The sequence below is a fragment of the Mauremys reevesii genome, linkage group 14, assembly GCF_016161935.1.
Source record: "Mauremys reevesii isolate NIE-2019 linkage group 14, ASM1616193v1, whole genome shotgun sequence".
NCBI classification, from domain to species: domain Eukaryota; kingdom Metazoa; phylum Chordata; order Testudines; family Geoemydidae; genus Mauremys; species Mauremys reevesii.
In genome coordinates, this window is record NC_052636.1 from 1 (window position 1) to 116,062 (window position 116,062).

Here is a 116,062-nt window from a genome sequence, read left to right on the forward strand (position 1 = left end):
GGTACCATGAGCATTTATTAAGTAAAGAAACAAACTTTGATATTGAGTATTGAAAAAGTGATCGATCATTAAGATTATGTGCACACCCCCGGTGGTAGGAGGCCGGGTATAGAGAGGAGGAGAAAGTGGCTTTCTCGCTCCCCCGGTCGTAGAAAATGCCAGCAGTAGAAAGAAGGAAAGAATTAAATGTCTTTGCTCCAGGCGAAGAGGAGAAGCATTGCTGTTTAGTCCCAATAAGCGGTTGGGTATACTATGAGGTATTAATAAAGAGGATAAGCATCGCTGTTGTAATCCCAATAGGAGGTTGGGTATACTAGAAAATGTTTAAAGGTAAGCAGTCTTTTAAGAAGGCTCCCAGAGAGGACTGAAAAATTGGCGTTTGTAAAAGATGTTACCCTTTTGAACAAATTTGCAAAAATTTGGACACAGCCCATGGTCTGATCAAGTGTTAGCTGATGTCCATACGATTTCGGACCTAGAGGATAGATTGGCCCAATATATCCTCATATATAAACTCCCAAATGCAGCAGACAGAGATGCTGCAGGGATCTAACTGCTGTGGGAGGCTTGTAATGACAGCTACCTCCGCCTAGCAGCCTGTAAGGAAAATATCTCTAAAAGAAAAACTATCCCAACTGGAAAAGGGGTAGAAAATTGGAAGAGTAATGGCACATTGGGAAAAAGAGGCTTGGGACCCCAGGAAACATGGGAAGAAAATATGTGAAACAACCATAAGCTGCTCTTTTAGGAATTAGGGTTATAGTGCTTAATATTTATGTTTGTTTTTTTGTTGTTGTTTTTTTGTCGTGGTTGGTTGTTCACAACTGTTGGGAAGAAAATGTCAACACAAAACAAAAAACTGCATCAAGATTTACAAGCCTCTGCCAAAAGCAGAGAAATAAAATGTATGTAGTACCCAAACCCAGTTAGAAGTGCCGTTAAAGGTTGAGTACAGAGAGTTAAAACAGCACTCTCACATCTTACCTTGCAGTAACATCAGAAAACCCAAAACATTTAAGACCCCAGAAGGCAGATTTTGAGTTCCTCTGGAGAGTGGGAAGGGGAATATTTGGGTAGATTCCTCCTCCCAGGGCCAGAATACTGCCATGGCAAAGTGGCTGGGAATTTTAAAATGAATTTTTTTGCACCACTTAATTAGCATTTGTACAGCCCAAGTACCAAACACACAGTGGCAGAGACTAAGCAGGGTCTACCGTGTGGAAGCACTGTACTAATTTATTTCTAAGCTTCTATCTTTCAGGCTCTAAAACCAGAACATCAGAAAGAGCTGGTACCAGCTGAAAAGTTATAAAATACCATAGTTATAGTGTCGCGACAAAGTCTGTGTTCAGTGTTGCATGTTCTCTCTATTGCATGTTCTGTGTCTGTCTCTAGTGGTGTCTACTGCTGCTAGCATTGGGTCAGGAAAAAAAATATATATATATATACTATACTAGACACAGCAAATGTCTTTTCCTCTCTCTACTTCCCCCATGTCCATCCAACTTATCAATCACCAGTTGTGTCAAAGACTTTGGTCCCCAGTGCACCAGGTTTATTTTTTGTTAGGTTCTCTAATAGTCATTTGTTGTTCATTTTGTTATTAATACATTTGTATTATTAGTTACATTTGCTTGTATTGTTAAGTCACATTTTCCTCTACGCACTCCTGGTTCTGCTTCCCCAAGTCCTAAAGGGTAGTTCTTGGGCCCCCATAACCTGTAAGACCTTGGCCCATAATTGCCAGGGCCCCATCACTCAGGTCCCCAAAACCTCTTAAGTCTTAAGGAAGTCCTGACCTCAGAACTTTTATTGTGTGATGGCTATTGCAGCATCAAACGTGGGCCTCGTCTTATGTTGTATTGTATTCCCAATTATAACTATAATTGTTTGGGTTTGTGTTTAGGTTCTATCTGGTGTTTAGTCAGTTGTAATGGTTTTAGTTATAGTCACCTGGTTATAATTGTTTGGTTTGTTTACAACAGATCACCTGTGCCCTACCATAACAACCAAATTAGTGAACTAACAAAATCCACTCGAGAGAAAATCCAAACCAGAAGTTTGGCTATCACTCCCATGAGGAGGAGAAATACTCAGGAGGTGGCTGAACAGGCAAAACAGTTAAGTATCCACCACTGGTACAATGTGTTTAAAGGTTGGTCACCCACCTGGCCAGCAGTCCTAAATATAATTTTCCATCCCATCATTGTTCTATTAGTAACCCTAACGGTTCTGTTAGTTCTAATGCTCTGCAGGTGCTGCTGGATAAAACAGATGTATTCCAAATTAAAACCACATTCTGAAATCATGACCCAATACAGAGCTTTGAAACAGAGATTTTACATGGTGACCACTCAGAATTGTTCTTGAGAGGTCAAAGAGAGACAATGTAGAGAAATCTGTATTAACTATCTCTGTAAATCTTTATGACGTTGCATTGTGTTATTTTGTATTAAGTATCTTTATGACATGGCATCTTGCATGATGTTATTTTGTATTTCATATGACTTGGCATTGGGCCTCTCTGTTTTCATACAACTTTGTATCCCTATATAAAAAAATGGTAGAAAACTTTGTATCAAATGTTATAGCCCCTAAGGATAGTATAGTTACAGTAAAAAGAAACACGTGCCTGTTTGCTAGAAGTAGAATAAGATCTTCCCCCACTCTGTAATCAATTGCCCTATTGACTGAATGAGGTGTGAATGAGTGAGGCTTGGAAGACACCCACCTCCAGACAGCAACAACAGTTGCAGAGATGGGAGCCAGAGCAAAGGACAATACAACTTGTCAAGTGGGCCCCACAAAGAAGCGCAGACATATTGACGGCCTCAGGGTTAGAAGCCAGCACCTTCTTTAGAAAACACCCTCTGTGAGCAGCACTGGGACAACACCCAGAGAAAAGCAGCACAAGACCAGACACAGACCAACGGACACAGACCCAGATTTTGAATCTGGTCTAGATTTGCATAAGAGGAAGCTGCTATAAATGTGAGTTGTCTTGCAGGAGGACCCCGGGTCTCGTCTTGTCACCATCAGACATCGATCCGGATCGGCAGAAGCCAGCTCCACCCCTCCCCCATCTAACTCACCTGGCCAGTGCAGTTAAGGGGAGCAACTAGTTGGTAACAACAGCAAGACGGAGTGTGTTTGTGTCTGTGTGTGTGTGTGTGTGTGTGTGTGAATGCATGACTGTGAGATATCTCATATGCATATCATAGAGTATTAATCGATACCTGTATTACTAATAAATGTGGCGTTTTGCCTTAATCCCCCTGAAAAGATCCTGTATGGTACTTTGAGTACAACATCTTCATGTCAGCGGCACTGCTATGGGTACCCGCATGGCCCCACAATATGCCAACATTTTTATGGCTGACTTAGAACAACGCTTCCTCAGCTCGTCTCCTACTCTACTTGCGCTACGCTGCTGACATCTTCATCATCTGGACCCATGGAAAGAAAACCCTTGAGAATTCCACCATGATTTCAACAATTTCCATCCCACCATCAACCTCAGCCTGGCTCAGTCCACAAGCGGTCCATTTCCTAGACACGACTGTGCTAATAGCGATGGTCACATAAACACCACCTATACGGAAACCCACTGGCCGCTATACTTACCTACATGCCTCCATGCTTCCATCCCGGACACACCACACGATCCATTGTCTACAGCCAAGCTCTAAGATACAACCGCATTTGCTCCAACCCCTCAGACAGAGACAGACACCTACAGGATCTCTATCAAGCATTCTTAAAAACTACACTACCCACCTGCTGAAGTGAAGAAGCAGATTGACAGGAGCCAGAAGAGTACCCAGAAGTCACCTACTCAGGACAGGCCCAACACAGGAAATAACAGAACGCCACTAGCCATCACCTACAGCCCCAACTAAAACCTCTCAGCACATCATCAAAGATCTACAACCTATCCTGAAAGATGATCCCTCACTCTCACAGATCTAGGGGACAGACCTGTCCTCACTTACAAACAGCCCCCAACCTGGAAACAAATACTCACCAGCAACCACACAACAAAAACTCTAACCCAGGAACCTATCCTTGCAACAAACCCCGATGCCAACTCTGTCACATATCTCTTCAAGTGACACCGTCATGGGCTCACACACCTGCACATCTACCAATGTGATATATGCCATCATGTGCCAGCAATGCCCCTCTGCCATGTACATTGGCCAAACTGGACAGTCTCTACACAAAGAATTAATGGACACAAATCTGACATCAGGAATCATAACACTCAAAACCAGTAGGAGAACACTTCAACCTCTCTGGTCACTCAATAACAGACCTGAGTGGCAATTTGCAACAGAAAAGCTTCAGAAACAGATGAGAAACTGCTGAACTTGAATTAATATGCAAACTAGATACCATTAATTTGAAGCAAATAGAGAATGGGAATGGCTGAGTCATTACACACATTGAATCTATTTCCCCATGTTAAGTATCCTCACACCTTGTCAAACTGTCTTAAATGGGCCATCTTGATTATCACTACAAGAGCTTATTTTTTCCCTCCTGCTGACAACAGTTCATCTTAATTAATTAGCCTCTTAGAGTTGGTTGGACAACTCCACCTTTTCATGTTCTCTGTATGTGTATATATCTCCTCACTGTAAGTTCCATTCTATGCAGCCGATGAAGTGGGCTCCAGCTTCTGCTCAAATACATTTGTTAGTCTCTAAGGTGCCACAAGTCCTCCTGTTCTTTTTGCGCATACAGACTAACACGGCTGCTGCATGCCAATTTAGTGACTGTTTGGAAATTTGAATTGAAATTGAAACATTAATACCCACTTTAAAAGCAGATACAGTGTGTGATAAAATACGTGTATCTGAAAGTAGAATAGATTTGAAAAGTGTGAACACAGACTAGCTTCCTTACACAGCTGTTGTGTTTTATGACAATATCAGTGCATTCATTCCGGTGATGTTGGCCAACCTAATACCGTATTGTCCCGAGTATAGGCCGCACTTTCCCCCCCTAATTTAAGTCTTTAAATTAGGGGTGCGGCCTATAATCGGGATCTTGAAAAAAATAAATAAAAAATACTTCAAATCCCAGCCACGGCTGGGAATCAAACGCTCTGGGCTGCCCGCCACAGCGGCGAGCCCAGGCGCTTCCCAGCCGCGGCGGGAATCAGAGCGCTCTGGGCTGCCCGGCGGCGGAGCCCAGAGCCCTTTAAATCTCAGCAGCGGTGGGAATCAGAGGCTCTGGTCTGCCCGCCGGCGAGGCCCAGAGCCCTTTAAATCCCAGCGCGGCGGGAATCAGAGGGCTCTGGTCTGCCCGCCGGCGGGGCCCAGAGCCGCTTTAAATCCCAGCCGCGGCCGGGACTCAGAGGGCTCTGGGCTGCCCCAGCCGTGTCCCTGCCTCCCCCCCCGCCCCGCTCCCACCCCGGCCGCTCCCCCGCCAGCCCGGCGCGTACCCGCCTCCGCCCGGCCTGGCCTCGCGCCGCCCGGCTCCAGCCCGGCCACGTCCCGCCGCCTGGCTCCGGCCCGGCCCGGCGTCCCGCCCCACCCGGCCCCATGCTCGCGTACCTGCCTCCGCCCGGCCCGTCCCGCCTCCCCTGCCGCCCGGCTCCACCGTCCGCGTCCCCGCCTCCCCGCCGCCCGGCTCCAGCCCCATGTACCTGCCTCCGCCGGCCGGCCTCAGGGCGCCGAGGGCAAAGAGGCAATTGCCCCACCCCACGAGAGTTTTTGGGGCCTCCGGGCAGTGTCCTTCACCGCTCTGGGGCCGGAAAACTCTTGCGAGCCGAGCGCAAAACTTCTTCTGCTCCTGGTCTTCGCCTGCGGGGTCCTTCGCTCGGGGTGGAAGGATCCCCACTGGCGAGTTACCTCCCAAGCAGGACCGCTGCCGAAGTGCAGCCGGTCTTGGCGGTAGTTCGGCGGCGGGGGCCCTTCCGTTCAGGACCCGCCGAAGTGCCCGAAGACCCGTGGCGGGGCCTCCGCCACCGAATTACCGCGAAGACCGGGCTGCACTTCAGCGGCGGGTCCGCAGCGGTAATTCAGCGGCGGGCGCCCGCGGCGGGTCTTGGGACGCCGGCGGCAGGTCCCGGAATGGAAGGGCCCCTGCCGGGCCGGGCCCCGAATTCTCTGGGCGGCCTGCCTGGCCTCGCGCTGCCGGCGCCCGGCCCGGCGCGTGTCCCCGCCCGGCGCTGCATCGCCCGTCCCCATCCCGCGTCCCCGCCGCCCGGCTCCGGCCCGCATCCCTTCCGGCCGCCCCTACTCTGGCGGCCAGCTACCTGGCTCTGGCCGTCTGGCTCCGCCACATCCTCCAGCTCTGGGCTCGGCCGCGTGACTCCTGCTCCGGCCCAGCATCCCGGGGCTCCTGGCTCCAGCCGCGGCCGGACTGTAGTGTCGCCAGCCACATCCAGGCAGCGCAGTAAGGGGGCAGGGTGGGGTGTTGGAGAGGGCAGGGAGTTCAGGGTGAGGGTGGATAGGGGTTGGGGGTCAGAGGGCAGGGAACAGGGGATTGAATAGGGGCAAGGGTCCTGGTGGGAGCAGTTAGAAAGGATCAGGGTTGGATGGGGCGGTGGGAGGCAGTCAGGGGCAAGGGTTCAGGGGCTGTCAGGGGACAGAGAGAAGGGGTGGTTGGATGGGGCAGGGGTCCCTGGGGTGGGGGGAGGTGTCAAGGAACGCGGGGGGTTGGATGGGGCAGGAGTTCGGGGGGGGGGCATGATTCCTAACCCTAAGAACATTTGCTAATGTTGTTGATTGTTGTGCAGGGGAGAGGGTGAGAACTGTTCCCATCAGTCTCCTTGTTGTCCATTCCTTTTCCCTTCTTTATTTACAGTATAACTACAAAATAGTTTTCAATATTTCTGAGTATATAACATATGCCGTCAAAAGCAGGACTACCAAACGTGTTAAAAGTGTTAAAAATACTGGTACATGTCTTCCTATTCATTAAATAAAATACTGTTTTACTGTTCTACTAATGTGTGTATTTTCTTTGTTAAAAAAAGTTAAAAAATTATTTTTTTTAAAATAGCACCAAACTTTAAAGTGCGGCTTATAATCAGGGCGGCCTATACTCGGAACAATACGGTAATTTCAAATGATGATTTGCAAGCAAAGTCTAAATGAGCTCTCCCTGACAGCTAGTGATGGGCTGGGGAAAGGCTTCAGGACCAGATTGTATTTACATTCACACCTAATCTACCTAGGGATCCAGCGCACAGAGCTGTGCTGTCCAAGTGATAGATTTTGGCTGAGGTTGGGTTACAAACCGCTTGAATGCGGGGTGGGGTGGGGATGCAATGTTGTTGTTATTGTATGAGTAAAGGGCAGTAGAACTGTACTTAGCCTGTGCTGACTGAGGGCATCAGGAGAGGCGGGGACCTGACCCTCTCCTCTGTTTAAAGACACAGCTGATTAGACTCCATTTTTATTCTGTTAAGTGACCACTGCAGCTGAAATCACTGATAATCAGGTCTAAGTGCTTAGTCCTGCTGTGGGGACAGCGTTTCTGTGGAAGAGACGGCCCAGACTGCACTAGCAGCGAGGTTCCCCACTGAGAGCTCAGCTGAAATCACTGAGAGCTGGTGCAACCTCAGAGACCAACTCACAGAGGTCGCAGTGGCAGGTGGCAGCAGAAGGTGACTGCGCAGAGCCATTGGCAACAGGCGATGCAGTGAGCGGTGGCACAATGAACAACAGTGAGCAGCTGAAGGAATGAGCAAGGTGCCATCTTGCCCCCACCTGGGAGGTGTCTGTACTCACGTGAAAACACCTCTGAACTCTGAGTCTCCACTGACCAAGGACAACACCGGTGAGTGGGAGTGCGGTGGAGGAAGCGAGACACGTTAAATAAACATTTCTTTGTTGGACTATATTTTAGTGACTTTGCTCCAGAATGCTGGATTTGTGCCTGGGAATGAAACTTATATAAATATGTTTCCTGGTAGGCCAAGATTTTTAAAATGCAGTATTTGCCAAGGTTGTTCGCTCACATTGTTGCTATCTTGAGAGGTCATTATGCTGGGGAGTTTCTGTACTAAGCATTTTTACTATAATTAATTTTTACATAAGAATGGTCAGACTGGGTCAGACCAATGGTCCATCTAGCCCAGTATCCTGTCTTCCGACAGTGGTCGAGGCCAGGTGCTTCAGAGGGAATGAACAGACCAGGGAATCATCAGGTGATCCATCCCCTGTCGCCCATTCCCAGCTTCTGGCAAACAGGCTAGAGACACCATCCCTGCCCATCCTGGCTAACAGCCACTGATGGACCTGTCCTCCAGGGATGTATCTAGTTCTTTTTTTAATCCTGTTATAGTTTTAGTCTTCACAGCATCCCCTGGCAAAGAGTTCCACAGGTTAACTTTATGTTGTGTAAAGAAGTACTTCCTTTTTAAAAACAAAACAAAACTCTACTGTCTATTAATTCCATTGGGTGACTGCTAGTTCTTGTGTTATGTGAAGGATTAAATAACATTTCCTTATTCACTTTCTCCACGCCAGACAAGATTTTATAGACCTCTCTCATATCCACCTTAGCCATCTCTTTTCTAAGCTGAAAATTCCCTGTCATTTAATTTCTCCTCCTGTTTCATACCCCTCATCATTTTAGTTGCCCATCTCTGTGCCTTTTCCAGATCATTTATGCGGGTCCTTAATGGGCCATCAGGCAGGCTGGGCGGAGCTAACACCAGCTTGTCTGGGGTGTCACCCAAGCAGAGCACACAGTTGAAATACAGACAGGATAGAGCCAATACTCATAACTTCAACTACAAAATGATACATACATATAGACCCCATAATTATAACCAGCAACCCAGAGCCTTGTCTTGGACACATTATCTGACCCCCTTTACCTAAGATTTGGTGCCACTACAGGACCTTGGTTGCAAATCATGTTCTATATGGTCCCAGTTTATATCAATAACGTCACAGAGGAGCATTGGCAGAGTTTGCAGGAGACCAGGGCTGGGAGTAGCAGGGGCTGCAGGTAGGGATTGAGGGGCATCGGCAGAGCTGGGGAAGCCCACTGGGGCTGCGGGTCAGGAGTGAGGGCACCGGCAGAGCTGGGGAGCCCAGGGGCTGCGGGTCGGGAGTGAGGGGCACCAGCAGAGCTGGGCTGGCGCTGGGGCTGGGCTGGCAGGGGCTGTGGGTCGGGAGTGAGGGGCACCGGCAGAGCTGGGGAAGCCCAGGGGCTGCGGGTCGGGAGTGAGGGTACCAACAGAGCTGGGAGACCACGGGGCTATGGGTTTGGAGTGAGGGCACCGGCACAGCTGGGTTGGGGCAGGGCTTGGCTGGCAGGCGGCTGTGGTTCGGGAGTGAGGGCACTGGCGGAGATGGGGAGATCCCAGGGGCCTGCGGGTCGGGAGTGAGGGGCACCGGCAGAGCTGGGGATCCCAGGGGCTGCGGTTCGAGTGAGGGCACCGGCAGAGCTAGGGTGGGGGCAGGGCTTGGCTGGGAAGGGCCTGCGGGTCGGGAGTGAGGGGCACCGGCAGAGCTGGGAAGCACATGGGGCTGCGGGTCGGGAGTGAGGGCACCGGCAGAGCTGGGGAGCCCAGGGCTGCGGGTCGGGAGTGAGGGCACCGGCAGAGCTGGGAAGCACATGGGGCTGCGGGTCGGGAGTGAGGGCACCGGCAGAGCTGGGAGCCAGGGGCTGCGGGTCGGGAGTGAGGGCACTGGCAGAGCTGGGAAGCACATGGGGCTGTGGGTCAGGAGTGAGGGGCACCGGCAGAGCTGGGGAAGCACATGGGGCTGCGGGTCGGGAGTGAGGGCACCGGCAGAGCTGGGAAGCACATGGGGCTGCGGGTCGGGAGTGAGGGCACTGGCAGAGCTGGGGAAGCACATGGGGCTGCGGGTCGGGAGTGAGGGCACCCGGCAGGCTGGGGACCCTGGGGGCTGCGGGTCGGGAGTGAGGGCACCGGCAGAGCTGGGGACCCTGGGGCTGCGGTCGGGAGTGAGGGCACCGGCAGAGCTGGGAAGCACATGGGGCTGCGGGTCGGGAGTGAGGGGCACCCGGCAGAGCAGGGGACCCGGGGCTGCGGGTCGGGAGTGAGGGGCACCGGCAGAGCTCGGGGATCCCAGGGGCTGCGGGTCAGGAGTGAGGGCACTGCGAGAGCTGGTAGATCACCTACCCTAGTCCTCCCATCTGTGTGCGGCAGGGAAGGCATGTGCCGAGGGAGGAGGGAGCTGTGGGAAGGAGAACACCCCTACTGGGCTCCCCCACCCAGACACCCCCGCTGAGCTCCCCACACCTAGACACCCCTACTGAGCTCCCCCACCCAGACACCCCCTGCGCTGGGCTCCCACACCCAGACACCCCTCTGCAGAGTCCACTGTCCCATCAGTCCCCAATGAGCCCCTGTGTGTCCAGATCCCGGCTGAGCCACGGCTCCCCGACTGCTCCACCCCGAACCCTCTTACCCCTCCTGGATCCCCACTGTGTCAGGGTCGAGTCCCTGTCCTGGGAAGGGAGGGTGGGGGCTGCAGGGGATCTCCCACCTCCATGCGGCCAGCGACCTAAGCCCCCACCACCCAGCTGGGCCTCCACGTTCATGTATTGACAAATAACAGTTGCAGAAATTCACAATCGCCCGGAGCTTGTCATGCTGGGGGCTGGGTTCCCTCAGGGAGTTGGGGGCTGGGCAGTTGGGGGCTGGGGCAGGGGTTTTGGCAGAGCTCCCAGGCAGCGCAGTGTGCGGGTGGTGGCTACGGGGTTATGACCAGTGCCCTGGTGTGGGGCTGCGGACCGGGGCTGTGCCCCATGTCCACCTGCTCTGGGGATCAACCATCCCTCATGCCCCATTCCCCACCAATACGTTTGGCGCCGGGCCCACAAAGGTTAATCCGGCCCGTCCGCGCCCCCTTGTGCTGGGCGCTGCACGGCCAGCGGGATGCGCGTGGCGATAGATGGCGTGTGAGGAGATGGGCGGGGGCAGAAGGGGTTGAGGGTGGCCAGGCGGCGGGGCGCAGGCACTGGTGTAGCGATGGGGCCAGGCGCTGCGGCGGCAGGGGCCGAGGCGGCGGGGCCAAAGATGATGGGCCCAGCGGCCAGGCGCGGATCCGTCACACTTCCCGCCTGCGGCGTCGCTGTCCGTCCCTGCAGCTCTGCACCTGTCTCGGCAGCGCCCAGCCCGTCGTTACACCGGTGCCTGCATCCCGGGTGCACCCCTGGGCGGGATCCGCTCCTGGGCACGGCCGAGCTCCCGGCGGCTGAGCCAGCGACGCCCGAGACCGCCCCAGATCTGCCCCTCCCGGGGCGGCAAGGCGGGGTCCTCGTCCCTCCTCGCCGCCAAAGCCCCTGCTCAGCCCAGCGCCCGAGGTCCCCGGCCTGCGCCCAGCCTCCGGCCCCGAATTGCTGGGTCCCAGCCTGGCTGGAGTGGGGGCGAGATCCTGGCGGGGGCCGTTCTCTCTCCCCGGGACATTGTGATTTTCTCCACCGCGGTGAGTGGTGCTTTCTCTGCTTCCCGCAGCCCCTCCCCAGAGGCAGTCGCTGCTTCGCGGCTGCTTCCCTGTGGGGCTCTGCATCGGGGGCTCTGCTGCCTGGGGCCGCTGCTCTGGCTCTGGGCAGGCGCTCGGCGAGGGGAGGGCTGCAACTTTGCGCTTTCTTCAGCAGCAAAGTCAGTACAATCAGCCTTCGCCCCCTTCCTTAACGTGCCGTGCAACCCCCCCGGCACACGCCCGCGCCCGGCGATTATGGGGGGTGGGGGTTAAGGTGCAGCGCCCCCTGCTGGCCAGGTGGGGCCGTGCGAGGAATATCGCTCCTGGGGGGCACTGCCCCCTGCTGGCCAGGTGGGGCAGAGCCCTATGTGTGTCCCCCCCCCACTGAGCTAGTGACCCCTGCTGGCCAGGTGCGGCAATGCCTGGCACGTATCCCCCCCCCCCAGCGTTGCTGCAGCGCCCCCTGCTGGCCACGGAGGGCAGCTGCCCATGGGACCCCACCCCCACCATTGCGACCGGGAGCGCTGGTGGGTGGGTGAGCAGGGCCCTGTATGTGCGTCAGCCCCTGGGGCGGTGCCCTCGCGTCTCCCACTCTCACCCGGGTGACTCGTGCTGCCCGGGGCAGTGCCCTGTGGGTATTGACTCCCAGCCCCTGCACTGGGCCAGTGGCCACTGGTAGCGGAGTCGGTGCCCGAGTGTGTTCTTCCCCTCCCCATGGCAGCTGGGTGCCTGGGGTCAGGCACCAGCTGCCCCATTGCAGCAGGGAGCCCAGTTCCCAGGTGCATCACTCCTCTGCCAGGGACGGGCACCGGTGGCCAAGTGGGGCAGGGCCCGGTGTGTGGGCCCCGCCCCCCTCTGGAGCCAGGTAGGGCAGGCACTGATCCCGAGAGCCCCGTGGGGCAATACCCTCTGTCTATCCCCCAGCGGGGGCAGCGACCCCTGCTGGCCAGGTGGGAGCAGTGACCTGCCTCTGTGTGTCCCCAGCTGGGGCAGCGACCCCTGCTGGCCAGGTGGGCATTGCCCTCCTGGGGTGGCCTGGCCTGGCAGTGCCCTATTGGTATCTTCCCCCCGCACACACACACCCCATTGTGGTAGTGGCGACATCAGGCAGTGAGTGGCCTGTTTATCATTCCTGCCACCACCACCGTTCCTGCAGTGACCCCGGTGGCCAAGTGCAGCAGGGCCCTGCATGTATCCCCAACCACTGCTGCAGTGACCCCAGGGCCCTGCATGTATCCCCAGCCCAACCACTGCTGCAGTGACCCCAGTGGTTGGGGGATACATGTCTGGGCCCTGGGGTCACTGCAGTGAACAGAGGATACATGAGAGCACTGCCTCCATCTCCCTCAGCCACGGTGGGTCCTGTGGCATCATGGGAGTGGTCGTGTCCATGTCTCCATCTCCCACCAGCCACAGCGGGCCGTGGCATCATGGGAGTGGTCGTCCGCTGCCTCCATTTCCTGACAGCCGCTGCCAGGCCGGCATTTCCCATTTCCGGTGCGAGTCCGGAAGCAGACGTTGCCGTGAGGCGGTGCCGGGAAGGGTGGGGCTGGTGACTGGAGAAAGCAGGAGGAGCAGTTGGGTCTGTGCTACAGCGGGGAGGAGCCGCCCTGGCTGCGAAAGGGCCCTGCCATTGGGGGAGATGTCGTCTCCCTGCCCTGCCACACTCTGCACCAGCCCCTGCCTGGCATGGGAGGAGCAGGCTCCAGCCTGCAGGGCTGCAGCAGGGGACCCCACAGCCCAGTGCCTGTCAGGCACCCGCGTTCTCCATGCCCCTAGTCCCTGTGACACCCCATAGAACAGGAGGTCATTTAACTTCTGCTCATTGTTCCCAGTGGGACTCTAATAGAGCGCGTACCGGAGCAGCTGAACTTCCCCTCACTGTTCCTGGGGGACACTAATAGAGAGCGTACCGTGGCAGATTAACTTCCGCTGTGTCCTGTTTAGAGACGCACAATCTAAACCCTCCGCTGTAGTGACCCCAGGGCCCAGTGCCTGCATGTATCCCCACAACCGTCCGCTCACTGTTCCCAGTGGGACTCTTAATAGAGCGTTTACCGGATTCACATAACTTCCGCTCACTGTTTCCGGTGGGACTCTTAATTGAGCGCGTACCATGGCAGCTGAACTTCCGCTCAGTGTTCCCAGTGGGACTCTAATAGAGAACGTGCCGGAGCATCCTAACTTCCGCTCAGTTTCCGGTGAGTCTATACAGATCGTACCGGAGCAGCTGAACTTCCGCTCACTGTTCCTGGTGGGACTCTAATAGCGAACGTACTGGGGCAGATTAACTTCCGCTCAGTGTCCCGTTTAGAGAGGCACAGTCTAAACTCTCCGCTGTACCGGGCTGGGCGGCCAGGGGGGTGACGCAGGTTTTCTCACCCCGCTGGATATTGCAGCCTCTAGTGCAGAGGTTTGTTCCTTAGACGTGGGTCAATCTTCTGTGGGGTTGGGGCCCCTGCACCCCCTTCCTGTGCTTCTAACCTCTGCACCCCTAAATCTGTGCCCTCCCCACACTAGCCCCTGCACCCCACGCACCTGTACCTCTGTGCCCCTCCTGCACCCCATCCCTGCACCCGCTCCTGTCGTCTAACCTCTGCACCCCTCCTGCACCCCTAAACCTGTGCCTCCCCACACCCCTAGCGCCTGCACCTAACTCTGCACCTGGAACCTCTGTGCCCCTCTTGCACTAACATGCACCCCTAACCCTGTGCCCCCTCCTCCTGTACCCCAATCCTGCCCCCTTATCTCTGCACTAACTTGTGTCCCACTCCTGCACCCCTAAACCTGTGCCTGCTCTTGTGCCCCTAACCTCTGCACCCCTAACCTGCACCACTCCTGTACCCCTCCTATAGCCCAGGGCCCTGCATGTATACTCCCCAACCGTCGCTGCAGTGACCCCAGGGCCCTGCATGTATCCCCCAACCGTCGCTGCAGTGACCCCAGTGGTTGGGGAGATACATGCTGAGACCTAAGTCACTGCAGCGACAGTGAGATATCTGAGACCTAGTCACTAGCAGTGATTGGGGTACATGCAGAGACCCTGGGGTCACAGCAGCAGTGGTTGGGGATACATGCAGGGCCCTGGGGTCACAGCAGTGACAGTTGGGGATACATGCAGGGCCCTGGGGTCACAGCAGTGGCGGTTGGGGATACATGCAGGGCCCTGGGTCACTGCAGCAGTGATTGGGGAGGATACATGCAGGGCCCTGGGGTCACTGCAGCGACGGTTGGGGATACATGCAGGGCCCTGGGGTCACTGCAGCAGTGGTTGGCGGGGATACATGCAGGGCCCTGGGGTCACTGCAGCAGTGGTTGGGGATACATGCAGGGCACTGCTGCAGCTGGCCACCGGGGTCACTGCAGGAACGGTGGTGGTGGCAGGGAATGATAAACAGGCCACTCACTGCCTGATGTCGCCACTACCACAATGGGGGTGGGGAGATACCAATAGGGCACTGCCAGGCAGGCCACCCAGGAGGGCACTGCCCACCTGGCCAGCAGGGGTCGCTGCCCCAATTGGGGACACACAGAGGGTATTGCCCACGGGGATGCCAGGAATCAGTGCCTGCCCTCCTTGGCCCCAGAGGGGCAGGGCCCACACACAGGGCACTGCCCCACCTGGCCCCGGTGCCCATCCTAGCGGGAGTGATGCACCCGGGAACCGGGCTCGCTGCTGCCATGGGGTTGGAAGATCCCCAGGCCACTGCCTGACCCCTAGGCACCCAGCCGCCGTGGGGGAGGGGAAGAACACCCCTCGGGCACCGACTCCTCTGGCTACCAGTGGCCACTGGCCCAGTGCAGGGGCTGTGGGAGTCAATACCCACAGGGCACTGCCCCCGGGCAGCACGAGTCACCGGGTGAGAGTGGGAGGCGGAGGCACCGCCCCAGGGGCTGATGCACATACAGGGCCCTGCCTCACCCACCCACCAGCGCTCACGGTCGCAATGGTGGGGTGGGGTCCCATGGGCAGCTGCCCTCCGTGGCCAGCAGGGCGCTGCAGCAGCGCTGCGGGGATACGTGCCAGGCATTGCCGCACCTGGCCAGCAGGGTCACTAGCTCAGGGGGCACACATAGGGCTCTGCCCCACCTGGCCAGCAGGGGCAGTGCCCCAGGGCGATATTCCCCACGCACTGCCCCACCTGGCCAGCAGGGGCGCTGCACCTGACACCCACCCCATAATCCCTGGCGCTGCCCCGAGGATCTCGCCCCACTCAGCCAGGCTGGGACCCAGCAGTCGGGGCCAGAGGCAGGGCGCAGGCCGGGACCTCGGCCTCTGGGCCGAGCAGGGGCTTTGGCGGCGAGAGGGCGAGACCCCCTTGCGCCCGGGAGGCAGATCTGGGGCGGTCTCGGGCGTCGCCGGCTCAACCGCCGGGGCTCGGCCGTGCCCAGGGCGGATCCGCCCAGGGTGCGCCGGGGCGCAGGCACGGTGCGGCGGGGCCGGCGCTGCGAGGCGGGGCGAGGCGGCGGGGCCCAGCGGCGAGGCGGATCCGCCCACTTCCGGCCTGCGGCGTCGCCGTCCGTCCCTGCAGCTCTGCACCTGTCCGCCGTCGGCCACCCCTCAACCCCTTCTGCCCTCCTGTGTGCCCCCACGTCCATCTCCCTCACACGCTCATCTATCGCCACGTGCCTCCCGTTCTCCGTGCAGCGCCCAGCACAAGGGGCGCGGACGGGGCCAGATTAACCCTTTGTGGGCCCCTGAAATGGGGCACGGGGGTGATCCCGGCATGGGGATGTGGGGCGCGACCTTGGTCGTCCAGCCCCTGCGAGGGCACTGGTCATAACCCGCAGCCACCAGCCGCCCACTGCGCTGCCAGCGAGCTCTGCCACATCCCCCAGTCCCCCAACTCCTGAGGAACCCAGCCCCCAGCATGACACGCTCCGGGCGCGGTTGTAATTTCTGCAACTGTTATTTGTCAATAAATGAACGTGGAGGCTCCAGCCGGGCCGTGGGGCGCAGGCCGCTGGCCGCATGGAGTGGGAGATCCCCTGCAGCCCCCACCCTCCCTTCCCAGGACAGGGACTCGACCTGACACAGTGGGGATCCAGGTGGGGGTAAGAGGGTTTGGGGTGGAGCAGTCAGGAGCCGGTGGCTCAGCCGGGATCTGGACACACAGGGGCTCATTGGGGACTGATGAGGCAGTGGGACTCTGCAGAGGGGTGTCTGGGTGTGGGGGCTCACCGGGGGTGTCGAGATGTGGGGGCTCAGCAGGGGTGTCTAGGTGCGGGAGCTCAATGGGGTGCCTATATTTGGGGAGTTCAGCGGGGGTGTCGAGATGTGGGGACTCTGCGGGGGTGTTCTTCTACCTCAGCCTGGGCTCCCCCAGCTCTGCTGGTGCCCCTCACTCCCGACTCGCAGCCCCTGGGCTCCCCCAGCTCTGCCCCGTGTCTGGCCCTGCCCCTCCCTGGGCTCCCGGGGTGTCCCGGCTGAGGCCGCAGGCCAGGCCCTGCATTCACCAGCCCTGCCCCCAACCCAACATCCCCAACCCCAGCACCAGCCGGTCCCCGGCTCTGACCCCAGATCCGCCCCCGGCTCCCGCGCCCCGCCTGGGCTCCGAGCTCCGCAGCCGAGCCGCGCTCAGGGCCCCTCCCGCGTGTCCGCCCCACGCGTGTCCCCGCCCCACGGGCCCTGTCCGCTCCGCGCTGCAAACACACACAGGGCTGCCGGGCCGGGGCAGCCTCCCGGGCCTGGCCCTGCCCCCATGGTAACCCCAGATCTGCCGCATAGTCTCCCGTGTCCCCACCCGGGGCACCTGCCCCTCTCGCTGCCCGCGCCCGGGGGCTCCGGCAGCTGCTGGGTTCCCCGCGTGTCCCCACCCCCCTGCGTGGGGCCCGGGAGCAGGGCCAGGCCCGGGGAGGAGCCGCCCTTCCTGCCCCGGCCCGGCCTTTGTGCCGGCAGCGGGGCCATGGCCGGCCCGGGACGCAGCGCGGGGCTGCTCGGCCCTGCAGCCCGCGGGGCAGCGCGGTGGGTCAGGGTGGGTGCGTGGGGCGGACACGCGGGAGGGGCCCGGAGCGCGGCTCGGCTGCGGGCTCGGAGCCCAGGCGGGGCCCGGGAGTGGGGAGCCGGGGGTCGGGGCAGAGGATCGTGGGGCGGTTTGGGAGTCAGTGGGGACAAGCGGGAGTTGGGGGCTGTCAGTGGGGAGTTCAGGGGTGTACGTGGGGATCAGAGCTGGGGTTTAGGGGTGTCTCTGGGGGAAAAGCAGGGAGTTCAGGGGTGTCAGTGGGGGCAGAGCTGGGAGTTTGAGGGTGTCCGTGGGGGCAGAGCTGGGGTTGCAGGATATTCAGTGGGGGCTCCATGTTCACATCTGGGGTCTGCGGGGGGGGCAGTGTCTGAAGCTGGTGGCTTCGGATGTGGATGGAGTCGGCCGATACCCAAGGCTGGGGGGGCTGGGAGGGGTGGGGGCTGCACCCGTCACTTCCCGGGGGTCTGTGTTTCCTCAGAAACCCGCCCCCAGCCATCACCTCCCACCTCGCCCTGGCTGGGGCTGACCTAGACCTGGGGAAAGTCTCCGTGGGTCCCGGGGGCTCTGCGGGGTGGGGGGGGGGCCTGAAATCTGGCAGCTGGGGGGGTTTGCAGCGGTTTGTAACCCCCCCTCCCCCGCGTCTCCCAGGCCCCCCCAGCAGAGCATCCGGCCCCCCCGCGGGCCCGGGGAGAAGCTGCCGACGCCGAGGAGCAGCGGCGAAGCCAGGAGCTGCTGGTGGGTGCCCAGAGCCCCCCACCCCTCAGGTTTGCCGGGGGTCCCAGAGCCGGTGAATGCAGGGCCCGGCCTGCGGCCTCAGCCAGGGACCCCCCCCCCGGGAGCCCAGGGCGGGGCAGGGCCAGACACGGGGCGTGCCCTTAGGGGCAGGCGGCTGCGGGCGGGAGAGGGTCCGACACGGGGTGATGCCCTTAGGGGGCAGGGGGCTGCCGGGCAGGAGAGGGTCCGACACGGAGGGGGCGATGCCCTTAGGGGCAGGGGCTGCCGGGCAGGAGAGGGTCCGACACGGGGTCGATGCCCTTAGGGGCAGGAGGCTGCTGGGCGGGAGGGTCCGACACGGGGCGATGCCCTTAGGGGCAGGAGGCTGCTGGGCAGGAGAGGTCCGACACGGGGTGATGCACTTAGGGGCAGGGGCTGCCGGGCGGGAGAGGGTCAGACACGGGGCGTGCCCTTAGGGGCAGGGGCTGCTGGGCAGGAGAGGGTCAGACACGGGGATGCCCTTAGGGGCTGCTGGGCGGGAGAGGGTCAGACACGGGGGTGATGCCCTTAGGGGCAGGGGGCTGCTGGGTGGGAGAGTCCGACACGGGCGTGCCCTTAGGGGCAGGGGCTGCCGGGCAGGAGAGGGTCGGACACGGGGGGCAATGCCCTTAGGGGCAGGGGCTGCTGGGCGGGAGAGGTCAGACACGGGGGCGATGCCCTTAGGGGCAGGAGGCTGCCGGGCAGGAGAGGTCAGACAAGGGGTGATGCCCTTAGGGGCAGGGGCTGCCGGGCAGGAGAGGGTCAGACACGGAGGCGTGCCCTTAGGGGGCAGGGGACTGCCGGGCAGGAGAGGGTCGGACACGGGGGGGGCGATGCCCTTAGGGGGCAGGGGGCTGCCAGGCAGGAGAGGGTCCGACACGGGGGGTGCGCTGACGGGTCTCCCCGGCCCCCCCCCTCGCCCTGTGGCTGCAGGAGCAGGTGGCAGCCGAGAGGCAGAAGATCGTCTGGGAGTGGCAGGAGCTGCGAGGGTTTCTGGAGCAGCAGGAGCAGCGGCTGCTGGCCCGGCTGGAGGAGCTGGAGGGAGCCATTGTCCAGCGAAGGGATGAGGGCGGCTGCAGCCTGTCCTGGGGGGTGTCCCTGCTCGGCGACAGGGGAGGAGCCGAGGGGCAGCGGCCGCCGAGCCCCCCCCTGCAGGTCAGGCTGTCATTGCAATGATCATACGCAGCGTTTCTATAGGCGCGTCTGAGCCCTAGACCCCAAAGCGCTTTACAGAGTGGGGTCAGGGGCATTATCCCTCTGGGACAAATGGGGAAACTGAGGCAGAATCCCCTCCCCCATGCTGAGCCCCCGCTCACACCAGGTTAATGGGTTACTGGGGCCAGGGGGCCTGTGGGGCTCTCGGGCCTGTGGGGCTCTCAGCCCTGGGGGGAATTTGACTCCCAAGGCAGAGGAACATTTTCTGCCCGTAAAGTGCCCGGGGAGAAACTTCCCCCCCGCCGTGGCCACCTCCCAGCAGGGATTTCTGGGGCTGCTGAGTGCAACTGTCCCTGCTGGTGGGGCCGGGCGGCGCTGCTCTCTGCACAGAACCCGAGTGTGTGAAATGCCCTAACTCCCAGGGGCTCCTGGCAATTCCTGCAGAGCAGGAGGCTCCCCCGGCCGGGACCCCTCCTCTGACGGCCTCGTCTTTCTCTCCTCTCCAGGGTGCCGGGAGCTGTGGGGCAGGTGAGTGCCGGGCTCCGTCTCGCTCCTCGTAGTGCGTTAGGGCTGGTCGGCGCTGGCCCCTGCCCCTGCCGGGCGACCCGCGGCGCGAGCCTGGGACTCTGCCTCGGCAAGGAGGCGAGCCTGTTGCTCTCGGACAGCTGAGGCGGGCCCCCAGGGCTGTCAGGCGTGGGCCAGGGGCCGGGCGGGCCGGGCCTGGCTGGCGTAGTCCCCTGGCCGCGGCCCGTGTTCAGGGTCTGCAGAATCTCAGCTTCCCGTTTATTTTTTTAAAGTAAGTTTCCAGCCCTCCTGGTTGCAAAGAAACCCTCCCGCCAGACACGGGACAGCGGTGCCTCCTGAGTCTGCAGCCAGCCTGAAACAGCGGCTCAGGGGCGGGAAGGCCCTCGGCCTCCGTCCATCTCATTGGCGTGTCGCGTGAGCGCTGGCGTCCTTCGTTCCCGGGAGGCGGGTGCTTGATCCCGAGTCTCCCCTTGTTGTCCCACTGAAATACGTGGGTGTCCTGTGAAGGGAGGTGGGTGCAGAGTCTTACATTGATGGCCTGGCCTCCTCAATGGACCAGAAAGTGGAGTCCGGCCCCCTCCTCCCCGTATGAGCCAGGCACCCCCGGGGCGCTGCTCCCGCGGAAGGGCTCAGGGCTTTTGGGGTTCGTCCCCCGCTGGAGCCCTGGGCTCTGTCGGAGCAGCTGGGACCTGCCCACTCTTTGGTCTGCGTCTCCTCCCTTCCCACGTAATCCCGGTGCCGCGGCCCCTTGTTGCTGGAAGATCCCGGCATTGGGGGTGGCTCCGCGCCCCACAGAACCAGAGCGTCCCACAGAAAGCTCCTGAATTTGTCTCTGTTCCTTTCCCCCGAGTTTCCCCAGTGTCCCGTCTCTCTGGGCCCATGGCGAGCACGGGGCTGAGGGCAGGTGACTCACCGTAACAGAGACAATCTCAGGCTGCTAAGCTCAGATCCAGGTTTTGTGAAGTTTGGGGGTTGCTGGGCTCAGGGTCTGGGGCTCAGGCCTATTTCTCACCCCTCCTTTCCCCAGCAGGGAGGACGGGACGTTTCAGAAGCCAGAGCCGTCGTTTGCAGAGCTGGAGAAGAGACTCAGCGATTTCTCTCTGCAAAGTGCCATGCTGCAGGAGGTGCTGCTGGGATTCAAAGGTGAGTTGGAGTCTGGGGGTGGCGTCTCCTCTGGTTAGAGCGACCCTGACCCTGGGAAGGAGTCGAGGACTCTAGTGATGTCACTGATCCTGGGCTCCATCTCACAGCCCAGCTCAGCGAGTCGCCCTTCCCCATGGAGCAGCCCTGTGGGGCTGGCTCTGCCTGCAGCGGCTGCGTTATCGGCCTCTGATCTCTGTCACCATCTAAATCGTTAACAGCAGTTCCATTAATAAGCAATGGGGGTTTCTCCATGAATGTGAGGGCCTGAATTCTCACCTCTCCCATCTTCTCCTTCCCCTAGAGACGCTGCGACAGGAGCTGGGGAGCGACACAGGTACGTGTCTGTCTCTGACGGGCTGTGGGGAGATTTCAGACCCATAACCATGTTAGCGACAGGGGATTGCAGCCTCCAGCCCCGATGTGCAGCTGGAAATGGTGGAACAATGTGAAGCCGGGTGACCCCCGTGGCTGACTCACTCCTGCCGTGACGTGTGACGGATTCAGAGCGAATCCGGATCTCAGGGGTGTGTTTCCCTTTGGGGAAAGGAACAAACACCTGAATGGTGTGAGAGAGGATGAAACACGGACAATAATCTCCAGACCCTGAGCCGTCTGAGAGCTTCCCCGAGCGAGTGGAAATGATCAGATGTGGGCAGCAGAGTCTCGGGCGTGAGGAGGGGGGTTCACGTTTTTCATACTGACTTCAAAAAGGGGTCCCCGTTTTTTCTTTTGGCAAACCCCTGACAGTTAGCAAGGAATAAGAATAAAACCCGTAACAAGGCGATCCTATAGAACGTGCATGTGTGCGTCTCAAGAGGCTGACGGAGAAGGGGTGTCCCTGAGGTGAAACGTGCAGGAAGTGAGATTTCCTTTGCTGAAGATGATAAGAAATCCGTCCCCTGCGCTGGGAATGTGCCGACAGGCTCAGATCCAGTTCCTGTCTCGGCACCAGGCGGGTTTTGCGTGGTTCCCCCTCTGCTGTCTCCCAAAACTAAGTGATTGCAATGGCAAATGAAATTGAATGTGGATAAATGTAAAGTAATGCACATTGGGAAAAATAACCCCAATTATACATACAACATGATGGGGGCTAATTTAGCTTCTAGCGAGTCAGGAAAAAGATCTTGGAGTTATCGTGGATAGTTCTCTGAAGATGCCCACGCAGTGTGCAGAAGCGGTCAAAAAAGCAAACAGGATGTTAGGAATCATTAAAAGGGGATAGAGAATAAGGCTGAGAATATATTATTGCCCTTTATATAAATTCATGAGTACGCCCACATCTCGAATACTGTGTACAGATGTGGTCTCCTCACCTCAAAAGATATTCTAGCACTAGAAAAGGTTCAGAAAGGGCAACTAAAATGATTAGGGGTTTGGAGAGGGTCCCATACGAGGAAAGATTAAAGAGGCTAGGACTCTTCAGCTTGGAAAAAGAGGAGACTAAGGGAGATATGATAGAGGTCTATAAAATCATGAGTGGTGTGGAGAAAGTGGATAAGGAAAAATTATTTACTTATTCCCATAATACAAGAACTAGGGGTCACCAAATGAAATTAATAGGCAGCAGGTTTAAAACAAATAAAAGGAAGTTCTTCTTCACGCAGCGCACAGTCAACTTTTGGAACTCCTTGCCTGAGGAGATTGTGAAGGCTAGGACTATAACAGGGTTTAAAAGAGAACTGGATAAATTCATGGTGGCTAAGTCCATAAATGGCTATTAGCCAGGCTGGGTAGGAATGGGGTCCCTAGCCTCTGTTCGTCAGAGGATGGAAATGGATGGCAGGAGAGAGATCACTTGATCATTGCCTGTTAGGTTCACTCCTTCTGAGGCACCTGGCACTGGCCAGTCAGTAGACAGATACTGGGCTAGATGGACCTTTGGTTTGACCCGGTACAGCCGTTCTTATGTTCTGTCCTGGGGAACCATCTCAGATTTAAAGGGTCTCGGTGGGTTTAGCCCTGGTGGGAGGGGATGGGTCTGCACTGCCACGATGGAGCATTTTCCCGGCGTGGGAGTCGAAAGCGTCTCTGCAGAGCGCCAGTGAGACGTGTGATGGGAAAAGACCTAAAGTCTGATCCGAACCCCCCCCGCCCAAATAACCCTTCTCCCCCCGACAGGCTGCAGAATAACATCCCCGGGTCCCTCCAGATTCTCCCAGCCTGCCCGGGGAAGGGAAATGGATGCAGCAGACCTGGCTCAGGTAGGGATGCTGAGGACGTGCTGGGCGGGGAGGTTCCCATACGAGCCAGAGGGACAGGGAAGACACAGGAAGTGGGAGTTTGATTTAAGGGTGGAGGGTGCAGGCCGTGCACGGGGTGGAGAAAGGGAGGGGGACAAGGTGTGATGGACCTACTGGGATTTGGTAAATCTGGGGCTGAGTTTTTAGGAAGGTTGGGTTGTGGGTGGGACTCCCCTGACGCTGTATCCGTTTGATGGGCTCCTCTCCCCCAGGAATAGTGGGGCTGTGAGTGGGGCAGCAGATCCTGAGTGTTGGACTCTTGCTCTTTCAGGGGCCGGTGACCTTCGAGGAGGTGGCTGTGTATTTCACCAGGGGAGAGTGGGCTCTGCTGGACCCCGCTCAGAGAGCCCTCTACAGGGATGTCATGCAGGAGAACTATGAGAATGTGACCTCGCTGGGTAAGGGTTCCTGACCCCTCTGTTCTTGGAAGGGGAAATGCAGAGTTAAGGTTCACGCTACCCCACAATGCCACCTCTACTCTTCCCTGTTTCAGCATCACCCCAATATGCCAGTGACACCCACACAGCACCACAGACCCTCCCCTGCTGCAGAACACTTTGAGAACAGCACAAAGTCGAACAACTTCTCCTGGCTGAGGCAAAACTTGGCTTTAGGTCCAGCCTAGCAAACAGAAGCGTCCGATCCCTGGCCGGGCCCGCAGAGGTGGAGCCTACACCACGAGCCATCTCAGACCTGCAAAGTATCACCGTCTTCGCCCCTGAGGGTTAAGAACGGCCAGGCTGGAGTCAGACCAAAGGTCCATCGAGCCCAATGTCCTGTCTGCCGACACTGGTCAATGCCGGGTGCCCCAGAGGGAATGAACAGAGCAGGGAGTCACCAAGGGATCCATCCCAGCTGCCACGGAGTGTGGGGGAGTCAGGGCCCTGCACCCCCACTCCCTGCAATTGACCGGGACTCTCAGCCAGCCAGTAACACAGGTGGTTTATTAGACAATAGGAACACAGTCCCGAGCAGGGCTTGTAGGTACAACCAGGACCCCTTAGCCAGGTCCCTCTGACCCCAGACTTGGGGTTCCTGCCTCTTCCCAACCAGCCCCAAACTGAAACCCAAAACCCCTCCAGCCGGCTCCCTCCCCCGTTGTCCAGCTTCCCTGCCCACCCCCCGTCCGGGCTCAGGTACCGTCCCTCACCTAAAGTCGTCCCCTGCTCTCCCATCCCCCGTGCAGACAGTCCCAGTAAAACTAAACGACGTTCCCCGGTCAATCCGCCCCGCTCCCTCCTGCGTCACACCAGCGTCCTGCGAACGATTCCTTCTGAGTCATTGCGTCTATGACCGTTCTCGAGGGCCAGCACGTGTTTCCCCCGGGGCGCCGACACCGCTCACGGCAAGAACACACCCTTGTGCGCCTTCAGTGTTGCAACCTGCAACGCTCGGGAATGAAATGAGGCATCTTTGCTCCTTCAAGGATCCCAGGCCCCTCCCTTTATATCAGTCACAGCTCTGCCAAGCTGCTCCAATGACTCCCTCCATCATCCAGTTACAGCTGGACCTGGCCTCGCCGCTGGAGGGCGTGCGGATAAATGCTGGGATTCCCATCTCTGAACACAACACAAACAGTGGCATGTTCTCTTTGTCCTTCCTCATCTCTGTTATAAATTTGTAGATTTTTATGGCCAAAGGGAGTATTCGGTTGTCTACTCTGACCTTCTGTATAACACCGACCGTAGCGTTTTCTGCTGTACCTTTTGTATTGAGTCAAACACCTTGCGTTAGACTAAATCATCACCCACAAAGGCATCCAGTCTTGACTTGAAGACTCCCAAGAGAAGGCGAATCCCCTGTTTCCTCGGTAGCGCAGTAACCATCGCACCATCCTTACTGCACCATGGTCAGGGGTTAGAGGGCAGAGTTAAGGTGATGTTGCCAGGATGGTATGAACTTTCACGCTTCATTTCCTGGTTTTCAGAGCTCTACAATTAGTCACCGTCCACGTTCTGGAAGGACACACGGCAGCCCTTAGCAGCCTAAGTGAATTCCCTGAGCCTAGACTATCTTTTTTTTTTTTTTGGTTCAGGGTGTGAGTCTTAGCACCCTGTAAGCATGTGACCGAGCGAAGTGTGCTGCCAGACTCGAAAGCGCAGACCAAGTTGTCATCTGCCGGTGGATATTAGAGCACTGTAAAATATTGCTCTTAGTCCAGAAATTGTGGTTTCGATGGGCTGCGCCCCAGAGGAGCTCCTGCAGAATGCAGGAAAAATGCATCACACGCAGTAGCTCCCTGAACCCCACCAACTCTTCCCACGTTCTGTGTGACTCTGTTTTTCGCTTGTCCTCTCTTTCTTGGAAAGAAGCAGGTAGTTTCCCTGCTGGCTGCAATCTTCACCTGCTAGGCTATGGAGCTACAGTCTCAGTGTTTTAAGGACTCCCCTGTGAGGATGATTGTATGGCAGGGTGTTTTCCCAGCAGAGATGGAGTGTGTTCAATCCCTCTTTAAGCAGAACGGCCTACACATTTGAGCCTCCGTGGCACTAGCCTCAGCATATTGCTAGGTTAAAATGGCCTTGGGTTAAAATAATAATACATTTGTGAGCAATCCCTTTGAGCTCACTTAATATCCTTTCCCCGTGCAGAGTTTCCAGTTTTCCCACCTGATGAGCTCTCTCAGACTCAACAAGACAGAGACCCGTGGGTCCCAGATCTCCATGATTCAGAGGAAAGCGAGATCCTGAGCGGTACCTGCCCAAGGGAGGAATCATTCAGCCAATTCGAAATCTGTCCGTGGCTGAAGGAAACAGCTGGGATTCCTGACAGAGACCTTGGGAGTTCTCCGAGTTCAGGATTGTCCCCAGCAGGTATGTATCCTCCGGGGAGATGTCACTCATGACTTCCTACCTATCTTGTGCGACACCTGGCAGTAGCTCCCTCTTCACCTCCCTTCCCTTGAGTGCTTCAACGGGATTTACAGGCAGAATTGATCCCCCGGCCCCGTGGGAAAGAATTTTGGGGAAATTCAGTCCCTGAGTTATGTCCATTTTTCCAGCCCTTCTTTGGTTGACCAGGATGGTGATAGTGACCATGAAATGCTCAGGGAGATTAGAGAGGCTGTAAAAATAATCTCAGTAATGGGACATTTCAACTATCCCCATGTTGAGTGGGTCTATGTCACCTCAGGCCGGGATGCAGAGAGAAAGTTTCTGGACACCATAAATGACTGTTTCTTGGAGCAGCTAGTCCTGGAACCCACCAGAGAAGAGGCAATCCTTGATTTAGTCCTAAATGGAGCCAAGGATCTGGTCCAAGAGTTGAATGTAGCTGGACTACTTGGTAATAGCGCCCATAATATAATTAAATTCAACATCCCTGTGGAAGGGGGAAAACACCAAAGAACCCCACCCTAGTAGCATTTAATTTCAGAAAGGGGACCGGCACCCACATGAGGATGTTGGTTTACCAGAAATTAAAAGTGCAGTCTCAAAGAAATGCCTGCAAACTGCATGGAAACGTAAAAACACGACAGTGGAAGGCCAAATTAAGTATGTGTCCTAAATTAAAAAAAAAAAAAACCTAGTAAGGCGACCAAGAAAGTGCCGCCGTGTCTAACCTACGAAGTAAAAGAAGCTGTTAGAGGCAAAAAGGAAGTAAAATCCTACTGAGGAAAATAGAAAGGAACAGAAACTGTGGAAAGCCACGGGAACCGAGCCTTTGTGGGTATCAACTGACAATACCCAAATTCAGGACAAACTGCTGAGAAATAGGGCAGAGATACCCCAAAACAGGAGGTTATTTTCCCCTGAGAGATACCAGACCAGCAACAGAAGTAAACTTCCGTTTCACCCCACTGGCTAACACGAAGTCAGAACAGCAGTTTCCTTGGGAATTCCAGTCCCTTGTGTCACCAACAAAAACACTAGACTAGAAATGAGTGGTTCTTTAAAACCAATTTCATCAAATAAGAGGTTCTTCTGATCCCAAAGGACTAGCCACACACCCGGGTCAAATCAGATCTTACCCAAAAATCACGCTGCTGCTAATCCTTTAGGATCTAAAATCTAAAGGTTTATTTATAGAAAGAAAGAAAGAAAGAAGAGAGTTAAGAATCATTAAAAAGGGATAGAGAATAAGACAGAGAATATCTTATTGCCCTTATATAAATCCATGGTACGCCCACATCTCGAATACTGCGTACAGATGTGGTCTCCTCATCTCAGAAAAGATATTCTAGCACTAGAAAAGGTTCAGAAAAGGGCAACTAAAATGATTAGGGGTTTGGAGAGGGTCCCATATGAGGAAAGATTAAAGAGGCTAGGACTCTTCAGCTTGGAAAAGAGAAGACTAAGGGGGGATATGATGAGGTCTATAAAATCATGAGTGATGTGGAGAAAGTGGATAAGGAAAAGTTATTTACTTATTCCCATAATACAAGAACTAGGGGTCACCAAATGAAATTAATAGGCAGCAGGTTTAAAACAAATAAAAGGAAGTTCTTCTTCACGCAGCACACAGTCAACTTGTGGAACTCCTTGCCTGAGGAGGTTGTGAAGGCTAGGACTATAACAGGGTTTAAAAGAGAACTGGATAAATTCATGGAGGTTAAGTCCATTAATGGCTATTAGCCAGGATGGGTAAGAATGGTGTCCCTAGCCTCTGTTCGTCAGAGGATGGAGATGGATGGCAGGAGAGAGATCACTTGATCATTGCCTGTTAGGTTCACTCCCTCTGGGGCACCTGGCATTGGCCACTGTCGGTAGACAGATACTGGGCTAGATGGACCTTTGGTCTGACCCAGTACGGCCGTTCTTATGTTCTTGGTTCAGACTTGTAGCAGTGATGGAATAAACTTCTGGCTTGATAAGTCTCTGGTTGCTTCTAGATAACTGGATGGTCCTCAGTCCCTGAGTCCCATCAGTATAAGTCCATAGTCCAGAGGTTTGAGTAGGAAACAGAGTGGAGCAGGATAGAGACACGGTGGAGGTGTTTCCAGGGCCTTTTATAGCTTCTGCCACGTGGAGGGAAACCCATGGCTTCAAACAAAGCCCTCGGCACAGCTAGTGGAAAATTACAGGTCCAAGATGGAGTTTGGAGTCATGTGGCAATGCCTGACTTCACTTAGTCCTGGCAGGAAAGTCCATTAAGAATAGATTGGTGTCTCCCATCGTAAGTTAAGTGTTGTAGAATATCAGGAGGTATCTAGTCTAACCCTCTGCTCAAAGTAGGACCAACCCCAATTAAATCCCCAAATGGCCCCCTCAAGGATTGAACTCACAGCCCTGGGTTTAAGCAAGCTACTGCTCAAACCACTGAGCTGTCCCTCCCCCCTTTAATGGGCCATGCAATTTGCATAGTCCCTCCAGGATGCGCTGGCTAACTACCATGTGGGCGTTACCCCAGGAGCAAATGTTTGAAATACAGGTAGAGCCAATATTCATAACTTGAAGTACAAAACTACACGCGTGCCAAGAGCATCATCACATTCAGCAAATCATAACCTTTCCATAGACATCTTCCGTGCCCCATTTTGTAGAAGATTGGTTGCAAAGATCTAACAACAGTGGTTGCAACAATGACCCATATGGTCATCAGAGACCGTCACAGCCACGTGTAAAAATATAACCCAGCAGGCCAAAAAAGAATTTGAAGACCAACTCTCAAAAAGTAACAACAACAAAATTTTGAAGCACGCCAGAAGCAGGATGCTTGCTAAACAGACAGGGGACCACTGGCGATCGAGGTATTATAACAGCACTCAAGGATGATAAGGCCATTGTGGAGAAACTAAATTAATTCTTTGTGTCAGTCTTCCTGCAGAGATTGTGAGGAGATTCCCAGACCTGAGTCATTCTTTTTAGGTGACAAATGTGAGGAACTGTCCCAGATAGAGGTGTCATTAGAAGAGGTTTTGGAAAAAAATTATAAATTAAACTACAGTAAGTCCACAGGATCAGATGGGATTCACCCAAGAGTTCTGAAGGAAGTCAAATGTGAAATTGCAGAGCTGCTGACTGTGGTATGTAAGCTATCACTGAAATCAGCTTCTGTACCAGATGACTGGAGCATAGCTAATGCAATGCCAATTTTTTTAAAAAGGCTCCAGAAGCAATCCCAGCATTTACAGGCCAGTAAGCCTAACTTCAATATTGGTTGAAACTCTAGTAAAGAACAGAATTATCAGCTTCATAGATGAACATGATTTGTTGGGGAAGAGTCAACATGGCTTTTGTAAAGGAAAATCATTCCTCGCCAATCTACTAGAATTCTTTAAGGGAGTCAGCCAGCATGTGGACAAGGGTGATCCAATGATTCTAGTGTTCTTAGAAGTCCAGAAAGCCTTTAACAAGGTCTCTCACCCAAGGCTCTTAAGCAAAGTAAACTGTCATGGATTAAGAAGGAAGGTCCTCTCAGGATCTGGTTAAAAGAGGAAACAAATGGGAATAAATGTTACATTGTCAGAATGGAGAGAGATGAACAGTGGGATCCCCCCCGGGGTCTGTGTTAGACCTGCGCTGTTCAGCATATCCGTAAGTTATCTGGAAAAGGAGGTGACAAAATGTGCTGACAATACAAAACTACTCAGGAGAGTTTAAGTCCAAAGCAGATCCAAAGGGATCTCAGAAATCTGGACGATTAGGCAAGAAAATGGCAGATGAAATTCAGCGTTGATAAATGCAAAGTAACGCACATTGGGAAACAATATCCCAACCCTATGTACTGAATGACAGAGTCTAAGTTCGCTGTTACCACTCAAGAAAGGGATCTTGGAGTCATTGTGGATAGTTCTCTGAAAAGGTAACAATATTGGGGATTATTAGGGAAGGATAGATAAGATGCAAAATATCATGTTGCCGCTGTATAAATCCATGGTGCATCCACATCTTGAATACTGTGCTCAGGTGTGGCCGCCCCATCTCAAAAAAGATACATTGGATTTGGAAAAGGTACAGAGAAGGTCACAAAAATGAATAGGGATATGGAACAGCTTCCGTATGAGAAGAGATTTAAAAAAAAACCTGGCGTTTTCAGCTTGGAAAAGAGACAACGAAGGGAGGATATGATAGAGGTCTATAAAATCATGCCAGGTGTGGAGAAAGTGAATAAGAAAATTTGGTTAACAGTGGCCTTCACACAAACAGTTTTTTACAAAAACCTTCAAAAAATATACAGCCATTTTTATAGTAAGCAAAAAAAAGCATTACAAATTAAACCTTACTACATTTTGTAATTAAAACTGAGCCTTTAACATTCCTCTCATTTCCTTAACGTAAACCCAATACAAAATTCTATTTTTTACTTACTAAACCTTAAAACAAAAAAATTGATATTTAACTGAAATGTCTAATTTATAATACATATAAAAAAATTAATAAACATTATAACTTTTCCATTATATAGATCTTCTAAAGACACTTTAAGTGGATGCATCATATCTTCTCCTCTTTCTTCTACCATTGCGACTTCTACTCTGATTACCCATGAAACTGAACAATCCACCACCAAAATGTGAGAGAAAATATCGTCCATTCCACCACTTCCCCCCCTCTACACTGGGGGGATCGACCTAAGATACGCAACTTCAGCTTCGAGAATAGTGGAGCTGATGTCAACGTATCTTAGGTCAACTTACCTCGCGTCCTCACGGCGCGGGGTCAACTGCCACCACTCCCCCGTCGACTCTGCTACCGCCTCTCGCCGCGGTGGAGTACAGGAGTCGACGGCAGAGTGATCGGGGATCGATTTATCACGTCTACACTAGATAAATCGATCCCCGATAGATCGATCACTACCCGCCGGGTAGTGTAGACGTACCCTTATCCTAAACCAAAAAAATAACCATAATCAATCTTAAAAATTATTCTAATCTGCCCCTGCCTTAACATCAATACAAACACTAGCAATCGATCAAATGCGTTTCTACCAATATCCCCAAAAAACATTCCTTTTTTCTATTCGGAAAAAAACCCTAACAAAATAATTAAATCATACATCAGAGGGGTCGCCGTGTTAGTCTGTATCTGTAAAAGCGGCAAAGAGTCCTGTGGCACCTTACAGACTAACAGACGGGTTGGAGCATGAGCTTTGGATGCATCCGACGAAGCGGGGATTCACCCACGAAAGCTCATGCTCCAATACGTCTGTTAGTCTATAAGGTGCCACAGGACTCTTTGCCGCTTTTAAATCATACATTAATTCTTGTACAACTATAAAATTCTGCTCCTACACAACTGGGTCAAGAGAGATTGAAACCGCAGGAGTTTTGTAGGATGGAACTAGTATTCGTTGGGGGCTCTGTCGGAGAAAGCTTGCACAGCTCCTGTCTGCACAATCGCTGGCTCAAAGCCATCACTGTTATTCCTCCCCTTCTCTCCGCGCAGCATTTGCTCGCCATTTTGAAGTTAAAAACACGCTGCGTAGATGGTTATGCAGACTTGGCAGGTAAACTGTTAGGTCTGGGGATCTCTGAGTTGGTGAATGTCACGGCGGAAGCGCCCCCCGTCCCCTTTTTGGGGCAGGAGGGGGGACGTTATAATGTCAACTTATTTTTAAGCTTTTTTTTCGATTGTTATTGTTTTAAATTTTCATAATTGTGTAAAATAAAAGTTTTAGCCTTTTTCCCCCCAGTGTTTATCAATGTTAGTTTTCAGTTGAAGGAAATTACGCCAGGAAGTCAGACAATCATTATTTAATGGCAGTAGATGTTGAGATTCAAACCGTTTAAAGCCTTTTCGCTGGGAAAACGAACTCTCAACCTCGTATGTCGAAATATACAAAGTCAGTATCCTTAAAGCCAACTCTACGTTCTCAAGCAGCATTTTACTTAAGTTGCCTATTTGAAATTTTGATTGTTGACGGCAATATTTTTGGTTGGTTTGTGAGTTTGCCGTGAAATTGATATTTATTGATAAAAATCTAATCCATCCAAGCACAATCCACCGAAGTATGTGCTTAATTGAAAGCACATTAAAGATTTTGTTGGGGATTGGTCCTGCTTTGGGATAGATGACCTCCTGAGGTCCCTTCCAACCCTGATATTCTACGAGTCTGATTCTATGTGAGTGGTCTCATTGAAACTCTAGGGATCAGGGACTGCCAGACCATGAGGAGCTTCTGGCCTCTTCCACTGCAGCTAGTTTGCATCATGGTTGGGTCTCCCCTTTTTCTGCCAACAGGTGGTGGGATGCCGAGTGAGAAGGAGGAGCACGAACCTCAGCAGGAAGATGCTGAGCAAGACGAACCACCCGGGACATTATTGCAAATATCTGAGGAGGACGATTCCAGGAGTCGTGAGCAGAGAGAAGGACGTGAGAGTCAGCACAGGCCAGAGAGAAAGCAGGGAAATCAGCCAAGGGAGAAATTGAATAAATCCATTAATAGTTGGGGACCTCACAAATACATCAAGGAAACCACAGCCCAGCCGAAAATCCAGGCAGGAGCGAGAAACAACACATGCTCCGAGTGTGGGAAAAATTTCAGTAGCCGCTCAGTTCTTCTTAAACATCAGAGGATCCACACAGGGGAAAGACCCTATGAATGCCGCGAATGTCAGAAAAGCTTCACTCACAGGTCATCCCTCATTAAGCATCGGAGGATACACACTGGAGAGAGACCCTATGCGTGCTGTGAGTGTGGCAAAAACTTCATTGACCGTTCAGCTCTTATTAAACATCAGAAATTCCACGCAGGAGAGAGACCCCATGAATGCAGTGAGTGCGGGAAACGCTTCACCCAGAGCTCGGACCTCATTACGCATCAGCGAATCCACACGGGAGAGAGACCCTATGAATGCAGCGAGTGCGGGAAAAGCTTCACTCAGCGAGCATCCCTCATCAAACATCGGAGAATCCACACTGGCGAGAGACCCCATGAATGCTGTGAGTGCGGGAAAACCTTCACTCAGAGCTCAGGCCTTGTTCGACATCAGATAATCCACACGGGGGCGCGATCCTACGCGTGCACCGAGTGCGGAGAAAGCTTCTCTCGGCGCTCGAACCTGATCGTGCATCAGAGAATCCACACCGGGGAGCGACCCTATGGGTGCTGCGAGTGCGGGAAAAGCTTCATTGACAGCTCATCGCTTAAGAAGCATCAGCGGATCCACACCGGGGACAGGCCTTACGGATGCGGCGAGTGCGGGAAAACCTTCACTCGCAGCTCAAACCTCATCACACATCAGCGAACCCACACAGGGGAGAGACCCTACGAATGCAGCGAGTGTGGGAAAAGCTTCACTGACAGCTCTCTCCTCATTAAACATCAGAGGATCCACACGGGGGAGAGGCCCTATGAATGCGGCGAGTGTCAGAAAAGTTTCACAGACAGCTCAGACCTTATTAAGCATCAGCGAATCCACACCGGAGAAAAGCCCTATGAATGCGGCGAGTGCGGGAAAAGCTTCACTGACAGCTCAGACCTCATTAAGCATCAGAGAATCCACACGGGAGAGAGGCCTCATGCGTGCTGCGAGTGCGGGAAAAGCTTCATGCAGCGTTCGTGCCTTGTTAAACACCAGCGGATCCACACGGGGGAGAGACCCTACGCGTGCGCCGAGTGCGGGAAAAGCTTCGCTTGGCGCTCCAACCTCATTGTGCATCAGAAGATCCACGGGGAGAGACCCTACGGTGCTGCGAGTGTGGGAAAAATTCATTGACAACTCGGCGCTCCTGAAGCATCAGCGAATCACGTGGGGCCAGACCTTATGAATGCGGCGAGTGCGGGAAAACCTTCACTCGGAGCTCCAACCTTATTAGGCATCAGAGGCTCCACACCTCATAGAGACGCTCTGGATCAGTGGTCTCCAACCCGCCCGCCAGACGACGAGCCACGGAGGACCGTGGCGGCAGGACGAGCATCCGCCGACAAGCAGCAGCGTGTCAATCGGCGGCATTTCAGCAACACCTCTGCATGATGCTGCTTGTCGGTGGCCAGGACGCGGGGCCACCTAGATGCCCTGGCGGGTGCCATGGCACCCATGGGCACTGCACTGGGGACCCCTGCTCTCGATGCTCTGAGCGTGGGGAAAAACATCTATCAGCTCTCAGCCTTTACTGATCGGGCCAACCGATTTTTTTTCTGCTGCCCTAACATGGTTAGGGGTGAAGGGTTTAACCTTTAACTGTTTTTCTTTTCTTCTTCCACCCTTTTTCACACTACGAACTTTTTCGAACTTTTGCTTTTTTAACATGGCTTGAGAACCCAGCTTCATCTTTTACGTTCCTCGTGATCTCCCTCGGTTTTATTTGGGGATTTTTTTTAGTAAGGCTGTAACTTTGTTTCCCCCTTTGCTGTTTTAATTTAGACGCTTTTTGCCTCAGCCTGTGACGTTTTCACTGACTATTACATACCTGCTTTTCCCTTGCCACGACTTGTGTGGCCCGAGTTACACTGCTGATGCAGAGGGTACTTGGATTTGACTTCCGGCTGGAGAGAGATTTTTTTAATTTTATTTTTAAATTGCTTTTTAATTTTTGCCTTTAATTCATTCATTTTTTAATTTATTATTATTGTGATCATCTGCTTACAGAGCTGCAGCGATGTTGCAGGGCCGGAAAAGGCTTTACAAAAACATTACCGTTCTCTTGTACAAAATCAATACGCGGTTTTAAAATATTATTTTTAACTTTTATTTTTAGGGAGTTTTTATATCTATTTTTAACTTAACCAGACTCCCAGCCTGAGCCCTGAGTTCCAGTAATGGAAAGTATTCATAAATCGACTTGCTGACTATGTCACAGGGAAATTACAGGTCGCTACCCTATCTTGCAGTTCTTCCCTGTTGCACAGGAAACCAACCAACCAACCATTCGTGCCGATCATCCCCTTCTCTCCACCACTCCTGGGTGGCTCGCCAAGTCTGTTACTCACGGGTTTTCGAACCCAAAGCACTGGTAACTTAACTGGTTCTTGTTAGGAATAAATTAATGGGGATGCAGCTAGTTTGTTTCACAAATGATTGGCACAAACAAGAGTGCTTTAACTAAAATGACTATCTATATCGTTAGTAATATAGGCAACGGTGCTTCATGCTGCAAAGCTTTAGGACAAGGATTAACCACACACAAGTTCAATCGAAGGAGGGAGCTTTAAGGGGCTTTGAGGTTGCGGTTTAAACGCGAACAATCATTTGGCTTTGGCACTGAACTGTTTAACAGCTCAGTGTGGATCGCACGGCCTGGCTGAAATTCTGGGATTGAGAATGGACAGCTGCCTCTGTGGGTTCCTGTTTTAGGATTTATGAGGGTTGGTGTTCCGTTGCATTCATTTCATCAGCTGGCTAAATTGATGACATGATTGCAATGCAATAGCATTGTCAACGCATTGATTTACTGATTTTTGACTTTAACGTCCGTGTGGTCACCCAACGGTTAATGGAGTCATGGATAGAGCAGTTTAGACTTAGCGATGTGTGTTCTTGATTTTGAAGTTGGTTTTTTTTCAGTTTGAATAAAATGTATCAAGGGAATCTGGAGCCATTTCTTTCAATAAGGCGTGGGCCAGAACGGCCGAAAATCAGGGTGGAGATCAGCGAGTCGTGTAAATTAACCCTTTGGTCCTCACAGGGAGCAGCGAAGGAGCATCCATCTCTGCTCCAGCTGTAACTGGAGGAGCTCTGAGCATCGCAGGGACAACGGGCTCCCGCTCCCAGGTTTTGGGGAATTGGGTGGGGTAGAGTGGATGAGTGAGATGGGGTCAGTGGGGTGGGGAGAGTCTCTGAGTAGTGGCAGGTGATGGTGGCTTGCTCTGCCGTCTCCGTCACGGCTAGGGCCAGCCTGGGCCCCACGCTGGCTGCCTGTCCCTGGTCAGGCCTTGAGGGTCTTATTTGAAGGGTCATTAATGGGGGTGAAGAGCCTGTACGGTTCAGTGAATGTGCTGGCAAAGTGAATGCCTGGGTGTTAATGGAGCATTGCAGGAAAAAAAAGGCAGAGTTAAGGTTAGGGGGGCAACCTTAACTGCATTTCCTGGTTTTCAAAAGGCAAATGGATGTGTGTGATCAGCAAAGCGGGGCCTTTAGATCCGCCACACAGACTTCTTTCTGCTCAACTAATGGAGAAACAGCAGTAGTAGGTTGTTATCCTGTATGTAGACTGGGCATTAGAGGGGGGATGAGACTCTCACTTTTCCAGGGAATTTCACAACTATTTGCTCCCAGCAGGGGAATGTAGAGAGTGCACTACCCAGTCCCAGCTCGGTCCCTATGGAATGCCAATAATTCCCATTGTCCTCCTCTCCCCTGGCTCCTAACTCCCTTCCACCCTCAGTAGTTCCTGGTTCTCTCCTCTCTGCTCCTCACCCCTTTGCACTGGGATCAGGATGCTTATTCGTAATAGTCCTCTTGGTGCTAGCAGTGGGATCATGATGAGCACCGGAAAGACAGACTCCTTCCTCTCAGTGCTGATGCTTGGAACCACAGCAAACTCTGGTGTCATGTCCATGGCTGCAGCATAGAGAGAGGCCCAGTGGGATGGGATGAGAGTAAAGGAGGGGGGTGGAAGTGAGACAGCTTGGGGCGGGGATGGGGATCCTCTCTCTTTCCTTTTCTCTCCACGTTCTGTTCTTTTCTTTCCCTGCCAGGATGGCGGCTTGTACGTCAGATGATAAAATTACTGAGATCGTAGGAACCTTCAGAGCAGAGAGAGCCCGGGGGACACTGCTCTTTCATGATTTTAAAGCTAATCTCATGATTTATGGTGAGCCTGAGTCATCGTTTTTGAACGTTTGGAGTTGGCAGTATTGTGAAAATGATTTGAAAGTGTCAGTTTCACTCCTGTTGAAAGTCATTTTTGAGTCTGTAATTTCTAGTTGGGAAACACCTGTAGAGGCCCCAGGAAGGTGCAGGATGTACTGACAGGGCCCTGCCCTGGTAGGGCATTTCCAGAAGTTAAATGATGTATTCCAAGCTTTGGGAATGGCAAAAAAAAAGTGATCGAAAGTCATCTGGCTTTTTTTTTCTGCAGTTGTTGCATTCGAGAGTTGGTAACAAAGTAAGAATAGACATTCAAATTTTAAACCTACCCAGTGTCCCTTAAGGAGGGGGGAGGGATGGCTCAGTGGTTTGAGCATTGGCTTGCTAAACCCAGGGTTGAGAGTTCAATCCTTGAGGGGGCCACTTAGGGATCTGGGGATTGGTCCTGCTTTGAGCAGAGAGTTGGACCAGATCAGTGGTTCCCAAACTGGGGTTCACAAAATGTTACAGGGGGTTCTCAGGAAAAAAAATTCCCCAACAGCAGACAGAGCTGTCGTTAGGGATCCCTGGCAGCCCAGAGCCCCTGAACTTCCAAGATCAAAGCCACCATCTCTATCACACTGAGGAGAGCTAAACTTCAACAAAATGGAAAGGGAGGTGGATATTTTTTTTTTTGCTCTTTTTAAAATGAAATAGGCAGCGAGGATTGTTTTTAAAATTATGAGGAAGAACAAGTCTAAGCTTTGTTGTGAGGCGCGTTGTTTGCCTGGGCTGCTCAAGACCTGAATGCTTGAGTAGGAGGATTCTCTGCAGCTTGAGGTCTTCAAACCACGATTTGAGGAGTTCAATAACTCGGACATAAATCAGGGGTTTGTTCCAGGAGTGGGTGGGTGAGATTCTGTGGCCTGCATTGTGCAGGGGGTCAGACTAGATGATCATAATGGTCCCGTCTGACCTTAAAGTCTATGAGTCGGCTTCTTAAATCTCTTCCTGCTGTTTCACGTCTGATGCTCCCTGATGAAACACAGGAGCCTTGTCTTACAACGGGCTCATTCACAGTGATTCAAGCTACGAAAGTGAGATCATAGAATCATAGAATTCAAGATCAGAAGGGACCATTATGATCATCTAGTCTGACCTCCTGCAAGATGCAGGCCACATAAGCCGATCCACCCACTCCTTTAGCAATCGTGGCGGGGTGCTGCCGTTTTCATAATGGAATAAAAATACTGGAATGATAAGTAGTAATTAATATTAAATAGTGTGTCATAAGCAGGTCGTAAAAACAAAGTTTATATTTCCAAGCTCACTGTTTTTATAATTTAAAACAATTAATAAGTGTTTTAATTATGTAAAATAATTATAAAAATAATAACACTCTGGTAAAGGAGAAAATCCCTGGAAATATTTGTTTTCAGGAGGGGGTTCGGGAGACTTGACATTTTAGTGAAAGGGGTTCGCAGGTTGTTAAAATTTGGGAACTGCTGGATGAGGTGACATCCTGAGGTCCCTTCCAAGCCGGAGAGTCTATGACATGGCGCAAGATGCCAGAAAACTGTATTAGAGGTGAGTGGGTCTGATATTTATTGAATTTTCTTTCTTTATGTAGGAATGAGACACAGTTCTCCTGTCAGCTAATTTCTAAGTTATCTGCAAAAAAAAATCCCCACCCCTAGAGTTTTCAGGTGCCTAAGTAGCCTTTGCAATCAGTTAAAGTTGATCCTCCACCCCCCAAAATCTGGAATGAACTATTGTGCAGATATCTGGCCCGGGAGATCATTGTAAAACCATGGTCCAGTCACCAGTTAGCAGCAACCCGTCCCTTCCTCACGCCCGCTTCCCGAATCCAACCTGGTTCCACCACTCGCTGCCACGGCCTGAACCCTGCTTCTCCCGCCACAATTCCCACCTCCGGCGGCGAAACGGCAAGAATCGGGGTCGGTTTCTCTGCCGGCTTGAGCACCGTGAAAGCGGCCTCTGGCTCAGAGCGGGTGCTGGAGATCGTGGCTGGTTTCAGATCTTGGCTGTCCAGACAGCCCGTTTCCTGTTACAAGCTCCAGGACGGCGGTGATTCCAGCCGCGGGTCGTCACCGCAGCGCTGAGATGATCGGTGGCGGGGTCGGGGTGGGGAAGGGGGTCGCTCCTTTCTTTCCTCAGCCTGGATAAACTCAGCCTTTGGTTCCACCCCAGACCTTCCCCGAAAGGACAGAAGCATAAACACGAGAGTGAGTATGTCACCGGCAGGGCGGAAGATGCCCCCGTCCCTTTGGCCAGTGTTTCTTCGACAGGAGAGTAAGTTTCAATGGAATTTAGTGCCCGGGCTTGGACAAGAGACACGTGTCACGGACTGTGGGGGCGTCAGGGCCCTGCACCCCCCCCCCCTACACTTCCTGCGATGCACAGGGACTCTCAGCCAGCCGGGAAAACAGGTTTATCGGCTGACAGGAACACGGTCCAAGGCCGAGCTTGTAGGCTAGGTGCCGACACTGTGGGTTCGTCACACCCACCGGCAGCCAAGCTCCCCCGCCTGCCCCTTCTCCTCCCCCCCGAGCATGCAGCATCCTCGCTCCTCCGCCTACCTCTGAGCGCGTCCTGCCCGGCCGCTCCGGGGGGAGGAGCAGGAACGTGGGATTTGGGGATGGAGTCAGAATAGGGGTGGATTTGGGGAAGGGGCTGGAATGGGGCGGGGCCTAATGGAAGGGGTGGAGTCAGGGCGGGGCAGCAGGGGGTTGAGCTCCCACCGGCGGGAGCAGAAGTCGGTGCCTGTGCTTGTAGGTAGGTGCAGGAAACAGGACGTCTCAGTCAGGTCCATCTTTGGGGGTAGGGAGCCCAGACCCGTCTGGGCCTCCTCTGTTTCCCCAGCCAAACTGATGCTCCCTCCAGCTGTGTCACACAGCCGCACCCCCCCCCCGGCTCCTCCAGTCGTTGTCCAGTTTCCCGGGCAGAAGGTGTCACCTGGCCACAAACCCCTCCTGAGTTCAGGTTACAGGCTCACGTATCATCACTCAAGTGAAGTCACCTCCTGATATCCCACCGCCATCCAGCACCCACGCAGACAGTCCCAGTAAAACTCCCCCGCAATATTACCAGCTCAATCCTCCCCACGCCCTGCTCCCTTGCAACAGGATTTACTGCTCGCGGCTCCGTGCCAAGGAAATGGTTTTTCTGTGTAAAACTCACAAGCGAAATCACACGGCCACAGAGCGGCACCCTGGAACCCCCCCCCCCACTGTCATATAATTATGCCCTGTTTTGCACCGAAGTGGGCCGTGCGAGATATCGTTTTAAAAGTCGGGATCTGTGGCACACTAACAGCCTGTTGGATTGTGTGGGAAGTTGGGAAGTTTTGCTAGCTGGATGTTACTGAAATACGTTCTGAGCACCTGTCAGGTACCACACCGGCGTAGCCAGACGTGCTGATCGCCCATTAACGGGAACCACCTCGCAGACTTTAAGGTCAGAAGGGACCATTATGCTCATCTAGTCCAACCTCCTGCACAACGCAGGCCACAGAATCTCACCCGCCCACTCTTGTAACAAACCCCTGACCTATGTCTGAGTTACTGAAGTCCTCAAATCATGATTTAAAGACCTCAAGCTGCAGAGAATCCTCCGGGGTTAGCGTTATGGTGGATCCGCCCACTTTCCCAATGTCCATTTGTGACGAAGTGGTACTGTTCTTAATGTTTCCTCTGAATACCGTGTGGGTGCCTCAGTTTCCCCTATGCTTTTCTTAAGTCTCCAGCGTGCATAAATGGCCGACACTCTGTCTCCTGGCAACAAAGGGCTGGGGCCCTTCCTCCCTGCAAGGGGATGGCTAAAGGTGAACAAAGACATCAGGTGGCCTCCTGTCCCAGGAAAGAGACAAAGGCCAGAAAGGGAACCTCGATGTTGGCAAAATTCAAAACTTTTGTAAACCAGCTCATGCACCATTAAGGTTGCCCACCCAACCTTAACTCTGCCCTTTTCCAGCAATGCCCCGTTAACACCCAGGCATTCACTTTGCCGGCACATTCGCTGAACCGTACAGGCTCTTCACCCCCATTAACGACCCTTCAAATAAGCCCCATCAGCTGGGCCTGACCAGGGATAGGCAGCCGGGGTGGGGCACGGGCTGGCCCTAGCCGTGACGGAGACGGCAGCACAAGAATTCATCACCTGCCACTACTCAGAGACACTCCCCACCTCAGCGATCCCATCTCAGCCATCCACTCTACCCCCACCCAATTCCCCAAAACCTGGGAGGGGGAGCCCGTTGTCCCTTGTGATGCCCAGAGCTCCCCTGTGAGAACCAAAGGGTTAATTTAGCTACTGCTTCAAGGTCAACTCGCTGATCTCCACCCTGATTTTCTATAGTTCTGGCCCATGTTGCTTATTGAAAAAAAAAAAAGACGACACCAGATTCCCTGTAGACATTTTATTAAATTGGAAAAAAAAAATTCCAAAAAATCAGACACACATGACGAAGACTAAATTACTGCATAGATAACTTGACTTACTGTGGTGAACACAGGGTCAAAATCAGTCAATCAATGCGTTATCAATACTATTGCCCTGGAATCATGTTATCAATTTAGTCAGATTATTAGATTCATACAAGCGCTCAGCAACCCTTAGAAATGCTAAAACGGGACGCCAGCTGTCCATTCAGCTGTAAACCTATCAGAGGACTTCACCCAGGCCGGGCAATCCCCGCTGAGCTCGTTCAATATTTCAGTACGGAAACCACATGGTGGTTCGTGTTTCAACGACACCCTCGAAGCCGATGAAAGCTTCCTCCTTCGATCGACCTTGCGCGCGTGTGTGGTTAATCCGCCCCAACCCAGATTTCAAGAGCAGATGTTTAACAGTTCTCACGCCACACTTTGTAGCGGGTGTTGAGATGAGTTCCTGTCTGCATCCTGTAAAACTTGCCCATACCGGTATTGCCCTGGCCTCTTCTTTTGTCATTCAGTGTTGAACGCATTCTAAAACAATATGCATTTCCTCACCTTTTGGGGGCGAAGCCAGACTTTAAGGCACCTGCTCCCCTACTTGGTGTAAACTTTGCTTGTTCCAATCAGAAACGAACACAAACAGGTTTTGAGCCCTGGCCCCTATGACACTTCTATGATGTCATAGTTGGTACTTTAGGCCTGTCTGCCATGTGCAGGGCAGGGAGAGGAGAAAGAAAAACAAATCCTGTGTATCCTGTGTACACCCGTAACCGAGCCTGATCCCCTCGAAGCCTCTCTCTCAGCTCACGTGTATCAAACAGAGTTTCTACCTTTGCCGGTCGTTATGCGTTGGTTCGTGTTTGTAAGTATCGGTTATTACTAACTGCTGCATCTTTGTTTATAAATATTGTTAGTAGATATTTTAGTCATTGTGTGTTTTAAGTTTCATTAACTCTATTAGCTAATCATATGCTGCTCCCTTACCCCTTGTAATTATCCCCAATAAAACTTTAAATTGATTAACTTTAGTTGTGTGTGTGTGTCTGCAGTTTGCATCGTGACCCATATTCTCCTTGCATCCCTTACCAATATAGTCTGTTGCCACGTGCAGCCTGGTAAATAACAGGCCTGCATTTTCTTTCGCCCCTGCGAGTCTGTGGCAATCTACATGGCGTCACGAACAGGATGCAAGGGAGTTGGGCCATGCCCGTGGCATGCTGCAGACTGCGCAGATAATGAAACTGAACAGTTCCAACATTTGCAGTTTCACCTTTTTACTAGCCAAAATTCGACCAATCCAAAAATAGAATGGATCTGTTCCCTTGGCTCGGGCAAAACTCTAAAAGGCTATACTGTGCCTTTAACCCTGGCAGATACTCTGAGGACGTTTCCACTGTCCTGTTTAGCATGATATGCAAGGCCCTTGATCTGTGCTCTGTCCTCCACGGGGGCACAATGTTTGCAGCTAAACAGGCAGCCCCAGGCTCTCCTAAAGATGATAATGAGAAGACAGAAAGGTAGAGCCCATCACCCCCACCAAGTCCCTCTCAGAAAATTTTGCCACCCCCATATGAAGCTCCTAAAACTCCTCTGTATCCAGCTCTGCCAACAGCCCCAGAATTTACTGAATCTAAAACTAGCAGAAGCTTTGCCTATTGCGATAACTAACCTTGATGGAGTTAATCTTTCTTGGCTCAGGTCGCGCTACCTTCCTAGGTTGCTCTTCACCCCCCCCTTCCCCTCCTCCGCCTCTCCTCACTTCGGCTCTCTCTTTTTGTTTTAAAAGTTAAAAGCTATAGTTTTTACAGAAACCTCCAAAAAATAAAGCAATTGAAAACAGAACAAAACAAGAAACAAAAAGAAAACAAGGCAAAAACTTTAAATCCAGTAAATTAATTATTTTAACCCTCCAGGAATGCAACAGCTGGAATTATTCCTAACTTTCTTGAAGATATGGTTGCCAAGCAACAGAAGTGCACTCTCTGCTTCTTATCCTAACCACTAACTAATATTTGAAACATGGGCTTTTCTTATTTCCATATAACAGAGTTTTAAAATAATGTTAAATATAAAGTAATGCAAAATTCCTTGTTATCGAATTAATACAATACATTTGGCAAATACTAATATATTTTTATCAAATTTATGCTACAGGTTTTAAATAAGGTAATAATTTGTTTATTCAAATGTTTAACCCTTTTACTTTTTATTTTTGGTTGTGTTATTTTGTATAAATATGAATAGAATTTTGGCGCCATTTGTTTTTAATTGTAAGTTTGTCCTGTATGTCATGTGTGTGTCGTGTCTATGTTGTGTGTGTCACGTGACTATTTTTTTTTTACAAATTATTTTTATTTTGTTGCAACAAAAGTCAATTTTATACCCTTTTAAATATATATATATATGATGTGGTACCACACTATTTTAAAATCATGGTTGGGGTGTAATCATAGTATATTAACACCAATTTTTTGTGCAAAGTTCAAAAAGGTTTCAGTTACAAATATATGTACATATATTTCTGCCTCAACAAATAATGCAATTGCAAACAAAGGAATTCTCTTTTATCAATCACAGTTTTGTTTTTTAATTTTTTTTAATTTGTTATTCAAAAAAAAATGTAAGGGGAAACCTCAACATTAAGGTAAAGATAATATTAACAAATGTCAATTTCTTGTTTGGGCTTTTTATAGTTTGCACTTTTAATTATAGTTATAAGAATGTCATAACCAAAATGTTTTAAAATAACAATTTATGCATAAAGCTAACCAAACAATTTCAACAGGTTTCCACCTTTGGCTCCCAAACATAACAAAGCATCATAAAAGTATACCCTCACATACCCTCAAAGTATTTGCATGTATCTGTATTTAAAATTTATTTTGGTTTAATTTTATAGTTGGTTTGTATTTGTTATCCTGCTCTCCCTCACAACATCTTTGCCCACGGAGCCCTTAGGAGAGGGTGGACTACAAACTTGGTTCGCCGCCTGCTGGGTGCAGGAGGTCAGCGGAAACCAGTCCCTGTCAGCGCTGAGTCCAGAAGATTGTCTTGTTTGCTCCACTCAGTTCTCATCTAAATATCCATTACCCTTTCAGTTTGTACCAATAGTTTATAATTTTTCTTCATTTAATATATCTAGTGTAAATTGTTCTTCCCCCTATGTGCAGTGGGCTGCTTTTAGTGTTTGTAATAATTGTTCTTCACAATTTAATTCTTATGTGTTTCCAGTTCTTAATGCTTCAGGTCGAGGTGATCATAGCTTTCCTTTAATTGAGAGTATTAGAGTTCCAGCATCTCATTGTTGGGTTTTTGTTGGTAATAGTTTAACCCCAGCCCCTACTTGGGTTGGTACTTATTCTAATTGTTCTATGTGGAGTTTCTCTTGTGCTAATACCTCCCTAACTAAACCCACTCTTAATTTTACCTACCCCCCCCTCCCATTAATTGTTCTTATCGTCTTAATTATAATATTTTTTTGGAACCTTCTATACCTCCATAACACATACGTATCTGTTTCATGCCCAGCATATGCATCATGCTGAGGCTGCATGTATCAATCGTGCATCCAGCTTTTATTCTGTAACCAATAATGGGTGGAGCCATATCACAGTTTCTTCCTTAAGACACAGTCATTTTTGGATTTGCGGTAATGTTGCATTTGCTGTGCTTCCTCCCAACCCCCGGGGTATATGCACCATTGGCACCCTGTATCTACAGGGCGGAGGTATTTATACCTTGCCATCTGGCCACCGACACCATCGTAGTACCCACTCTTTTTGGACTCCTTTGCAAACAGCAGCTTCCTCCCTCGCCTCCTCTATTGTTAGTTTTAACCCTGTTGGTTATATGATGTTACGTGATCAAGTGCTGTTTCAATCCCTTGCTATTGAAATACTTGCTAATACTATGGGCAAGGGCCTCTTCTTAATTAATCAGCAGTTAAATTCCCTTGTTCAGTATAGTATTCAAAATAGATTAATGATTCAATATTTGTTACAATCTTCCTCATTTTGTACTAAATTTGCTGAAGTATATCCCGACTTTGCTGATAAATGCTGCGTTTCTTTGCCTTCTATTTCTCCTAATTTGTCCTCAATTGTTAAAGACCTGCAAACGTTGAGCTCTACTGTCAGAGAGTCACGAGAGTCCTTCCAGTTTTGGTCATGGCTCGATTGGCTTGGCCTTGCGCCCTACAAATCCTATTTCCAATCCCTGTTTGTGTCCCTTCTGGTTGGGCTCGCTCTTCTCTGTCTCGGATGTGCCTTCATTAAAGCCTGCATTCACAAGTTTGTTGCCTTGGCCTATATCGCTTCCACCCCCGAAGCGCATCCCCTCGTAGGTGGGGATGAGGAGTCGGACTCAGAAGTTTAGGTTTTCGGCCTAACTATTTCGGCCAGGGCACGGGGGCATGTTGAGATGAGTTCCTGTCTGCATCCTGTAAAACTCGCCCATACCAGTATTGCCCTGGCCTCTTCTTTTGTCATTCAGTGTTGAATGCATTCTATACCAATATGCATTTCCTCACCTTTTGGGGGAGAAGCCAGACTTTAAGGCACCTGCTCCCCTACTTGGTGTAAACTTTGCTTGTGCCAATCAGAAACGAACACAAACAGGTTTTGGGCCCCGGCCCCTATGACACTTCTATGATGTCATAGTTGGTACTTTAGGCCTGTCTGCCATGTGCAGGGCAGGGAGAGGAGAAAGGATACACAGGATTCGTTTTTCTGTGTACACCCGTAACCGAGCCTGATCCCCTCGAAGCCTCTCTCTCAGCTCACGTGTTTCAAATAGAGTTTCTACCTTTGCCGGTCGTTATGTGTTGGCTCGTGTTTGTAAGTATCGGTTATTACTAACTGCTGCATCTTTGTTTATAAATATTGTTAGTAGATATTTTAGTCATTGTGTGTTTTAAGTTTCATTAACTCTATTAGCTAATCATACGCTGCTCCCTTACCCCTTGTAATTATCCCCAATAAAACTTTTAAATTGATTAAGTTTAGTGTGTGTGTGTGTGTGTCTGCAGTTTGCATCGTGACCCACACTCTCCTTGCATCCCTTACCAATATAGTCTGTTGCCACGTGCAGCCTGGTAAATAACAGGCCTGCATTTTCTTTCGCCCCTGCGTGTACGTGGCAATCCACATGGCGTCACGAACAGGATGCAAGGAAGTTGGGCCATGCCCGTGGCATGCTGCAGACCGCGCAGATAATGAAACTGAACAGTTCCGACATTTGCAGTTTCACCTTTTTACTAGCCAAAATTCGACCAATCCAAAAATAGAATGGATTTGTTCCCTTGGCTCGGGCAAAACTCTAAAAGGCTATACTGTGCCTTTAACCCTGGCAGATACTCTGAGGACGTTTCCACCGTCCTGTTTAGCATGATATGCAAGGCCCTTGATCTGTGCTCTGTCCTCCACGGGGGCACAATGTTTGCAGCTAAACAGGCAGCCCCAGGCTCTCCTAAAGATGATAATGAGAAGACAGAAAAGGTAGAGCCCATCACTACCCCCCCCAGTCCCTCTCAGAAAATTTTGCCACCCCCATATGAAGCTCCTAAAACTCCTCTGTATCCAGCTCTGCCAACAGCCCCAGAATTTACTGAATCTAAAACTAGCAGAAGCTTTGCCTATTGCGATAACTAACCTTGATGGAGTTAATCTTTCTTGGCTCAGGTCGCGCTACCTTCCTAGGTTGCTCTTCACGCCCCCCCATTCCCCCCCTCCACCTCTCCTCACTTCGGCTCTCTCTTTTTGTTTTAAAAGTTAAAAGCTATAGTTTTTACAGAAACCTCCAAAAAATAAAGCAATTGAAAACAGAACAAAACAAGAAACAAAAAGAAAACAAGGTAAAAACTTTAAATCCAGTAAATTAATTATTTTAACCCTTCAGGAATGCAACAGCTGGAATTATTCCTAACTTTCTTGAAGATATGGTTGCCAAGCAACAGAAGTGCACTCTCTGCTTCTTATCCTAACCACTAACTAATATTTGAAACATGGGCTTTTCTTATTTCCATATAACAGAGTTTTAAAATAATGTTAAATATAAAGTAATGCAAAATTCCTTGTTATCGAATTAATACAATACATTTGGCAAATACTAATATATTTTTATCAAATTTATGCTACAGGTTTTAAATAAGGTAATAATTTGTTTATTCAAATGTTTAACCCTTTTACTTTTTATTTTTGGTTGTGTTATTTTGTATAAATATGAATAGAATTTTGGCGCCATTTGTTTTTAATTGTAAGTTTGTCCTGTATGTCATGTGTGTGTCGTGTCTATGTTGTGTGTGTCACGTGACTATTTTTTTTTTACAAATTATTTTTATTTTGTTGCAACAAAAGTCAATTTTATACCCTTTTAAATATATATATATATGATGTGGTACCACACTATTTTAAAATCATGGTTGGGGTGTAATCATAGTATATTAACACCAATTTTTTGTGCAAAGTTCAAAAAGGTTTCAGTTACAAATATATGTACATATATTTCTGCCTCAACAAATAATGCAATTGCAAACAAAGGAATTCTCTTTTATCAATCACAGTTTTGTTTTTTTTTTATTTGTTATTCAAAAAAAAATGTAAGGGGAAACCTCAACATTAAGGTAAAGATAATATTAACAAATGTCAATTTCTTGTTTGGGCTTTTTATAGTTTGCACTTTTAATTATAGTTATAAGAATGTCATAACCAAAATGTTTTAAAATAACAATTTATGCATAAAGCTAACCAAACAATTTCAACAGGTTTCCACCTTTGGCTCCCAAACATAACAAAGCATCATAAAAGTATACCCTCACATACCCTCAAAGTATTTGCATGTATCTGTATTTAAAATTTATTCTGGTTTAATTTTATAGTTGGTTTGTAGTTGTTATCCTGCTCTCCCTCACAACATCTTTGCCCACGGAGCCCTTAGGAGAGGGTGGACTACAAACTTGGTTCGCCGCCTGCTGGGTGCAGGAGGTCAGCGGAAACCAGTCCCTGTCAGCGCTGAGTCCAGAAGATTGTCTTGTTTGCTCCACTCAGTTCTCATCTAAATATCCATTACCCTTTCAGTTTGTACCAATAGTTTATAATTTTTCTTCATTTAATATATCTAGTGTAAATTGTTCTTCCCCCTATGTGCAGTGGGCTGCTTCTAGTGTTTGGAATAATTGTTCTTCACAATTTAATTCTTATGTGTTTCCAGTTCTTAATGCTTCAGGTCGAAGTGATCATAGCTTTCCTTTAATTGAGAGTATTAGAGTTCCAGCATCTCATTGTTGGGTTTTTGTTGGTAATAGTTTAACCCCAGCCCCTACTTGGGTTGGTACTTATTCTAATTGTTCTATGTGGAGTTTCTCTTGTGCTAATACCTCCCTAACTAAACCCACGCTTAATTTTACCTACCCCCCCTCCCATTAATTGTTCTTATCGTCTTAATTATAATATTTTTTTGGAACCTTCTATACCTCCATAACACATACTTATCTGTTTCATGCCCAGCATATGCATCATGCTGAGGCTGCATGTATCAATCGTGCATCCAGCTTTTATTCTGTAACCAATAATGGGTGGAGCCATATCACAGTTTCTTCCTTAAGACACAGTCATTTTTGGATTTGCGGTAATGTTGCATTTGCTGTGCTTCCTCCCAACCCCCGGGGTATATGCACCATTGGCACCCTGTATCTACAGGGCGGAGGTATTTATACCTTGCCATCTGGCCACCGACACCATCGTAGTACCCACTCTTTTTGGACTCCTTTGCAAACAGCAGCTTCCTCCCTCGCCTCCTCTATTGTTAGTTTTAACCCTGTTGGTTATATAATGTTACGTGATCAAGTGCTGTTTCAATCCCTTGCTATTGAAATGCTTGCTAATACTACGGGCAAGGGCCTCTTCTTAATTAATCAGCAGTTAAATTCCCTTGTTCAGTATAGTATTCAAAATAGATTAATGATTCAATATTTGTTACAATCTTCCTCATTTTGTACTAAATTTGCTGAAGTATATCCCGACTTTGCTGATAAATGCTGCGTTTCTTTGCCTTCTATTTCTCCTAATTTGTCCTCAATTGTTAAAGACCTGCAAACGTTGAGCTCTACTGTCAGAGAGTCACGAGAGTCCTTCCAGTTTTGGTCATGGCTCGATTGGCTTGGCCTTGCGCCCTACAAATCCTATTTCCAATCCCTGTTTGTGTCCCTTCTGGTTGGGCTTGCTCTTCTCTGTCTCGGATGTGCCTTCATTAAAGCCTGCATTCACAAGTTTGTTGCCTCAGCCTACATCACTTCCACCCCCGAAGCGCATCCCCTCGTAGGTGGGGATGAGGAGTCGGACTCAGAAGTTTAGGTTTTCGGCCTATTTCGGCCAGGGCACGGGGGCATGTTGAGATGAGTTCCTGTCTGCATCCTGTAAAACTCGCCCATACCGGTATTGCCCTGGCCTCTTCTTTTGTCATTCAGTGTTGAACGCATTCTAAAACAATATGCATTTCCTCACCTTTTGGGGGCGAAGCCAGACTTTAAGGCACCTGCTCCCCTACTTGGTGTAAACTTTGCTTGTTCCAATCAGAAACGAACACAAACAGGTTTTGGGCCCCGGCCCCTATGACACTTCTATGATGTCATAGTTGGTACTTTAGGCCTGTCTGCCATGTGCAGGCAGAGAGAGGAGAAAGGATACACAGGATTCGTTTTTCTGTGTACACCCGTAACCGAGCCTGATCCCCTCGAAGCCTCTCTCTCAGCTCACGTGTTTCAAACAGAGTTTCTACCTTTGCCGGTCGTTATGCGTTGGTTCGTGTTTGTAAGTATCGGTTATTACTAACTGCTGCATCTTTGTTTATAAATATTGTTAGTAGATATTTTAGTCATTGTGTGTTTTAAGTTTCATTAACTCTATTAGCTAATCATATGCTGCTCCCTTACCCCTTGTAATTATCCCCAATAAAACTTTAAATTGATTAACTTTAGTTGTGTGTGTGTGTCTGCAGTTTGCATCGTGACCCATATTCTCCTTGCATCCCTTACCAATATAGTCTGTTGCCACGTGCAGCCTGGTAAATAACAGGCCTGCATTTTCTTTCGCCCCTGCGAGTCTGGGGCAATCTACATGGCATCACGAACAGGATGCAAGGGAGTTGGGCCATGCCCGTGGCACGCTGCAAACCGCGCAGATAATGAAACTGAACAGTTCCAACATTTGCAGTTTCACCTTTTTACTAGCCAAAATTCGACCAATCCTGACAAGCGAGGTCATCAACAGGCGTCGGCGCTGAAATTCGGCGGCATTTTGGCGGATGCTCGACTGCCGCCACGGTCCACGACAAGGTTGGGGACCGCTGTTTTAGAGGAAAGGGAACAATCCCCCAAAACGAGTAATTTTCCGTGGGTCTGGCAACTGCAGCTGCAGATTATTGATGTGGTAAAGACCAGACTTTGAGACGGTATGATCCAGATACCCCCATTGGAAATTAGGAGCATTATGAGGAAAAAAATTCCACCCAGCCTTAGAGCGATTTGCAATCCTGGTAGAAAATGGTAAATGTTACCGATGATGGAGGGTCTGGAGAAATCCCACCCGCTACAGGATGTGTGTTTAGAAATAACAGAGGGCAATTTTCATGATGCTATTAATCCATCTGCAAATGACTCTACGGTTGTGTAGGTGGGTGATAATTGTGTACGTCTCAGAAGCCGGTGGTCACTTTCTCTTGCCACACATAACACAAAAGGTAGGAGGGATGTTCTGATGTTCCATTCCATAGTCTTCCTGGAAATATGCTTATGTAACCAAGATGAACTTCACGCAAGATGGCTCATGGGAGGTCTCATTGGAACGGTTCCAATTTGCTGAACGTGTTTATCCAATTTGCATGTATCATTTTTGTATCTGAAGCTGGGAATATGGACCGTGTCTCTGTATTTCATAGGTGCTAGGTTGGATGAGGCCAGACAATGTTAGTGGCTGACTGGAGAAATGCACACAAGCTTAAGGAAAAAGAACAGAAGGACTTGAGGTTGCAGGAACAAACCATCCCGATGTGTAGGAAGAAAAGTAAATATGGCAGGCGACCAGCTTGGCTTAACAGTGAAATCCTTGCTCGTCTTAAACACAAAGAAACAGCTTACAAGAAGTGGAAGATTGGACAAATGACCAGGGAGGAGTATAAAAGTATTGCTCAGGCATGCAGGAGTGAAATTAGGAAGGCCAAATCACACTTGGAGTTGCAGCTAGCCGGAGATGTTAGGAGTAACAAGAAGGGTTTCTTCAGGTATGTTAGCAACAGGAAGAAAGTCAAGGAAAGTGTGGGCCCCTTGCTGAATGAGGGAGGGAACCTAGTGACAGAGGATGTGGAGAAAGCTAGTGTACTCAATGCTTTTTTTGCCTCTGTCTTCACAGACAAGGTCAGCTCCCAGACAGCTGCACTCTGCAGCACGGTATGGGGAGGAGGTGACCAGCTCTCTGTGGAGAAAGAAGTAGTTTGGGACTATTTAGAAAAGCTGGATGAGCACAAGTCCATGGGGCCGGATGCGCTGCATCCGAGGGTGCTAAAGGAGTTGGCCGATGAGATTGCAGAGCCATTGGCCATTATCTTTGAAAAATCATGGCGATCGGGGGAGGTCCCGGATGACTGGAAAAAGGCTAATGTAGTGCCCATCTTTAAAAAAGGGAAGAAGGAAGATCCAGGGAACTACAGGCCAGTCAGTCTCACCTCAGTCCCTGGAAAAATCATGGAACAGGTCCTCAAGGAATCAATTCTGAACCACTTAAAGGAGGGGAAAGTGATCAGGAACAGTCAGCATGGATTCACCAAGGGCAAGTCATGCCTGACTAACCTAATTGCCTTCTATGATGAGATAACCAGCTCTGTGGATGAGGGGAAAGCAGTGGATGTGCTATTTCTGGACTTTAGCAAAGCTTTTGATACAGTCTCCCACAGTATTCTTGCCAGCAAGTTAAAGAAGTATGGGCTGGATGAATGGACGGTAAGGTGGATAGAAAACTGGCTAGATGGTCGGGCTCAACGGGTAGTGATCAATGGCTCCGTGTCTAGTTGGCAGCCGTATCAAGTGGAGTGCCCCAAGGGTCGGTGCTGGGGCCGGTTTTATTCAATATCTTCATTAACGATCTGGAGGATGGTGTGGACTGCACCCTTAGCAAGTTTGCAGATGACACTAAACTGGGAGGAGTGGTTGATACGCTGGAGGGTAGGGATAGGATACAGAGGGACCTAGACAAATTAGAGGATTGGGCCAAAAGAAACCTGATGAGGTTCAACAAGGACAAGTGCAGAGTCCTGCACTTAGGACGGAAGAATCCCATGCACTGCTACAGACTAGGGACCGAATGGCTGGGCGCAGTTCTGCAGAAAAGGACCTAGGGGTTACGGTGGACGAAAAGCTGAATATGCGTCAGCAGCGTGCCCTTGTTGCCAAGAAGGCTAACGGCATTTTGGGCTGTATAAGTAGGGGCATTGCCAGCAGATCGAGGGATGTGATCATTCCCCTCTACTCAGCACTGGTGAGGCCTCATTTGGAGTCCTGTGTCCAGTTTTGGGCCCCACACTACAAGAAGGATGTGGACCTATTGGAGAGAGTCCAGCGGAGGGCAACAAAAATGATTAGGGGACTGGAGCACATGACTTATGAGGAGAGGCTGAGGGAACTGGGATTGTTTAGCCTGCAGAAGAGAAGAATGAGGGGGGATCTGATAGCTGCTTTCAATTACCTGAAAGGGGGTTCCAAAGAGGATGGATCTAGACTGTTCTCAGTGGTAGAAGATGACAGAACAAGGAGTAATGGTCTCAAGTTGCAGAGGGGGAGGTTTAGGTTGGACATTAGGAAAAACTTTTTCACTAGTAGGGTGGTGAAGCACTGGAATGGGTTACCTAGGGAGGTGGTGGAATCTCCTTCCTTAGAGGTGTTTAAGGTCAGGCTTGACAAAGCCCTGGCTGGGATGATTTAGTTGGGGATTGGTCCTGCTTTGAGCAGGGGGTTGGACTAGATACCTCCTGAGGTCCCTTCCAACCCTGAGATTCTATGATTCTATGATTGTGGCACCTTAGAGACTAACAAATTTATTTCAGCATGAGCTTTCATGGGCGACAACCCACTTCTTCGGATGCCCAGAATGGAACACACAGACAGGAGATATTTATACATACAGAGAACATGAAAAGGTGGAAGCACCCAGACCAACTGGAAGAGGCTAATTAATTAAGAGAAGCTATTATCAGCAGGGGAGAAAAAGTGATAATCAAGATGGCCCGTTTCGGACAGTTGACACGAAGGTGTGAGGATACTTTAATATGGGGAAATAGGTTCAATTAGTGTAATGACCGCGCCACTCCCAGTCTCTGTTCCAACCTAAGTTAATGGCATCTAGTTTGCATATTCATTCAAGTTCAGCAGCCTCTCGTTGGAGTCTGTTTCTGAAGCTCTTCTGTTGCAAAATCGCCACCTTCACGTCAAGCTTAAGGATCACCCGGGACCTGTGTGTAATAGAAACCTCTCGGAGCTAGTGCTACACAACGGGAACTGTTTGACACCGCAAAAAAAAAGCTTTCCAGCAACGAGGGACAATGACAACATGAGGGGGCCTCACTCGCCCTACAACAAGACACCTGGAAACGCCGGAGGAACAAAGACCGACCTTTGGGAAGGGACGGTCCCAGGCCGGAAGGATTTTCAGCCCGTGTATGAAAAGCTGGGACAGCCAAGGCAGCTTGTGCCTTAAGAATCTGCCAGCCTGTTTATCACTCAGGGGGAGAATTTGCTAATTTGCATCCTACCTGTCTAGTGTGTTATCATAACCTCATAGAACTGGAAGGGAGCTCGAGAGGTCTCTAGTCCAGCCCCCCGCACTCAAGGCAGGACGAAGTATTATCTAGACCATCCCTGCTCTTAAAAATCTCCAATGATGGAGATTCCACAACCTCCCTGGGCAATTTATTCCAGTGCTTAACCACCCTGACAGGTAGGAAGTTTTTCCTAATGTCCAACCTAAACCTCCCTGGGATGGGTTGGATCACGGGAACCCCCCTGGGGGCTGCCACCCGATGTGCCAAGACTAACTCTGCCCCCTGCTTTCCCTGCCAGCTCGGGATGCCAGCACCCTGTCCTGCTGAGCCAGACACGCCCGTCTGCTCCAGCACGGACCCAGGGGCTGAATTACCTGTCCCAACGCCGCAGGTTTGCCTGAAAGCAGCTCACAGGAGTGTGCTTGTCCTTAGCACTCAGATGCCCAACTCCCAGCGGGGTCTGAACCCAAATCAATCCATTTTACTCTGTATAAAGCTTATGCAGGATAAACTCCTCAATGGGTCACCTCTATAACACTGACAGAGAGACGCGTGGCTGTTTGCTCCCCCAGGTACTCAGACATACTCTGGGTCAATTAATAAGTAAGAAGTGATTTTATTAAATACAGAAAGTAGGATTGAAGTGGTTCCAAGTAGTAACAGCCCAGAACAAAGTAAGTCACCAAGCAAAATAAAATAAAATGCACAAATCTCTGTCTAATCAAACTGAATACAGATAATCCCACCCTCAGAGCTGCTTCAGTAAGTTTTTTCCTCAGACTGGACACTTTCCAGGCCTGGGCACAATCCTTTCCCCTGGTACGGCCCTTGTTCCAGCTCAGGTGGGAGCTGGGGGATTCTTCATGATGGCTCCTCTCTGTTCTGTCCCCCCCCTTTATCTATCTCTTGCACAAGGGGGGAATCCTTTGTCCCTCTGGATTCCCACCCCCCCTCCCTGGAAAAGCACCAGGTTAAAGATGGATTCCAGTTCAGGTGACATGATCACATGTCACTGTTAGACCCCCTCAAGCCTTCATTCCTCCTGCCCGCAAACGCAGCCATCCCGTCAATCTCCCCGGTTAATGGGAGCCATCAAGATTCCAAACCACCATTAATGGCCCACACTTTGCATAATTACAACAGACCCTCAGAGTTATATTTCATATTCCTAGTTTCAGCTACGAGAGTGATACATTCGTACAAACAGGATAATCACACTCAGTAGACAATAAGCTTTGTAATGATACTTACACAAGACCTTTTGCATGAAGCATATTCCCGTTACATTAAATTCACTCATTAGCAATTTTTTATAAAATCATATCAGCTGCAACGTCACACTCTCTTGCTGCAATTTAAGCCCATTGCTTCTTGTCCTATCCTCAGAGGTTAAGAACAATTTTTCTCCTTCCTCCTTGTAACAACCTTTTATGCACTTGAAAACTGTGATCATGTCCCCTCTCAGTCGTCTCTTCAAATCCAATGTTTTCAATCTTCCCTCATAGCTCATGTTTTCTAGACCTTTAATCATTTTTGTTGCTCGTCTCTGAACTCTCTCCAATTTGTCCACATCCTTCCTGAAATGTGGGGCCCAGAACTGGACACACGCCTCCAGTTGAGGCCTAATCAAGATTACTTCTCGTGTCTTGCTTACAACACTCCTGCTAATACATCCCAGGAGGACGTTCACTTCTTTTGCAACAGCGTCACACTGTTGACTCCTATTTAGCTTGTGATCCTCTGTGACCCCCAGATCCCTTTCTGCCGTACTCCTTCCTAGACACTCATTTCCCATTCTGTATGTGTGCAACTTCCTAAATGGAGCACTTTGCATTTGTCTTTGTTAAACTTCATCCTATTGACTTCAGACCATTTCTCCAGTTTGTCCAGATCATTTTGAATTTTAATTCTATCCTCCAAAGCACTTACAACCCCTCCCAGCTTGGTATCGTCTGCAAACTTTATAAGTGTCCTCTCCATGCCGTTATGCTCAGTGTCCGGCTTTTGTTTATTGACTAAGGTAATCTGCTTTGTTCTCTTTGCTATCCTTTGAAATCTACCTTTTGTAGTTAATGCATTTATTTTATTATTAAACCCAGTTTATGTAATTTCTAACTGGTGGGGGGGAAGACGTCGTGCACGTCTCTCTCCACATTGAGGAAGAGGGCGGATTTTTATGAGCTTGCGCTGTGCAGATTTTTCTATGCAGCGCAAGACAGCATTATTTTGGGTGTATCTCCCAAAAAGGGGAGTACTGGGGAAGTCCTCTCACGCCGAGCTGACTTCAGTCTGTGTTTGCAGCTGGGTGCGGCCCTACCTGTGTGTGAGTGCTGCTAGAGGCCAGCGTGCTTACTTCAGCAAAATGGAGAGGGAACCCAGGCCGGTGCAGCAAGAGAGGCTCAGTGAAATCCCAGTACATCAGGTGGTGTCCCAGAAGGGGGGTCCAACCTGTCACAGATGTATTTGTTTTAAGTAAGCCTCTGCTGATGGGCATTTGCACTGTTTCCTTCCCAACTATCTAGCCCTGCAGTAGGCTTAATAGCTGGTTAATATCCAGTTGGCACGCAGGACCTCCCCTGCTTCTACTAATTAAAGGTCAAAAAACTTGGTCAATGCCTAGCTGAGTTTGCCTGGTGAGATGTTGTTCCTTTCAGAACCTCAACGTCTGCAAAATCCACACTTTTGAAATCCAGCAAATGCACAGTTAAGGTTGTCCACATAACCTTAACTCTGCCTTTTTTCAGAAATGCCCTGATATGCTCTATTAACACATACTCATTTACTTTACCAGCACCATATTCGCTGAGCCGTACAAGCTCTTCGCCTCCATTAACAACCCTTCAGATAAGACCCTCAACACCAGCTGAGCCTGACCAGGCACAGTCAACCAGCCGGGGCCACAGGCCGGGCCTAGCCATGATGGAGACTGCAGAGAAGCCACTGTCACCTGCCACTACTGACAGACACTCCCCACCTCACTGACCCCTCCTCACTCATCCACACTACCCCACCCAAGTCCCAAAAACCTGGGAAGGGTAGCTCATTTTCCCTTGTGATGCCCAGAGCTCCTCCAGTTACAGCTGGAGCGGAGATAGATGCTCCCTTTGGCCGCTCCCCTGTGAGAACCAAAGGGTTAATTGAGATGGAAATTCAAGGTGGACTCGCTGATCTCCACCCTGATTTTCGGCCGTTCCGGCCCACGTTGCTTATTGAAAGAAACGGCTCCAGATTTCCCCTTTTGTACATTTTATTAAAATGAAAAAAAAAACAAAATCAGGAACACGCATCACTAAGACGAAACGACCGTATTCATGACTAAACTAACCGCTGGGCGAACACGCCTACGTTAAGGTCAAACCCAGTGCGTTAACAATGCTAGTGCATGGCAATCGTGTTGCCAATTTAGCCAATACAATTTAGCCAATTTATAAATCCTAAAACGGGACGCCAAGGAGGCTGTTTGTCCATTTAGTTGTAAACCTCAGAGAACTTCACCCCGGCCGGGCAATCCACGCTGAGCTCGGTCGCTATTTCAATACTGAAACCAAAGGATTGTTCGTGTTTAAACTGCAACCTCCCATCCAATCAAAGCTTCCTCCTTCGACTGAACTCTTGTGTGGTAATTCCTTCTCCTTCACCCCCTCAACACAGACGAGGCTTAACTGTCTAAACTAGGGGTCCCCAACGCGGACCATGTGCGCCCACCTACTGGCCACCGGACAAGCAGCCGCTGAAATGCCGCCTAGACGTGGGAACGTCAGGAAGCGCTACCGCCGAAATCCCACCGAATTTTGGTGGGATTTCGGTGGCGACGCCTCTTGACATCGCTGCTTCACGGCGGCATTTCGGCGGCTGTTTGTCCAGCGGCCACGGTCCTCGGCGGCTTGTTGTCCAGCGCCCGCCCCACGGAAAAGGTTGGGGACCACTGGTCTAAACAGATCTCAATGAACAGTTTATAGCATGCTGTTGATCAGAGTTTCAGAGTGGAGATTTATAACCACCAACTCTTTCGCTTTGTTAGCAGAGCCAATAGCTTGGAGTAGTCCCTCAGGTTGATTGACATGCACTTGAACTTTCTCCACATCATCATGGCAGGGTAGGATAATAGCCAAAACAAAAATAATAATAATTAAAAATAAAGAGAGACTATTTTACCAAGTGGTCATTTTGCTCAAAGTCCCCGGTAAATCGGTCACATTCAATCAAACAAAACCAATATCCAGTTATGTAACCAAACACCTTCCGGAGAGCGAGAGAGAAACCCACCTCTCACAGAACTGAAAGACAATTTTGATGTCACAGAAAGTTAAATTCCAGAGCAGGATACACCTGATGACTCCAAATCAGGACAACAGATTCTCCCATCCGCTTCGCCTCTCATCCTTTGAAACCTGCTTCACTCCATGTTGTCTCACAAATACTGAGTCATGTTACTTAGGAAAATTTTAACATCAGCATCATGCAAAAAAACAGCCAGTTTTCCAATCCAAAAACAATCCCAGTTCAGAAGGAAAAAGACAGGAAGTGGCTTTGCCAATAGACAAAAAGTGGAGTTTAAACTAAGAATGATCCATTGGACATTCTCCTTCTGGGTCTGCGACTCTTTCACCTCTAAAACTAACGAGTCTGATTTAGGATCAAACAAATCGACCCATGGTTCCCAAGCAGGGAGAGCTCAGAACACAGTGTCTACAGGAGGTGAAGGGATTTGTGAAGAAGATAAACTCTACCCAGCAGAGACAGAAGGAAACGCTGCTGGGATGATGGGAAAGGAGGGAATCCCTCCGACACGCCCGACTGTCTTTGGGCGTCACCGAACTTGCTATAATTCCAATATATTTTAAGTGCGAGAATGGTACAAAAAAATCACTGACGTTCAGCCCACCCCACGGCAACGCGAGAATAAACGGGGATGAGGGAATCGATGCCCAAAGGGGAACTTGGTGATCTACCCATCCCGTTGCAGTGGGAGCCACAGTAGAAATGCGACCCACCGGCGAAGGGCTGAGTAAACCTGTTAGACACCCCCAGCGACTCTTCATACATGAGATACGTCTCTACTGCAAGAACAGCTGTTGTTTTACATCAAGCCAGCCATGGAAAATCCGAGCGGAGACGCGGCCCGGGTAATTTTATATCGACGGAGCTAGTTTCGGTCACCCGTGTCCCCTGGCGCTCATGGACGTTCCTGGTAGGAGGAAGACGTGCTCCCAAGACTCAGAAGGAAGGAGGTGACAGAAAGTGACGCCGGATTCACTCCAAAGAACCTCAGCTACAAAAGAGAAAATCGGGCAACTCGCCCAGGGGACCTGAGAGACCACGTGATGCAAATACATATATACTCATTCATTAGCCCGTTGGTTTATAAGCCGACCCCCCAAGATGGTTGGGTAAAAAGAGCAAAAACTGTCTGACCCTTTCATAAGCCGACCCTATATTCCAGGGGTTTGAAAACTTTGGCTCCTGGCGGGTTGGGACGTTTTGTTTACTTGCAGCGTCTGCAGGCAGGGAGTCCCTCAGCTCCCTGTGGCCGCGGTTCACCGTTCCCAGCCAATGGGAGCTGCGGGAAGTCCGCGGCCACGGGGAGCCGAGGGGCTCCATGCCTGCAGACGCTCCAGGTAAACAAAACGACAATGTATTCGATATTCAATTCAATGATTCCATAGAGTTTAAAATCCTCAAATTTTGGTGTGTAGACCCATCGATAAGCCGACCCCCGCTCTTTGATGCGTCAGTTTTTTCCCAAAAAGATTCGGCTTCTGAATGAGTATATACGGTAGTTCAAAAAGTCTTTAAGAGGGAATTAGGAAAAAAAAACCCTAAAAATGGTCAGCCTTAAATAAGGGTTTTATGGCATTTGTTTCCCTTGCAAATTCTCCGGTGAGAAGTAAGCGCTGAGTTCTGCTAGAAGCTTTTCCCACACTCAGAGCATTGAGAGTGTCTCTAGGCCGGGTGGAGCCTCTGATGTCTAATGAGGTTCGAGCTGCGAGTGAAGTTTTTCCCGCACTCACTGCACTGATACGGTCTGGCTCCAATGTGGATTCTCTGATGTTCCCGGAGCGCTGAGCTGACAAAGAATCTTTTCCCGCACTCACGGCAGCCATAGGGTCTCTCGTCTGTGTGGAATCTCTGATGCGTGATTAGGCTCGAGCGCCAAGTGAAGCTTTTCCCGCACTCGCCGCATCTGTAGGGTCGCTCGCCGGTGTGGATTCTCTGATGTTTAATTAGGTCCGAGCTCTGAGTGAAGCGTTTCCCGCACTCGCAGCACTCGTGGGGTCTCTCGCCGGTGTGGATTCTCTGATGCGTCAGAAGGGCTGAGCTGTGAGTGAAGGTTTTCCCTTTTCGCTGCATTCATAGGGTCTTTCTCCCGTGTGGATTCGCTGATGCTTAGTAAGGTCTGAGCTGTCCATGAAGCTTTTCCCGCACTCGGCGCATTCATAGGGTCTCTCTCCCGTGTGGATCCTCTGATGCTTAATAAGGTCTGAACTATCCGTGAAGCTTTTCCCACACTCGCCGCATTCATAGGGTCTCTCTCCTGTGTGGATTCTCTGATGTGCAATGAGGTGCGAGCTGCGAGTGAAGGTTTTCCCGCACTCGCGGCATTCGTAAGGTCTGGCTCCCGTGTGGATCCGCTGATGTTTCATAAGCGAGGAGCTGTTGGTGAAGTTTTTCGCGCACTCACAGCATTGGTAGGGTCTCTCTCCGGTGTGGATTCGCCGATGCACAATCAGGTTTGAGCGTCGGGTGAAGCTTTCTCCGCATTCAGCGCACGCGTAGGATTGCGCCCCCGTGTGGATCCTCTGATGTGTAATGAGGGATGATCTCTGAGTGAAGCTTTTCCCGCACTCACAGCACACATAGGGTCTCTCTCCCGTGTGTATCCTCCGATGTTTAATAAGGGTTGATCTCTGAGTGAAGCTTTTCCCACACTCACAGCACCCATAGGGTCTCTCTCCCGTGTGTATTCGCCGATGTTTAATAAGGGACGATCTCTGAGTGAAGGTTTTCCCACACTCGTGGCATTCATAGGGTCTTTCCCCTGTGTGGGTGCTCTGATGTTTAAGAAGAACTGAGTGCCTACTGAAATTTTTCCCACACTCGGGGCATGTGTTGTTTCTCTCTCCTGCCTGGATTTTCGGCTGGGCTGCGGTTTCCTTGACGTATCTGTGAGGTCCCCAACTATGAATGGATTTATTCAATTTCTTCCCTGGCTGGTTTCCCTGCTTCCTCTCTGGCCTGTGCTGACTCTGACGACCTTCTCTCTGCTCACGACTCCTGGAATCCTCCACCTCAGATATTTGCAATAATGTCCCGGGTGGTTCGTCTTGCTCAGCATCTTCCTGCTGAGGTTCGTGCTCCTCCTTCTCACTCGGCATCCCATCACCTGTTGGCAGAAAAAGGGGAGACCCAACCATGATGCAAACTAGCTGCGGTGGAAGAGGCCAGAAGTTCCTCATGTTCTGGCAGTCCCTGATCCCTAGAGTTTCAATGAGACCACTCACATAGAATCAGACTTGTCGAAGATCAGGGTTGGAAGGGACCTCAGGAGGTATCTAGTCCAGCCCCCTGCTCAAAGCAGGACCAATCCCCAACTAAATCTTTAATGTGCTTTCAATTAAGCACATACTTCGGTGGATTCAGGCTTGGAAGGATTCGATTTTTATCAATAAATATCCATTTCACTGCAAACTCACAAACCAAGCAAAAATATTTCCATCAACGATCAAACTTTCAGCTAGGAAAAATAAGAAAAATGCTGTTGGAGAACAGAGTTTTGTTTAAGGACACGGACTTTATATAATTTTGACGTGTGATGGTGACAGTTTGTTTTATCGGTTATAAAGCTGTAACGTTTTGGGTCTCAACATCTCCTGCCATTACAGAATTGTTGTCTGACTTCCCCGCGTAATTTCCTGCAACTGAAAATGTAAATCGATAAAAAATTGAAAAAAAAAAAAAAAAGTCTAAAACCTTTAATTTTGTACAATTCTGAAAATCCGAGCGGAGATGCAGCCCAGGTAATTTTATATCGATGGAGCTAGTTTAGGTCACCCGTGTCCCCTGGCGCTCATAAAAATTGACCCAAGAAAAAATCTTAAATAATTTGAAATTATGAAAAAATAAAAATAATACAGAGGGCTTTCAATTGCAGTTAACGCACATGATTAACTCAAAAATATTACTTGCGATTAACCACACTGTTAAACGTTAGACTACCAACTGAAATGTATTAAATATTTTTGGATGTTTTTACTACATTTTCAAACATTGATTTCTATGACAACACAGACTACAACGTGTACAGTGCTCACTTTATATTATTTTTATTATAAATATTTGCACTGTAAAAATGATCAAAGAAACGGTATTTTTCAATTCACCTCATACAAGGACTGTGGCGCCACCTCTTTATCGTGAAAGTGGAACTTACAAATGTAGATTTTTGTTTGTTCGTTACATCACTGCGCTCCAAAACAAAAGCAACGTAAAACTTTAGAACCTCCAAGTCCACTCAGTCCGACTTCTTGTTCAGCCAATCGCTAAAACTAACAAGTTTGTTTACATTTGCAGGAGATAATGCTGCCTGCTTCTCATTTACAATGTCACCTGAACGTGAGAACAGGCGTTCGCGTGGCACTTTTGTAGCCGGTGCTGCAAAGTATTTATGTGCCAGATATGCGAAACATTCGTATGCCCCTTCATACTTCAGCCACCATTCCAGAGGACATGCTTCCATGCTGATGATGCTCGTTAAAAAATAATGGGTTAATTAAATTTGTGACTGAACTCCTTGGGGGAGAACTATATGTCTTTTATATGGCAGAATGTGGTTATTTCATGTTATAGCAGTCTCAGATGATGACCCAGCACATGTTCGTTTTAAGAACACTTTCACAGCAGAGTTGACAAAAATGCAAAGAAAGTCCCAATGTGAGATTTCTAACAATAGCTACAGCACTCGACCCAAGGTTTAAGAATCTGAAGTGCCGTCCGAAATCTGAGAGGGACGAGGTGTGGAGCATGCTTTCAGAAGTCTTCCAAGAGCAACACTCAGATGTGGAAAGTACAGAACCCGAACCACTAAAAAAGAAAATCAACCTTCTGCTGATGGCATCTGACTCAGATGATGAAAATGAACATGCATCGGTCCGCACTGCTTTGGATCGTTATTGAGCAGAACCCGTCATCAGCATGGACACATGTCCCCTGGAATGGTGGTTGAAGCACGAAGGAACATGTGAATCTTTAGCACATCTGGCATGTAAATACCTTGCAACGCCGGCTACAACAGTGTCATGCGAACGTCCGTTCTCACTTTCAGGTGACATTGTGAACAAGAAGCGGGCAGCATTATCTCCTGCAAATGTAACCAAAAGTTTTTGTCTGAGCGACTGGCTGAGGTAGGACTGAGTGGACTTGCGGGCGCTAAAGTTTTACAGCAGTTACTTTTTGTACATAATTCCACATTAGTAAGTTCAACTTTCTCGATAAAGAGATTGCACTACAGTCCTTGCATGAGGTGACTTGAAAAATACCATTTCTTTTGTGCAAATATTTGTAATCAAAAATAAATATGAAGCGAGCACTGTCGACTCTGTATTCTGTGTCGCAATTGAAATCAATATATTTGAAAATGTAGGCAACATCCACAAATATTTAAAGAGATGGTATCCCATTACTGTTTAACAGCGTGATTAATTGCAATTAATTTTTTCAATCGCTTGACAGCCCTAATAAAAATCAAATTCTGCCAAGCCTACAAGTTAATGATCTAAGGACAAAGTGCCTTTACGCCAGGGGTTCTCAAACTGGGGGTCGGGACCCCGAAGGGGGTCATGAGGTTATGATGTGGGGGGTCGCGAGCTGTCAGCCTCCACCCCAAACCCCGCTTTGCCTCCAGCATTTATAATGGTGTTAACCATATTAAAAAGTGTTTTTAATTTATAAGCGTAGGTCACACTCAGAGGCTTGCTGTGTGAAAGGGGTTTGAGAATCACTGCTTTATACCATTGCTAATCATCTGAGCTGTCTAGTCATGTACCTTCATAGTTTAATACATTTTAACTTGGGGTTTGTTCATCAAATTCTAGACCAGATCCCTCAGCGTCTAGAATATTTTAGAGTGACGTGGGAGGCACGTAAACCACGTTTTCCTTCTTTCAATCCTTTTCTAAGGGTACGTCTATACTACCCGCCGGATCGGCGGGTAGTGTTCAATGTATCGCGTCTTGTCTGGACGCGATAAATCGATCCGCGAACCGACGCCCGTACTCCACCTCAGCAGGAGTAAGCGGCGTCGACGGGGGAGCCGCGGCAGTCGACTCGCCGCCGTGAGGACAGCCAGGTAAGTCGAACTAAGATACTTTGACTTCAGCTATGCGAATAGCGTAGCTGAAGTTGCGTATCTTAGTTCGAACCCCGCCCCCCCCTCCGCGAGTGTAGCCCAGGCCTCGGGGTGTCTGATGCAATAACCATTCTGGCTCTGAGTTTTCTTCAGAGATCCCAAATTTTAGATTTAAAAAAAAAATGTTAATCCAGAGATCTTGTTCTACATATAACTTTATATCGCAATGTGACACTTTTTACCTCCAATCAGCACCCAGGAACCCCCATAGTCACCACTGGCATGTCATTCTGATCTGGTTTGTACAAAATATGCCTTGTAAGAAATCACAGAAAAGGTCATGATCTGCTGAAAGCCACTGCTCTGTCAGGCTATATCAGAGAAAGACCCAAAGGTCAGGACTGTCCCTATAAAATCAGGACATCTGGTCACCCTAGTAGACAAGGCCTAACTCTTTCCGGTGTGTTTAGGACTTAACTGTCTGGAGTAAATTTGTATCATCTGTAAATCTTGGAAACTTGCTGTTTACCCCTTTTTCCAGATCATTTGTATGTCTGCTGAACAGTGCAAGTACAATACAGACCTCTGGGGGGCACCACTATTTACCTCTCTCCATTCTCAAAACGGAACATTTATTCCTCCAGTTTGTTTCCTATCTTTTAACCAGTTGCCGATCCATGAGGGGATCTTCCCTCTTATCCCATGACAGCTTCCTTTGCTTAAGAGCCTTTGGTGAGGGACCTTGTCAAAGGCTTTCTGAAAATGTAAGCACATTATATCCACTGGATCCCCTTGGTCCACATACTTGTTGACCCTGTCAAGTAAATCTAGTAGATTGGTGAGGCATGATTTTCCTTTACAAAAGCCATGTTAACTCTTCACCAACAAATTGTGTTCATCTCTCTGTCTGACAATTCTGTTCTTTAGTAGACTTTGAAACAATTTGCCTGGTACTGAAGTTAGGTTTACCGACTTGTAAATGCCAAGATTGCTTCTGGAGCCTTTTATAAATATTGACGTCGCATTAGCTGTCCTCCAGCCATCTGGTACAGAAGCTGATTTAAATGATAGCTTACAAACTACAGTTAGTAGTTCTGTAATTTCACATTTGAGTTCCTTGGGACTCTTGGGTGAATCCCACCTGGTCCTGGTGACTTATTACTGGTTAATTTGTCAGTTTGTTCCAAAATGACTTCTAATGACACCTCAATCTGGGACAGTTCCTCAGATTTGTCACCTAAAAAGAACGGCTCAGGTTTGGGAATCTCCCTCACATCCTCAGTCATGAAGACTGATGCAAAGAATTCATTTAGTTTCTCCGCAATGGCCTGATCGTCTTTGAGTGCTTCTTTAGCATCTCAATCATCCAGTGGCCCCAGTGGTTGTTTAGCAGGCTTCGTGCTACTGAAAAATTTTGTTCTGCTTACTTTTTAAGGCTTTGGCAAGTTCCTCTTCAAATTCTTTTTTGACCTGCCTGATTGCACATGGCTTTCTACCGTTTCTGTTCCTTTCTATTTTCCTCAGTAGGATTTAACTTCCAATTTTTAAAGGATGCCTTTTTACCGCTAACCACTTCTTTTACTTAGGGTTGAGCCACGGTGGCACATTTTGGGCCTCTTACTATGTTTTTTAATTTGGGATCTACATTTAATTTGAGCCTCTATTGTGGGTTTTTTTTAAAAAGCTTCCATGCAGCTTGTGGGGATTTCACTTTTGAGATTGTTCCTTTTAATTTCTGTTTAACTAACGTCCTCATTTGGTTCTCAGTCCCCTTTCTGAAATCAAATGCTACTATGGTGGGCTTTGGTGTTTTCCCCCTTTGACAGGAATGTTAAATTTAATTATATTATGGGTGCTATTACCAAGCAATCCAGCTACATTCACCTCTTGGACCAGATCCTTGGCTCCACTTAGTTGAGTTAAATCAAGGATTGCCTCTTCTCTGGTGGGTTCCAGGACTAGCTGCTCCAAGAAAGAGTCAATCATGGTGGGGATAGTTGAAATCCCCCATTATTATTGCGGTTTTTATTTGTATAGCCTCTCTAATCTCCCTGAGCATTTTATGGTCACTATCACTATTGTGGTCAACGAAATAAGCGCTGCAGAGATGGACATAAATCAGGGACTGAATTTCCCCAAATTCTGTCCTAAAGAGGTAAGGGGATCAATTCTGTCTGTAAATCCTGTCCAAACACTCAGGGGGAAGGGAGGTGAAGGAGGGAGCTACTGCCAGGTATCTCTCATGATGGGTGGGAACAGGGCCGACGAGGGGGTGGGGGGGAGCAGGTACAAATTACCGGGGCCCGGCGGTCCGGAAGTGAGCCCGGGGCCCGACTATGTTGCATATGGTTTTGTCTTTCTCGGTAGTATCATTATTCGTCGATTGTTTTTGACATCCATTGTAAAAAATCGGTGAATTTCAAAGAAAATAATAATGATATGCAAAATTCTGTCCATTATTGGCCAATATAGACTCTAATTAACCAACAAACTACTGTAGGAAGTCATGAGCGACATCTGCCCTGAGGATACAAACCTGCTGAGGACAATCCTGAACTCGGAGAACTCCCAAGGTCTCTGTCGGGAATCCCAGCTGTTTCCTTCAGCCACGGACAGGTTTCGAATTGGCTGAATGATTCCTCCCTTGGGCAGGTACCGCTCAGGATCTCGCTTTCCTCTGAATCATGGAGATCTGGGACCCACGGCTCTTTGTCTTGTTCCAGATGGGAGATCACATCAGGTGTGAAAACTGGAAACTCTGCAGGGGGAAAGGAAAACAGGTGGGTTCAAGGCAATTTCTCACCATTTTTTTCTTATTGCATTAACCCCAGCCTATTTTGACGCAGCAATACACTGAGGGTAGCTCCCCAGATGTTCAAATGTGTAGGACGTTCTACTTCAAGGTTTTTTCGGCTGCCGCTGCACATTGAGTGGATGTTTTCAGAGAACTATCCACAATGACTCCAAGATCTCTTTCTTGAGCGATAACCGCTAATTTAGACCCCGTCATTGTATATGTAAAATTGGGATTAGGTTTCCCAAGGTGCATTACTTTGCATTTACCAACAAAGAATTTCATCTGCCATTTTGTTGCCCAGTTTTGAGTGGTCTCTTTGTAGCTCTACACGGTCTGCCTGGGACTTAACTATCTTAAGTAGTTTTGTATCATCTGCAAACTTTGCCACCTCACTGTTTACCCCTTTTTCCAGATGGTTTATAAATATGTTGAATAGGACTGGGCCCAGTACAGACCCCTGGGGGACCCCACTATTTCCCAGTCTGAAAACTGATCATTTATTCCTACCCTTTGTTTCCCATCTTTTAACCAATTACCGATACATGAGAGGACCTTCCCTCTTATCCCATGACAGCTTCCTTTGCTTAAGAGCCTTTGGTGAGGGACCTTGTCAAAGGCTTGCTGAAAATCTAAGTACACTATATCCACTGGATCCCCCTTGTCAACGTTTGTTTGACCCCCTCAAAGAATTCCAGTAGATTGGTGAGGCGTGATTTCCCTTTACAAAAGCCATGTTGACTCTTCCCCAATAAATCATGTTCGTCTCTGTGTTTGATAATTCTGTTTTTTACTAGCGTTTCAACCAGTTTGCTTGGTATGGAAATCAGGCTTGTGATTGCCAGGATCGCTTCTGGATTTATAAAAATGGGCATCGCATTAGCTAGCCTCTAGTCATCTGGTACAGAAGCTGATTTAAATGACAGGTTACAGACCACAGTGAGTAGTTCTGCATTTTCACATTTGAGCTTTTTCAGAACTCAGGTGAATCCCATCTGGTCCTGGCGACTTGTTACTGTTTAATGTATAAGTTTGTTCCAAAACCTCCTCTAATGACATCTCAATCTGAGACAGTTCCTCAGATTTGTCACCTAAAAAGAAATGGCTCAGGTTGGGGAATCTCCCTCGCATCCTCAGCCCTGAAGATCGATGCAAAGAATTTGTTCAGATTCACCGCAATGGCCTGATCCCCTTGAGTGCTCTGTCAGCATCTCAATACAGAGATTCCAGAAGACTGGAAAAGAGCAAATATGGTGACAATCTATGAAAAGAGAAATAAGGCCAACCCGAGGAATTACAGACCGGTCAGCTTAACTTCTGTACCCGGAAAGATAATGGAGCAAATAATTAAGCAATCAATTTGCAAACATCTAGAAGATAATAAGGTGATAAGTAACAGTCTGCATGGATTTGCTGAAAACAAATTGTGTCAGACCAACCTGATATATTTCTTCGACAGGGTAACAAGCCTTGTGGATGGGGGGGAAAAGCGGTAGATGTGGTATATCTTGATTTTACTAGAGCTTTAGATCCTGTCTCACATGCTCGTCTCATAAACAAACTAGGGAAATGCAACCTCGATGGAGCTACTAGAAGGTGGGTGCAAAACGCATTGGAAAACACTTACAACGTTTACGAAGTTAACAGTGGTTCAGCGTCATGCTGGAAGGGCGTAATGAGTGGGGTCGCGCAGGGATCAGTTCTGGGTCCAGTTCTGTTCAATATCTTCATCAATGATTTAGGTAATGGCATAGAGAGGACACTTACAAAATTTGCGGACAATACCAAGCTGGGAGGGGCTGCAAGTGCTTTGGAGGAGAGGATTAAAATTCAAAACGATCTGGACAAACTGGAGAAATGGTCTGAAGTCAATAGGATGAAATTCAATCAGGACAAATGCAAAGTGCTCCACTTAGGAAGGAACAAGCACACCTACAAACTGGGAAATGACTGCCTAGGAAGGAGAACTGCGGAAACGGATCTGGGGGTCATAGTGGATCACAAGCTAAATATGAGTCAACAGTGTAACGCTGTCGCAAAAGAAGTGAACATCCTTCTGGGATGTATCAGCAGGAGTGTTGTAAGCAAGACACGAGGAGTAATTCTTCCGCTCTACTCCACACTGATTAGGCCTCAACTGGAGTGTTGTGTCCAGCTCTGGGCGCCACATGTCAGGAAGGATGTGGACAAACAGGAGAAAGTGCAGAGAAGAGCAACAAAAATGATGAAAGGTCCAGAAAACAAGACCTATGAGCTGAGAGTCCCTAAGGGTGCGGACATTCCAGGTGATGAAATTCATTGTCTTGTATCTCTTGTTTCGGCCACGGCGTTGAGTGATCCCTCCAGTTGGAAGAGTGTGAAACCGCCGATGTTTGGGGCACCTTTTCGGGCGAGCAGAAGAGATCCTAAAAGAGGCCTGCTCTGTCGCAGCCGCTGCTGCCGAAACGCACTTCCGTCTCATCCAGGCGCAAGACGGCCGTCACGCGGCTGCCGCCGGCGTGCGGATTTGAGACGAAAGACTCCCAGAGCTCACGGCGCCTGTCTTCTCCGCCACTCGCACGTCACCACACGGCTCCGGGTGGGTGTGAGGCCTGCGTGGGAAATCGTTTTAACGTGAGGAAACCGGCGTGGTGGCGGTAACCGCACGAGACTTGACGGGAGGAAAACCCTGACCCAGTGGCGAGGAGATCCCAGACCACCAGGGGCCTCCTTCCTGCTGCAGCCCCCATCCGCCTTCACAGCTGCACAGCACTCGAAGATCGTCTATATGTGCCCGACCCACCGTTGGGGCCTAGGTGAGTCAGGAGCCTCGCCTCAGACCCCCTTGCCAAGGGGGAACCCTACCAGGAGTTGGAAAGCTCAGAACGACGTCGTTATGAGGGTCTTTACGCCCCCGCAAGCCTCCCCACCGCGGCGAGGCGGCGGTCCATATGAGAGGGTGGAGGGATTCGTGGACAATCAACGCGCACAAGGGTGCGTCCTTGCCATGAGCGTTGTCGGCACTCATGGGTAGCCATCTCCAGGGTTTAGAGAAGGGTAATCGAAGGCAACGGCTCCGAAGGAATCACTCGCCAGAGGCCGGGAATGGGCGGCAGGGGATGGATCACTGGACTGTGACCTGTTCTGTTCGTTCCCTCTGGGGCACCTGGCGTTGACCAGTGATACTGGACTTGAGGAACCTTTAGTCTGACCCAGTGTGGCCGTTCTTAACCCTCAGGGGCGAAGAGGTGGTGATATTTTGCAAGTCCGTGACGGTTCGTGTGGCATAGGCTCCATCTGAGGGCCGGCCAGGTGTGGGAAGCTTCTCTTCGCTACGCCGGACCTAAACCCCAGTTTTGCCTAAGCAAAGAGAAGACGTTAGACTTTCTGAAGGACGGCTCTGTTCCCAGAGCATTGTGTTGCTGGGAGGGCAGAGGGCTGGTGTGTGTGTCGCTGGCGTGTTGGGGTGTTGCTGACACAGGGCAGAGTTAAGGTTACGTCGCAGGATGTGGTGAACCTTAACTCTGCATTTCCCCTTCCAAGAACCGAGGGGACGGGACTCCTTACCCAGAGAGGCCACGTTCTCGTAGTTCTCCTGCATGACGTCTCTGTAGAGGGCTCTCTGAGCGGGGTCCAGCAGAGCCCACTCTCCCCTGGTGAAATACACAGCCACCTCCTCGAAGGTCACCGGCCCCTGAAAGAGCGAGAGTCCTACACTCAGGACCTGCTGCCCCACTCACAGCCCCACTATTCCTGGGGTAGCAGGGCCAATCACATGGCTACACAGTCAGCAAAGACCCACCCACCCCTTGCTCAGCGCATCCAGGAGGCATTAGGGGGAGGGGAGATAGACAGAGCCCCTCGCCCTTCCCAGCAGGTAGCGGGGAAGGGTCTTCGCTTTCATCACGCACCGGCTAGTCAGCGGCTGAACTGGAGAAAAAGCCCTTCCTTGTAGGAATCCCAACACCCTCCCCGCTGCCAGCAGCTGGAGGTCAGGGGATGGGGGCATCTTCCCTAAGCCTCAGTGGTGGGTGCCTCCTTCATAGGTCAGAGCAACCTCTGGTTAGTGGGTTCACGCTCCAACACGGGGAGCCTGGGAAGTTTTCACAGGTTTGTCTCCTGTTCCACAAACAGGGGAATTTCCACACCCAACCCCCATGGGTCTATTCCTAGAAACTTGGCCCCAGGTTTACCAAGTCCCAGCAGGTCCATCACACCTCGTCCCACTCCCTTTCTCCACCCCGTGCACGGCCTGCACCCTTAGATCAAACTCCCACTTCCCGTGTCTTCTCTGGCTCCTGCGGGAACCTCCCCGCACGTCCTCAGCATCCCTACCTGAGCCAGGCCTGCTGCATCCATTTCCCTTCCCGGGGCAGGCTGGGAGAATCTGGAGGGACCCGAGGATGTTATTCTGCAGCCTGTCGGGGGGAGAAGGGTTATTGGGGGGGAATTCGGATCAGACTTTGTCATTTCACATTCTCCCTGGCTTTTTCTCGGCATAGACATCGACTCTCATGGTGGGAAAATGCTCAGCGTAGACCCATCCCCTCCCACCAGGACTAAACCCCCTGTATCTCAAAGTGGCATCCTGTCCACCCCAGACTCACAGTTCATAGAGGGCTCTGATATTTCATACAAAGCAGGCTCCGTAAGTGACCATCCGAAAGCTCCCGATCTGCCCAAACCCGCTGTGCTGGCCCAATAGGTGTATTTGTTCGTGGGTAGGAAGTGACGAGCTTTGGTTACCGAAATACGCCGCAAGTTTGAGCGTCTCTGCTACAAAGGGGAGGGCTCTCCGCCCGGGCGGGTGTTCGGTGACCATTAATCAGCAGAAGAGCGGTCAGCAAGGGGTTTACAAGTCAACGAACACCACGCAACGGGGACCGCTCCACTCTCTGACTCGGTTGCTCAGCCCTGGGACTCAGCAAAGCCCACCAGGACATGCCTGGGCTGGTATTTTCCAGGCACGTGGACTGAGGGTATAAAATAAGAGACAGTGGCATCGTGCCTTGAATTTTCTCCTCCCCGACCTACGCCGGAAGCAACAAGAACGCCGAGAGGACAAAAACTTTCAGGGAGAAATCTGTGTATTAAGAACCGTAACATCCAGGGGGGTGGAAAAAATTGCTAGATTGAAATAGTGCCTAGTGGAGTAAGGTTTAAGATTTCGATTGTGCCCCTATCTTTTATTTTCTTTGGTAACTAGCTCTGGCCTTTTATGACTTCCACTTATAACCGATCTTTCTGTAGTTAATAAATCCGTTTTACACTTTCCCTAAAACGGTGCATTTTGCTTGAAGTCCTTGGGAAATCTCAGCTCGGTTTACAAAGGCTGCGGCCTGCCCTCTCCACGCTGAGGAAGGGGAGATTGGGTAACAAACGTACAGGGGTCAGGCTTCTGACCAGGGCAAGACGGTACAGCTCTGCGGTGCAAGGCTGCGGGGAACTGGCTGGTGTCTTTCTCTGTGTGATTCTGGGAGCGTTCATGCAATAGAGCTGAGTGATCGCAGCACCTGGAGGGGTTTGCTGCTTGTCACTAGCAAAGCAGAGAGAGAGACAGCCCAGCCTGGAGAGACAAAGGGTCGCTGTGGTACCCCAGTTCCAGGTTCTACACCGGGGATCCCATCAGGAGGAAATGCCCCGCTTGTTGTTCGGAGGGAGGTTTGCACTTCAGACACTGGGACAGAGATTTTAAGTGTGGTGGCTGAGAGGAGGCTACCGGTTGTTATTTTCTGTCTGCTTATTTTGGGGAAGGGAAGCTTAAAGATGAGCGAAGGCAGCGAAGCAATTGCAAACCTGGAGCTGTACAGACTGCAAGTGGCAGAAAAAGAGAGAGAATGTGAGCGTCAGCTGAGAATGGAAGAACTATAATAATAATTGGAGATATACCAATTTCTTAGAACTGGAAAGGACTTGAAATGAACCAAACGGTACCATAGAATCTCATAGACTCATAGACTTTAAGGTCAGAAGGGACCATTATGATCATCTAGTCTGACCCTCTGCACAACGCAGGCCACAGAACCTCAGCCACCCACTCCTGTATCAAACCCCTAACCTATGTCTGAGTTATTGAAGTCCTCAAATCATAGTTTGAAGACCTCAAACTGCAGAGAATCCTCCAGCCAGTGACCCGTGCCCCACGCTGCAGAGGAAGGCAAAAAACCTCCAGGGCCTCTGCCAATCTGCCCTGGAGGAAAATTCCTTCCCGACCCCAAATATGGCGATCGGCTAAACCCTGAGCATGTGGGTAAGACTCACCCGCCAGCACCCAGGAAAGAATTCTCTGTAGTGACTCAGATCCCAACCCATCTAACATCCCATCACAGACCATTGGGCATATTTACCTGCTAATAATCAAAGATCAATTAATTGCCAAAATGAGTCTATCCCATCATACCATCCCTTCCATCAACTTATCAAGCTCAGTCTTGAAGCCAGATATGTCTTTTGCCCCCACGACTCCCCTTGGAAGGCTGTTCCAGAACTTCACTCCTCTAATGGTTAGAAACCTTCGTCTGATTTCAAGTCTAAACTTCCTAGTGTCCAGTTTATACCCATTTGTTCTTGTGTCCACACTGGTACTTGGATAGTAATTCCATGCTCGAATAATAATATAGCAGTGGGGATATATTACCGACCACCTGGCCAGGATGGTGAGAGTGACTGTGAAATGCTCAGAGATTACAGAGACTAATAAAATAAAAAACTCAATAATGAGGGATTTCAACTATCCCCATGTGGACTGGGTACATGTCACCTCAGGACGGGGATGCAGAGATAAAGTTTCTTGACACCTTAAATGCCGGCTTCTTGGAGCAGCTGGTCCTGGAACCCACAAGGGGAGAGGCGGTTCTTGATTTAGTCCTAAGTGGATCTGGTCCAAGAGGTGAATATAGCTGGACCGTTTGGTAATAGTGACCATAATATAATTAAATTTCACGTCCCTGTGGCAGGGAAGACACCACAACGGCCCAACACGGTAGCCTTTAATTTCGGACAGGGGAACCACACAAACACGAGGAAGTTAGTTAAACAGAAATTAAAAGGTACGGCGCCAAAAGTGAAATCCCTGCCAGCTCAATTTAAATGTATGCCCCAAATTAAAAAAACATAGTAAGAGGACCAAAAAAAGTGCCCCCGTGGCTAAACAACAAAGTAAAAGAAGCAGTGAGAGGCAAAAACGCATCCTTTAAAAAGTGGAAGTTAAATCCCAGTGAGGAAAATAGAAAGGAGCATGAACACTGGCAAATGAACTGTAAAAATACGAGGAAGGCCAAAAAAGAATTTGAGGAACTGTTAGCCAAAGACCCAAAAAGTAATAGCAAAAAGATCTGTAAGTGCATCAGAAGCAGGAAGCCTGCTAAACAACCAGTGGGGCCACTGGACGATCGAGGTGCTAAAGGGACACTCAAGGACGATAAGGCCATTGCGGAAAAACTAAATGAATTCTTTGCGTCGGTCTTCACGGCTGAGGATGGGAGGGAGATTCCCAAACCTGAGCCTTCTTTTTAGGTGACAAATCTGAGGAACTTTCTCAGATTGAGATGTCGTTAGAGGAGGTTTTGGAACAAACTTAGACATTAAACAGTAACAAGTCACCAGGACCAGATGGGATTCACCCAAGAGTTCTGAAGGAATCCAACTGTGAAACTGCAGAACTACTCACTGTCGTCTGTAACCTGTCATTTAAATCAGCTGCTGTACCAAATGGAGAACGCCAATTTTTAAAAAGGGCTCCAGAGGTGATCCCAGCAATTACAGCCCAGTAAACCTGACTTCAGGACCGGGCAAACTTGGTTGAAATTATAGCAAAGCACAGAATTGTCAGACACAGAGATGAACATAATTTGTTGGGGAAGAGGCAACGTGGTTTTGTAAAGGGAAATCAGGCCTCACCAATCTACTAGAATTCTTTAAGGGGGTTAACAAGCATGTGGACAAGGGTGATCCAGTGGATACAGTGCACTTAGATTTTCAGCAAGCCTTTGACAAGGTCCCTCACCAAAGGCTCTTAAGCAAAGTAAGCTGTCATGGGATACGAGGGAAGGTCCTCTCATGGATCGGTAACTGGTTAAAAGAGAGGAAACAAAGGGTAGGAATAAATGGTCAGTTTTCAGAATGGAGAGAGGTAAATAGTGGGGTCCCCCAGGGGTCTGTTCTGGGACCAGTCTTATTCAACATATTCATAAATGATCTGGAAAAAAGTGTAAACAGTGAGGTGGCAAAATCTGCGGATGATACAAAACTACTCAAGATAGTTAAGTCCCAGGCAGACTGTGAAGGACTACAAAAGGATCTCTCAAAACTGGATGACTGGGCAACAAAATGGCAGATGAAATTCAATGTTGATAAATGCAAAGTAACGCACACTGGAAAACATCATCCCAACTACAGATATACGACAGGGTCTAAATTGGCTGTTACCACTCAAGAAAGAGATCTCGGAGTCACTGTGGATAGTTCTCTGAAAACATCCACTCAACGTGCAGCGGCAGCCAAAAAAGTGAACAGGATGTTGGGAATTATTAAGAAAGGGATGGATAATGAGACAGAAAATACCATGTTGCCGCTATATAAATCCGTGGTGCCCCCACACCTTGAATACTGCGGGCAGATGTGGTCGCCCCATCTCAGAAAAGATCCATTGGAATTGGAAAAGGTTCAGAAAAGGGCAACAAAAATGATTCGGGGTCTGGAACGGCTGCCGTATGAGGAGAGATTAACAAGACTGGGACTTTTCAACTTGGACAAGAGACAACTAAGGGGGGATATGACAGAGGTCTATAAACTCATGACGGGGGTGGACAAAGTAGATAAGGACGTTTTATTTACTCCTCACAACACAAGAACTAGGGGTCACCCAGTGAAATGAACAGGCAGCAGGTTTAAAACCAACACAAGAATGTATTTCTTCCTACAACGCACTGTTAACCTGGGGAACTCCTTGGCAGAGGATGTTGTGAAGGCCAAAACTATAACAGGGTTCAAAAAAGATCTAGAGAAGTTCATGGAGGACAGGTCCGTCAGTGGCTATTAGCCAGGATGGGCAGGGATGGTGTCTCTAGCTTCTGTTTGCCAGAAGCTGGGAATGGGCGACAGGGGATGGGTCACTTGATGATTCCCTGTTCTGTTCATTCCCTCTGGGGCACCTGGCACTGGCCACAGTTGGCAGACAGGATCCTGGGCTACATGGACTATTGGTCTGACCCAGTCTGGCCGTTCTTATACGTTTGTGGAAATTAACTGTGTCTCTTTGAGAGAGGATGCAGCTCCTGCTGAAGGAAGGGCTGTCTGTGAGAATGGAGATGACCCCTCTGGCAGGAGGAAGGAGGGATTTCCCCAGGCTGGTGAGACACAGAAAGAAACTATGGAAGAGCTTCTGGGAAAAGGTGAATCTGAACCAAGAGTAGACCCTCTTAACCCAAAGAGAATAAATCAAAACCCTTTAGGAAAAGGGGGTGGGGAAGGACTCCGTGCCGGGACGGGGGAACACAGGGTAACCCCCAAGAAGGGTTACCAAATAATGAAGCATTTCTCACCCCTGGGATCTGGATTCACTCTGAATCCCCATCAAGCTTCACGGCAGGAGTGAGTCAGCCACGGGGGTCACCCGGCTTCACATTGTTCCACCATTTCCAGCTGCACATCGGGGCTGGAGGCTGCAATCCCCTGTCGCTAACATGGTTATGGGGCTGAAATCTCCCCACGGCCCGTCAGAGACAGACACGTACCTGTGTCGCTCCCCAGCTCCTGTCGCAGCGTCTCTAGGGGAAGGAGAAGATGGGAGAGGTGAGAATTCAGGCCCTCACATTCATGGAGAAACCCCCATTGCTTATTAATGGAACTGCTGTTAACGACGAGATGGTGACAGAGATCAGAGGCCGATAACGCAGCCGCTGCAGGCAGAGCCAGCCCCACAGGGCTGCTCCATGGGGAAGGGCGACTCGCTGAGCTGGGCTGTGAGATGGAGCCCAGGATCAGTGACATCACTAGAGTCCTCGACTCCTTCCCAGGGTCAGGGTCGCTCTAACCAGAGGAGACGCCACCCCCAGACTCCAACTCACCTTTGAATCCCAGCAGCACCTCCTGCAGCAGGGCACTTTGCAGAGAGAAATCGCTGAGTCTCTTCTCCAGCTCCTCAAACGACGGCTCTGGCTTCCGAAACGTCCCGTCCTCCCTGCTGGGAAAAGGAGGGGTGAGAAATAGGCCTGAGCCCCAGACCCTGAGCCCAGCAACCCCCAAACTCCAGGAACCCTGGATCTGAGCTTTGCAGCCTGAGATAGTCAATGTCAGGGTGAGTCACCTGCCCTCAGCCCCGTGCTCGCCATGGGCCCAGAGAGACGGGACACCAGGAAACGTGGGGGCAAGGAACAGAGACGGGCTCGGGAGCTGTCTCCGGGACGCTCCGGTTCTGTGGGTTCTGACTGGGTGCAGATGTGGTCGCCCGAACTCAGAAAAAATATATTAGAATTGGAAAAAGGCAACAAAAATGACGAGGGGTCTGGGACACGTTCCGTATGAGGAGAGAGATGTAAGACTGGGACTTTTCAGCTAGAGAAAGACAACGACGAGGGGATCTCACAGAGGTCTGCGAAAGCATGACTGGGGTGGAGAACGTCAATAAGGACGTGTTCGTTACGCCTTCTCGTCACACAAGAGCTAGGGGTCACCCAATGAAATGAATAGGCAGCAAGTTAAAAAAGGAATTATTTCCTCACACAACCTGTGGAACTCCTCGCCAGAGGATGTGGTGAAGACTATAACAGGGTTCAAAACAAGAACGAGATAAATTCATGGGGGACAGGTCCATTGATGGCTATTAGCCAGGCTGGGCAGGGATGGTGTCTCTAGCCTCTGTTTGCCAGAAGCTGGGAATGGGCGACAGGGGCTGGGTAACTGGGTGATTCCCTGCTCTGTTCATTCCCTCCAGGGCACCGGGCACTGGCCGCTGTCGGCAGACAGGACGCTGGGCTGGATGGACCTTTGGTCTGACCCAGTGTGGCCGCTCCTATGTTCGCAGCCACCTCCCACACCGGGATCTTCCAGCAACAAGGGGCCACGGCACCGGGATTACGTGGGAAGGGAGGAGACGCAGACCAAAGAGTGGGCAGGTCCCAGCTGCTCAGACAGAGCCCAGGGCTCCAGCGGGGCACGAACCCCAAAAGCCCTGAGCCCTTCCGCGGGAGCAGCGCCCCGGGGGTGCCTGGCTCATACGGGGAGGGGGGGGCCGGACTCCACTTTCTGGTCCATTGAGGAGGCCAGGCCATCAATGTAAGACTCTGCACCCACCTCCCTTCCCAGAACACCCACGTATTTCAGTGGGACAACAAGGGGAGACTCAGGGATCGAGCACCCCCGCCCCCCTCCCGGGAACAAAGGACGTCAGCGTCTACGCGGACACGCCAATGAGATCAATGGAGGCCGAGGGCCTTCCCGCCCCCTGAGCCGCTGTTTCAGGCTGGCTGCAGACTCAGGAAGGCACCGCTGTCCCCGTGCCCGTCGGGGAGGGTTTCTTTGCAACCAGGAGGGCTGGAAACTTACTTTAAAGAAAAATAAACGGGAAGCTGAGATTCTGCAGACCCTGAACACGGGCCGTGGCCACGGGACGACGTCAGCCAGGCCCGGCCCGGCCCCTGGCCCACGTCTGACAGCCCTGGGGGGCCCGTCTCAGCTGTCCGAGAGCGACAGGCTCGTCCCCTTGCCGAGGCAGAGTCCCAGGCTCGGCACCGGCGGGTCGCCCGGCAGGGGCAGGGGCCAGCGCCGAATTCAGCCCTAACGCAGCACGAGGGGAGCGAGACGAAGCCCGGCACTCACCTGCGCCCGCAGCTCCCGGCACCCTGGAGAGGGAGAGAAAGACGAGGCCGTCAGAGGGGGGGTCCCCGGCCGGGGGAGCCTCCTGCTCTGCAGGGGAATCGCCAGGGGAGCCCCTGGGAGTTAGGGGCATTTCACACACTCGGGTTCTGGTGCAGAGAGCAGGGGCCGCCCCCGGCCCCACCAGCAGGGACAGTTGCGCTCAGCAGCCCCAGAAATCCCTGCTGGGAGGTGGCTGCAGGGGGGAAGTTTCTCCCTGGGCACTTTACGGGCAGAAAATGTTCCTCTGCCTTGGGAGTCAAATTCCCCCCAGGGCTGAGAGCCCCACAGGCCCCCCGGTCCCAGTAACCCATTAACCGAGTGTGAGCGGGGCCCTCAGCATGGGGGAGGGGATTCTGCCTCAGTTTCCCCATTTGTCCCATAGGGATAATGCCCCTGACCCCACTCTGTAAAGTGCTTTGGGGTCTAGGGCTCAGACGCGCCTATAGAAACGCTGCGTATGATCATTGCAATAACAGCCTGACCTGCAGGGGGGGGCTCGGCGGCCGCTGCCCCTCGGCTCCTCCCCTGTCGCCGAGCAGGGACACCCCCCGGGACAGGCTGCAGCCGCCCTCATCCCTTCTCTGGACAATGGCTCCCTCCAGCTCCTCCAGCCGGGACAGCAGCCGCTGCTCCTGCTGCTCCAGAAACCCTCGCAGCTCCTGCCACTCCCAGACGAGCTGCCGCCTCTCGGCTGCCGCCTGCTCCTGCAGCCACAGGGCCGGGGCGGGAGACCCGTCAGCGCACCCGGCGGGGCCGGATTTATTCACCACTGCGGGACCCTGTGCTGGGGACAGGGGTTCGTTACCCGGGGGGTGCAGGGTCAGGGCCGGGATGAGCTGGACACGGCTCACGGGGCGGGGAGACCCGTCAGCGCCCCGTGTCGGACCCTCTCCTGCCTCGCAGCCCCCTGCCCCCTAAGGGCATCGCCCCCCCCCCCGTGTATGACCCTCTCCTGCCCAGCAGCCCCCTGCCCCATAAGGGCATCGCCCCCCCGTGTCGGACCCTCTCCCGCCCAGCAGCCCCCTGCCCCCTAAGGGCATCACCCCGCCCCGTGTCGGACCTCTCCTGCCCGGCAGCCCCTGCCCCTAAGGGCATCGCCCCATGTCGGACCCTCTCCTGCCCAGCAGCCCCTGCCCCTAAGGGCATCGCCCCCGTGTCGGACCCTCTCCTGCCCGCAGCCCCTGCGCCCTAAGGGCATCGCCCCGTGTCGGACCCTCTCCTGCCCGGCAGCCTCCTGCCCCTAAGGGCATCACCCCGTGTCTGACCCTCTCCTGCCCAGCAGCCCCTGCCCCTAAGGGCATCACCCCGTGTCTGACCCTCTCCCGCCCAGCAGCCCCTGCCCCTAAGGGCATCGCCCCGTGTCGGACCCTCTCCTGCCCGCAGCCCCTGCGCCCTAAGGGCATCGCCCCGTGTCGGCCCCTCGCCGGCCCCGCAGCCCCCTGCCCCCTAAGGGCATCACCCCCGTGTCTGACCCTCTCCTGCCCAGCAGCCCCTGCCCCTAAGGGCATCACCCCCGTGTCTGACCCTCTCCCGCCCAGCAGCCCCTGCCCCTAAGGGCATCGCCCCCGTGTCGGACCCTCTCCTGCCCGCAGCCCCCTGCCCTAAGGGCATCGCCCCGTGTCGGACCCTCTCCTGCCCGGCAGCCCCTGCCCCTAAGGGCATCACCCCGTGTTGGACCCTCTCCTGCCCAGCAGCCCACTGCCCCCTAAGGGCATCGCCCCCGTGTCTGACCTCTCCTGCCCAGCAGCCCCTGCCCCTAAGGGCATTGCCCCTCCGTGTCGGACCCTCTCCCGCCCGGCAGCCCCCTGCCCCCTAAGGGCATCGCCCCATGTCGGACCCTCTCCCGCCCGGCAGCCCCTGCCCCTAAGGGCATCGCCCCCGTGTCTGACCCTCTCCTGCCCGGCAGCCCTCTGCCCCTAAGGGCATCGCCCCCCCGTGTCGGACCCTCTCCCGCCCAGCAGCCCCCTGCCCCCTAAGGGCCTGGCCCCGTGTCTGACCCTCTCCTGCCCGGCAGCCCCTGCCCCTAAGGGCATCGCCCCCCCCCGGGTCGGACCCTCGCCCGCCCCGCACCCCTGCCCCTAAGGGCATCACACCCCCGTGTCGGACCCTCTCCCGCCCGACAGCCCCCTGCCCCCTAAGGGCATCGCCCCTGTGTCTGACCTCTCCTGCCCAGCAGCCCCTGCCCCCTCAGGGCATCGCCCCCCCGGGTCGGACCCTCTCCCGCCCGGCAGCCCCCTGCCCCCTAAGGGCATCGCCCCCCCTGTGTCTGACCCTCAACTGCCCAGCAGCCCCTGCCCCCTAAGGGCATCGCCCCCCCCCGTGTCGGACCCTCTCCCGCCCGGCAGCCCCTGCCCCTAAGGGCATCACCCCGTGTCGGACCCTCTCCCGCCCGGCAGCCCCTGCCCCTAAGGGCATCACACCCCCGTGTCGGACCCTCTCCGCCCGACAGCCCCTGCCCCTAAGGGCATCACACCCCCCCGTGTCGGACCCTCTCCCGCCCGACAGCCCCCTGCCCCCTAAGGGCATCGCCCCCCCCGTGTCTGACCCTCAACCGCCCGGCAGCCCCCTGCCCACCTAAGGGCATCGCCCCGTGTCTGACCCTCAACCGCCCGGCAGCCCCTGCCCCTAAGGGCATCGCCCCGTGTCTGACCCTCAACCGCCCGGCAGCCCCTGCCCCTAAGGGCATGGCCCCGTGTCGGACCCTCTCCTGCCCGGCAGCCCCTGCCCCTAAGGGCATGGCCCCCTGTGTCGGACCCTCTCCTGCCCGGCAGCCCCTGCCCCTAAGGGCATCGCCCCCCCGTGTCTGACCCTCAACTGCCCAGCAGCCCCTGCCCCCTAAGGGCATCGCCCCCCCCGTGTCAGACCCTCTCCCGCCCAGCAGCCCCCTGCCCCCTAAGGGCATCGCCCCCGTGTCAGACCCTCTCCCGCCCAGCAGCCCCTGCCCCTAAGGGCATCGCCCCGTGTCGGACCCTCTCCTGCCCGGCAGGCCCCTGCCCCTAAGGGCATCGCCCCCGTGTCGGACCTCTCCCGCCCGGCAGCCCCAGCCCCTAAGGGCATCGCCCCGTGTCGGACCCTCTCCCGCCCAGCAGCCCCCTGCCCCCTCAGGGCATCGCCCCCCCGTGTCGGACCCTCTCCTGCCCGGCAGCCCCCTGCCCCCTAAGGGCATCGCCCCCCCGTGTCGGACCCTCTCCTGCCCAGCAGCCCCCTGCCCCCGAAGGGCAGCGCCCCCCCCGGGTCGGACCCGCTCAGGCCCGGCAGCCCCTGCCCCTAAGGGCATCGCCCCGTGTCAGACCCTCTCCTGCCCGGCAGCCCCTGCCCCTAAGGGCATCGCCCCGTGTCCGACCCTCTCCTGCCTGGCAGCCCCTGCCCCTAAGGGCATTACGCCCCGTGTAGGACCCTCTCCTCCCAGCAGCCCCTGCCCCTAAGGGCATCGCCCCGTGTCGGACCCTCTTCTGCCCGACAGCCCCCTGCCCCCTAAGGGCATCGCCCCCCCCGTGTCTGACCCTCTCCTGCCCAGCAGCCCCCTGCCCCCTAAGGGCATCACCCCCCCGTCTCCGACCCTCTCCCGCCCAGCAGCCCCTGCCCCTAAGGGCATCACCCCGTGTCTGACCCTCTCCGCCCGGCAGCCCCTGCCCCTAAGGGCATTGCCCCCGTGTCTGACCCTCTCCTGCCCAGCAGCCCCTGCCCCTAAGGGCATCGCCCCCCCGTGTCCGACCCTCTCCCGCCCAGCAGCCCCTGCCCCTAAGGGCATCACCCCCGTGTCTGACCCTCTCCCGCCCGGCAGCCCCTGCCCCCTACGGGCATCGCCCCCCCTGTGTCTGACCCTCTCCTGCCCAGCAGCCCCTGCCCCTAAGGGCATCGCCCCGTGTCGGACCTCTTCTGCCCGACAGCCCCTGCCCCTAAGGGCATCGCCCTCCCGTGTCGGACCCTCTCCCGCCCGACAGCCCCTGCCCCTAAGGGCATCGCCCCCGTGTCTGACCCTCTCCTGCCCGGCAGCCCCTGCCCCTAAGGGCATCGCCCCCGTGTCGGACCCTCTCCTGCCCGGCAGCCCCTGCCCCTAAGGGCATCGCCCCCGTGTCGGACCTTCTCCTGCCCGGCAGCCTCCTGCCCACTAAGGGCATCGCCCCGTGTCGGACCCTCTCCCGCCCAGCAGCCCCTGCCCCTAAGGGCATTGCCCCCGTGTCGGAGCCTCTCCTGCCCGGCAGGCCCCTGCCCCTAAGGGCATGCCCCCGTGTCGGACCCTCTCCTGCCCAGCAGCCCCTGCCCCTAAGGGCATGCCCCCGTGTCGGACCCTCTCCTGCCCAGCAGCCCCTGCCCCTAAGGGCATCGCCCCCGTTTCTGACCATCTCCCACCCAGCAGCCCCTGCCCCTAAGGGCATCGCCCCCCCGTGTCCGACCCTCTCCCGCCCAGCAGCCCCCTGCCCCCTAAGGGCATTGCCCCCCCCGTGTCGGAGCCTCTCCTGCCCGGCAGGCCCTGCCCCTAAGGGCATCGCCCCCGTGTCGGACCCTCTCCTGCCCGGCAGCCCCAGCCCCTAAGGGCATCGCCCCCGTGTCGGACCCTCTCCGCCCAGCAGACCCCTGCCCCTAAGGGCATCGCCCCGTGTCGGACCTCTCCTGCCCGGCAGCCCCATGCCCCCTAAGGGCATCACCCCCCCGTGTCTGACCCTCTCCCGCCCGGCAGCCCCCTGCCCCTAAGGGCATTGCCCCCGTGTCGGACCCTCTCCTGCCCGGCAGCCCCTGCCCCTAAGGGCATCGCCCCGTGTCTGACCCTCTCCTGCCCGGCAGCCCCTGCCCCTAAGGGCATCGCCCCGTGTCTGACCCTCTCCTGCCCCGCAGCCCCCTGCCCCCTAAGGGCATCGCCCCCCCGTGTCCGACCCTCTCCTGCCCAGCAGCCCCCTGCCCCCTAAGGGCATCACCCCTCAGTGTCGGACCCTCTCCTGCCCGGCAGCCCCATGCCCCCTAAGGGCATCGCCCCCCCGTGTCTGACCCTCTCCTGCCCAGCAATCCCTGCCCCTAAGGGCATCGCCCCGTGTCGGACCCTCTTCTGCCCGACATCACCCTACCCCTAAGGGCATCGCCCCGTGTCTGACCCTCTCCTGCCCAGCAGCCCCTGCCCCTAAGGGCATCGCCCCGTGTCTGACCTCTCCCGCCCGGCAGCCCCTGCCCCTAAGGGCATCGCCCCGTGTCGGACCTTCTCCTGCCCGGCAGCCTCCTGCCCCTAAGGGCATCGCCCCGTGTCGGACCCTCTCCCGCCCAGCAGCCCCTGCCCCTAAGGGCATTGCCCCCGTGTCGGACCCTCTCCTGCCCGGCAGGCCCCTGCCCCTAAGGGCATGCCCCCGTGTCGGACCCTCTCCTGCCCAGCAGCCCCTGCCCCTAAGGGCATGCCCCCGTGTCGGACCCTCTCCTGCCCAGCAGCCCTGCCCCTAAGGGCATCGCCCCCGTTTCTGACCATCTCCCACCCAGCAGCCCCTGCCCCTAAGGGCATCGCCCCGTGTCAGACCCTCTCCCGCCCAGCAGCCCCTGCCCCTAAGGGCATTGCCCCGTGTCGGACCCTCTCCTGCCCGGCAGGCCCCTGCCCCCTAAGGGCATCGCGCCCCGTGTCGGACCCTCTCCTGCCCGGCAGCCCCAGCCCCTAAGGGCATCGCCCCGTGTCGGACCCTCTCCGCCCAGCAGACCCCTGCCCCTAAGGGCATCGCCCCCGTGTCGGACCCTCTCCTGCCCGGCAGCCCCCCGCCCCCTAAGGGCATCGCCCCGTGTCTGACCCTCTCCCGCCCGGCAGCCCCCTGCCCCCTAAGGGCATTGCCCCCGTGTCGGACCCTCTCCTGCCCGGCAGGCCCCTGCCCCCTAAGGGCATCGCCCCCCCCGTGTCGGACCCTCTCCTGCCCGGCAGCCCCAGCCCCTAAGGGCATCGCCCCCGTGTCGGACCCTCTCCCGCCCAGCAGACCCCTGCCCCTAAGGGCATCGCCCCCGTGTCGGACCCTCTCCTGCCCGGCAGCCCCATGCCCCTAAGGGCATCGCCCCGTGTCGGACCCTCTCCCGCCCGGCAGCCCCTGCCCCTAAGGGCATTGCCCCGTGTCGGACCCTCTCCTGCCCGGCAGCCCCTGCCCCTAAGGGCATCGCCCCGTGTCTGACCCTCTCCTGCCCGGCAGCCCCTGCCCCTAAGGGCATCGCCCCCGTGTCTGACCTCTCCTGCCCAGCAGCCCCTGCCCCTAAGGGCACGCCCCGTGTCCGACCCTCTCCTGCCCAGCAGCCCCCTGCCCCCTAAGGGCATCACCCCTCAGTGTCGGACCCTCTCCCGCCCGGCAGCCCCCTGCCCCCTAAGGGCATCGCCCCCCCGTGTCTGACCCTCTCCTGCCCAGCAATCCCCTGCCCCCTAAGGGCATCGCCCCCCCGTGTCGGACCCTCTTCTGCCCGACATCACCCGCCCCCCTAAGGGCATCGCCCCCCCCCGTGTCTGACCCTCTCCTGCCCAGCAGCCCCCTGCCCCCTAAGGGCATCGCCCCCGTGTCTGACCCTCTCCCGCCCGGCAGCCCCCTGCCCCCTAAGGGCATCGCCCCCCCGTGTCGGACCCTCACCTGCCCGGCAGCCCCTGCCCCTAAGGGCATGCCCCCGTGTCGGACCCTCTCCTGCCCGGCAGCCCCTGCCCCTAAGGGCACCACCCCCATTTCGGACCCTCTCCTGACCAGCAGCCCCTGCCCCTAAGGGCATCGCCCCGTGTCAGACCCTCTCCCGCCCAGCAGCCCCTGCCCCTAAGGGCATCGCCCCCGTTTTGACCCTCTCCTGCCCAGCAGCCCCTGCCCCTAAGGGCATCGCCCCCGTGTCAGACCCTCTCCGCCCAGCAGCCCCTGCCCCTAAGGGCATCGCCCCCGTTTCTGACCCTCTCCTGCCCAGCAGCCCCTGCCCCTAACGGCATCGCCCCGTGTCAGACCCTCTCCGCCCAGCAGCCCCTGCCCCTAAGGGCATTGCCCCCCGTGTCGGACCTCTCCTGCCCGGCAGCCCCTGCCCCTAAGGGCATCGCCCCGTGTCGGACCCTCTCCCGCCCGGCAGCCCCTGCCCCTAAGGGCATCGCCCCGTGTCGGACCCTCTCCTGCCCGGCAGCCCCCTGCTCCCTAAGGGCATCACCCCCCCGTGTCTGACCCTCTCCTGCCCAGCAGCCCCCTGCCCCCTAAGGGCATCACCCCCCCCCCCCGTAACTGGCCCTGTCCCTCCCTGGGCTCCCGGGGTCCCAACTGAGGCCGCAGGCCGGGCCCTGCATTCACCGGCACTCGGGGCTCTGGGCCCCCCGGCAAACCTGAGGGGTGGGGGGCCCTGGCCACCCACCAGCAGCTCCTGGCTTTGCCACTGCTCCTCGGCGTCGGCGGCTTCTCCCCGGGCCCGCGGGGGGGCCGGACGCTCTGCTGGGGGGGCCTGGCAGAAGCGGGGGAGGGGGGGTTACAAACTGCTGCAAACCCCCCCAGCTGCCAGATTTCAGGGCCCCCAGCCCGCAGAGCCCCGGGACCCACGGAGACTTTCCCCACGTCTAGGTCAGCCCCAGCCAGGCGAGGTGGGAGGTGATGGCCAAAGGGGCGGGTTTGAGGAAACACAGACCCCGGGAAGTGACGGGTGCAGCCCCAGCCCCAGCCTTGGGTATCGGCCGACTCCATCCACATCCGAAGCCACCAGCTTCAGACACTGCCCCCCCCCACAGACCCCAGATGTGAACATGGAGCCCCCCCCAACTGAATATCCCCCGAACCCCAGCTCTGATCCCCACGGGACCGCCAAACTCCACCTCTGCCCCCGTCACTGCCACCCCAACTCCCCTACTGACACCCCGAACTCCCAGCTCTGCCCCCACTGCCACCCCCAACTCCCCGCTTCCCCACTGCCACCCCCAACTCCCAGCTCTGCCCCCACTGCCACCCCCAACTCCCCCTTCCCCACTGCCACCCCCAACTCCCAGCTCTGCCCCACTGCCACCCCCAACTCCCCGCTTCCCCACTGCCACCCCAACTCCCAGCTCTGCCCCCCACTGCCACCCGCCAACTCCCGCTTCCCCACTGCCACCCCAACTCCCAGCTCTGCCCCCACTGCCACCCCCAACTCCCCGCTTCCCACTGCCACCCCCAACTCCCAGCTCTGCCCCACTGCCACCCGCCAACTCCCCCTTCCCCACTGCCACCCCAACTCCCAGCTCTGCCCCCACTGCCACCCGCCAACTCCCCGCTTCCCCACTGCCACCCCCAACTCCCAGCTCTGCCCCACTGCCACCCCCAACTCCCCCTTCCCCACTGACACCCCAACTCCCGCTTGTCCCCACTGACACCCCCAATCTTCCTGCTCTGCCCCTGACACCCCCAAATCCCCGCTCTTCCCCCACTGATACCCCCAACCGCCCCACGATCCCCAGCCCCGCTCTGACCCCGATTCCCCCTCCCCACTCCCGGGCCCCGCCTCGGCTCCGAGCTCCGCAGCCGAGCCGCGCTCCCGGCCCCTCCCCGCGTGTCCGCCCCACGCGTGTCCCCGCCCCACGCGCGTCCCCCCCGGACCCACCGCGCTGCCCCGCGGGCTGCAGGGCCGGAGCAGCCCCCGCGCTGCGCCCCCGGGCCCGGCCATGGCCCCGCTGCCGCACAAAGGGGCGGGGGCCGGGCCGGAAGGGGCGGCCCCTCCCCGGGCCTGGCCCTGCCCCCCGGGCCCCACGCAGGGGGGTGGGGACCCGCGGGGAACCCAGCTCTGGGCTGGCCGGGACACCCCCCCACCCCAGGCTGCAGGATCAGGCCGGGATGCAAGGGGATGGGGGGGCTGGCCATGGGGTGACCAGCCCCCAAATGTGGAAATTCAGCACAGGGGGTGGGGGGTCATAGGAGCCTATATAAGAAAAAGCCCCCCAAATCGGGACTGTCCCTATAAAATCGGGACATCTGGTCCCCCTAGTTGCCCCAGTTTTAACACGTCGGGGGGGGGGAATGTTTGTTTTTGGAAAGACTTGACTCGTAAAGCTAAGGTTAGGGCGACCAGATGTCCTGATTTTATAGGGACCGTCCCGATATCTGGGGCTTTTTCTTATAGAGACGTCTCTGACCCCCCCACGCCCTGCCCTGATTTTTCTCCCTTGCTCTCTGGTCACCCTACCAAAGGCCTGAAAATGTTTCGCTCGCTCTCGCTAGGCTCGTTTGACACACCCAACCTGAAGACCCTTTGTCAACGCCAGTTACATTCAAGCCTGAAAACAGTTGCCTGAAAGTGTCGAGTTGACTTTTTAATTTTTTCTACGTACTTGCTCCGAGGCTCAAGCTGTGTCTACACCAGCACTTTTGTCGGTATCATTTAGGTCGCTCAGGGGGTGTGGAAAAAAAAAACCCCACCCCTCCGCATGACGGAAGTTACACCTAGGGGGACCAGATGTCCTGATTTTATAGGGACAGTCCCGATTTTGGGGGCTTTTTCTTATATAGGCTCCTATTTCCCCCCCACACCCCGATTTTTCACACTTGCTGTCCGGTCACCCTAGTTACACCAAGTACACCTAGTTACATAAGAACATAAGAAAGGCCGTACCGGGTCAGACCAAAGGTCCATCTAGCCCAGTATCTGTCTACCGACAGTGGCCAATGCCAGGTGCCCCTGAGGGAGTGAACCTAACAGGCAATGATCAAGTGATCTCTCTCCTGCCATCCATCTCCATCCTCTGACGAACAGAGGCTAGGGACACCATTCTTACCCATCCTGGCTAATAGCCATTTATGGACTTAGCCACCATGAATTTATCCAGTCCCCTTTTAAACATTGTTATAGTCCTAGCCTTCACAACCTCCTCAGGTAAGGAGTTCCACAAGTTGACTGTGCGCTGAGTGAAGAAGAACTTCCTTTTATTTGTTTTAAACCTGCTGCCTATTAATTTCATTTGATGACCCTAGTTCTTGTATAATGTGAATAAGTAAATAACTTTTCCTTATCCACTTTCTCAACATCACTCATGATTTTATATACCTCTATCATATCCCCCCTTAGTCTTCTCTTTTCCAAACTGAAGAGTCCTAGCCTCTTTAATCTTTCCTCATATGGGACCCTCTCCAAACCCCTAATCATTTTAGTTGCTCTTTTCTGAACCTTTTCTAGTGCTAGAATATCTTTTTTGAGGTGAGGAGACCACATCTGTACACAGTATTCGAGATGTGGGCGTACCATGGATTTATATAAGGGCAATAAGATATTCTCAGTCTTATTCTCTATCCCCTTTTTAATGATTCCTAACATCCTGTTTGCTTTTTTGACCGCCTCTGCACACTGCGTGGACATCTTCAGAGAACTATCCACGATAACTCCGAGATCTTTTTCCTGACTCGTTGTAGCTAAATTAGCCCCCATCATGTTGTATGTATAGTTGGGGTTATTTTTTCCAATATGCATTACTTTACATTTATCCACATTAAATTTCATTTGCCATTTTGTTGCCCAATCACTTAGTTTTGTGAGATCTTTCTGAAGTTCCTCACAATCTGCCCTGGTCCCAACCATCTTGAGTAGTTTAGTATCATCTGCAAACTTTGCCACCTCACTGCCCACCCCCCAGCCGTGGGGTTTGGCTCAGGAAGACCAAGTCTCCAATTTGTTACAGGCGTTTTGAGTTCCAGTCCTGAGCCCCAAAGTGCAACTTGGTGTCAGTTACACCGAGTGGACTGCAGCCTGTGTAGCCATGGCTTTAGATGTCCTTGATGACATCAGGGGTCGGCCACCTTTCAGAAGCGCCGTGCCGAGTCTTTGTTTATTCACTTTAATGGAAGGTTTCGCGTGCCGGTCACACATGTTAACCTGTCTAGAAGGTCTCTTTCTATAAGTCTTGTGACAGACCCAAACCAGTGGGGTACAGGAGACTGGTAGAGAGCAAATATACTGGTCACTGGATGAGTCGTTTCCTGTTCCCTGAGTGACCAGAGCAGGGACTGCATTAGAGGAATCAGGAACCTGCTAGAACCAATTAAGGCAAACAGGCTGATTAGATCCCCTGCAGCCAATCAAGGCAGGCTAATCAGGGCCCCTGGGTTTCCAGTCAGGTGAGGGGACGCCAGAGGAGAGGAACCCTGGGCTGGAACCCGGAGTAGAGGCCGGGCCCGGGTTCCCCCCAAACCTCCCAACGCCTGATCCGACACAAAGTTGACCCAGACTGTGGTGAGCAAATCTGCCAATGAGCGCAGGGACCCACCAAGGTAGAGGAGGGACTTTGTCACAGGCTGTGATATAGACCTAAGCTATTGTAGGTAAAGTCAATAAGGTTTTTAAAGTGTTTAAGAAGCTTCATTTAAAATGAAATTAAAATGCAGAGCCCCCCGGAGCGGTGGCCAGGACCCGGGCAGTGCGAGTGCCACTGAAAATCAGCTCGTGTGCCGCCTTCGGCACCCGCGCCATAGGTTGCCTACCCCTGGATCACATCTTGCTTGGAGGTTATTTTTACATCAGACCAGGGCGTGGCACAGGAGCTGATTTTCACACTGCCCGGGTCCTGGCCACCGGGCCGGGGGGGGGGGCTCTGCATTTTAATTTAATTTTAAATGAAGCTTCTTAATCATTTTAAAAACCTTATTTACTTTACAGACAACAATAGTTTAGTTCTATATTATAGCCTTATAGAAAGAGACCTTCTAAAAACGTTAAATTGTATTACTGGGCACGTAAAACCTTAAATCGGAGCGAATAAACAAAGACTCGGCACAGCACTTCTGAAAGGTGGCCGACCCCTGATGTCATCAATGACATCTAAAGCCATGTCTACACAGGCTGCAGTCCACTCCGTGCCGACCTTTGCTTTTATTTGTCATGTGATGCGCTAGAAATCTAAACAGTAGGCCCCGGGGCGAGTTACTAAGACACAGCTTTGTGTGCGTTTGTGGGACAGGGACACTTGCCATGCGGAAGAGGTTTCTCTGGATTCTGGACCTTGACCAAGCAATCTGGACCTTGACCAAAAAAAAATAAATAATTGACTACCTCTCGTCCTCTCCCCCACCTTCTCCTTTCTTTCCACGGACGTTTATATTTGCTTTCAAGTCTGAGAACTACCCATCACTAGCGTTATTGCAAGAGGGTGGCTCCATGAACGAGAGACGTTTTATTCTTTTTCACTATTACATTGCTATTGCAATCAGCATCTAGAATGGAAACTCCCCATGGGCGGTGCGCACCTCGGTGCTTTTCAATACAGTTTTTCAGAAAAGAGAGCTAATAAATACAACCCTGAAGGCCCAGGGACCACGCAGCGGTAGCGGATTGTGGTCGAAACACGGCAGATTTCACAGGCTAGCTAAGGTTCCCATCTTGGCCTAACGTCCAGGGAGCCAGGACCCTGCCCGAAATCATCCGCGAGCTTAAAAATAGTTCAGTCGCTTTCGAAAACTGGAATTACCCCTTGGAAAAAAATAAAATAATCAGTGAGCTCCATTTAGACGCTCTGGGATTGCATTTCACGGAACAAGTCCGGCTTTGAAAAAATAGCCAGGCCTATGTAAAATGCTCAGCTCTCTCTTGCTGAGACTTGGCCGCAAACCGGCTTTTGGAAGCCGTTGTCGGAAGCTCGAGTTGGTTCTAACCCAGGTGAGGTGAAGAAACACGTTGTAAACGTTTCCTAGTAAACGACATAAAAACGATTCACATTTTGTTCCCGTGAAGCACGAGGTTTTCAGCCAACTGAACGTGTCTTGCTCACAGAAAATCAAGGGGGGGATAGGAGGTTTGTTAGCCTAAAGCTGCAACCGTCTCAGATTTCAGTTCATTAGTTGGTAGCTGAAAAGAATCCGTGCAAACTGACCTGCTTGAAAAGATTGTACAAGTCCCGTGTGATCTCTCTCTGTCACCAGTGCACGGCTCCCATGCACGACAGAGCAAGGAGGAAGCTTCTGAACATGTCAGATTTTGGAGAAAAAAACCCCACCCAGCAGAGTGGCGCAGCGGAAGCGTGCTGGGCCCATAACCCAGAGGTCGATGGATCGAAACCATCCTCTGCTAGTTCCCATTTTTTCACTTGTAGCCCTGGAAATAATTAATGCAGCTTTTCCTTGACCCACATAGGAAAGAGGAACCGATTCTCTTGCCATTTACTTTTCCACAGCGATTCAACGAAGGGAGAAAGCCACCGCGCGGCCCCTCCTCTAAGGAGACAGATGGGCGAGGACTCCAATCACATACAGCCGCAGGACTGGAAGGGACCTCCAGCGCTCAGCTAGTCCAATTCCCGGCCCTGCGGCAGGACTATGTATTATCTAGACCATCCCCGAGACGTGTTTGTCCAGCCTGCTCTTAAATATCCCCAATGGTGGAGATTCCACAACCTCCCTAGGGAATTTATTCCAGTGCTTAACCACCCTGAGAGTTAGGGAGTTTTTCCTAATGTCCGACCTAAACCGCCCTTGCTGCAAATTGCTTCTTGTCCTGTCCTCAGAGGTTAAAAAGAACCATTTTTCTCCACCCTTCTTTTGACAACCTTTTATGTATTGTCATCGTGTTCCCCTCACCCGCCAGCTCGACCTCGTAGCTTTAACTTTTGCAGCACATGTGGGTAGGTCTCGTCCCACCCTGACCTCTGCAAAACCAAGAGTTAAGGATTGTCGTCAGTTTTACGATGTCTTAAACATGTTATTTTCTCTGTTTTTTGACAGGGGAAAATCCACGTAAAGAATGGACAGACCAGGGGTCGTCAACCTTTCAGCAGTGCTGTGCCGAGTCTTCATTTATTCACTCTGATTTAAGGTTTCACGTGCCAGTCATACATTTTAATGTTTTTAGAAGGTCTCTTTCTATAAGTCTATAATATAGAACTAAACTATTGTTGTCTGTAAAGTAAATACAGTTTTAAAAATGATTAAGAAGCTTCATTTAAAATTAAATTAAAATGCAGAGCCCCCCCGGCTTTAACTACACGGGTTGTTCACACGACAGCCTGCGAGAGTGGCAACGTTGGTAACGATTTTTAATGCAGCATTAAAGCAGCGCAATGGCCACTCCTCGACATATCTCACATCTCCTCTTCGGAAAGAGTGAGTTTACGGAAAGAGGTGTTAGTTCAACTCCCTTGCGTAACCGGGCTGCTACCGTGAAAGGCTCTGTAACCGTTCTGGTGCGTATATTTCAGCCATTAGGATGTTCTCTTTTAGGCACAGATTTTTCCTTCGGGATGTATTTTCGGATTGAAGACTCTTAGCCCAAGTGATGGTTTTGGGAGCGTTTCTCAAAATAAAAAGGGGAGGGAGGATTAAATTAGTTTTGAGAGTTTTGGCGTCTCTTTTGGAGGTAGAATCCTTATGTCGGTGGAGCAGGCTGCTTCCTTCACCGGAAGCGGCCTCCTGGAGTAGACACGGACGCAACCCTAGATGCTTTGAAGAGCAGACCCGGCCTTAGATTGGGAAGAGCGGCCTTGTCCCGGGGGTCTGCCGACTACCCACGAAACGTTGTCGTTACCACGGCTTTCAACCCGTGGGGAGCTATGATTTCCAAAGGGGTCCGCCCCTCCCTTCAGACACTCCTTTAGGGGTCTGCAAATGAAAACGGGCCCAGGCAGGGGGATGCCTGGTGCCTTGAGGGACACGGCCCTGGGAGGCGGGGGGTTGAGACGTCCAGCCCTGCGAGTGGGGGAAACAGAAAAGGCCCCCTTGGCCCCCACCCAATTTCGGCAACCGAGGCTCAGCCCATCGGGGGTAACTTTGATCCCGTCTGCCTGGGGTTTTGCCCTCTGCCACCTGCTAAACCGGGGCCGGTCTTAGGGGTAACGGAGCCCTGGGAAAACTTGTATTTTGGTGTCCCCCCCCATTACCCCTGGCCCCCGCGGGGTCCCCACACCCCCATCTCCACTGCCTCCCCCCCAGTGTTTAATTTGTATTGAAAGAGCTGTATTGCCGCACTTACTTGGTGCTGCAATGCGTCCTCTCCTGTGCTCCTAAACCCTGCACCCCTCCCTATGCCCACATGTCCTGGGGCTCGCTCCCCCATCCGTCCCGTCCCCCCAAGTTCCTCCGCACCCCCATAGGGGTGAGCAAGAAGCCACCCAGCCCAGGTGGGGAAAGTAACCTGGACGCCTGCAGCTCTTGGTGTTTCAACCCCCCCGTAGCTCCCCAGGGGGGTGCGCGGCATCTGTGCCTCAACCCCTCGCCCTCCCACCCGTCCTGAAAAGGGAGGTTAATAAATACAACCCTGAAGGCCCCAGGGACCAGGCAGCGGTAGCGGATTGTGGTCGAAACACGGCAGATTTCACTAAGGTCCCATCTTGGCCTAACTTCCAGGGAGCCAGGACCCTGCCCTCAGTCATCCGCGAGCTTAAAAATAGTTCAGCCGCGTTCGAAAACTGGAATTGCCCCTTGGAAAAAAAATAATAAAATAAGCAGCCAGCTCCATTGGCCTGTCGCTTTAACAGACGCTCTGGGGTTGCGTTTCACAGGCTTTGGAAAAATCGACAGGCCTCTGCGAACTGCTCAGACCTCTCCTGCCGAGAGAGGTATTGAAACTTGGCCGCAAACTGGCTTATAAGAACATAAGAACATAAGAACGGCCGTACCGGGTCAGACCAAAGGTCCATCTATCCCAGTATCTGTCTACCGACAGTGGCCAATGCCAGGTGCCCCTGAGGGAGTGAACCTAACAGGCAATGATCAAGTGATCTCTCTCCTGCCATCCATCTCCATCCTCTGACGAACAGAGGCTAGGGACACCATTCTTACCCATCCTGGCTAATAGCCATTTATGGACTTAGCCACCATGAATTTATCCAGTCCCCTTTTAAACCCTGTTATAGTCCTAGCCTTCACAACCTCCTCAGGTAAGGAGTTCCACAAGTTGACCGTGCGCTGCGTGAAGAAGAACTTCCTTTTATTTGTTTTAAACCTGCTGCCTATTAATTTCATTTGGTGACCCCTAGTTCTTGTATTATGGGAATAAGTAAATAACTTTTCCTTATCCACTTTCTCAACATCACTCATGATTTTATATACCTCTATCATGTCCCCCCTTAGTCTCCTCTTTTCCAAACTGAAGAGTCCTAGCCTCTTTAATCTTTCCTCATATGGGACCCTCTCTAAACCCCTAATCATTTTAGTTGCTCTTTTCTGAACCTTTTCTAGTGCTAGAATATCTTTTTTGAGGTGAGGAGACCACATCTGTACACAGTATTCGAGATGTGGGCGTACCATGGATTTATATAAGGGCAATAATATATTCTCAGTCTTATTCTCTATCCCTTTTTAATTATTCCTAACATCCTGTTTGCTTTTTGACCGCCTCTGCACACTGCGTGGACATCTTCAGAGAACTATCCACGATAACTCCAAGATCTTTTCCTGACTCGTTGTAGCTAAATTAGCCCCCATCATGTTGTATGTATAGTTGGGGTTATTTTTTCCAATGTGCATTACTTTACATTTATCCACATTAAATTTCATTTGCCATTTTGTTGCCCAATCACTTAGTTTTGTGAGATCTTTTTGAAGTTCTTCACAATCTGCTTTGGTCTTAACTATCTTGAGTAGTTTAGTGTCATCTGCAAACTTTGCCACCTCACTGTTTACCCCTTTCTCCAGATCATTTATGAATAAATTGAATAGGATTGGTCCTAGGACTGACCCTTGGGGAACACCACTAGTTACCCCTCTCCATTCTGAGAATTTACCATTAATTCCTACCCTTTGTTCCCTGTCCTTTAACCAGTTCTCAATCCATGAAAGGACCTTTCCTTTTATCCCATGACAGCTTAATTTACATAAGAGCCTTTGGTGAGGGACCTTGTCAAAGGCTTTCTGGAAATCTAAGTACACTATGTCCACCGGATCCCCCTTGTCCACATGTTTGTTGACCCCTTCAGAGAACTCTAATAGATTAGTAAGACACAATTTCCCTTTACAGAAACCATGTTGACTATTGCTCAAGAGTTTGTTTTTCTATGTGTCTGACAATTTTATTCTTTACTATTGTTTCAACTAATTTGCCCGGTACCGACGTTAGACTTACCGGTCTGTAAATGCGGATCACCCCTAGAGCCCTTTTTAAATATTGGCGTTACATTAGCTAACTTCCAGTCATTGGGTACCGAAGCCGATTTAAAGGACAGGTTACAAACCTTAGTTAATAGTTCTGCAACTTCACATTTGAGTTCTTTCAGAACTCTTGGGTGAATGCCATCTGGTCCCGGTGACTTGTTAATGTTGAGTTTATCAATTAATTCCAAAACCTCCTCTAGTGACACTTCAATCTGTGACAGTTCCTCAGATTTGTCACCTACAAAAGCCAGCTCAGGTTTGGGAATCTCCCTAACATCCTCAGCCGTGAAGACTGAAGCAAAGAATCCATTTAGTTTCTCCGCAATGACTTTATCGTCATTAAGCGCTCCTTTTGTATTTTCATCGTCAAGGAGCCCCACTGGTTGTTTAGCAGGCTTCCTGCTTCTAGATGTACTTAAAAAACATTTTGTTATTACCTTTGGAGTTTTTGGCTAGCCGTTCTTCAAACTCCTCTTTGGCTTTTCTTATTACACTCTTGCACTTAAGTTGGCAGTGTTTGTGCTCCTTTCTATTTGCCTCACTAGGATTTGACTTCCACTTTTAAAGGAAGTCTTTTTATCTCTCACTGCTTCTTTTACATGGTTGTTAAGCCACGGTGGCTCTTTTTTAGTTCTTTTACTGTTTTTCTTAATTTGGGGTATACATTGAAGTTGGGCCTCTATTATGGTGTCTTTAAAAAGGGCCCACGCAACTTGCAGGGATTTCACTTTAGTCACTGTACCTTTTAACTTTTGTCTAACTAACCCCCTCATTTTTGTATAGTTCCCCCTTTTGAAATTAAAGGCCACAGTGTTGGGCAGTTGAGATGTTCTTCCCACCACCGGGATGTTGAATGCTATTGTATTATGGTCACTATTTCCAAGCGGCCCTGCTATAGTTACCTCTTGAACCAGCTCCTGCGCTCCACTCAGGATTAAATCTAGAGTCGCCTCTCCCCATGTGGGTTCCCGTACCAGCTGCTCCATGAAGCAGTCATTTAAAGTATCGAGAAATTTTATCTCTGCATTTCGTCCTGAAGTGAAATGTTCCCAGTCAATATGGGGATAATTGAAATCCCCCACTATTATTGGGTTCTTAATTTTGATAGCCTCTCTAATTTCCCTTAGCATTTCATCATCACTATTACTGTCCTGGTCAGGTGGTCGATAATAGATCCCTAATGTTATATTTTACTAGAGCATGAAATTTATATCCATAGAAACTCTATGGAACCTGTGGATTCGCTTAAGATTTTTACTTCATTTGAATCTACACTTTCTTTAACATATAGTGCCACTCCTCCCCCTGCACGGCCTGTTCTGTCCTTCCGATATATTTTGTACCCAGGAATGATTGTGTCCCATTGATTGCTCTCAGTCCACCAGGTTTCTGTGATGCCTATTATATCTATATCCTCCTTTATCACAAGGCACTCTAGTTCACCCATCTTATTATTAGACTTCTGGCATTTGTGTACAAGCACTTTAAAAACTTGTCCCTGTTTATTAGCCTGCCTTTTTCTGATGTGCCAGATTCTTTTTTATGTGACTGTTTATCATCTGATCCAGCCCCTACATTATACTTCTCATTCCTCTGCTCCTGACTATAACCTGAGATTCTCTATGATCAGACTCTCCCCTAAGAGAAGTCTGTGTCCGATCCACACGCTCCTCTGCAGCAGTAGGCTTTCCCCCATCTCCTAGTTTAAAAACTGCTCTACAGACTGACACAGTGTCTGTGTGTGTGATCCCAGAAGATATGTGGGTATTTCAGTCCCTCATAAGCACAGTGTTCGGCATCTTCAAGGACCTGGGGAACTGGTCCTGGAAATTCACTGGTTTACCAAGTGTGACACTGTATGGAATTGTGAGACACTTTGGTACTAATAATAAAATAATAATATAATCTGATAAAATTGCAATGAATCATGCTAGATATGCCATGTAAGGTGTCAGTGAAAATGTTATGATTTGCCAAGTATGATAATTTTGTTTCTATGTTTGTATCACCTTTGTATTGTGAGTTATAGATATGTAGGGTATATCTGTATTTCCAGACTTGTGCAGTGTTTCTGGGTGACACCCCCAGACATATTGGCATAGCTGCCTAGCCTGTTTCATGGCCCATTCAGGGTCATCATCTGTACAATGAGCCCATGGAAAGGACCAAGGGGATACACCTATTGAGTCAGCAAGACATGCCGGGGTATGCCTGTGTAATGAGACCTCAAGGCTTTTCCATGCCACGTGCTGTGAAGCTTGTGTTTGGGACACAGGAAGTACAGGCCACATGGCAAAAGGAATGTAAAGGGCAGCTGCATCATCTCCATTTTGTCTTCAATCCCCCTTCCTACCTCTGGAGCAACTTCTCTACAAACTGAACCCTGGAACAAAGGACTGAATGACCCATCCAAGCTATGGATGTGTTCCAGACGGACTTTCAAGCCAGCAACTCACCAATACTGCTAAGAACCTGATATATCCATTTTGTAATGTATCTGACTGCTTTCCCATTTAACTTCTTTCTGTCTTTCTTTCCTTTAAACCTTTACTTTAGATGCTAAAGGATTGTCTGGAAGGATGGAATTTTTGGTAATATCCAAACCTATACTGACCTGGTGATGTGGCTGTGACCCTTTGGGGTCAGAGGAACACTTTGTTTATGTGAGCAGAGTTTTTAAATAACCTCTCACTGTGCTGGACCTAGGTGCTGATTAGGAGCCAGAGAACTGGGATGGAATAAAGGGGGCCGTGTGATTTCTTTTTTCAGCTTCTTGATAACCCATGTGGGGGATAAGAAGCACAGTTGGTGATTGGTCAGTGAGTTTAACTTCAGTGTTAACCATCAGTTTTGGGAGCATCTGGTCTCCCTTTTTCAGCCTGCCCTAACTTTGGCATTTTCAGTGAGAACTGCCCCTGGCCCACCAGGTCACACTAAGCACTGAAGTTAAATGAATAGAATGTTTTTTTTATGACCAAGTCTTATGAAATCAACTGAACTCCTTTGTTTTCTTTCATCTGAGCAGGGTTTCTAGTTTTCCAACGTGATGTGATCTCCCAGCTGGAACAAGGGGAAGAGCCATGGGTCCCAGACCTCCAGGGTTCAGAGGAAAGAGAGATCCTGAGATCTTCCTGCACAGGTGAGGAAACATTAAACCACCTCAGAATCTGTAAGTGCCTGAAGAAAACATCTGGAATGCCCAACAAAGCCCTTGGGGAGGTCTCTCAGTTCATTATTGTCCGTAGCAGGAGTCGTATCCTCAGGGTAAATATAGTTCATGGCTTCCAATAGATCCTAGCAGACACCGGGCAGTAGCTTCCTCCCTTCCCCCTGCGTATTTGGATGGGATGTGAAGGTTGAATTCATCCCCTCCTCTCTCTCCTATTTGGGGGAAGAGTTTGGGGGAGTTCAGCTCCTGATTTTTATTTGACCTGTCTTCAGCACTTGTTTTTGTTTGGTCTTCCCCTTTCCATCCCTGTTTGAGGTTTCTGTCTCTGTCACAGCAGGTGATGCAATGGCATGTGAGAAAGAGGAGCAGAATTCTCAGCCTGAAAATGTTGAGCCAGTGGGTAAAAACAGAGCATTATCTCAAAGATGGAAAAGGAATGTGTCCAGGAGTCATGAGCAGGGAAAATCCTGGGAGATTCAGCACAGACCAAAAACAGATGAAGGAAACCAGCCAGGGAAGAAAGTGGATAAATTTATTTCCTGTTGGGGAACTCAGAAGGTCCTCACGGAAATCACAACACAGCAGGATATTCTTAGGCAAAAGAGAAAAATACATGCAGGGAGTGTTGAAAAACCTTCTCTCACAGCTCAGCCCTTTCTGTACATCAGAGAATCCACACAGGGGACAGGCCCTATGAATGCACTGAGTGTGGGAAAACCTTCAATCGCAGTTCGCACCTTATTAGTCATCAAACAATCCACAGAGGAGAGAGGCCCTATGAATGCCGTGAGTGTGGGAAATGCTTCACTAGCAGCTCAAACCTTTCTCAACATCAGAGAATCCACACAGGGGAGAGGCCCTTTGAATGCAGTGAGTGTGGGAAAAGCTTCACTAGCAGCTCAGACCTTTCTAAACATCAGAGAATCCACACAGGGGACAGGCCCTATGAATGCCGTGAGTGTAGGAAAACCTTCAATCACATTTCACACCTTATTAGTCATCAAACAATCCACAGAGGAGAGAGGCCCTTTGAATGCCATGAGTGTCGGAAATGCTTCACTAGCAGCTCAAACCTTTCTCAACATCAGAGAATCCACACAGGGGAGAGGCCCTTTGAATGCAGTGAGTGTGGGGAAAGGTTCACTAGCAGCTCAGACCTTTCTAAACATCAGAGAATCCACACAGGGGACAGGCCCTATGAATGCCGTGAGTGTAGGAAAACCTTCAATCGCATTTCACACCTTATTAGGCATCAAACAATCCACAGAGGAGAGAGGCCCTATGAATGCCGTGAGTGTCGGAAATGCTTCACTAGCAGCTCGGCCCTTTCTGTTCATCAGAGAATCCACACAGGGGAGAGGCCCTTTGAATGCCGTGAGTGTGGGAAACGCTTCACTAGCAGCTCAAACCTTTCTCAACATCAGAGAATCCACACAGGGGAGAGGCCCTTTGAATGCCGTGAGTGTGGGAAATGCTTCACTAGCAGCTCAAACCTTTCTCAACATCAGAGAATCCACACGGGGGAGAGGCCCTTTGAATGCCGTGAGTGTGGGAAAAGCTTCACTCAAAGATCAGTCCTTTCTAGACATCAGAGAATCCGCACAGGGGACAGGCCCTATGAATGCACTGAGTGCGGGAAAACCTTCAATCGCAGTTCGCACCTTATTAGGCATCAAACAATCCACGAGGAGAGAGGCCCTATGAATGCAGTGAGTGTGGGAAATGCTTCACTAGCAGCTCAAACCTTAGATTTAATTTACCCTGGTTCCTCAACCGTTGCTACAGCTCTAGTACCCATCAATCCAAAGACTGAGAGAAATGGAAAGTTCCAACCATTGTCCTTTTAGTATCTTATTGTTCCTCTCTCTGTTTTTTGTGCTGGCCTTTCTATTCTATCATTTTCTGCCTTTGTTTAGTTGGTAACAGTTGGTTTCCATCACTCACGTTTGTTTGTTTAAATCTCTATCCGTTGTTAAATAAATTTTTTGCTTGTTCGATAACTGTACTCAGGTGCTGTGTGAGATACAGTAGCAATGGTCCACAGTAAAACTAGTAACCTGGAATACTTGGGGAAGAGAGGATCTGGGATTTCACCGAGTATCTGGTGATCCGGGCTGGACCCCAGAGGGGGACACATTGAAGGAACTCAAGGGTTAAGATGGCTGCTGTAGCTCAGAGGCGGGTCCTTGAGTTCCAGCAGGCTGGTGAGTTTGGTCACGAACATCCAGCTGCCAAATGCAAAACTCCCTCTTCCTTGTGGCAGGTGGCAACAAGGAGACTCACAGCCCTCAGCACCCTGAGAAGGGTCACAATGTGTCTCTGTGTTGATCCACCTGTCAAATCCACACAGGGAAAGCTCCCGATAGCACAAAACTCTGCCCTATGAAATCATGGAACATGTGCTCTTTGCTCTGTGAAAGCATGTAAAGAATCCAAGCGCTGGAGGACAGGGTTTGGGTCCAGAGTGACCTAGACAAATTGGAGGATTGGGCCAAAAGAAATCTGAGGAGGTTCAACAAGGAGAAGTGCAGAGTCCTGCACTTAGGACCCAAGAATCCCAGGCACTGCCACAGACTGGGGACTGACGGAGTGAGGGGGGATTTGATAGCAGCCTTCAAGTACCTGAAAGAGCAGCAGTGTGGGCTTTCTCCTGGCCACTTTTGCTGGGCTGGGCAGGCGTCCTGGAGGCCTTTCTAGAAGAGAATTGGGAACTGAGTTAGAAAAACCAATGTGAAAACCAGAACCTCAGGTTTAGACTCATTTATTTATAATATTAAATCTTCCATTCTAGTGTCACAGTCAATACAATTGCTTCAGCCTGATAGTTGCCCAAAGGGAAACTTAACTTCTCTCCAAAGGGAGTGGAGAGAAAACACTTTTCAGAGTCCGAGAGAGACAAGGCGGGTGAGGGTAAGAGCTTGCAGAGGACCAACCTCTGTTGGTGAAAGAGACAAGCTGTGGAGCTAACTCAGCACCCTTCTTCAGTTCTGTGTAGCCTGGAAGGTCGTCTCTTCCATAACCAGCAGTTAGAACATAAGAACAGCCACACTGAGTCAGACCAGTTCATCTAGCCCACTCTCCCGAAATTGGCCAATGCCCGGCGCCCCAGAGGACCCTGGGACCAACATGGATACAACACCACCACAAACAAGGTTAAAAGTCAATGCACAGGGGAGAAGGATCTTGTGTTTCATTCCTTATGTTCTAGTCCCATCATGTGGCCATTTCCTTTTCTTCCTTTCTGTTAAAAGCTTTGGTGTTTTGCACAGAAACATTATTTCCCCAGGAGAGACCCAGGAGTGGGGGCTGCATTCCTGTACCAAACAGTCACTGGAAGGAGGAAGATAAAGGCCTTTAGGACGAGGCATCTGTCACTGTCAAAAGATCATCTCCCTCCTGCGGTCACTGGCAGCCTGAATTTGTTCCTTATCCTCCCAGAGTCTGGGGGCTGGAATCAGCACTACCCAGCCCCTCCGTATGTAGCAGGAACAAACACAAACCTGGTCTTTAAAACAAGCTGTCCCCTTCCTTCTCAGGGAAGATTTTTCTGTGATTGAAGTTGAGCTTCAGGTCCCCTCTCCTAGGGGCGGGTGTGGGGCCAGCTCCCAGTGAGATCTGTTTTCACCTTTGCCCCCTTTCAGTGACTCTGGGATCCTAACTCTGCTCCCAGCTGTCAGGCAGCTTCCAGCCCATCCACCCTGCTCACTAACTCCGGGTCATGTGTCACCCCCTTTGCCAGCACACACAGCTTGCAGGAAAGCTACTCCTGCCAGCTGCATTGGTGGTATAGTGGTGTGCGTAGGTGTCTTCCAAACAATTCATCTGGGTTTGATTCCCAGCCAATGCAATAATGGCTTTTCTCTTCTGTTGTTTCCTCATCTGGAAGTGGTTTAATTTCAGTCACATTGTGTTACAATCACATTATCTATAGAATGAAACAATAAATGTGTCGAAGTCCAGCAGGTCATACAGGCTGGAGGCACACAAGGGGCTGGAATGTGTCATCTGAGAAAGACAGAAAACTTGGAAACCTGCATCTCCCATCCCCTGGGCTTGCGTGTTATGATTCCAGCTCCGTGAGCTGTTTGTATGATGTTCCGGCATGTCCCCATCATGCCGGAAGTTTTGAGTCAGTTTTTGCTCCTGCAGTTTCCTTTGCTGTTATAATTATAATGACATGAACAACAGGGAGGCAAAATAAACATAACCCCCAAATTGCAATACAGGTGGGGAAAGAGACGATCACGGTTAAGCCAAACACATCAAAATAAAAGTTAATACTAAAAAAGGGGAGGGGGGAAGAGATCAGGTATGTGGAGATCCCCTTGATATTTCAATGCACATTGTTAGAATCAAAGTTCAGACTTGACACTGGAAAACTACCTGTCTTTCTGAACACCTGTGATGAGCAAGATGGAGTTGGGACACCTGTTCTGCTTCAATCATTTATTGTCTCTCTGTTCTCTCCTTCTTCTCCCCGCAATTCCTCATCTCCAATGTCTCTGCCTTTCTCCTCTTGCTCCCTCTCCCCTGCCCTTTCCCAGGAACTCACAGTCTACAGCATTTAGGACAAGCCAGAGCTCCCATGTTCTGCACATGAGCCTGTGTCAGAGGACGTGTGACCCAGGTCAGAACCAGTCACCGGATCAATATGACCCTTTATGAGCGACTTCTCTGCCTGCTCTGCAATTTACATCTCCCCTCTTCCCTCCACCACCCACAAACAGGGTGGGGTACAGCTCTGACAGAGTCCTAACAGGAGAAATTTCAGCCCAAAGACAAATTTGTGTGAATTGTTGAGAAATGAAGAGCCCCCCAAATCCTCAGAACTCTAGTGTCACCCCCATGGCACCAGCACCGGGAACCCAGTGAAATGGGGTTACAGAATACAAGGAGGGAGGCAGCAGGGAGAGAGGTGACAGGGAATCTCTCTTTTTTCTTCTCTCGTCACTTTCTGTTCTTCTCTTTCCTTCCAGGAACTGCAGTCACAGCAGGGAGGGGTTTGTCTCCATGTCTATCACGGAGGTGGTGGAAGTGACGGATTCTGTGATTTCCTGCAACCTCTGTGACTTCTGCAGTGGGCACAGTGGCTGACTCCAGGGCCACTCAATCAACTGGCTCCAGGGACCGCCCAAGCAGCGGCCAATGCGGCTGGCCCTGGGGACCACTTGACCAGTGGTCCCGAGGGCAGCAGGAGCAGCCACAGCTTGGTGGCCTCTGGCAGCACTTCTGGGGTGGCCCCCTGGGGCTCCCCCCTGCCCTAGCAGCAGCTGGAGTGGCAGCGACTCTCAGGGCTTCTCCCCTGGTAGCTGGTGCTCATTATCCATCAAATAAATCAAAACACTTCCCCCTGCAAGTGGATTTAGCCCGGGACCCTCAGAGTCAGCAGCTGTTACGCCCCCACTGAGCTCTCTGGTCAGGTGTCCTAGTGCCAGGAGCCTCCGATGTAGATCCTAAAATAGCGTTTTTGCACCAGGGGCAGCTGAAATTTTGGACCAGCCATTGTAGCTCCACTGTTATTTTACTGAATTGCTTCAAAACAGCAAGTGTAGAAAGTCTCCTAAGTGCCAGGCTCTCTGCCATGGAAACAGCTGCCCCTGCTCTGCAGGAGTCTGTGCGTTCCACCCAGCAACGTACACACCTGCTCCGCACTGAAGGGGGGTCAGACAGTGACGGTAACGCAAATCTTCAGACTATTAACCCAGGTCCCTTTCTTTAACCCAGGACATGCCAGTCACCTGTTAGCCATGGCGTTATCTTCATCTTCAAATACCTCTCAGGACATTGAACAGAGGGAGTGAACCCCCCCAAATGGCTCCCTGTTGAGGCGTTGTACCGGACCTGCCCCTGGAGACTGTCTGGTTTTATACTCTTAGAGCTTTTTCTCTTCAAACCCCTTATCCCAATCTCTGGGCCAACCTCAGCATTTCAGAGTTTAGAATTTATTCTCATCACCCTCCTATGGCACTTTCCATGTGAATTGGGCAAAGCAAGTGGGGGAAGCTCCGTGGCTAATGAAAACCAGTGCTCTGGGTGAGGCCTGAACTCACACCCACAGCTGTATTTTCCCCTGCATGAGCCACTATAGGTGCTTCTTAGACAAACTTGGGCTGTAGGTGGTTATGTGTGTCTGTGCTTCACCGCTTTGGCTGCTCTGTGAAAAGCTGGTGGGTTTTTGTTTTGTTTTAAGCAATTAGAGTCTAGTACATTTTAACAGGCAGAAAATGTCCTATTCTGGTCTAGCCCCATTTGACTCCTTCTGTCCATCTTCTTCCTTCCCCCCTCAGTGTCTTTCCTTCCCCATTGGGGACATGCAGAGATGAACCCCAGTCAGTCTGTGTCACAGAGAGTCTGTATCTCCTAAGGAATGTGAGTGAAGGATTCCAGCTGAATTAACTCCGCACACCTGGGTTAGAAACATTTGTTTCTTTCGAGCACATAGTGGGAAATGGGACATTAATTCAGACCCAGGAGGCAAGGCAGAGGCTTCATGATCTTGATCTCCAGGAAGGGAGAGAGGATCCCCAGGAAGGAACAGAGCTTCCTTTAGACTCAAGCTGGGTCTCCTGGAAGTTGGAAAAGACCCTTGGTCACTGAGGATCTCATGGGATCGTGCTGCTCCAGAGGCTCGAGAGTCCTGGGTGCAGGGAGGGTGTCACTGCACAGTCTGAAATGGAAGGGAGGACCCTGGAAGGGACGGGGAGGAACAGAAAATGGAGAGGAATGAAACAGAATAAACACCTCTTCTCTCTCCCCTCCCTGACCCAGCAAGAACTGTTATCAGTGGGGAAACTCCCCACGATGAATGGCAGAGACCACAGAGACATTTGCCTCATGCTGAGAAGTAAGGTGACCAGACACCAAGTGTGAAAAATCAGAGCATTTCACCAGATGCATTGGTGGTATAGTGGTGAGCATAGCTGCCTTCCAAGCAGTTGACCTGGGTTCGATTCCCAGCCAATGCAATGATATGATGATTCCTCCACTGGGAATTGGTTTAATTTCACTCATATTGTTTCAGTTTATCAATGGAATAAAAGAATCAGTGTCCCAAATCCCAACAGGTCATTAAACACCCAGTGGAGAAAGAAAGGGGTGGGACTATATAATAAGCAGTTGGAGTCATCTTGGTATTACAATGCTTGGTTTATTTTTTTTTAAATTCCTTTACTTCCCTCTCCCGTTTAGACTCAGAGCCTTTAAGGTCAGAAGGGACCAGTGTGATCATCTAGTCTGACCTGCTGCACCTTGCAGGCCAAAAGACCCCACCCACCCACTCCTGGAATAGACCCGGGAGGGGAGGCAGCTCTGTGCACTGCCCCTACCCCAGGCAGCACATGGAGGCCCTCTGCTCCCCTCCCCCCACAACGGGTGTGCAGAGATGTGCCAGCAGCACTAAGGTGGCTCCCTGCCCACTCTACATCCGCCCCTCCGTGCCGCTCCCAGAAGTGGCTGGCATGTCCCAGCATCCCCTGGGGTGGGGGGAGTGTCTCCACGTGCTGCCCCTGCCCCGAGCACCAACTCTGCAGCTCCCATTGGCCAGGAACTGTAGCCAATGGGAGCTCTGGGGGCAGCGCCTGCAGACAGCAGCACATGGAGATCCCCTGGCCCCACTCATCTAGGAGCTGCTGCCAGAGGGTTGTGTGTACCGGTCACTTTGGGAGCTGCACCACCCACCCACCCCCAGCGCAGAGCCCACACCCAAATTTCCTCCCAGTGCTTTGCTTGTCGTCCTTTCACCAGAACCATCCTTCTTCTCCTGGGCTGCAAGTAGCCACCCCTAGGAAGACAAGAGGCAGGCATAGGATTCTGCCAGGTAAGTGTCTCCCAGCACCGCGATGGACGGTGCGATGAAGGTAAGTCTTCCTGAGGCACAATGAACTGCAACGCAGCGAACCACTGGCCAGACGGTCGGGGCGAAGGGCGTTCACTGGAGGTACAAGCTTGTGAGTGACTCCTGAGCACAGGGCCCCTTCCCGTTTTAAGGACCTGCTCCTCATGGCCTGCGACTGGAGATGACTTGGCTGCATCTGGTGGGTCACACTCCACCTCAGCCAGTGTCCATGCTCTAGGTGTGTGATCGCTGCCTAATGAGAGTCCCAGACACCTTGTCTATCTAGCAGCTCTTCTGATCTTCCAGCTGTTCAACCAGCCCCTTCATCCCACAAGCATGGCAGGAGGGGAGGGGAGGGAGAGAAAGCCACTTCACAGGCATTCAGAGAGGCAGAGGAGACAAAAATGGGAATTGGAGAAGTATAACAGACCTATTGAGCATAGAAATCACTGCTGCTCCTAAATCAGCATGGTCAGGCCAATAGGAGCTGGTAAAAATTAAGCTACCATGTTTATTAACCATGGACCTTTGCGTTAGGCAAATATGATAACCACTACACTACAGAAACTCTGTTACAAGGCTCTGCCCTTCCCTTCATAAGAACAGAAGAATGGCCAGACTGGGTCAGACCAAAGGTCCATCCAACCTCATATCCTATCAGTCAACAGTGGCCAATGCCAGGTGCCCCAGAGGGACTGAACCTAACAGGTAATGATCAAGTGATCTCTCTCCTGCCATCCATCTCCACCCTCTGACAAACAGAGGCTAGGGATACCATTCCTTACCCAGGCTGCCTAATAGTCATTAATGGACTTCACCTCCATTAATTTATCTGCAAAAATAAGGGTACTTGTGGCACCTTAGAGACTAACAAACTTATTTGAGCATAAGCTTTCATGGGCTAAAATCCACTTAATCAGATGCATACAGTGGAAAATACAGCAGGAAGATATATATATACACAGAGAACATGAAAAAAATGGGTGTTGCCATCCACACTATAATGAGAGTGAGCAGTTAAGGTGAGCTATTATCAGCAGGAGAAAAAAACTTGTAGTGATAATCAGGATGGCCCATTTCCAACAGTTGACAAGAAGGTGTGAGTAACAGTAGGGGGACAAATAAACATGGGGAAATAGTTTTACTTTGTGTAATGACCCACCCATTCCCAGTCTTTATTCAAGCCTAATTTAATGGTGTCCAGTTTGCAAATTAATTCCAATTCAGCATCTCTCGTGGGAGTCTGTTGTTGAAGGTTTTTTGTTGTAATATTGCGACTTTTAGGTCTGTAATCGAGTGACCAGGGAGATTGAAGTGTTCTCTGGCTGTGTTTGAATGTTATAATTCTTGATGTCTGATTTGTGTCCATTTATTCTTTTATGTAGAGACTCTCTGGTTTGGCCAATGTACATAGCAGAGGGGCATTGCTGGCACATATCACATTGGTAGATATGCAGGTGAATGAGCCCCTGATGGCATGGCTGATGTGATTAGGTCCTATGATGGTGTCCCCTGAACAGATATGGGGATAGAGTTGGCAATGGGCTTTGTTGCAAGGATAGGTTCCTGGGTTAGTGTTTTTGTTGTGTGGTTGCTGGTAAGTATTTGCTTCAGGTTGGGTGGCTGTCAGTAAGCAAGGACTGACCTGGCTCCCAAGATCTGTGAGCGTGAGGGATTGTCCTTCAGGATGGGTTGTAGATCCTTGATGATGCACTGGAGAGGTTTTAGTTGGGGGCTGAAGGTGACGGCTAGTGGGGTCCTGTTACTTTCTTTGTTGGGCCTGTCCTGTAGTAGGTGACTTCTGGGTACTCTTCTGGCTCTGTCAATCTGCTTCTTCACTTCAGCAGGTGGGTACTGTAGTTGTAAGAACGCTCGATAGAGATCTTGTAGGTGTTTGTCTCTGTCTGAGGGGTTGGAGCAAATGCGGTTGTATCTTAGAGCTTGGCTGTAGACAATGGATTGTGTGATGTGGTCTGGGTGAAAGCTGGAGATGTAGGTAAGTACAGCGTTCAGTATGTTTCCGGTATAGGGTGGTGTTTATGTGACCATCGATTAGCACAGTAGTGTCCAGGAAGTGGATCTCTTGTGTGGATTGGTCCAGGGAGAGGTTGTAGGTGGGATGGAAATTGTTGAAATCATGGTGGAATTCCTCAAGGGTTTTCTTTTCCATGGGACCAGATGATGAAGATGTCATCAGTGTAGCACAAGTAGAGTAGGGGCATTAGGGAACGAGAGCTGAGGAAGCGTTGTTCTAAGTCAGCCATAAAAATGTTGGCATACTGTGGGGCCATGTGAGTACCCATAGCAGTGCCGCTGACTTGAAGGTACACATTGTCCCCAAATGTGAAATAGTTATGGGTGAGGACAAAGTCACAAAGTTCAGCTGTGACATTATTGGGGATACTGTTCCTGACGGCTTGTAGTCCATCTTTGTGTGGAATGATGATGGAGCGTCTACATAGCCAGACAATCCTGCTGTCAGGGTGCCAATGCCTGAGATGATGGGGCATCCAGGATTTCCAGGTTTATGGATCTTGGGTAGCAGATAGAATAACCCTGGTTGGGGTTCTAGGCTGTCTTATTGCCAAGAGACGGAGAAACTCGGCCAGCCGCAGGGGGTGCATAACACCGCCCTAGTGTGGGGGTGACAGCGCCTCCAAGATCCTGACACCCCTATTGGTTCCACTGCTGGTTGTTTTCCTTTTCCGGTGGGACTTTGGGCAAGTTGCTCCCCTCTAGGGCTCCGTCCCCAGCAGGCAAATGGGGATTTCGTACCTTCCCGCTATTGGAAAGTGCTGGGAGAATCCCCCAGCCAAAGTTGCTCTGACAGCGCTAAGCAGCATCTGACCATTCAAGGTCAGAGCGCACTGCCCAGGAGGAGGAGTGTCTGGCTCTGGGGTTTCACTTCAGCCCAGTCTAGAGAGAGGGGCCCAGCCATGGGGTTTGGCTCAAGAAGACCAAGTCTCCAATTCGTTAAGGGCGTTTTGAATTCCAGTCCTGAGCTCCAAAGTGCTTGGTGTCATTTGCACATTTTAGAAGCATGCTCTCCACTCCATTTTCCAAATCATTCATGAAACTATTGAATAGTACTGGACCCCGGACTGATCCCTGCCGGACCCACGAAGTGCCCCCTCTCTGTTGGGCAGCCAACCATGGAGAAGGGCCCTTGGAGTCTGGGCTTTCAACCAGCTCTGCACCCTCGTGACACTGATTGAATCTAGACCTCATTTCCCTTGTTTGCTTGTGAGAATGTCCTGCGGGACTGTGTCAAAAGCCTTAGTGACCCCAAGATAGATCCCATCTACTGTTTACCCACCTCCACTAGGCCCAGAACCCTGCCAAAGAAGGAAAGAGGCTGGGTTTGGGATGATTTGTTCTTGACAAATCCATGCTCACTTGTCCTAAGAACCAAATTCTCCTGTAGGTGCTGCTGACAAACTGTTTAAGAATGTATTGCAGTATCTCTCCAGCTATGGAAGTGAGGCTAGCTAGTCTGTAAGTCCCAGGGGTCTCTTTGTTCCCCTTTGAAAGATAGGTCCTGTCTTGTTCATGGATGGGAAGATGTTCTTTTTCAGGGATCTCAGATGAGAACTGGGGCACAACACCTGGTTTGTTAAGGCCACAAAAATGGAGGCAGGAACCTCTTCTCTCCTGCTGGCAAAGAACCCCAGGTACCTAAAAGACAGAGACTCACACCCCTGAATGGGCTTTAGAAAAGGCAGTGGTTAAAAAGTTTGGCCCCGACCATTTCTTGTTTCCGCAGACTAGACATTTTAGCAAACTTTAGATTTCCTTGGAGTTAAACACCGTGAAACTCCCCTTTCTCCTTCACAGAGGGCTTTATCGCCCCTTATCTCACTCAGGCTCATGACTGCCCAGAGTTTGAGAACTGTCCCTGTTCCCATTGGACAGATGGGGAGGAGCCTGAGGTATAGAGAAGGGAAGTGACCTGTCACCAGATGCATCAGACTGAACAGGTTTCAAACCTCCAGGAGGCTCTTACCTTCTAAACAGGGACGGCTGTTTTCTAGTAAAATCACAAAAGGGGAAGGAGAAACCTCAAAAGAGGTTCCTCCTGGCGCTCACGTCCGTGAACCCGAATACTCTCTCAGTCCTCAGAGAGAGACCTGGAGAAGGAGACTTGTTGGAGCAAAGCCACAGGGGTCTCTGAGGTCTCCCTGGCCCCTCGCCCCGGTCCTGCCTGGCTGATGTCAGCATCTCTCTGTGAGGTCACCACCTCCCCACCACATTTGACCAATAGTCTGAGGGCCTGCAAAAGGCCTTTGTGATGTCACTGCCACACCCCTCCCTTGCTGGGCTAATGTCCTGCCCCTGGCCAGGCACTTTGGAGGTTTGAGCTACTCCCTGTGGATCACCCCACTCAAGGAGCGTTCGTTCTAGGCAGCAAGCCGGCTAGACAGGGAAACATCAGACGCTGCTCCCAATGCTACACTCAGATTTTCAGAAATGAGTCGACTTTATGGCCAGAAGAGACCATTAGAGCATCTAATCTGACCCCCTGCATATCACAGGCCTCCTGTATGACACAAGAGCTATTTTGGGGGCAAACACATTCCAGAAAGGCATCTAGTCTTCATGAAATGACATCAGGAGATGGAGAATCCACCACTTTCCTTGGTAGCTTGTTCCTGTGGTGAATCATCTTGACTGTTGAATATTTGTGCCTTAGTTGTAATATGAATTTGTCTCTTTTCACCTTCCAGCCATTGGGTCTTGTTATTCCTTTCTCTGCTATTTTAAAGAGTCCTTTAATACCCAGTATTTTCTCTCCATTAAGGCACTTCAAGACTTCAATGAAGTCACCTTTCAATCTTCTTTTGATAAGCTAAGCAGGTTGAGCTCTTTCAATAGCTCACTAGAAGGCATTTTTCTCCAGCCCTCAGAACATTTGGTGGCTCTTTGCTGCCCCAGCTCCAATTTCACAACATCTTTTTCAAACAAGGACACCAAAACTGAAGGCAGTATTCCAGTATCAGTCTCACTGATGCCGTGTCAGGGGCAGGGGGTGCGGGGCTGGCTGGAGGCAGGGCAGGGGGATGCAGCAGGGGTTGGCTGGAGCCGGGGCGTGCGGGGCTGGCTGGAGACAGAGGCTGGCTGCAGGGAGGGCAGGGGGTGGAGGGTTGCTGAAAATGTACTGAGAGGTATTTTAAGGTGAAGATAACACCATGGTTACCAGGTGACTGGCACATCCTGGGTTAAAGAAAGGAAGGGACCTGGAGTTAATAGTCTGAAGTATTTGTGTTACCAACCCTGTCACTGTCTGACCCCCCTTCAGTGCGGAGCAGGTGTGTACGTTGCTGGGTGGAACGCACAGACTCCTGCAGAGCAGGGGCAGCTGTTTCCATGGCAGAGAGCCTGGCACTTAAGAGACTTTCTTGACTTGTATCAGAGGGGTAGCCGTGTTAGTCTGGTTCTGTAAAAGCAGCAAAGAATCCTGTGGCACCTTATAGACTTACAGACGTTTTGCAGCATGAGTTGTGGTGAATCCCCACTTCTTCAGATGCATGTGGTGCATCTGAATATGGGGGTATACACCCACGAAAGTTCATGCTGCAAAACGTCTGTTAGTCTATAAGGTGCCACAGGATTCTTTGCTGCTTTTCTTGACTTGCTGTTTTGAAGCAATTCAGTAAAATAACGGTGGAGCTACAATGTCCGGTCCAAAATTTCAGCCCCCCTGGTGCAAAAACGCTATTTTAGGATCTAAACAGGAGGCTTCCAGCGCTAGGACACCTGACCAGAGAGCTCAGTGGGGGCGTAACAGTTGCTGACTCTGAGGTTCCTGGGCTAAATCCACTTGCAGGTGGAGGCGTTTCGATTTATTTGATCGATAATGAGGAAGGCGAAGATTTAATCGCAGGCATTTTTAGTAAATGTCATGGACAGATCACGGGCAAAACCCAAAAGCTCATTGCCCATGACCCGGCCATGACTTATACCATAAATACCCCTCATTGAATCTTGGGGAGGGAGGCCCAGGGGGGTCCGTGGCACCAGCTGTGGGCGCAGGGAGTCCAGGGGGCCCGTGGCACCATGTGCTGGGGGAGAAGCCCCAGGGACCCACTGCCACTTCAGAGGCTGCCAGGTGAGGGGAGCCCCAGAGGCCAGCCCTGCTCCGGCCACCTCGGGACAGGTGCCAGGAGCCACTGAGCTGTGGCTGCTCCTGCACCCTTGGAAGCACTGCTCAGGCTGCCCCCAGGCCAGCTGCTGGGGCAGCCACGGAGTCAGCCACAGTGGCCACTGCAGAAGCCACAGAATCTATGACTTTTGCAGCCTCTGTGACACAGAGGGATCCCTAATAAAGAGACAAACCCCTCCCTGCTGTGACTGCAGTTCCTGGAAGGAAAGAGAAGAACAGAAAGTGAAGAGAGAAGGAAAGAGAGAGACTCCCTGTCACCTCTCTCCCCTGCTGCCTCCCTCCTTGTATTCTGTAACCCCATCTCACTGGGTTCCCTGTGCTGGTGCCATGGGGGTGACACTAGAGTTCTGGGGATTTGTGGGGAAGGGAAGGGGGCTCTTCACTTCTCAGCATTTCACACAAATTTGTCTTTGAGCTGAAATTTCTCCTGTTAGGCCTCTGTCAGAGCTGTACCCCACCCTGTTTGCGGGCGGGGGGAGATGTAAATTGCCGAGCAGGCAGAGAAGTCGCCCATAAAGGGTCATATTGATCTGGTGACTGGTTCTGACCTGGGTCACACGTCCTCTGACACAGGCTCATGTGCAGAACATGGGAGCTCTGGCTTGTCCTAAATGCTGTAGACTGTGAGTTCCTGTAAAGGGAAGGGGAGAGGGAGCAAGAGGAGAGAGGCAGAGACATTGGAGACGAGGAATTGGGGGGAGAAGAAGGAGAGAACAGAGAGACAATAAATGATTGAAGCAGAACAGGTGTCCCAACTCCATCTTGCTCATCACAGGTGTTCACAGAGACAGGTAGTTGCAGGTTTTCCAGTGTCAAGTCTGAACTTTGATTCTAACAATTTGAGTTCAAATATCAAGGGGATCTCCACATACCTGATCTCTTCCCCCCTCCACTTTTTTGTATTAATTTTTATTTTGACGTGTTTGGCTTAACCGTGATCTTCCCCTTCCCCACCTGTATTGCAACTTGGGGGTTATGTTTATTTTGCCTCCCTTTTGTTCATGTCATTATAATTGTAACAGCAAAGGAATCTGCAGGAGCAAAACTGACTCAAAACTTCATTTCCCAACATGCAGGAACATCCTACAAACAGCTCACGCAGCTGGAATCATAACACGCAAGGCCAGGGGATGGGAGATGCAGGTTTCCAGGGGTTCTGTCTTTCTCAGATGACATATTCCAGCCCCTTGTGTGCCTCCATCCTGTATGACCTGCTGGACTTCGACACATTTATTGTCTCATTCTATAGATAATGTGATTGTAACACAATGTGACTGAAATTAAACCACTTCCAGATGAGGAAACAACAAAAGAGAAAAGCCATTATTGCATTGGTTGGGAATCAAACCCAGATCAACTGCTTGCAAAGCACCTACACACACCACTATACCACCAATGCAGCTGGCAGGAGTAGCTTTCCTGCAGGCTCTGTGTGTGCTGGCAGAGGGAGTGAGACATACCCACAGAGTTAGCAAGTAGGGTGGATGGGCTGGAAGCTGCCTGACAGCTGAGAGCAGAGTTAGGATCCCAGAGTGACTGAAAGGGAGCAAAGGTGAAAACAGATCTCACTGGGAGCTGGCCCCACACCAGCCCCACCCCTAGGAGAGGGGAACTGAAGCTCAACTTCAATCACAGAAAAATCTTCCCTGAGAAGGAAGGGGACAGCTTGTTTTAAAGACCAGGTTTGTGTTTGTTCCTGCTACATACGGAGGGGCTGGGTAGTGCTGATTCCAGCCCCCAGACTCTGGGAGGATAAGGAACAAATTCAGGCTGCCAGTGACCTGCAGGAGGGAGATGATTTTTTGACAGTGACGGACGCCTGGTCCTAAAGGCCTTTGTCTGCCCCCTTCCAGTGACTGTTTTGTACAGGAATGCAGCCCCCACTCCTGGGTCTCTCCTGGGGAAATAATGTTTCTGTGCAAAACACCAAAGCTTTTAACAGAAAGGAAGAAAAGGAAATGGCCACATGATGGGACTAGGACATAAGGAATGAAACACAAGATCCTTCTCCATGTGCATTGACTTTTAACCTTGTTTGTGGTGGTTTTGTATCCATGTTGGTTCCAGGGGTCCCCTGGGCATTGGCCACTTTCGGGAGAGTGGGCTAGATGAACTGGTCTGACTCAGTGTGGCTGTTCTTATGTTCTAACTGCTGGTTATGGAAGAGACGACCTTCCAGGCTACACAGAACTGAAGAAGGGTGTGGGGTTAGCTCCACAGCTTGTCTCTTTCACCAACAGAGGTTGGTCCTCTGCAAGCTCTTACCCTCACCCGCCTTGTCTCTCTTGGACTCTGAAAAGTGCTTTCTCTCCACTCCCCTTGGAGAGACGTTAAGTTTCCCTTTGGGCAACTATCAGGCTGAAGCAATTGTATTGACTATGACACTAGAATTGAAGATTTAATATTATAAATAAATGAGTCTAAACCTGAGGTTCTGGTTTTCACATTGGTTTTTCTAACTCAGTTCCCAATGCTCTTCTAGAAAGGCCTCCAGGCTGCCTGCCCCGCCCAGCAAAAGTGGCTAGGAGAAAGCCCACAATGCTGCTCTTTCACGTAGTTGAAGGCTGCTATCAAATCTCCCCTCACTCAGTCAGTCCCCAGCCTGTGGCAGTGCATAGGATTCTTCCGTCCTAAGTGCAGGACTCTGCACTTCTCCTTGTTGAACCTCCTCAGATTTCTTTTGGCCCAATCCTCCAGTTTGTCTAGGTCGCTCTGGACCCAAATCCTGTCCTCCAGTGTTTGGATTTTTTACATGCTTTCAGAGGGCTGGTCTACACTGAGGGGGGGGGGAAATCGATCTAAGATACACAACTTCAGCTACGTGAATCGCCCCGTCGACTCCGCTACTGCCGTTCACGCTGGTGG

The 116,062-nt window shown here is 51.4% G+C and overlaps 1 protein-coding gene, 1 long non-coding RNA gene, 2 other non-coding genes and 1 pseudogene across 4 annotated transcripts; 3 read left to right on the forward strand and 2 right to left on the reverse strand.

Annotated features, from left to right (window-relative positions):
• Positions 1-30,548: 30,548 nt before the first annotated feature.
• Positions 30,549-100,837, forward strand: LOC120381811 (zinc finger protein 850-like; the record flags this gene model as incomplete). The annotated part of the gene is made up of 3 exons (XM_039499947.1): positions 30,549-30,654; positions 32,322-33,740; positions 99,867-100,837. Coding segments are annotated over exons 1-3 (2,418 nt in total), but the record flags the coding sequence as incomplete, so codon positions are not given.
• On the reverse strand, positions 59,692-70,779 carry LOC120381816 (annotated as a pseudogene).
• On the reverse strand, positions 70,841-76,854 carry LOC120381830. The gene is made up of 3 exons (XR_005588162.1): positions 76,730-76,854; positions 71,523-71,605; positions 70,841-70,881 (listed from the first exon to the last, which is right to left on the reverse strand). It is a non-coding gene; the product is annotated as an uncharacterized LOC120381830 (long non-coding RNA).
• On the forward strand, positions 91,950-92,021 carry TRNAM-CAU. The gene has a single exon. It is a non-coding gene; the product is annotated as a tRNA-Met (tRNA).
• A 5,259-nt stretch (positions 100,838-106,096) lies between the features above and the next one.
• On the forward strand, positions 106,097-106,168 carry TRNAG-UCC. The gene has a single exon. It is a non-coding gene; the product is annotated as a tRNA-Gly (tRNA).
• The last annotated feature ends 9,894 nt before the right edge of the window (positions 106,169-116,062 follow it).